Source organism: Phoca vitulina, unplaced genomic scaffold (assembly GCF_004348235.1).
Source record: "Phoca vitulina isolate PV1807 unplaced genomic scaffold, GSC_HSeal_1.0 scaffold19, whole genome shotgun sequence".
In the NCBI taxonomy this organism is placed as follows: domain Eukaryota; kingdom Metazoa; phylum Chordata; class Mammalia; order Carnivora; family Phocidae; genus Phoca; species Phoca vitulina.
This window is the reverse complement of record NW_022589722.1, coordinates 17861591-17986639: the sequence shown is the minus strand read 5'-3', so window position 1 is coordinate 17986639 and position 125049 is coordinate 17861591. Positions and strand designations below refer to the sequence as shown.

The following is a 125049-nucleotide window of genomic DNA, read 5'->3' as shown; positions in this document are numbered from 1 at the left end:
CCATCTCTCTCACCTGGATTTTTTTTTTTTTTTTTAAGATTTTATTTATTTATTTGTCAGAGAGAGAGACAAGCACACAAGCAGGGGGAGTAGCAGTCAGAGGGAGAAGCAGGCTCCCTGCTGAGCAAGGAGCCCGATGGCAGGACTCCATCTCAGGACCCTTGGATCAAGACCTGAGCCAAATGCAGACGCTTAACTGACTGAGCCACCCAGGCAACCCCCTCTCACTTGGATTATTGAAATAGCATCCTTACTGGTCTTCCTGCTTCCACCCTTGCCCCTTCACTCAGCTCTCCATAGTCATCCCTTTGAAACCTAGGTCAGAGTGGGACACTTCTCTGCCCAGACCCTTTCAGTGGTTCCTGTCTCACTCAGAGTGAAAGCCAAAGGTCTTACGATGGCCTACAAGCCTCATGACTTGCCTCTAGCTACTTCTCATTCCAGCCACATAGGACTCCTTGCTGTTTTTTTTTTTAAGATTTTATTTATTTATTTGACAGAGAGATAGAGAGAGAGCACAAGTAGGCAGAGTGGCAGGCAGAGGGCGAGGGAGAAGCAGGCTCTCCGCTGAGCAGGGAGCCGGACGTGGGGCTCAATCCCAGGACCCCAGGATCATGACCTGAGCCAAAGGCAGCCGCTTAACCGACTGAGCCACCCAAGCGCCCCTCCTTGCTGTTTCTTGAACACTTCATACACACTTCTGCCTCAGGACCCTTGTGCTTGCTGTACCTCTTCCAGACAGCATAGTTGTTCCCTCACTCCTTTCTGCTCAAACCAGCAAGACCTCTGTGGATTACCCTGTATAAAACCATCTCCCCTTCTCTCTGTACCCCGAACTCTCCAACTCTTTTTCCTGTTTTATTTATATTCATAGTAGTTATTGCCATGTGGAATATATACATCTATCTACACATATACCTGTATGTAGATATCTGTATTCATATACATGTACATGTCTGACTGTTTGCCTTTCCCCACCTGAATGTAAACTCTGTAAGGCAGGCATCTGTTTATTTTGTTCACGGCTATATTCCCAGAGCATGAAACAGCATGGCGTTTAGTAAGTGCTCAATAAATATTTGTAAATAAATTAATGACTACTGTTATTTGGTACACAGTAGTAGGTCCACCACAACTACTTACTGCATGAATGAACAAATGAACATTCCAGAGTTTCCCAGGAAAGGCATTGATAATGGGGGGGGGGGGGTCAGGTGAAAGAAACAGGGACATGTATCCACAAACATCTGCTGCATGGGCTGCATGTTTTTGGAATCATGGTTTCTTTTTAATCATTGTTTAAAATGAGTGTTTTATATGATTTGTGTGACCACTTAAGTTTCTAAACCTCAGTGATCATCAGAATTATCCACAGAAATTGTGCAAGACTGTTGAATCTCACATCTGTACCTCTGAAACAAATAATGCAATATATGTTAAGAAAGAAAAAAAAGAAGAAGAATGTAGCAGGAGGGGAAGAATGAAGGGGGGGAAATCGGAGGGGTAGACGAACCATGAGAGACGATGGACTCTGAAAAACAAACTGAGGGTTCTAGAGGGGAGGGGGGTGGGAGGATGGGTTAGCCTGGTGATGGGTATTGAGGAGGGCACGTTCTGCATGGAGCACTGGGTGTTATGCACAAACAATGAATCATGGAACACTATATCTAAAACTAATGATGTAATGTATGGGGATTAACATAACAATAAAAAAATTAAAAAAAAAAAGAATTATCCACAGAGATTCGTATTCAATCGGTCTTATTTAATTGGGAATTTAAGTAAGTTTGACCAAGAATTTAACCCTGTGTTTCCTTATATGAAAAATGGGATTATAATACCATCCACATAGGGTGTAAAGGATAAAATAAAAATATTGTCTGTGGGGTATCTCACACATAGTATTAGGTACCCTTTGCTTCTGCTCATTTTTTCCTAAAGTTTAGAGGTTAAGTTCTTAAAAGCAAGTCATATTCCTTGCTCTCTAAAAATTTAGGTTTGATTTCATCTTCAGTCCAGATCTCTACTTTGAGTTCCAGATTTATTTTGCAAATATATGCTCGGCATCTTCACTTGGATGTCTCATAGATAGAGACATCGAACTCAACATACTTAAAGGAACTCAGACTTGTCTCTTTGAGACCTCTCCCTCCAGGTTCCCCATCTCAAGGAATGGGATGAGCTCATGCTAGAAACCTGAGAGTCATTTTTGGACACTTTTCTTTCCCTCACCTTTCACATGCAGCCAATGATCAGGTGCTTACAGATCTAATTCTGATCGATTTCCTTGATCCACCATCTTCTACTCTCCATTGCCTGCAGACTGGTCTTCACACACCCTCCGCTGCTCCCTTCTTGCTCAGTCTCCGCACTGCAGCCAGAAATGTCGTTTACAAATACGAATTGGATCGTGTGCAGATGGATCCTCTCCAAATCTTCAGTGGCTTCCTTTTGTCCTTAGGATTAAATCCAAAGTTTTCAATATGGCCCTCAAGTCCTGTACCCATGTCTCCTTCAGCACTAGCTGCCTCATTCTAGCCACAGGTGGAGCCCCGTCCTACCCAAGAGCCTTCAAACCTGCAGTTTCCACAGCAACAAGTGTACTCCCCACCCCACCCCCTTCCCTTTGTTGTCAGACCTACTCTTCCTTATTCTTCAAGGCTCAGATTAAATGTCACTTCCTCAAAGAGATCTTTTTTACCCCTAGAGCCAACAGACCGGTCCCTTTGTTAAACACTCTCATAACTCCCGGGCTTTCTTCTAGCAATCATCACAGCAGTGATTAATACAGATCTTCAATTCTAAGCCGCTTGCTTCACATTTTAAGTTGCCAGCTATCAGGCAGAAGAGGAAGTAATGTGATCACTGTTGCCCATACACATTAGGATCTAATTTTTCAGAAAGGGTTGTCTCTTGACTCAATTCTACCCTGAGCTATTTTCAGAGTTGAAATTTAATTTGAATTTGGATTCCAACTTAAAGTTTAAAATATCTAAAAAAACACAAAACACACACACTATCTTGTGGCATACAGAATGAGAGCACCCCATAAATAGAAGGTTGCCCACCACACACCAACTAATGAAATTTAGGGCAGCTGAAACTACAGGCTCCGTATCAATCAGAAAAAAATGGTGGTAGATTTTCAAAGCTGGGAGAGGGTGGTTTCTCCGATTCAAACTTCATGCAGAGGTCTTGAAAGACTGCAACGACCCCAGGGAGGAAGACTTATCTGGTTGGAATTTTACTTCTGGCAAACTTCTAAGAACAGCTATTTACCTTCAAGTGATACGTGATTCAGAACACTAAGAACAAAACCCACTTGGAAATACAGTCAGAACCGTTTTTCCATATTCTTTGCAATTATCCTTTCATTCTTAAATGTTTACGTTGTGAAGAACACCTGCATTCACCATTATAAAAAGCATTCTGCAGATGGTCAAGACTGATACATAAACACGCTTCACCCAGAAGGTTAAGGTCAAAACTCAATCTGATTGCAAAGCACAAAAACAAACAAGAAAAAACTGGATAAATGTATGCTGTCGTGTCCCTTAGCACCTGAAAAGCTGCTACTAAATCACCGCTGCGACGGAGTTGGTGGAAGCTCTGCTCTGAGGAATGGAGTGCCACTAGCTGTGTAATTTTTAAAATGACTATCTTTTGGAATAAGTGCCTGAGGACTGACACCTTTGTTTTGGTCACTGGACTATCCCGCAGGCATAGGTCATTATCTGAGTCATACCAAAGGTGCTCAATAGTTAAGAGTTGGAGGTTTTACGCTGCAAACTTGGGTCACTTTTACCTAGATCGTGGCGAACTTGAAAAGTATTGGCATCCCAGCCATCTCTCCACTGCGCGCACGCACTTTGCTTCTACACCTCTCTCCCCGCCTGGGAAGGTGCTGGGAGCGGCCCTCAATCCCATCCCCTTACTGGTCCACCCGCTTCTCTCTCCGACCAGCTAGGCACGGCTCCTTCAGCGCTGCTCTGCGCAAGGGCAGGCACAGAGTTACACACGCCTTGGTTTTCATTCCAGTCTGCGAGAAGGAAACACGAATCCAGCCACCAGGAGGCCCCTGGTCTGAGCACAGAAATCATGAGTCATAGATTTGGGGGTTCGGACCTAGGAGCAGCTGGCGATGTGGATGGGCGTGGGTCTGCGGGGATGGAGGGGGCTGCCGAAAGGCCACAGCCCCTCCTCCCGGGTACGGTTCCCTGAAGACTCCCGCCGTGCTCTCTTCCATCCCGCCGCTTCCCCCCCACCCCCCAGCCCGCGGCTTTCAGGGTGCGGCCGGGGGTCGGGGAGGGGCGGCGCTCGCGCTCCAGGTCGCCGCCCCCGCGGCCACATCACCAGGCGCTCGCTTCCCCTCGGGCGGCGGCGCGGCTGCGCGTGCGCGGGACAGCCGCGCGGGGGCGGGGAGCGGCGGGCCGCGGGCGCCGGCTCCCGGGCTGTCAGCGCGCGGCCGCGAGGGCGCGAGGAGGCGCGCGAGCAGGAAGGAGCCGCGGCCGGGGGGCAGCCGCCGCCGCCGCCGCCGCGGGGGGACTAGGTGAATGCTCCTTCCATCCCCCGCCCCGGGTGCCTAGGTCGCGTGTGAAGAGGCGGGGTCCCCTCTCCTCACACCGGCCGGCGCGCCCGCGCGCCGGAGCAGGTGATAATGGAGGGGAAGTCTGGGCTTTGGCCGTGACGCGGGGTTCGGGCGCATCCCAGGTACTGGAGGGAGGTGGGGCGGGCCCGGACTGGGACCCTGCGGCCGGGGCGCGGGAGGGCCGGGGCTGTGGGGAGTGGCCGCGCTCCCCTCCCGAGCCGCCGTGCCCCCCTCCCCGCCGGGCCCCCGCGCCTGCCCCACCTCGGGCGGGACGGCAGTCTGGCCCTGGACGCCCGCCGCGGAGCCGGGCAGCTGCGGGTGGTCGGCCCCGGGCCCGGGACGCTGGGCCCCGCAGCCGGGGGGAGGTGGGGGGGTGGCTGAGTGACGGGTGGAAGGTGAGCTCGGATGGAGACGCCGCCAGGCGGGCTCGGGCACACCCCAGCTCCATCGCTTCGGGGCTCGGCAGTTGCTCCGTGTCGCCGCCTCTTTCATTCTTTTCTTTATGTAAGTGAAATGTATCTCAATTAAAAAAAAAAAAAACCCAAACGTCCATCTACATTAAGAGATTACGTTTTCGTATGTAATTACGTATATTACCTTTACAAGTCTATTACACATATATGTCATCTTTCTGTAAATGAACACTTGTTTGTTTTTTAATTGAGATGTACTGCACCTACCATAAAATTCATCCTTTTAAAGTGTGGCTTTTACTATAGTCACAAAGTTTTGCAACTGTGACCACTATCCTGAACATTTTCATCACCTCAAAATGAAACCCTGTACCCATTAGCAGTTATTTCTCATTTCTCCCTTACCCCACCCTCTGGCAAACGCTAATCTTCTTTCTCTATGGATTTGCCTAGTCTGGAAATTTCATATAAAAGGAATCCTACAATATGTGGCTTTTTGTGTCTGGCTTCTTTCACATAGCAAAATGTTTTCAAGGTTCATCCATGTTGTAGGGTGTATCAGTACTTTGTATTGGTGTTCCATAATATCACATATTGTTTATCCGTTCATCACTTGATGGACATTCAGGATGTTTCCACTTTTTGGCCCTTGTGAATAATGCTGCCATGAACATTTGTTGCAAGTTTTTATGTGGGCATATGCTTTCATTTCTCTTGGGCGTCTGCGTGTTTAACTTTTTGTGAAACTGCCAAACTTTTGCATAGTAGCAGCATCCTTTTACATTCCGGCCAAACACTGTATGAGGGTTCCGGTTTCTCCACATATTCACCAACACTTGTGATTATCTATTGGCTAGTTTTGTTATAGCCATTCTAGTGGGTGTGAAGTGGTATTGATTTGCATTTACCTAAGGACTAATCATGTTGAGCATCTTCTCATGTGCTTATTGACTATTTGTATAGCTTCTTTGGAGAAATGTCTATTCAAATAATTTGCACATTTTTTAATTGGATTATTTGTCTTTTTTTTCCCTTACATGTTGGGTATTTTTTTTATTGTTGTATTATGTTGTTCATTTATGGAAAAAAAAATTAGGTTTGGGGGCTATTACTGACTAAAAAAGCCAACCAACCTGATAGCAAGCAACATAATGCTTCTACTTGGGGAAAATTGAGTAAGGGCCATTAATGTTTTTCAGAATACCCTACCTGTCAATTCTTGGGCATCTTACCTCCTGTTTCCCTTTCTTATATCTTGAGAAAAGCCACAAAAGGTATGCTATTACCAGATTCAAGAGAGACCACACACAGTTGGTGTTTCCGTATATTCATTGCTTGGTTTGAAAAAAGTCCCAGTTACCACTTTAATTACAAATAATTTATTTTGATGGCTGGCTAAACAAACTACTAAAAAATGGCAAACACCAATTATTCAATTAAAATTTCATTTCCTTAACTTCTCAGGCAAAGTGGAAGATCTTGTTTTCCTAAGTTTTTGTAGTCTTTTATTACAGTTAGACTCATCTGTGGGTGGCAAGTAAATATTTTTGATGGTGCTGAAGTTAAGAGCCACGTACAGCTGAATGAATGCAGCCATGCTTATTTAGTGGTTAATTTATGAGTACACACAAATACAGCATTAGCCTTAGCTCTTTTATAGCAAAAACCACCGAAAAAGACATGACACCTGCCTCTCAGGAGTTCAAGCTCATTTTCCTATTACTCTAATGTTACTGTTCAAAAATACACTTCCAAACTTCAGAAATGTTATAGAAAATAAAATTAAAGATTTCCAAGTGGAATTAATGGATAAGCTACTGATTAAAAGTGTGAAGATCAGTCCAATCCTGCTTTTCAACTACTAAATTATAAAACAATGGAAATGTTATTTAACCCATTTATGCCTCAATGACTTTCTTAGTAGAATGAATAATTTCAGTATATAACCTGAGTGTATGTTTTTCTTTTAGCTAATGGAGTGATTATCAAATATATTGAAAAAAATAACCTATCCAACCTAATAGTGATTGTTACTGACTCATCCAATAGATATAAAAGTGTCCCATAGCTATAAATGTTTTCCATGTTGGCTTTCTTCACATCCTGGAGTTTTTAGGACTTATTGAGGACTGAAAGTCGAGGGCAATGTAAAATGGGAACAATATGGGGGACATGACCCCTAGGAAATGGTGGTCAGAGCAGATCTGCCTCCTTTATGGTGAACTTCTAGGCACCTCTCATCTTTTCTCTGAGATTACTGTAGTTACATTTCTGTAGCTTAAGAATAATGTGTGTGTGTTTTAAAATATATATAAAAAATAATAAAACATAGGTATCTCCAGTAGGGTTCAAAGGTTAGGACTGTCAGTCAGTTATTCTATCGTAATGTGAATGGATTTAATCAGATTGCTTTCCACCTGATCAGCTACACTGAGGAAATGGGAATTTTGACTTGAGGAAGGATAGGAGAGGTAGGTAGTATGGGATCATGTAACATTTTGGAGGTTTGACAAAACTTGTAGTATTTCCAAAAGTGTGGGTGTTGAAAATGGAGATCTTTGGAGAGCATGAAGGGTCTGGAAGAAGAGAAAAGAAAAGCAAGATTGAGAATTTGGAAAGGATTGTAAGATATTAAGATAGATTCAATTTATTTAGACATTTTTGCCCAATAGAAATTCTAAATAGGAAAAGGTGGAAGAACCTTCTTCTTCATTCCCTTCCTCTTCTCCTTTTCCCCACCTTGCTTCTCCATGCTACTCTTCTCCTAGGACCCAGAAGTCAGATTGCAATGACTATTGTTCATGGGTAATAAGCTTTTCAGTGTGCTAATTAACACCTCCTCTATCTCCAGATTCTGGTCAAATTGAGATCAGAGTCAAGAAACCAGATGAAGATTAGAATACTGTTAAAATACAGTTTCATTGCTATTTCTGGTAAAGCTGGATTGGAGAATTTAGTTTAGATCTGTGCTTACTCTGTTCCTTCTTAATTTACCTACTCAGAGGAAACTGTAGCGCCTAAAAAGCTGCGGGTCAGGTCTCCCCTGCCAGGAGGGAAAAGTTCTGAATCAGGCAGTTGTCCTCCCAGGAGTTGGAATGGAGGGGAAAACTTTCCTTGAAGGCGTCCAAGTGGGAGAGAGCCAGTGAGAGTTCGGGGGTGGGGCCTGTCTGGAATATTGACCTTTATCCCTTTCTTAACCCTTAGGTCAGTCACTTTTTCCAGGAATTGCTGATGGGGTAAAGAGAAAGAAAAGTGTCCCTTTAATACCGTTTTCTCCTACTTAGGGGAGTGAAAGTCCTGTTGTCTTTGTAGAGAGGGAAATTAGCAGGTCCTCTTATCAGTTTGAGTGTGTTGTGGTGGTTTTGTAGGCTAACCCAGGAATTTAATAATTTACAGAATAGGAACTGAGAATTTGTTTTCCTTGGAAGTAGCTAAACCTCTGAACAGTTTTTAAGTGGATGATCGTTTCATTGTGTGGATAAATATATAGATTATTAAGTCTATATCCTAACTTTTTTACTCCTCAAATATTTACTGAGTGTCTAATACGTAATAGGCACTAGTCTAGGCCCTTGGGATTCAGCAGTGAACGAGAATGGGTCCTTGCCTTTATGGAGTTTACAGCCTAAAAGACAACTAGTGCAAGAACAATCACAATAAAGTATAATAAATGTTAGAAAGTTCAGGGTACTTTGGGACCACAGAGGAGGGGCAACTCATCTGGGAGGGTCAGGGGAAGTGATGGTTAAGAGCTAAGGTCACAGGGACGCCTGTGGCTCAGGTCATGATCCCAGAGTCCTGGGATCAAATCCCGCATGGGCTCCTTGCTCAGTGGGGAGTCTGTTTCTCTCTCTGCCTGCTGTTCCCCCTGCTTGTTCTCTCTCTGACAAATAAATAAAATATTAAAAAAAAAAAAAAAAAAGCTAAGGTCACAAAGTAGAATAGGAAGTAGCCAGGTAAAAGGGAAGAGTGAGGATGAGCAAGAGTTTCAGGAAAAAAAGAACATATGGAAAGGCCAAGAAGTGAGAGAGGGTGGTATACTAAAGTAGTATTTTTCTTTTTTATTTTATTTTATTTTATTTTATTTTTTTATTTTATTTTATTTTATTATGTTATGTTAATCACCATACATTACATCATTAGTTTTTGATGTAGTGTTCCATGATTCATTGTTTGCGTATAACACCCAGTGCTCCATGCAGTACATGCCCTCTTTAATATCCATCACCAGGCTAACCCATCCCCCCACCCCCCTCCCCTCTAGAACCCTCAGTTTGTTTCTCAGAGTCCATAGTCTCTCATGGTTCATCTCCCGCTCCGATCTCCCCCCCTTCATTTTTCCCTTCCTGCTATCTTTTTTTTTTTAAACATATAATGTATTATTTGTTTCAGAGATACAGGTCTGCGATTCAACGGTCTCACACAATTCACAGCGCTCACCATAGCACATACCCTCCGCAGCGTCTATCACCCAGCCACCCCATCCCTCCCACCCCCCACCACTCCAGCAACCCTCAGTTTGTTTCCTGAGATTAAGAATTCCTCATATCAGTGAGATCATATGATACATGTCTTTCTCTGATTGACTTATTTCACTCAGCATAATACCCTCCAGCTCCATTCACGGCGTTGCAAATGGCAAGATTTCATTCCTTTTGATGGCTGCATAATATTCCATTTGTGTGTGTGTGTGTGTGTGTGTGTGTGTGTGTGTGTACACACACACACCACATCTTCTTTATCCATTCATCTGTTGATGGACATCTTGGCTCTTCCCATAGTTTGGCTATTGTGGACATTGCTGCTATAAACATTGGGGTGCACGTACCCTTTCGGATCCCTACATTTGTATCTTTGGAGTAAATGCCCAGTAGTGCAATTGCTGGGTTGTAGGGTAGCTCTATTTTCAACTTTTTGAGGAACCTCCATACTGTTTTCCAGAGTGGCTGCACTAGCTTGCATTCCCACCAACAGTGTAGGAGGGTTCCCCTTTCTCCACATCCCCGCCAACATCTGTCGTTTCCTGACTTGTTAATTTTAGCCATTCTGACTGGTGTGAGGTGGTATCTCATTGCGGTTTTGATTTGGATTTCCCTGATGCTGAGTGATGTTGAGCACTTTTTCACGTGTCTGTTGGCCATTTGGATGTCTTCTTGGAAAAAAAATGTCTGTTCATGTCTGCGCATTTCTTGATTGGATTATTTGTTCTTTGGGTGTTGACTTTGAGAAGTTCTTTATAGATTTTGGATACTAGCCCTTTATCTGATATGTCATTTGCAAATACCTTCTCCCATCCTGTCGGTTGTCTTTTGGTTTTGTTGACTAGTTTTTTTGCTGTGCAAAAGCTTTTTATCTTGATGAAGTCCCAATAGTTCATTTTTGCCCTTGCTTCCCTTGCCTTTGGTGATGTTTCTAGGAAGAAGTTGCTGTGGCTGAGGTCGAAGAGGTTGCTGCCTGTGTTCTCCTTTAGGATTTTGATGGACTCCTGTCTCACATTTGGGTCTTTCATCCATTTTGAGTCTATTTTTGTGTGTGGTGTAAGGAAATGGTCCAGTTTCATTCTTCTGCATGTGGCTGTCCAATTTTCCCAACACCATTTGTTGAAGATTGTCTTTTTTCCATTGGACATTCTTTCCTGCTTTGTTGGAAGATTAGTTGACCATAGAGTTGAGGGTCCATTTCTGGGCTCTTTATTCTGTTCCATTGATCTATCTGTCTGTTTTTGTGCCAGTACCATACTGTCTTGATGATGACAGCTTTATAATAGAGCTTGAAGTCCGGAATTGTGATGCCACCAGATTTGCTTTTCTTTTTCAACATTCCTCTGACTATTCGGGGTCTTTTCTTGTTCCATACAAATTTTAGGATTATTTGTTCCATTTCTTTGAAAAAAGTTGATGGTATTTTGATAGGTATTGCATTGAATGTGTAGATTGCTCTAGGTAGCATTGACATCTTCACGATATTTGTTCTTCCAATCCATGACCATGGAACGTTTTTCCATTTCTTTGTGTCTTCCTCAATTTCTTTCATGAGTATTTTATAGTTTTCTGAGTACAGATCCTTTGCCTCTTTGGTTAGATTTATTCCTAGGTATCTTATGGTTTTGGGTGCAGTCATAAATGGGATCGACTCCTTAATTTCTCTTTCTTCTGTCTTGTTGTTGGTGTATAGGAATGCCACTGATTTCTGTGCATTGATTTTATATCCTGCCACTTTACTGAATTCCTGTATGAGTTCTAGCAGTTTTGGGGTGGAGTCTTTGGGGTTTTCCACATAAAGTATCATATCATCTGCAAAGAGTGAGAATTTGACTTCTTCTTTGCCGATTCAGATACCTCTTATTTCCTTTTGTTGTCTGATTGCTGTGGCTAGGACTTCTAGTACTGTTGAATAGCAGTGGTGATAGTGGACATCCCTGCCCTGTTCCTGACCTTAGAGGGAAAGCTCTCAGTTTTTCCCCATTGAGAATGATATTCACTGTGGGTTTTTCATAGATGGCTTTTATGATATTGAGGTATGTACCTTCTATCCCTATACTCTGAAGAGTTCTTATCAAGAAAGGATGATGTACTTTGTCAAATGCTTTTTCTGCATCTATTGAGAGGATCATATGGTTCTTGTTCTTTCTTTTATTAATATATTATATCACATTGATTGATTTGCGGATGTTGAACCAACCTTGCAGCCCAGGGATAAATCCCACTTGGTCATGGTGAATAATCCTTTTAATGTACTGTTGGATCCTATTGGCTAGTATTTTGGTGAGAATTTTTGCATCGATGTTCATCAGGGATATTGGTCTGTAATTCTCCTTTTTGATGGGGTCTTTGTCTGGTTTTGGGATCAAGGTAATGGTGGCCTCATAAAACAAGTTTGGAAGTTTTCCTTCCATTTCTATTTTTTGGAACAGTTTCAGAAGAATAGGTATTAATTCTTCTTGAAATGTTTGGTAGAATTCCCCTGGGAAGCCATCTGGCCCTGGGCTTTTGTTTTTTGGGAGATTTTGATTACTGCTTCAATTTCCTTAGTGGTTATAGGTCTGTTCAGGCTTTCTATTTCTTCCTGGTTCAGTTTGGGTAGTTGATACATCTCTAGGAATGCATCCATTTCTTCCAGATTATCTAATTTGCTGGCATAGAGTTGCTTGTAATATGTTCTTATAATTGTTTGTATTTCTTTGGTGTTGGTTGTGATCTCTCCTCTTTCATTCATGATTTTATTTATTTGGGTCATTTCTCTTTTCTTTTTGATTAGTCTGGCCAGGGGTTTATCAATCTTGTTAATTCTTTCAAAGAACCAGCTCCTAGTTTTGTTGATCTGTTCTACTGTTCTATTTCATTGATTTCTGCTCTGATCTTTATTATTTCTCTTCTCTTGCTGGGTTTAGGCTTTATTTGGTATTCTTTCTCCAGCACCTTTAGGTGTAGGGTTAGGTTGTGTATTTGAGACCTTCCTTTTTTCTTGAGAAAGGCTTGTATTGCTATCTACTTTCCTCTTAGGACTGCCTTTGCTGCATCCCAAAGATTTTGAACAGTTGTGTTTTCATTCTCATTTGTTTCCATGAATTTTTAAAATTCTTCTTTAATTTCCTGGTTGACCCATTCATTCTTTAGTAGGATGCTCTTTAGCCTCCATGTATTTGAGTTCTTTCCGACTTTCCTCTTGTGATTGAGTTCTAATTTCAAAGCATTGTGGTCCGAAAATATGCAGGGCATGATCCCAATCTTTTGGTACCAGTTGAGACCTGATTTGTGACCTAGGATGTGATCTATTCTGGAGAATGTTCCATGGGCACTAGAGAAGAATGTATATTCTGTTGCTTTGGGATGGAATGTTCTGAATATATCTGTGAAGTCCATTTGGTCCAGTGTCTCATTTAAAGTCTTTATTTCCTTATTGATCTTTTGCTTAGATGATCTGTCCATTTCAGTGAGGGGGGTGCTAAAGTCCCCACTATTATTGTATTGTTGTTGATGTGTTTCTTTGATTTTGTTATTAATTGGCTTATATAATTGGCTGCTCCCATGTTAGGGGCATAGATATTTACAATTATTAGATCTTCTTGTTGGATAGACCCTTTAAGTATGATGTAGTGTCCTTCCTCATCTCTTATTATAGTCTTTGGTTTAAAATATAATTTGTCTGATATAAGGATTGCCACCCCAGCTTTCTTTTGATGTCCATTAGCGTGGTAAATGGTTTTCCACCCCCTCACTTTCAATCTGGGGGTGTCTTTGGGTCTAAAATGAGTCTCTTGCAGACAGCATATCGATGGGTCTTGTTTTTTTTTATCCAGTCTGATACCCTGTGTCTTTTGATTGGAGCGTTTAGCCCATTTACATTCAGGGTAACTATTGAAAGATATGAATTTAGTGCCATTGTATTGCCTGTAAGATGACTGTTACTGTATATTGTCTGTGTTCCTTTCTGGTCTATGTTACTTTTAGGCTCTCTCTTTGCTTAGAGGACCCCTTTCAATATTTCTGGTAGGGCTGACTAGTTTCGTGTTTGCAAATTCCTTTAGTTTTTGTTTGTCCTGGAAGCTTTTTATCTCTCCTTCTATTTTCAGTGACAGCCTAGCTGGATATAGTATTGTTGGCTGCATATTTTTCTCATTTAGTGCTCTGAATATATCCTGCCAGTCCTTTCTGGCCTGCCGGGTCTCTGTGGATAGGTCTGTTGCCAATCTAATGTTTCTACCATTGTAGGTTACAGATCTCTTATCCCGAGCTGCTTTCACAATTTTCTCTTTGTCTCTGAGACTTGTAAGTTTTACTATTAGATGTCAGGGTGTTGACCTATTTTTATTGATTTCGAGGGAGGTTCTCTGTGCCTTCTGGATTTTGATGCCTGTTTCCTTCCCCAGATTAGGGAAGTTCTCTGCTATAATTTGCTCCAATATACCTTCTGCCCCTCTCTCTCTTTCTTCTTCTTTTGGGATTCCAATTATTCTAATATTGTTTTGTCTTATGGTATCGCTTATCTCTCGAATTCTGCCCTCATGATCCAGTAGTTATCTCTCTTTTTCACAGCTTCTTTATTTTCCATCATTTGGTCTTCTATATCACTAATTCTCTCTTCTGCCTCATTTATCCTAGCAGTTAGGGCCTCCATTTTTGATTGCATCTCATTAATAGCCTTTTTGATTTCGACTTGGTTAGATTTTAGTTCTTTTATTTCTCCAGAAAGGGTTTCTCTAATATCTTCCGTACTTTTTTCAAGCCCAGCTAGTATCTTTAAAATTGTCATTCTGAACTCTAGTTTCGACATCTTACGAATGTCCGTATTGATTAGGTCCCTGGCAGTCGGTACTGCTTCTTTTTCTTTTTTTTGAGGTGAGTTTTTCCGTGTTGTCATTTTGTCCAGAGGAGAATAGATGAATGAGAGAACAAAATGCTAACAGGGTAACAATGACCCTAGAAAAATAGATACTAAACAAATCAGAAGAGACCTTCCAGAAGGTGGTCGCTTTTCTGTTCAGAGAGTTGCTGCTATTCTTTTCTTTGATCTTCTGTTGAGTTCGTAGGTGTTCAGAATGGTTTTGATCCCTATCTAGCTGAATTCCTGGGACCAGACGAAATTTAGGTCTCCTACTCCTCAGCCATCTTGCTCCTCCTCCTGTATTAACCCTAAAGTAGTATTTTTCAAACTGCAGGTACTTAGGCACTCACAAGTAGATTATAAATTTAGTTTAGTGGGTTGTGACCTGCATGTTTTAAAAAAGAAATCAAATAGAAAGAAGAACGTGTCACACATATTTACTAGATTGTGATATGTAAAGTTTGAAAATCTGCAATAGAGGAAGCAGAGAAAAAGCCTAGTGTGAAAACAGCCAGAGGTCTTAGGTGGGTGGCAATGATGATGATGCAGGATTTAGTTAGCCTTATTAAAGAATTTGCATTTATCTTAGAGGAAATGAGAAGCCACTGAAAGTTTCAATAAGGAGCTGATTAGATTAATATTTTCTAAAGATCCTTTTGAGTGTCCACTGTTTCTCTATTTGAATATAAACTACAAATTCTTTGGCCCAATGTTACAGGTATTCCAAAGTTTGTTCTAATCTATTTTTTCTAAAAAATCTTTCCAACGTTTTTGGTACTGGAACCTCCCATTTCATAAAGATGTATAGTCTGCCTAAATGCCTTTGCACTGACAGAAAGGTCTGTTTAAGAGTAGATCTTGCTTCTGTCTTACTCATGTTGAACCTCTGGTATTTAGCTTAGTGCTTGGTACCTAGTAGGGATTAAGCAAATCTTTGTTGATAGAGTCTAAACATTCTTAATTTTAGCACTGTTACATAGTAGTAGAAATGACCTTGGCATTTCTAATAATACTTGCTTTTGGAAAAAGGAAAAAGTTTTATTAGAAATTCTTCTTTTGGGCGACTGGGTGGCTCAGTCATTAAGCATCTGCCTTTGGCTCAGGTCATGATTCCAGAGTCCTGGGATCGAGTCCCACATCGGGCTCCCCGCTCAGCAGGAAGCCTGCTTCTCCCTCTCCCACTCCCCCTGCTTGTGGTTCCTCTCTCGCTGTGTCTCTCTCTGTCAAATAAATAAATAAGATCTTTAAAAAAAAAAAAAAAAAAGAAATTCTCCTTTTCTCAGTTGGAATCATGTTAGTGACAGAATCATACTGATTTATTTAAAAGATAATTTAACAAAAAGCACTCTTCTGATATATTAAAACAGAGAGAAGAAAAAGAACAACAGATTTTCTGATTAGGGAGTTTTTCTTCCCAAGGAGTACAGAGCAATGACAGATCATTCATGAGAGGAGGCAATCCAGCAGTCATTTATATTTTGTTTGGATAGGCATTTTTCTGAGCACTCACCAAAAGACAGTTTTATAAAGATGGCTAGGAAGAAAGAGAATAAATTAGATTAAAATGTATCAATCATATGAGCTTAATGGAGAGGCAACAGAAAAAAAATTTTGGTCTTAGAAGAAGTAAAAATAGAATATCCATATACCCCAAAGAACTTACCAGTAAGAATCTAATGATGTCAGTTTGTTGCCAGAGAATGATTGTACTCTCACAGTACTGTGACTTCACAGAATTAGATTGTGAAACCCAACTGTGAAGGAAAAATTCTTTATGTGTATGGTTTCGATAAGTGGCAAGGGAAGTTATGAAAAATTCATGAAAGGTAGAGAGATTTCAAGTTCTGATTCAAATTTCTCTTTAATATACTTTTGAGATGTGGAAACTTGGCTAATTAGTTTTGTAAATTAGATTTTATGCAGCTTAAACATGTGTGTTAGAATCTAATTTTGCTAATATGGGATGGCTTTTTAAAAATACGTACTGAATTTTATATTTTTATGTTGTACAGAGTCCTATTTTAAGCAATGCATCGTAGAACCTAAACTGAAACTGCTAACTTGTATAAATTTATCCCAAGGAAATAATTCTAAGTATGGGAAATTATTATGCACAAAGATGTTCATTTTCATTACAGTGTAGTTTAGTAAAGAAAATGTCCTGCTATAGGGAAATGATTCATTAAAATGTGGCAGTGAGCTTGAAATTTAACCATTAAAAGTGCTATTTTAGAGCAATGGTTTCTTATTTATTACTTTTTAAATTGAAAAATAAAAAGTGCTCAATATAAACAAAAATCCAAATATAAAAATATGCAAGATTTAAAAAGTGAAAATGGTATTTCAAGTCCTTCCTTACCCTACACCGCCCCACCCCCCCGCCCCCCAACCTAGGCCAACCTAGTTCTTTAGAAGTAAGTACTCTGAGCACTTTAGTATCTGTCCTTCCAGACCTTTTTCTAGCCCAGTGGTTTTTTAACTGTGCTCCCATGAGGGGGCTTCTGGTTCTTCTCAAGTTGGGTAGGTGAAGACTGAGTGGGTGGGAACCAGGGTGCTAAACCCTGTACTGCTTTGTTTGTTCCTATTTTATATACAGGGGTTTCACATAGGGTTTAATTTAAACAAATAATTGCTCTGCATTAAAAAAAAAAAAGTTTAAAAACTATGGACCTAATTTAGAAAATGAAGTCCTAAGCCCCCTAGGGGATTCCAGATCAGGATTCCAGATCTTACCCAGTTTACCATTTTGCTACATGATGACAGGAATGTTCTACAGACCTGTCTATTGATTTCCCCAGTAGTCTTCTGGCTGCTAACCAGTGACCTTGTTAGAATGCACTCCCCCTTCACCCCCCACCCCACCACCCCTGCCTTTTTTTCCCATCTCTCTAAATCTTACCTGTTAAAAGGTTCTGCTCACCATTGTTTTGTTCATTCCTTCTTTCAACATATTTTTAGTGAACACCCACATTTTGACTAATACTGAATGGGAAATATGTAGAATTTTGTATCAAAAGCTCATAAATTAGTAAAGGATGACCTTCATGTAAATAAGGGCAATAATGTTTTTTGCAAAGTAAGCGCATTGTGGGGGTGGGCAGGTATTAAAAATAGAAATGGTCTCTTCCTTCTACAGATTTATGTGGCACTTATAAAAAAAAGGGCAATTTATGATACAGCTAAATTTCTGGGTCTTCAGTAAATACTTGCTCATTTATTAGTTGAGTAATAGAAGAAAATGCCCAGAATTCACCTGTGAATTAGGGTTGAGACTTAAGAAGGAGCGATCTTCATTCTTGAGCCATCAACTGTGTTAAAAAATAACTTGAATCCAATTTACTGGATTCCATTGTTGGGCATGAGCAGAGCTGAGAACAAGCCTTGGAAGGACCTTGGTTGTGTCATTCTCATCCCCCAGGGCCACTTACCTGGTGTGGAAGGATCATACCATAAAATGCCAATAGTGTCTTCCTTATCACTAGCCGGTTAGTCAGGAAGTCGTGAATTCAAGATCCTGCATCTTCATCTTACTGACTACAACTTGGGCAGATTCCTTAACGTCTTCGAGACTCAGTTTCCTAAACTGCAATGTGTGAACATGTGTGTCTCCCAGGTTTTCAAAAAAGATTATGTGAGAGTCCAGAGCATGGGCTGCTCTTTTTTTCATGATATCTGCCACTTTCCTCTATGTTTTTAGATAAACAATTAGTAAAGAATTTTTATAGTAACATTTGAATTTGCTTTTTTAATAAAAGTCAGAAAACTCTTGTCCTCTGGCCTTTCCTGATTATAAGGCTTCAGAATAACCCCAGCCAAACTCATGATGGATTCCATCTTTCCAAGTGCTTCATGTTCTGGTTGAGTAGACTTAGTTCTTCGGTCCAGAATAGACCTTACAGTAGTGGTTTAAGGCAGTCTGTTTTATTTGTAGATTGTAAAAATGTTATTTAGATCTCTTTTTAAAATGAAAAAAATACATCAGATATGATATGTAAACAGTGGTATTAGAGCTACTTCCTATTCCAGCTTTCATTTTCTTTTTTTCTTTTAAAACACTGTGGTTTCCTGAAGACCTCTATTCAGTATATGTAAGTACTATGTAGTGTATGTACATACTGGTCAGTATATATATGCAACAGTTTATAGCTTGCTGGTAGTTTAATTAATTAAAAGTAGGATGGGATAGAGGCACCTGGGTGCTGTAGTCAGTTAAGTGTCCAACTCTAGGTTTCAGCTCAGGTCATCATCTCAGGGTCATGAGAGCAAACCCTACTTTGGGCTCTGTGCTGAATACAGAGTCTGCTAAAGTTTCTCTCTCCCTCTCCCCCTCCCCGCCTCGGTCACTGTCTCTCTCTCAAATAAATAATCTTCAAAAAAAACAGTAGGATGGGATAAATTATATAAAAGGTAAATATTAAACCTCAGTTGATTTTTTAAAGAAAATTGTAACAAAACAGTGGATCTGAAAATTATAAGCCGGGGTTCAATACAGCAATGTACAATATTTTTGTGATCATACGGTATTGTATATTCCTTAGTAAGGGGCAAAAGAGATGGGAAATTAGGTTTTGAACCTTTTATAAAAATGTATAAAAAGAATGATAACTAATGATAATAATTAACATTTTTTGAGGGCTCAATACACTGATCTATGCACTTTACATGTATTAAGTAATTTAATATTCACAAAACCCAATGAGGGAGGTATTTTTTCATGAGGAAACTGAGGTATAGAGGCATAGGTCCCACAGCTAGTGAAAGTCAGTATTTAAGCCAAAGCAGTTTGACTTTGGAGCCCAAGCCCTGAACTACTCTCAATATCATTAGTATATTGATACTTCTTGACATTGAATTTTTTGAAAGAAAATCATCTCTCTTAATTGAAGTGTGGAGATTTGCCGAATAAGTCACTTGGAATTTCCCCATAAAATCACCCAATGCAAGTCCTGTTATTGATTAATTCATTTAATGAAAGGATAGCAAATAGCTCAGTAAGCTTTGTACAGTTTCAAACATAGCGTAAAGCATTTGCCAGTGGTTCCACATCAGTAATACAACTTGGAACAGGCAGGTAATATTCTCTCCTTTTCAAAATGTACTTGCCTGAACAATGGATCGTGGATCACCACATCAAAAACTAATGATGTATTGTATGGTGACTAACATAACATAATAAAATTAAAAACAAAAAAATGTTCCTGGGTCACAACTCCAACAGCACAGAAAAAAAAAAAATGTACTTGCCTGAAATCTATATACTCAGGTATGGGATTTTGTGCATAGATTTTATAATCTGATTTTAAAATCATGTTACTCTTGAATCACTAAGTTCTACACCTGAAACTAATATTACACTGTATTAGTGTAATTACACTAACTGAAATTTAAATACAAACTTGAGGAAAAAATTAAATCCTATTACTCTTTAGGACAAAATCTAGCCCTTTCTTAGTCCCTAGGGGCAGTGCTACGTAGGCAATCTACGCATGCATTTCAAACACCAAAAGAGAAAATCATTAATGTTTTGTAATTTTTAAAGAAACAATGAGGTAGTCTTTCTGGGAAGAATCATACCTTTTTGTGACTCTTAATTTGTTTGGAGTTATTATCATTTTGAAATAATATGTGATGGATTGTGGGGGGAGACACACCATAGACTCGGTGGTAATCTGGCCCTGCTTTGGAGCGTGGTAGGGCAGATGCAGTAACTTGTTTGCAATTATCTAACAAATATAAATGAAATCATGGCTATGAAAATGGAAAAATGAATACAGAATGCCAGCTATCTGGCAGTGTTTAGGATGTGTCCATTAAATGAAGGCCTTTTAGTTGTGCTGTTCTTACTGGGGAATGAGTGGAGAGGGAGAAGTAGGAAAGAAAGTGGCCATTTGGGAGCTCCTAGGAGTTTTAGAAAGAGGAAATTGTAAGTAACCATTAAAAGTAACTTTGTAGAATATTATTGATAAGGAAATTTGGGGGATGTTTTACGAAATGCAAAAAGCAGGATACAAAATAATATGTACAATATGAGCCTATTTTTGTTTTAAACATATACAGAGAAAAAGTATAGTAAAAAAAGAGTTCTATATACCAATATGTCATCAGTGATTATCTCTGAATAATGGGTTTCCAGAATAAATAATTTTTATGTATCCTTGCTTTTTTTTTTTTCCGCTGAAGACCTATTGCTTCTGTGAGAAAAAGAAAAATAATTAAAAAAAAAACCCTATGTTAGTGGACATCAGAAGCACAATTTCAAATGAGCTGGGAAAGAAGGAAGGGTAGTCGGGACATTTTTTGAGCAAAAACCATCATGACAACTAAGTTGGTTTTTAGGTGGCTTTGGTAGAGCTTCCCCCCTCCCTTTTTTTAAACTGATATTTGAATAAAAACGTGCACAGCCCTGACCAAAGGGTAGAGGAGAGACTTGATTGCAGGGAGTAAAGATACTGAGTTAGGCCATTGTTTCACTTCGCTGCCAAGGTAATTGAGTAACATAACACTGTGTACTTGTCGCTTACCTAATCTGCATGGAGTCTCTTGTACTGAGTCCGTGCACTTGAACTGACTTCACAGCACTGTGTACCAGGGAGCACTCTTAAGGGAAAGTGCAGTTTGGGCAGGTAGAAGATCAGTTTCATCTCCCTCGGTGGTGCTGGTGCCCTTGTGAGGGTGGCCCAGCCAGAGATGGTGATGTTAGGCTCCCACCTGAGGAACACCTCAGGGAAGGAGCTGTCCTGTTTGATCACTCTGGAAGGTAATGTGATTTAGTGTGGCCTGTGCATCAGGGTGCTGCTTCACCTCTGAGATAGGGAAGAGGGTGGGCCAGTGGATGGATAGACGTGGTTTGAGTAAATAGTTGAAGTGAGATACCATGAAAATTATGGGACACTCCAGGTCTTAAAATATAGAAGAAAAATGCTAACTTTACATGGGACAAATCATGTTTTCCTTTTACTTTTCTTAAAAACAAACTTTTATTTTTCTTTTAAACTTTGACATGTTAGATTCCTTTCTTCCTTTCTCTGTCCTTAAAAATAGGATTTTCTTTTTCTTTTAAACTTTGGCACCTTGGCATCCTTTCTGCACCTTAAAATTCTGGGAGCTTTCATTTTCAGTTTTCAGTTTAATTATACAGAGAGCTAAGTGTATATTTTATGTTGGTCCAGAAGTGGGTTTGCATTTTTAGAGTTGAATTCTCTCTAAAAATATAAGGATGTGTTATGGGGGAAAGTATGAAAGTATACTTTTGTATGAATTCTGAATAATAATTTTTACTCATTTGAAATGCTGATGAACTCATAACTTACTTTCTAAATTTAGGTAGTTCAGATTCACAAGTGCCAGAGAAAACTGGTAAGGAAATGTATTTATGTTTTATTCTTATGTACACTATGTTTTACACGGAAGTGTTGAGTCAGTTTATAAAAAACAACACCTATAAGAAATGTTGGTTTTAAAAAAAAATTACAAAACTAGTACCAGAGAAAATAAAACTATAAATTGATCATAGGCTTGAATTTCTGATATACCTGTAAGTTTCCTCACTGCTGAAGTAAAAAAAAAAAAAAAAAAAGGTGGCTCAATATTTATTAAAGAAATGTAAAAATACTAGTTTTCAGTAGCAAGGCTATCTGCAGCTATTATTTCTGAATAAAGTTTCATATGACTTTATACATGAATGATTGATGAGAAGGGGATGTTCTCAGCAGTAGTTCTCAGGAAATTAATGAACATCAATTGCTTATCAATTAAAGGAGAGTCATTAAGTGGTAGTTTTTAATAAGATACATGTAAAAACTGTTTAAGATAGAGTAAGAGAAATATACTTTGTTTTATTATTGAAAAGCAGTTTCTCAACTTCAAAATGGGGTTCTCTGATTGAACTCCTTGACTATCCAACTATTCCTCAAGTTTTTTCAAACAGTAGCACTAACTGATATTTCTGGTAATAGTTGGCTTCCTGTGTTATAAAAAGAATTTGTGTATTGCTGTGAATTTAATCAGAATATCTAGTTAAATGATTGAATTTTTTCCCCCATTTTTTAGTTGGTTGGTTTGATAGGGACTAGATATAATTTAACTGATGGCACTTGGTAGGATAAATTGTACTTTGTTTATGCAATACACTTAGTTCTTTGGACACACATATTTATTCTGTCAACATTTTCTCAATAAATAGAAACGGCTTAACTGCGAATTGTGTTTTAGTTGATTCATTAGCTTGTTTTGGTGTATCCTTCTAAATCATTCTTCCAAAAATTAATTAATTAATTAGTGGAATTGAGGGTTGTGATTCTGAAAACAAAGTCAGTTGCTGTGTATCTGGTTTTCTTTGAAAAATTATTTGAGATGTGTTGAGGATTTATTATACAGAAGATTTATCATACCCACTGATTTTTTCTCTGGGCTTAAATTCTTTACAAATGTTTGGTTGTCTTTTAGGCATATAGAAAGAATTGATAAATTTTATGACATTACTCTTTTCTGTCAGTGGGCAATCTTGGAAATGAGTGATTGTTTTATGCAGTCAGCTAGTTTTTGGATATCAGTAGCTGAATTATGTCCATTAAGTAGACTTCTCAAGCTTTTGTGTTTGTTAGGGAATTATCAGGACCACCAGTTTTACAGCAATTCAGTGTTACTAAAATGGCAGTTAATTGTCCTTTTACTTCTCCCAGTTTTTCCTAACTTGCCAAGAAAGATTGATATCACTACCTCCTACCTAAATAAAACTTATGTGAGTGCTTAGATTCGATTTAAGTCAAAGAAGTCAAGATTTTTAAAAGAAGCTAATTATGTATTTTAGCCAAAAAAGAAAAAAAAAAAGGCAGGGCGATACTTTCATTGTACTTTGGAGGTGAGCCTTTTAACCAGGGAGGACAGTATTTGTGAGGTAGTCTGTCTTATATTCCACTTTGTAAGTACTTTTTAAAAAAAGATTTTATTTATTTATTAGAGAGTGAAAGAGTGCATGTGCATGGGTGCAGGGGGAAGGGCAGAGGGAGAGGGAGAGAGAATCCCAATCCTACTTGGCTCCCAGTACAGAGCTGAACATGGGGCTTGATCCCAGGACCCTGAGATCATGACCTGAGCCGAAAGCAAGAGTCGGATGCTTAACTGACTGAGCCACCCAGACGCCCCTCAGTTTCTAAGCACTTTTAAAGGAGCTGAAGAATGATAAAAATTTATAAGATATGTAAATTACTATAACTAAGCTGTTGTTTGGACCAATTTGAGACTTATACTTTATAAAGTCTGTGGGACAGTTATTGAGTGGGCTCACCTTCATTCCTTAGAATTGTTACCGTGGGTAGTTCCTATTCCTTGTTTAGATATAGGACATGAGCAGAAGACATTCATACACTTTTTCTAGTTATACATTCTTAACTGGATACCATGAATTATATACCTCTGCCAAGCAGCGATAGTGCATTAGGAATTCTTGAGATTTCTTTTACATCACCATTTTAGATTTCTCTTGAGGGCCAAGTGATACATTAAAATATCACAGGAAATGCAACATGTCATTTCTTTCATGTGGGAATTGGCACTGGACAACCAAATGGATACCTTTCATTTTAAAAAAAAATTCTCTTTTTTAAACTGTAAGTGATAGGAAGATTGCTGACTGTATTTTTGGCATTTAATTTTGACTGTTCTTTCCTCTCTGTACCCTTAGTTTTACATTAATTTGGGTAGATTTCTTTGAGGTTGGATACTTTTATCATTGCCTTTAGTTTTACATTAATTTGGGTAGATTTCTTTGAGGTTGGATATTTTTATCATTGAATGAGGTGAAAGTTCCTAGGTGTTAGGAACAATTGGGTAGAGAGTATAGAAGTGGAAAAGCTGAATAAAAGAAATTGGATTGAATAAAGGAAATTTAGAATAATTTACCTGCTTTAGGTAATCTAGTAGAAGGCACTGAGTCAGTGTGAAACATTAGGAACCCCAAATAAGCGATGTAGGGAGCCCAGTGGATGAGAATGATGAAATCAAAGGGCTAAAAATGAGAAATGATTTTAGTAATAGCTGTAGGGCTAGCTTGAGTGGAGAAGAGAGTTTTTGAGTATGACTCAGTAGTCAAGCAGTCAAGGTCTCTGATCTCCATAAATGGGACTAGGGTGTCCTCCTGGGTTCTGATGAGCACCCAAGGGAGGCGGGTTTGGCATGAGGTCATGGCAGAATGGCAGAGAGTGGTGTTGGGGTGAACATGAGAAAACCAGAAGGGTGTGTTTAGGAGCTGTTTGGGGTATGTGCTGATTTGATGGTAAATTCTTCAGGAAAAGATAATTGTGGATAAGAAATGGAGAAGCTGAGGTTCAGGTAATGAAACTGATACCTAAGAGGCTTTTAAACATCATTTTCGCTTAAATGGAAGGAGTTAATCATTGAGAGAAATTGGTGAAGATTTGAGTTTACACAGGTTTAGAGCTTAAAATGAAAATAGTTAAAGAAAACTGAACAGCCATAAAGTCGGCCTGCTGTTTGGGTGCTGCAAAAAGCAAATTAAATAGACATAATCCTTCTTTATGAACCAATTATATGATTAAACAGTTAAGTACTTAACTGAGTATTATTCAAAAGAATGAACCAATATTTTTTATGAAACGAGGAAATAATTCGCATATCAGCTGACTCTGGGTTTGTTTGCCATAACCTTTCTGAAAGCTAATTTAACTGACCACGTAATACATCCTGTTTGGTTACTACCTACTTTTGAATAACAGAAACACAGAAGAGGTATACTCAAAGAGGAAATGAAAGGAGCAGAGTGTACACAATTTATACAAATATATACAATTTATGCAAATATATTTATACAAATATAAAATAACCAGCTGATGGACAGGTTTTGAGATTTTTGACTAAATGTGATAATACTGGTAACAGAGTAACTCAAAACATTTTTGTTATGGGACTATAACAAAGTATTAAGCTCTCATTTAATGCCTTTCTTAGTAATTAGGCATGATAGGCCTGCTAACTCATAGCTCTGCCGGATTTTTCAAGTGTATTATTTAACCTTTGCAATGAAATGGCATGCTTCCTCCAGCACAGGAGGGGATTTTCTCCGAGATGATGGTTTAGTAAATCAACACACATACAATACACTGCTTTTTTCTAACTTTTAAAAACAAACAATTTGAACATTAATGTTTTTCATTTTTGTAACTGGAGTTGAATTCATAAGGGGTGTAAGGTATTAGTTTATATTCCTTTAAGTCAATCGGTCCCTGATATGACTCTGTAGACCAGGGCTCTCATATGATAAAACTGTCATAGGGAACATGGAGTGAGTTCTTCATAAATCTAAATGTGTTCAGTGGGAAGGCTGTCTTTTAGTCTGAGATTTTGCCCCTTCTACATTCTTTTTTTTAAATTTTATTTTTTAAGTTTTAATTCATTCATTTTAAGTAATCTCTTCCTCCAATGTGGGGCTCGAACTCACGACCCCGAGATCAAGTGTCGCATGCTGTTCCTCCCTAGTCATCCAGGCGCCCCTCCTCTTCTACATTCTTGGTGTTAAAATGTACACTTATTTTTTAGAAAAAGATCATTTTAAAAAATTTTAGATTTTGTGTGTATATATATATATTTATTTTTTTTTTTTTCCAGTTTTATTGAGGTATAATTGACATACATCACTGTGTGAGTTTCAGGTTTACAGCATAAAGGTTTGACTTATGTATATTGTGAAATAATTACAACAATAAGTTTAGTTAACATCCATCATGCCATATAGATAGAATAAAAAACAAACAAACCTTTTTTTCTCCTTGTGGGGAGAACTGCAACTTTTATATATCCTACAGCAGTGGTAACAATAGTCATCATGTTGCACATTACATCCCTAATACTTGTGTATCTTATAACAGGAAGTTTGTACTCTTTGACGTCTTTCCTCAAATTCCCCCATCTGTTCCACCCCCCCCCCCCCTGCCCCCATCTCTGGTAACCGCAAGTCTGATCTTTTTTCTTTGAGTTTGGGGTTTTTTTCTTTCTTGTGTTTTCTCTTTCCTTTTTTTTTTAAGATTGTACATATAAATTAGATCATATGGTATGCCCATTTCTCTTTTTGACTTACTTCATTTCACTTCATAATGCCCTCAGGGTCCATCCATGTTGTCGCAAATGGCAGGATTTCCTTTTTTTTTTTTTTTAATGGCTGAATAATATTCCATTATGTGTTTATGTATATATATACACCACAACTTCTTTGTCCACTTACCTGTCAGTGGACACTTAGGTTGTTTCCTTGTTTTGGTTATTGTAAATAATGGTGCTCTGAACACAGGAGTGCAGATATCTTTTCAAGTCAGTGTCTTTGTTTCCTTTGGATATGTTCCCAGAAGTGAAATTGCTAGGTCATATGGTAGTTCTATTTTTAATTTTTTGAGGATCCTCCATATTGCTTTCCATAATGGCTGTACCAATTTAGAATCCCGCGAGCAGTGTGTAAAGTTCCCTTTTCTTCACATTAATCCTCTCATAGTCCCTTCAACTAAGGTGGCAACAGGTGGAGATAATTCTCTTACAGGAGGGCAGCAATAATGGGAGGAAAATAAAATCTACAATATCATGCATACTGAAACACTCATGTAGTGTATATAAATAAAGGACAATAATAAACAGGTGTCCACTATCAAGCTGAAAAAATATAACCAATACCTCTGAAGCCCCCTATCTGCTTTTATACCACTTAGCCAAATATAACCATTCTCTTGAAATTTGTGTTTATCATACCTTTCATATATTCCAGTGTGTGAATCATCCCACAATTTAGGTTTTCTCTTGAGTTAATTCCAGTTTTTTGCTAGTATGAAAATGCTGCTGAGGACATTCCTTTATGTGTCTTCTGGTGTACAGTGCAGGAGTCTCTTCAGGGTATGAACTTAGGGTAGAATTGCTGGAATGTGGGGCATATACATCTTTAATTTTAGTAGATAATGCCCATTGGTTTCCAAGGCGCTATAACGTTTACTGTTGCACTAGTAGTGTTTTATGTATTACCAGTGTTCATGTCCTTGTTCATATTTGAAAGTCTGACAACCTCTCATTTTTAGTGTGTTGAATATAAATCAGATTATTTTTTGAATGTACAGAGAGGTGCTCCTCCAACTTTCATGTGCGCACAAATCACTTGGAGATGCTATTAAAAGTGCAGGTTTTGATTCATAGATTGGAGTAGCAATGGGAGCTGAGATCCTGCATTTCTAACAAGCTCCCAGGTGATGCCAGTGCTGTTGGACCATAAACTGTAGTTTGAGTAACAAGAGTCTAAGGCACTAAAGTAAAGTTGCCCCCGTGTTGGCTGTCCGTAGCACCTAAAGAGTCTTTGGAACAGAACTGCTAAATAATAGTATTTGATACAGCCACTCAATCTAGGGTTTTTGAATCAGGCCATATATTTTACTGACACTAGATGAGTAGTATAGATAAATAATTTTTTTTCATTTAGGAATTTTGGAAAACAAAAAGTCCCAAGACACAGTTTTAACCAATTCTACTTGCACTCTACTGCTGCAGGCTTGTTTTTTTTGTTTTTTGTTTTTTGTTTTTTAATTTGCAACTTCTGTTTTGTGCAAATATTGGCCATTAGCGAGCAGAGTAGCAGATTCTTTGTTCTTAGAGATTTGTTTCTTTGTAACTGACACACGGAATTCGGATTTTAAACCAAGTCCACTCTATTAAAGTTCTAAAGACACTGTTTCTTCTCAGTTAGGTTGGTACTAGATTAATATAACATACTAAGTAGCTGAGGAGTGACCCATAAATATCTCCATTAGCATTCTTTAACTTAAGTACCTTAAATCTAGGGGAAACTTTGCCAAATTCTGTTTAGTTATTTTTAAAATTATTACTGGTTTTTACTCATGCATGGGTAAATAATATAGAGCAACCAATTGTTGGTTGCTCTGTATGTACATTACTCATTTTAAATCCATCACAAAGTATTTTGATTGTAATCCATTACTCAGTGAGTTCCTAGGTGGTTTCTTTAAAAGAAGAAAGTTTAAGGAGTCTTTAAGGGAGCTAATGGAACTTGTCAGTAAGCAAGCATTAGGCTAACTGATCATCACACACTAACTGGATGAAATGAAGGATAGAATAAAAATAAACACATATTTCTCAGCGCAGAATGGTGATATGTGGTCTATGGCATGCACCTGTTAACAAGGTAATAATCCCTACTAATTCCAAATTGCATTATTAAAAAACTGTTAGGACAGAAACACCACTCAGACTAGCTTATACAGTGAAGAGTTATTGGCCCATATAATTGGGAACAACAGGGCTGGAATGAGCTTTACATAAATGAAATAGAGGTTCTAATTATTATGAGACCCTCTCATCTCCTGGCTTTGATTCTTTTTCTGTGGATCCTCTTCTAATGTAGATGGGCTTCCCTTCAAGTGGTAGTGATGTTGTTGGTGGTGATAGAGGGGACTTTTTGAGGTGGAAGATAAAGTGGCAGCTTCAGGATGATGTCACATCAAAGAGAAGTGAGAAAACTCTTCCAGAGGCCTTCCACTCTAAAGTAGCCCTGTAACTTATTCATTCTTCATTAAATCAGCTGTTTCCTTTATAGCCTTTATCACAAATTATCTCATTTGTTTGCTCACCTGGTTGTTTATCAACCAGGTTGTTTATCCTCCCCACTACAAGTTAAAATCCATTAGAAGCAGGAATGGTGCCTATTTTGTTAATTTGGTGTACCCCCAGCATCTAGTAGGCGCTCGGGCAATAGTAAGAAAACAAATATATAAAAAGGGGAGAACTCAGGTCCTGCTTGAGCCACTTGTCATTATGGGTCTGGAGGGTACGATACCGTTGATTGATAGACCTATCAGAATTGCATGGAATGGAGAAAGAACGGTTTCATCTGGAAATGGAAATTTGTATAAATTTTAAAAGAGAGTGCCTTCCAGAGAAAGGCAGTCCCATGAATGGAGCCTTGGGCTGGATTTCAGCCCTACCTAATGGTCTGTGTGCACAGAGGCCCTGGTTGAGTATCCATCTTCCATCTTACCTTCTGAATTGCTTATGCTGAAGTGAGGATATTAGGAGCAAAAGTATGAGCTGGATGTGTCTTTGCATTTGGATCCTGCTTGGCCAACTCTGTGTTGGCTATGGGCTTAGCCATGTCCTGTAAATATTCTAACAGAGATGACTTGTCTTGGGAAATTCCTCTTTTTTTCCCCCCTTCCCTCCCCTTCATTTTTCTGTCTAGTGTTAGTTGGTCATATTTCCCCAGTTCTCTGCATTCCCATTTTAATCAACTGGATAATTCTGCTTCAAAGGAAGAAGAAACTGCCTGTATCCATCACAGGCCCTTCAGTAGTATAGACTTGTCTTAAAGCTCAATCCCTTTGAGGTTTGTTTTATATTTTATTTAATTGAAGATCTCCTTGAGGCAGTGAAATGCTCATTCCTTAAAAAGACACAAATGGGTTGAAGAAACAGAAACCCTCTCAATCTACTCATATAAGGCTGCTGGGAATCTCGTAAGTTCCAGAAGTACAGCGGAGCCTCTCAATACCTGGAAGGTTCTCAGGCAGCTATTCTGGCTGTCTCTCTCTTTCTGGGACTACTTGGTTTCTCCTTGGCTTTACTCTGGACACTGGTTCCATTCATCTTATTTTCTTTAAACGCTGCCTTTCTCTGGTATACTGATCAACCTGCAGGTGGCAAAAAAATGGCAACTAGTACTTAATCTACTCATTGGATTCTCAGGGCAAGTCCATAAGAAGTCTGCACCATAATCCCTTGGGGAGTTTAAAAAGAAAGATGTACAGGCCTCAAACATAGATATTCCAAGTCAGTAGGTCTGGGGTCCTAGAATCTATTTTAAAATGTTTCCCAGTAGGAATTCCAAGACTCCTCCACAATCACAAGAAGAAGGGAAGGAAAGTGAGTGAATGATGAGGTAGATGAGACAGGCCCTAGCACCTGCTACATACCTCTGTTTGCCATTCCTTTCTATTGATCTTCCTATCCAAGGAGTGGGGATGGACATTCTAAGGAATTGGCAGCAAACATTGAAGGATATAATAATTTTTATTAAAAGCAGCAGTACTGACAGCAATAATTCTTAGTCTCACTTGGTGGGTGAGCAGTGCAGTTGGGCAGTGGGGTCATCTACCCATTATCAAATAAGTGCCAATTTCTTGATCTCGGATGCCCTTGGATGTACAAGGCAGGCCTGGGTGTTCCTGACCTGAGACCTTTAGACCCATTGCAGTAGATTGCTTTGAAAACCTCTGTAGCTTAGCTTCCGAGACCAGACGAGATGCGCTGCCATCAGGCTGCTAGGGCCATAGGCCTTTGAAAACCTGTAGCTATGGTAGCAGCTGTCCAAATAGTCAGGCAGCCTCAGTGTCCATCACTGTCGAACTAGCTACAGTGTGTGTCTGTGTCTCTTAGTTCAGTCTTTAGAGAGAATTTGGTCACTGGCCAGCCACTCAGGGGCCTACTCTGGGGTTGGGGGTCAGAGCAGCCTTTGAGAAGAGCATAAGTAGTAAGTGCATTATAAGCTTTCTTTTGGTTGGCTTGCAAAGTAGAGCATTTAGTGAGTATCTGTAATCCCTTTTCATTTTGGTTATTTGGTAGATAATAGAGATTGTTTTCCTAAGTCAATTATAATGAATTGTATGAATATGACTCCAACCTATTTTTATATGTGAAATAAATGCCCTGACCAGTATTCAGAATATTTACCAAGTATTTTTATGGCAAGCATTATCATTGTCTCCTCATATTTTAATAAAAATAACATTTTGATAAAATATATATTACATTAAGTTGTAAATAAAGTAACCATTTAATATTTAAAATATAATGCCATATACTTTACCTCTTATTATGTACTGACATGTGTGAAGAGTTGTAACAATTTGATTCTGAGACCTCCCTATAGTAATAGAAGCCATCACTTTAAATATTTATTTATTTGAGGTGGGGGGGCAGAGGGAGAGAATCTTCAAGCAGACTCCCTGCTGCGTGCAGAGCCCACACCAGGGCTTGATCTCCCAGCCCATGAAATCATGACCTGAGCCTAAACCAAGAAGTCAGTCACTTAACCGGCTGAGCCACCCAGGCCCCCCAGAAGCCATCACTTTATTTAATGAATTTGTCTACTGTAGAACTTCAGGGACTTGATGGCTTTACATAGGTATCAATTAAGTAAAGTATGCAAAGATAAGAAACACTTTTCACAAAGATTGAGCACAATAGCTCTGTACTAGATTTCTGTTTACAGAGTAGCTGTGTGGCTCAAAACAGTTATGTGTTTAAGCCCACAAAGTATAGTGTCATTACCTTCGGGTTGGTTTAAGAACATGTGTGTTTTATTGAGAATCTTAAGTATCAAGATTGTTAATCTGATTTTTAAAAATTATTCTATTTTCTTCTTTTCAGATCCAGTCCCTCTGTGGAACTTCTAAACACCTTTTATTAGAAACATTATTTCCTACAAAATGAAGTCAACATCTTAATTTAAACCAGCATTTGTGTGGTTCTGATTTACCTACAATGGTCCATGAATCTTGAGATCTAAGGAGTACAGGGTCTTTTGCGATGACAATATGACTAATAGCAAAGGAAGATCTATTACTAATAACACAAGTAGTGGTCCAAGTAGTGGAGGAGGTTTAGTAGACTGGACTTTAAGCTTAAATACAATTCAATCTGATAAGTTTTTAAACTTGTTGTTGAGTATGGTTCCAGTAATTTATCAGAAAAACCAGGAAGAAAGGCACAAGAAAGCAAACGGTATTTGGCAAGATGGATTATCAACAGCAGCACAGACTTTTAGCAGCCGATCTGAGCAGCACATGGAGTTTCACAATTTCTCAGAGCAGTCTTTTCATGGCAATAATGGGCACGCACCAGCAAGCTGTAGCCCCAAGTATGATGACTATGCCAACTACAATTACTGTGATGGAAAGGGCACTGCAGAAGCTGCCGCCATGTTACAGAATGAAGATGCATCTAGTGATGGGGATGAAGACGCCATTGTGGAAGCAAACCAGAAATCACCAAAGGAATCCAGTGGTGTCATGGCATTGCAAATACTGGTGCCATTTTTGCTAGCTGGTTTTGGAACAGTTTCAGCCGGCATGGTTTTGGATATAGTCCAGGTGGGTTTGTCTCTTTATCTTCACTGTCTTTGTTGTTGAAAGTGCTTTGTGTAGGTTACTAATCTCAAACATCTACTTTAGATTTAATTTATCCCTTAGTGAAATGAAGGGATGCTGACTCAAGCAGAGAATCTGCTGTTTCTAGGTGTTTTTTGTTCATTTGTTTTCCTTTAGAGGTTCTAAGAGAATAGTCTCATTCTGTCAAGTGACTCTTCATAAAGGATTACAATGGTGAAATAACCCCAAAATGGGTACAGTGCAAAACCCAATAAATGTTATATTTAAATACTTCTTCATTTTGTAAAATAAAAACATATACTTGTTAAAATGAATTCAAACAATGCAGAGTATTAAATAAGAAGATAAAAAATCTTCCCTCTTCCTCCTCTTCAAACCAAACTCTCTTCCCCTGCAGAGATTATCATCATTAAGGGTTTGTGTTTACATGCAGACATTTTTCTATGCTTTCATATATGCCTATGTGCAGAGTTTCTTTTTCAGAAAAAAATGAAGTGCTATATATATTTTTCTACAACTTATTTTCATTGCTTAATAATATATCTTAGACATTTTTCCAAACTAATAACAAAGAAGTTCTGCGTTTTAAAATGAGAGCTTCATATTCCATTGTATGTACATACTAAAATTTACTTATTCACTCTCCCATGCTAATGCTATAATGAATACCCTTATAAATATATCATTATATACTTACACTAATATTTTCATAGGATAGATTTTAAAAATGGGATTGCTGGGGATTAGGGTAAGTGTATGTGTTTAAAATTTTATAGAGACCATCAGATTGACTTTCAGAAAGATTACACCAAATATTTATACTCTTACCATCAATGTAGATATACTTTTATTTTTCCATGTCCTTATGAGGGTTGAATATTCTTGATCATTTTCATTTTTGGTAATTGATAGGGAAATATTTTCATATTTTAATTAACATTCTTTAATTATTATTAATGTTCAGCATGTTTTTATATGCCTATTGGCCATTCTTAGTTCTTCTATGAATATTTCTTATATGAATTACTTTTTTGTATCTATTACCCATTTTAAAAATATGTATGTGCTACTTATTGATTTGTAGGAATTCTTAATGTAGTATGGTTATAGAATTACCTATTATATAATTATCTTTCTAAAGTAGTAAGTGTTAAAATGTGGCATTCTGTTATTATGAGTTTTCATTCATCAATCAGAGAAAGATTGGCTTTGGGAAAGTGTTAAATAGAATAACATTTGTTGCCCTTGTCTTTCATTGCTTGCTCCCTAAAAGAAATCTCAGGTCATTTGTGACACCAAAAATTTTTTTAACAGATAGCATTTTTATCTAAATGGAAAACATACATAAATAGAAACAATTTTTCCACCATCAGTTGGAGAAAGGATATGAAAAGAACTGTCTTAAGATGTATATTGGATTTTTACAGCAATCAGACAAGAAAAGAGAAATAAAGGGCATCCAAATTGGTAAGGAAGAAGTAAAACATTCACTATTTGCAGATGACATGAGACTATATATAGAAAACCCTTAGGACTCCACCAAAACTACTACTGTTGATAAATGAATTCAGTACAGTCACAGGATACAAAATTAATAAAAGAAATCTATTGCATTTCTATACACTAATAATGAAATTGCAGAAAGAGAAATGAAGAAAACAATCCCATTTACAATTGTGCCAAAAATACTAAATACCTATTATTAAACAACCAAGGAGGTGAAAGACTTGTACTCTGAAAACTATAAAACACTGATGAAAGAAACTGAAGATGATCCTTTTAATGTATTGTTGGATCCTATTAGCTAGGATTTTGTTGAGAATTTTGGGAATCCATATTCATCAGGGATATTGGTCTGAAATTCTCCTTTTTGATGGGGTCTTTGCCTGGTTTGGGGATTAAGGTAATGCTGGCCTCATAGAATGAGTCTGAAAGCTTTCCTTCTGTTTCTATTTTTTGAAGCAGAGAAAGTCAATTATCATACGGTTTCACTTATTTGTGGAACATAAGGAATAGCATGGAGGACATTAGGAGAAGGAAGGGAAAAATGAAGGGGGGGAAATTGGAGGCGGAGACAAACCATGAGAGACTATGGACTCCGAGAAACAAATTGAGGGTTTTAGAGGGGAGGTGGGTGGGGGGATGGGTATTAGGGAAGGCACGTATTGCATGGAGCACTGGGTGTTATACGAAAACAATGAATCATGGAACACTACATCAAAAACTAATGATGTACTGTATGGTGACTAACATAACATAATAAAATAAAATAAAAAAAAAAAAGAAATTGAGGATGACACAAACAAATGGAAAGCTATCCCATGCTCAGGGATTGGAAGAACCAATATTATTAAAGTGTCCATACTACCCCAAAGCAATCTACAGATATAATGCAATCCCTATCAAAATACCAACAGCATTTTTCAGAGAACTAGAACAAATAGTACTAAAGTTTGTATGGAAACACAAAGACACTGAATAGCCACAGCAGCCTTGAAAAAGAACAAAGCTGGTAGGTGTCACAATCCCCAGATTTTAAGATATACTACAAAACTCTAGTAATAAAAACGGGGTGCCTGGCTGGCTCAGTCAGTAGAGCATGTGACTCTTGATCTCAGGGTCATGAGTTCAAGCCCCACATTGGGTGTAGGGTTTACTTAAGAAAAAAAAAAAAAAAGAATGGTATTGGCATAAAAATAGACACATAGATCAATGGAACAGTATAGAGAGCCCAGAAACAAACCCATGCTTATACAGTCAATTAATCTATGACAAAGGAGGCAAGAACATACAATGGGGAAAATATGGTTTCTTCAACAAAAGGTGATGTGAAAACTGAACAGCTACATGCAGAAGAGTGAGACTGGACCACTTTCTCACACCATACAGAAAAATAAGCTCAAAATGGATTAACCTAAATGCGAGACCTGAAACCATAAAACTCCTAGAAGAGAGCACAAGCAGTAATTTCTCTGACATTGGCCAGAGAAACATTTTTCTAGATATGTCTCCTCAGACAAGGGAAACAAAAGCAAACTTAAACTATTGGGACTACACCAAAATAAAGAGGTTTTGCACAGTGAGGGAAATCATCAACAAAACAAAAAGACAACTGAATGGGAGGAGATATTTGCAAATGATATGTCCAGTACGAGGTTAATATCCAAACTATATGAAGAACTTACACAACTCAACACCAAAACTCACAAATAATCTGATTAAAAATGGCACATTTTTTTCTGAAGAAGACATACAGATGGCCAACAGACACATGAAAACATGTTCAACATCAGTAATCATCAAGGAAATGCAAATCAAAACCACAGTGAGATATCACCTTAGACCTGGCAGAATGGCTAAAATCAAATACACAAGAAATAACAAGTATTGGTGAGGTTTTGGGGAAAAAGGAACTCTGGTGCACTACTGGTGGGAATGCAAACTGGTGCAGCCATTGTGGAAAGAGTGTGGTGATTCCTTAAAAAATTAAAAAATAGAAATACTATATGATCCAGTAATTCCATTATGATATTTACCTAAAGAAAATGAAAACAGTAATTTGAAAAGCTATATGCGCCCCTATGTTTATTGTACCATTATTTACAATAGCCGAGATGTGGAAGCAACCCAAGTGTCCATTGGTGGGTGAATGGTTAAATAAAAAGTGGTATATATACAATGGAATCTTATTCAGCCATGAAAAAGAATGAGATCTTGCCATTTACAACAACATGGATGGACCTAGAGGGTATAATGCTAAGTGAAATAAGTCAGAGAATGACAAATACTATATGATTTCACTCATATGTGGAATTTAAGAAACAAAATATAAAAAAAAAGGAGACAAAAACAGACTCTTAAATATAGAGAACAAACTGATGTTACCAGATGGAAGGTGGGTGGGGAGATTAGGTAAAATAGGTAAAGGGGATTAAGAGTACACTTATCTTTTTTTTTTTTTTCAAAGATTTTATTTATTTATTTGAGAGAGAGAGAGAGCACAAGAGGGGGGAGCGGGAGAGGGAGAAGCAGACTCCCTGCTGAGCAGGGAGCCCGATGCGGGACTCGATCCAGGGACTCCAGGATCATGACCTGAGCTGAAGGCAGTCGCTTAACCAACTGAGCCACCCAGGTGCCCCAAGAGTACACTTATCTTGATGAACACTGAGTGATGTATAGAATTGTGGAATCATATTATTGTACACTTGAAACTAATATAACATTGTGTGTTAATTATCCATCAGTAAAAAGTGTTGGGGAAAATAGAAACTTTGCAGATGTAATTAATTTAAAGATATTGAGATGGGGAGAGTTTGTGGATTTTCCAGGTGGGATTTAATAAGAGGGAGACAGGAGGTTAGAGTGAGGGAGGTGGAAAGTATATTGAATTTTTGAATGGACTGTAAAACTAACAGAGGACCAAATCTACCTGTCCCCTTGAAATATTTCAAGTTATTACAATAGTATCACAACAGCTAAAATGAATAAGCTGTTTCAGGTTGACATTTTTTTCTTGATATACCAATTACTCTGAAGAAACACTCAACATTTAATCTAGAATGATAGTAACATCTATAAGATTAATATGTTAGAGTATAGATTATTAGAATATTTATATAGCTTATGTACCTTCCTCTGGTGTAATGTTTACTTATTTCTTGATACTATTTGAGATAATAACATGTGTATAATTGATTTATAATATTAAACTTTAGTGTTAAAAATTATAAAAACAAATGTTTTGAAAAATTTCATTTAAATATGCTTTTAAAAACTTTTAATTGTGAAAATTAACACATATAGAGTATAAAAACCAAAAATGTACAGCTCGGTGAATTTTCATGACACAAGCAACCATATAACAATCGGGTCAAGAAACAGAATCTTAGCAGTACTTCATTAGTCTTCTTTGTGTCCCTTGTGATTGCTACCCTTTATTCCCCATCACCAAAGATAATCAATAATCAGATTTTATGAACCGTACTTATTTGTCTTTATAAATGTGCATCATTAAACACCATTGTTTGGTTTTACTTAATTTTTCTAAAACTTTATACAATGAAGTGTAGAATACATATTCCTCTGTGTCTGGCTTTTTTTGTTCAACATTATGTAAGTTTTATGAAACTGTAGTTCATTTATTTTTATTGCTGTATATTAATCCAGTTATCAATAGATCACAGTATATTCTCTTTGCTATCGATGGGCATTGAGTTCATTGGTGTTTTTCCAGATTCTGGGTGCACATGTGCATGCATTTCTGTTGTATATACATGTAGAAATGGAATTTCTGGGTCTTAGGATATACAGGTATTTAAATTTAGTATATGTCAAATGGTTGTACCAATTTACAGATTAACTAGCTGTGTATGGGAGGTCTCATCACTCTGTGTTCTTATTTATACAAGGTATCAGCAGTCTTTAAGTTGAGAAATTCTGGCATATGTGTGGTGGTTTTAATGGGGATTTCCCTCATGACTAATGATGTTTACTGACCATTTATTTGGACATGACTGGTAAAGTTTTTTTTTTAATTCATTTTCTTATTTGTTAGATTTTTTCTTACTGATTTGTAAGAGTTATCTGTGTATTCTGGATACAAGTCCTTTAGTTATATGTATTAAAATATCTTTCTCTCTTCTATGGCTTTTTCACTCTCTCAATGAGTTTTAATGAGCAGAAATTCTTAATTTTGATATAGTGCCTTTTTTCCTACTTTTCCATGGTTTGTACTTTTTGATTCCTGTTTAAGAAATCTTTCCATACTTTCTTACCTTCTTAAAGTTTTGTTGTTTTGCCTTTACATTTTGCCTTCTACATTTAGATCATTCTCTCCCTGGAATAATTTTTTATAGAGAGTTTGAAGTAGGGATTGTGTTTTGTTTTGTTTTGTTTTTCTTTCCACATGGATTTCCAGTTGTGTCTGCACTGTTATATAACCAAAATCTTTGTTATAAATCAAGTACACATTTATGTGCAGATGTGTTTCTGGGCTCTCTGTTCTACTCCTTTGGTGTATTTATGTTGCTTGGCATGAATACTACGCTATCTTAGTATCTAGTAGAGAATGTTCTGTCCATGTTCTTCCTCAAAGTGCTTTGGTTATTCTTTTTCCTTTGCACTTTCATGTACTTTTAGTTTAAAAGCTTGTCAGTTTCCACAAAAAAAGTTAAAATTGTGATTCTGATTGCATTGAATCTACAGATAATTAGGAGGAGAATTTACTCTTTACAATGCTGACTCTTCTGATACATGTACATGGAATAGCCCTCTCCATTTATTTAGGTCATCTTTAATTTCCCTCTCTGATGTTTTCTAGTTTCTAAACACACGTCTTTTACATTTTTGTTAGGCTCTTTCCTAGTTATTTCATACTTTTTATGCTATTGTAAATGGTATAGTTCTTTAAAAAATTCACTTTCTGTTTGTGTGTATGTATTGACCCTGTATCTAGCAACTTTGCTAAAATGAATTACTTCATCATAACCATATTATCTGTGAATAATGGCAGTATTTCTTTCTTTCTAAACCATTTATTTGTTTGTTTATATGTTTATTTATTTTGGTGCCATTCTGTACTGGCTAGGACCTCCAAAGCATTATAAAATAGAAGTGATGAAAGCAGGCTTGTCTTGTTCCACATTTCAAAGAGAAAGCTTTCAACAGTTCCTCATGAAGTATGGGGTTTGCTACTGATTTTTGTAATATTCTTTATCATATTAAGGACGTTTCTTTTTTTAACTTACTGAGGTTTGTATTAAAAATCATGAATGGATGTTGAATTTTATCAAATATTTCTCTCTATTTATTGTTAACACTCTATGATTTTTCCCCTTTATTTGTTGCTGTGTTGAATTATATTGATTAAACCAATCTTATATTTCTGGGATAAGATAACCTGGTCATGATTTATTGTTCTTTTTATACAATTCTGATTAATTTTGCTAGTATTTTGGTGAGAATTTTTGCATCTATATTCATATGTAAGATTAGCCCATAATTGTCCTTCTCATAATGTCATTAACAGTTTTCATTAAGGTAGTACTAGTCTCACGAGTGAATTTGAAAATGTTCTCTTTTTCCTTCCTATTCTTTGTTAAGGTTTATGTCACTTTGTCATTATTTCGTCCCTAAGTATTTGGTATAATTCCCTGATGAAGGCATCTGGGTCTGCCGTTTTCTGTGGGGGAATGTTTTTATTTACAGCTTGAGTTTCTTTAGAAGTCACAGGGCTAATCAAAATTTTCTATTTCTTCTTGTGTTTATTTTCGTAAGTTTTTAAAAAAATTTTCACCATTACATCCCTAGCAGATTGAGTAGATTCTCAGTAAATGTTTGTTGAATAAATGTTGAACAGTCACCGTTTATTGAAGTTTGCTGTAGGCACTGCCCGAAGCTCGTTACATACATGATCTATTTTAATCCCTACAAGAAAACTGTAGGGAAGGTGCTATTGTCTTTGTTTTATAAAAAAACAAACAAACAAAAAACAACTTTGTTATTAGGTGTTAGAGCTGAGGATTGGATCTTGATCCAAATTCAATATCTATGCTCTTAACCACTACACATTATACAAACTTAATGCATGTGAAAGCTTTTGTAATCCTTTAAGGGCTACATACCTCTTTTTTTTTTTTTTTAAGGTTTTATTTATTTATTTGACAGAGAGATCACACACACAAGCAGGGGGAGTGGGAGAGGGAGAAGCAGGCTCCCCACTGAGCAGGGAGCCCCATGCGGGGCTCGATCCCATGACCCTGGGATCATGACCTGAGTCAAAGGCAGACTTAACCGACTGAGCCACCCAGGCCCCCAAGGGCTACATACCTTTAATGTGATAGAGTTCAGGGCCAGTTTTAAACAACTAAAAAACTAAAGTTTGTCTTCGGTACTATCTTAGTCTGCTTGGACTGCTATAATGAAATACTACAGACTGGGTGGCTTAAACATTAGACACTTATTTCTCACAGTTCTGGAGGCTGGGAAGTCTAAGATCAAGGTCCCAGTCTATCCTGTTCCTGGTGAGAGCTCCTTTTCTGGTTTGCAGAGAGCTGCCTTCTCTCTGCGTCCTCACATGCTGGAGAGAGCAATGGCTGGTGCTTCCTACTCTTATAAAGGCACCAGCCCTATCAGATTCGGGCCTTACTCTTATGACTTCATGTAACCTTTATCACCACCTCATGGGCCCTATCTCCAAATACAGTCACATTGGGGATTAGGGCTTCAACATAGAAATTATGAAGGTGACACAATTCAGTCCCTAGCAGGTGTTGTTACATGTGCTGCCTCAGAGGGATTATCAAATTCAGGATAAGGGGTTAAACGGCCATTAGTGTCTTAAGGCAGTACTTTAATATGTGGCCGTAGGCAAATTAGGGTAGATTGCTTGGCCATTATCTGCTTTCTATTTATTAGGACATCTATTCCCTGTTTTATGTAAGACCTGCTCTGGCCCTGCCTCTCTGCTTTTACTTTTATTATTTAATTGTCAATCAGCTTGGAGTGGTTAATTGATGTTTGCTGAGAAAATTTGCCAAGATCACCTGTTTTGGGTGAGAGTAATAATTCAAAGTTTGAGTTTTATAGATATTTCCTCACTTTACAAATGAGGGATATGAGTGAGGCTCAGAGAGCTCCCTCAGCTAGCAAATACAGGGTATGAATTCAAATTTAGAATTTTTACCCCGAAGTTGATGCCTTTTTATAGTAGTGGGAAATACGAATACTTAGATTATAAATACTAAAGTGTATGACTGAACACTTAAGTACCTTTAGAAATAAGAAGGTTGCTGTAGGACTTCTACTGAAGTACCAGAAAGACCTATAGAGATATGGAATGTTCTTTTTACATGTTCAGGCTTACCCCAGGGAGTAAGCGTTTGTCCCAGTCTAAACTACCTTTGTGTGCTTGTGCCTTACAACATCACTTTACTCATCCTGGGCCCTAAATTAAAGAACTTAGTACAGGAGCCTGTGAAGCACAATTATAGTACCTGGGAGATCAATGTTCAGTAAGTGGTGTGATATTAACAGGTATCATTCATTGAATGTTCTTTGTCAGTACATTGTGTGAGTTATCTCACCTGATGTTTACGAAGACTCTGAGGTAGGTAGTGTTATTTCCATTTTATGTAGAAGGCTTAGATATTAAGTTATTTGCCTAAGGTCACTTAACTGGTAAGTGGCTGAATTAAACCCAAGTAGGCTCTTTAACTACTTACTGTACTATCTCCTTGCTTATAGGGGACATATCTTATCTTTGGATCACCTTCTATGGTCAGAACTTTTCTGTTGTAAGAAATTAAAACCCAACTAACCAGTTAATTTAAGCAATAATAATAATGAAGAATGCATTGTCTTTTGTAACTGGGAAGAATAGGTGTACAGCCTACCTCAGATATAACTAGATCAGGGACTTAATTTTATGATTATCTTCTCTCTGTCTCTCATTTCAATTTCCATTTTGTTTGTTGCCCACATTCTCTCCTATTGCACATAGCTCCTGACAGTTGTGGGGGGTCATATCCTTTTAGTTTCTTCTACAAAGGGAAAGAATGAGCTATCCTCTGTCTTCAGTTTGGAAGATTCTAAGGAAGAACTCTTCAGTTGGCTTGTCTTTGGTCACATGCTTACCCCTGGGGGACCAGTCAATGTGATTAGGGAGATAAAATAATATGATTAGCCCTGTTTGAGTTACACTTCTATCTCAGGGGACAGGTGACCACTCAGATCAGCAATTTCACTAGAAGCACAAAGAATAGGAATTTAACTGCTTCTCAAGTGGAAGGGAGTGGATATTGTTTCAAGGAAAATGGAGATGGAAAAGTATGCACAGGAGGTAAGAACAGCACCTTTAGTGTAGTGACCCCTCACATACAAGACTTGGCTCCTCCATGGTCTTTTTGTTTATCTGAGACGGTGGTTCTCAAAGTGTGCTCCCTGAACCAGTAGCGTCAGCATCATCTGGGAACTTAGATACACAAATTCTCAGACTCTATCCCAGCTCTACTAAATCAGAAACCTGGGGTGAGGTCCAGCAAACTATTTTTACAAGCTTTATTATTTCTGGTGATTTTGATGTGGGCTCCAGTTTGAGAACTATGAATCTCAAGTAATGTAAGTTCCCTTACTACTGGTAAATGGAGTTGGGTGGGATAGTTAGTCCACATAGTCTTTGGTCCCACTTAAGTAGGGCCCAGTCCAAAAAACCAGCCTAATGCCTTACACAGAGCAGACATTCAATAATTCCTTGTTCAATGAATGAATGAAATGAAATAAACTCTACTTTGTTACAAATATTCCTGAATTTTGATAATCAAACTTAGAGTTTTAAATGATAGGGTTCAGAATTGGAAATATCCTGGTCCAAGCTCTTTGTCTTTTCTTCCCTCACTAAAAATAAGCAAATTGTTTTAAATGATTAGCCCAAGAACGTACAGCTTGGCAGTGGCAGAACCCTGTCTTGTGGATAAATCCTGTGCTCTGTATAACGTGTTGTATGCATATCTTGGATTGTCCATAGACCTAATCTATTATAAGATTCTGTAAAATGAGATTACTGTTAGCTACCCATCCATCTAAAAGAAATGTACGTAAATTGAGCTAATACCTTTGGAACTTCCAGTAATTCCTAGGTAAATTTATACTGATCATTAGAATATTATTGAAAACTGATGTCTGCCAAACCCTGAGATCCTATTATGTTTTATGAAGACAGTATCGTAGCAGTGCTGAAAATATTCCTTTGAAATAGAGGATAGTATAGCTCTCAAATATTCCTTTGTTTATTACTATACTGCTGTGTGTGTTTTGGAATTCAGATGGAATGATGCAATACCTAAGCCGTATTTCTAACCATGGAACTCTGAGTGAGGGCTATTTTTCTGATATGGAAAGTAGAGCGGTCAGAGAGAAAACGGATACTTTATTGAAGTTTTGTGGACAAAATGCCAGTGTTTTAAAAGTGCAAAGAGAAGGGAAGAGGGCAGTATCAATGTTAGACTAATTTTTGTCATCAGTTTCTCAATTCACAAAATTAGGAAGTCATTAGCATGTTTGTCTCTCCTTATAAAGCATAGCTATCGTTTTAGAGTTTGTATTAAAGAGAAAATATCTCTTTTAACATAGCTGTGATCTCAGGAAGGCGCTAGCATTCCCTCTGATGTAATGGATCTGGATTTTATTTAAAAAATAATACATGCACTTTGACTTCTGGGAAGCTGTAGTAAATGTACGTTTACCTATCCTGCCCATTAAGTACAACAACAAAACAAAACAAAACCCTGGAAATTTTATATAAATCAAACATACGAAGACTCTGTGAAAGGTGGAAAGAAGATAGTCTGGCTAGGCTCTTTTTGCTTCATATATCCCGATTTGGAGTTAAAGAAGCCAGCAACCTGGGAATACCAACAGATGCAAACAACAACAACAAAAAACCTGCTCTCTCTAGCTAAAGGACTAGGAAAGGGGCAATCTAGTGAGACAGAAACCTTGTAGACAAGAATTGTTCTACTCTAGCCAACCATGACAGAAAAGACTGTGGTCTCATCCACACACCCAGAGCCGCAAAGCCTCAGTTTGGGGCTGTAATGAACAACATGGATATATGTGGAGGGCATTATGCTAAGTAAAATATGCCAGATGGAGAAGGACAGCTACTGCATGGTATCACTTACATGTGGAATCTTAAAAAAAAAAAAAGTCAAACTCAAAGAAACAGAGTAAAATGGTACTTGCTGGAGGATGGGGGAAATAGGGAGAGGTTGGTTAAAAGGTACAAACTTTCAGTTATAAGATGAATAAATTCTGAGGATTTAGTGTATAGCATGGTGACTATAGTTGATAATACTGAACTGTATAATTCTTACTTGCTAAATAAGACAGTAGGTCTTAAGCATTTTCACCAAAGAAAAAGGTAACAATGTGAGTTAACGGATATGTGAATTAACTCACTGGTGGGACTCCTTTCACAATGTGTGTGTATATCAAATCATCATGTTATACACTTTACATATATTACACTTTTTTCAGTTATACCTCAATAAATCTGGGGAGGAAGAGGCTGTAGTGAGGTACCCCAATACTTCAGGGTGATATCAGAGAAGGGCATGTAGGGTGCTAGGATTTTCATTTTTGTTGGCTAATAATGAGAGCCCCCAATAGAACTGAAAGGAGAAATAGAAAAATCCACAATTATAGTTAGAGTCTTCAACACCCTTCTCTCAACAATTGATAGAACAAATAGAAAATCAGCAAGGATATAGAAGGACTCAACAGCACCACCAGCCAAACAAGATCTAATTGACATTTACAGAACACCCCTCCCCCCAAACAGCAGCATACACATGCTGTTCAAACTGTCATAGATCATACACCAAGGTAGGCCATATCCTGGGCCATAAACCAAACCTCAAGTTTAAAATATTGAAATCATTCAGAGTATGTTCTCCAATTACAATGTAATCAAACTAGAAATCAGTAACAGAAAGAAAACAGAAAAATTTCCAAATACCTGGAAATAACATACCTTTAGATAATCCATGTTCAAAGGGGAAGTCTCAAAAAAGTAAAAAACAAAACATTGAATGAAAATGAAAATGTAACATCAAAATTTGTGAGTCACAGGTAAAGCAATACATAGATGGACATTTATAGAATTAAATGCATACATTAGAATGAGGGAAAAAAATCTTGGGACACCTGGGTGGCTCAGTCGTTAAGCATCTGCCTTCGGCTCAGTTCGTGATCCCAGGGTTCTGGGATCGGGCTCCCTGCTCGGTGGGAAGCCTGTTCTCCCTCTCCCACTCCCCCTGCTTGTATTCCCACTCTCACTGTCTCTCTCTCTGTCAAATAAATAACTAAAATCTTTAAAAAAAAAAATCAACAGTTGAAGCTCTCATCTCAAACTCAGAAAAAGATGAACAAAATAAACCCAAAGCAAGCAGAATTAAAGCAAAAATTTCAATTGAAAGCAAGACAACAATAGAGAAAACTGATGAAACATATAGTTGGTTCTTTGAAAAGATCAGTAAAACTGACAATCTGGAGCAATACCGCCAAAAAAAAAAAAAAAAAAAAAGACCTAAATTACCGTATCAGGATGAAATGGGGGATATCACTATAGATCCTATAGACATCGAAAGAATAATAAAGGAATACTATAGACAACTCTGAACACATATATTTTCCAACTTACACAAAGTTGGACTGCTTCCTTGAAGAACATAACTACCACAAGGAATCCAACATGAAATAGATCATTTGAATAGCTCTGTACCCACTAAGGAAATTGAATGTGTAATTTAAAAAAATCTCCTAAAAAAGAAACCTTCAGACCCAGGTAGTTTCACCTGAAAATTCTATCAAATGTTTTAAGCAGAATTAACACTAATTCTATATAAGCTCATTTGGAAAATTGAAGAGGAGGGAACAATTTTCAATTCATTTTAAGAAGCTAGTATTACCCAGATACCAAAACCAGAGACAATGCAATTTTCTTTAAAGCTACAGATTAATCTCCTGTATATAAACAAACAAAAATCCTTAACAAAACACTGGCTAATAGAGTTCAGCAATATATAAAATGAATTATACACAATGAACAAGTGAGGGAAGCAAGTCTGGCTCAACATTTGAAAATTAATCAATGTAATTTACCATATTAACAGGCTAAAGAAGAAAATCACATGATAATACAACTGATGCAGAAAAAGCATTTGACAAAATTCACTCGTTCATGATAAAAACTCAGATAATTAGGAATAGAGTGGAATTTCCTCAGCATTATACTTAATGGTGAAATATGAATGTCTTTTCCTTAAGACCAGGGACAAGGCAAGGATGTCTGCACTCATTACCTTTATTGAACACAGTGCAGTAAGGCAAGGGGGAAAAAAAGGCATACAGATTTATAAGGAAAACTAAAACTTGATATTTGCAGGTGATGTGATTGCCTACTTTGAAAATCCCAAGAAATCTACAAAGAAAGCTCCTAGAACTGACACATGAGTTCAGCAAAGTCACAGGATACACAATACATACAAAAAATAAATTCTATTTCTATGCACTACAATGAATAAGTGGACATTGAAATTAAAGGTACAATAACATTTTTCAAAGAATAAATACCTATATATAAATCTAACAAAATATGTACAGGACTTGTATGCTGAAAGCTATAAAACCCTTATGAAAGTAATCAAAGATCTAAATAAATGGAGAGTCATGCCATATTCATGGCTTGGAAGACTCAACATAATAAAGATGTCAGTTTTCCCCAAACTGATATATGGTTTAACAGAACTTTTTAAACTCCAGATTTTTTGTAGATAATATTCTAAAATTTATATGCAACGGAAAAGAGAATAGCTTTAACAGGTTTGAAAAATAAAGGGGGAAGGATGAATTTACCTGATGTCAAGCTGATTAACATGGCTACAGTAGTCAAGACTCTGTGGTATTGGTGGAGGGACAGATATGTAGATCAGTCCAACTGAATAGACAGCCCAGAGATGGACCCACACAAATATGTTCAGCTAATTTTTGAGACAGGTGCAATGGAGGAAAAAAATAGCCCTTTTAGCAAATGGTGCTAAAGCAATTAGACATCCATAGGCAAAGAAATAAACCTCAACCTAAGTCTTTACTGAAAAATAAACTAAAAAAAAAAAAAAGAACTCAACATGGATCACACATTTAAATATGAAATGTAAAACTAGAAAACTTTTAGAAAAATATAGTAGAAAATTCTCAGTATCTAGGGCTAGGCAAAGATTTCTTAGACTTGACACCAAAAGCAGGATCCATAAAAGGAAAAATGGATAAATTGGGCTTCATCAAATAAAATTTTGTTCTGTGAATGACCTTATTAAAAGGATAAAAAGCCAAGCTGCCGAGTGGAAGAAAATATTTGCAAAGCACATACCTGACAAAAGACTAGAATATATAAAGGACTCTCAAAACTCAACAGTTAAAAAAATGAGAAAATTGGCAAAGAGACATAGAGACATTTCACCAAAGAGTGTGTACAGATGGCAAATAAACATGAGATGTTCAATATCTTTAGCCATTAGAGAAATGCAGATGAAAATCACTATGAGATATCACTACACACCTATCAGAATAGCTATAATAAAAATAGTAAAACTTTGAAATGCTGTTAAGCATGTGGAGAAATGGTATCACTCATACATTGCTGATGGGAATTTAAAACAGAACAGCTACTCTGGAAAACACCTTGACAGTTTCCTTTTTTTTTTTTTTAAGATTTAAAAAAAATTATTATTTAGAGAGCGCGCACGCATGCATGCATGAGTTGGAGGAGCAGAGGGGGAGGGACAGGCAGACTCCATGTGGAGTGCGGAGCCTTGGGGGGGTGGGGAGTCCATCTCATGACCCTGGGATCATGACCTGAGCTGAAACGAAGAGTCTGATGCGCTTAACCGACTGAGCCACCCAGGCACCCCTTGACAGTTTCTTAAAAACAAACACACACACAAACAAAAACTAAAACTAGGTACTATCATGTAACCTAGCAATTGCATTCCTGGGCATTTATGCCAGAGAATGAAGACTTATGTTCACACAAATCCTGTACATGAATGTTTATAGCTGCTTTATTCATAATAGCCAAGAACTGGATACAACCCAGGTAACCTTCAACAGTTGAATGGTTAAATAAACTTTGGTAAATCACACAAGTCACACAGTAAAAGTAGTAAGAGTCAGAATTCCAACCTAGGTAATCTGACCCTGAAGCCCTTCTCTTTGAGTTAAGTACTGTATTGCTTCTCACTACTCTCAAATATCCCAAATGCTGTCTCTGGACACTCCAGGATTGCTGTGGGATTTTTAAAAAATTTTGAAGGAAGCACAATGATATTTCTTGGACACTCTACAGACTCAAGGTGGTTCAATACTTCCACATTGCATCACACATTTCTCTTGATGACTAGATTTTCAGTGGTGCTGTGAAAAAAAGCAAGTGTCACACAAAAACCAATATAGAACAAAAAATGAAGGTGGCAGTGTCCAGTTCCAAGGTTTGAGAAGTTGTGCAGTGACCAACAGGTACACACACCCCATTAATAAGTAATTATGGTGATATGACATAAAATATTTTTTTCAGTGTATTTGTATTATTTCTACAAATGGCTACTAAATTGTTAGGAAATAACTTGTTAGTTGTTTGGACCAACTCCTTAATAAATAGGACCTTTAGGTGTTTCTTTTAGCCTAGAGGTGTCATGAAAACTGAGAAAGTTTGGGAACTTCTAGAAGCACACCTCTGCAGGTGTAGGGAAAAGAATATAGAATTTATTTGGTATGAGATAGGAAAACAATAATGGAGAGTTCTTATTATAGCAATGCTAAGGTAATAGTGACTTCACAGTAATTCTTATGGGAGTATTTGATTTGAATTGAACTTGGAAAGGATGGGAGTAACCAAAAGGAGTTCATCCAAACAGATCCAAAGTGTGATGACATGTAGGAGCTAGACTGATAGAGATATTTGCATATTATTCTCGTGTTTCTAAAATTAAGTCAAATAGCTAGTATCTTAAAATGATGACCTAGGTAAAATGTATTCTTGAATTCCTGAATTGTTAAAAATAATACCTATCTCATAGGTTTGTTGTGAAGCTTAGATGAGTAAACCGAAAGAAAACAGTGCCTGGCATATACCAAGCAATCAGTGGATGTTGAATATTGTTAATATTTGTTAGTAATATTATCTTTTTCATCATCATCATTATCACCACCACCACTCACATCTCTGAAGGAGGCATATCCCACTAGCATAGCAGAATTCTTAACCCATCGTAAAACATGGAAAGATTATTTCTTAGTTTTTTAGGAGGTTAAGAAATCTGGGATCAGCTAGGCCCCCAGTGCTTTTTTTAGGCTCATCCTTAATTGGCTTGAACCCTGGAGGGATTCCTTTGCATATCCTTTGAATCAGGATTTTACCACCAAAGACTGATCTGATAAACATTTCCTAACCTCTTTAGGTCCTAGTTCTATATCTATTTGAAACAACCTCTAAGGCAACTTTGGGGACGAATTGAATTTTTCTTTCATTTATCTGATGGATTTAAGTTTTACTTCTCTCACCTGTTTTGGTAGTAATGACAAAGCTGCATTCTTGATATTTTTTGGCGTAAATCAATATGTTGGTCCATAAAGTCTGTTACTGGGACAGTCACTTCTTAATAGCATTAGTAAAGTAGCAGATTGTGTTATTAAGTGATTTGTGTGGGTTTTTTTCACTTTATTAAGTACTTTAACATGTTATTTTCATTATCATGGTAGTTTCCCAAGGGCTAGACAGGGCAGACAGTATCTTCATTTCATGGATGAAGAAATGGAGATCCGAAAGTCAGATGACTCATCCAGGATTACGCAGCTAGGTTATGACAGATCCATGCCTAGAATCACAAATTTTCTAATTTCCCATTTAGTGCTTTTTTATTGATCCTGTGCACTGCAGCCTCTTGCCTCACACCCTAAAATGGGAACCAGAGCATGGGATGGCTCAGAACTCCCGAGGTCCATTCTCTGTCCATCTTCTGGCCTTGGGAAAATCATTTAACTTCTCTGAATCTTAAATTTCTTCATCTGTGAAATTAAATAATAATATTACTATACTTTTCCTGTGGGGTTGTTATAATTAGTGTTGGAACCAAGATTCAAATCCAGATGGTCTTGTTCTTGAGTCTGTGCTCTTAACTACTAGTTATACTGACTCCTGTCCTCATTAAGGGATAAAGTAAAATTTAAGGGTATCAAAGTTGTGGAGCAAGCTAGACGTATTTGGGGATGTAGTGAGTGTATCAGCTATCACTCCCAATTTAACTCCATCTTCTAAAGCAACTCAAGGCTTCAGAGCTCTGGAGAATAGAGTTAAGCTGAATGTTCACTGATTAAATGACCTGTGTTGTTATTGCAAAATGTAGATGCAACATTGGGAAAAAAGGCTGAGATTTTTAGAAATGTCTTTTTTCTAAAGTATTTTTTAAAGAGTATCAGAAAATTCTGTTTTGTTTTTTTTTTTTTCCTTACAGCACTGGGAGGTGTTCAAAAAGGTAACAGAAGTTTTCATTTTAGTTCCTGCACTTCTTGGTCTCAAAGGGAACTTGGAAATGACATTGGCATCCAGATTATCCACTGCAGTAAGTTTTTTCCTACCTCTAAGTATGTATATTACCTTTACTCTTTCTTTCTGGGAAGAAGAACTTGTATCAGTCAAGTTTTTTTCCTCTATCTGACAAATTTCTGGACCTCAGGGATATGCTAAGTAGTAATGCCTGGTAACATACCCTGAAAGTTCTCTAGGTTGGCTAATTTGTGAATTATAGGCCCTCCTTCATCCTGAGAAGTGGTATACTTGCCTATTTTGCATCCGGGGCATTCTGGAAATTATCATCAGTGCTTAAGACATGGGCCAAGTTAGATATTGAGAGTCTGTATGGTTCAATGGTTGGTTGATTGGTATTTAAGCCTTTTGTGGTTATAAGAGTAATACATCCTTATTGCAAAAACTGAAGACAAGGGAAAAAATTACAAAGAAGAAAATTTAAAACCACTCCAAATTCTTCACCTAGACATAATCATATATTAATATTTTGGTATAGATTCTTCTATACTTGGATATCTGTCTGTACTTGGATAACTATACTTATACATAGTTAGGCATAATATAGATATATACTGTATATTTTTAGAAAGAACAGGGATCATATATTCTCTCTTAAAATCTGTGATATCCATTTGAAGATATACCATGATCATCTTTCTATATCAATATAAACCTATGTCATTATTTTTATTGGCTATGTACTTTTCCCTTATATAGCTCTCCTACAATTTAGTCCATCATCTATTATTGGATATATAGGCTCTTTCTAATGTTTTGCTATTATAAACAATGTTATAATGAATACTTTTATACATGCAGTTTTGCATTCTTTTATTTCTTTTGGGCATATTCTAGGATTGTAACTAAAACTGTTTAGGAAAAAAATGCATTCTTTTTAAGGCTTTAGCTACATATGCTAAATGTTTTAAATGTTGCCAGTTATAGGGTTCTGAGTTATTTTTAGAAGCCCAAAGGACATTATTCTCTCACTGTAACGTTTGTTGGGGGTTCACCATTGTGCAACCAAATTATGTTGGTTAAAATCACGTTGTTAGTGGAGTTCACTTCAGTGAACCATCTACCCATTTAATGTTAGTCAAAAATTAGGCTGTCAGAGGTTATTACTAATTGCAGTACCTTTAGTATATGAAGTTAGGGGTTTTTTTGTTTGCGTAAAGAGGCTACAGCAGATAAGCCCATCTATGAACCTGGGGCAAAAAATTTGCATATCTAAAGGTAATCAAGAAGCTAAACAACTGTGTTGGTGATAGGATACAGATGGAAATTAATTACTTTTTGGCATCGTGGAAGCCAGTTACATTGCTCCATTGTTAAACTTTTAGATCCAAGGTTTAAAGACAAAGTTTTCTCAAGCGATCATGTGAAGCCATTAAGTACATGTAAAAATATTTTAAAAAATATGTTAGGACAGCAATCTTAGACTTATCTGAAAATATTTAGAAAGCATCATCAAGCAATGTACAAAACTTCAGTTTATGGAATTACTTAATGAAATTACATTATCATCATCAACCAAATCTTCAAACCTAAGAATTAAAGAGGAAATATCTTTCATCAATTATTATGAGAGGAAAGAAAGTCCAGTAATTTGGTAACACCATCATTCTTAGAGTATCTAAATTGGCAAAACTAGCCCAAGCCAATCTTGATTCTCTAATGACTTCGTTTTAAAGTGGGCGTCCATATAGTATTACATATAGGAAGTATAGTGACCATATAGGATCGATCTAGTAGCTCTCAGTGCTTAGAAATGATTTCTAAAAAACGTAATACTAAGATGGTAATATAATTTTTAAAAATCTGATTAAATTTCACATTCTAGTATCTCAGAAGTTCATTATATAATGTTGACGTTTGGTGTCAACTGAATATTGATTTCACACTTGGTGTTTTGCCAGAATATATGTCCATTTTACCTCTAGCTTTTGTCTTAAAAAACAAAACAAAACCTTTTATGTAGTTTTACCAATGTTTTCGGAGTTAGTGAAATTATATACATGTGTTCCATTTACCATCTTTTTCCCCCAGTGATCTACATTTGCATTATGCTTTAAGAACTGGTGGGGCAGCAAAAAAAAAAAAAAAAAAGAACTGGTGGGTCAGCAAGGTAAAACTTGATCCAAGAGTTTATGGCCAGGGAGGGGAATAAAGAAGAGGTGTTGAAAAACAAAACTGACAACATTTAAAGGAAAAGGAAGTTATTGGAATGAGAGTTAAAAGGTAGCTTTAGTTTCATTTTGTTGGAAAATGAACTTTGTTCTGATAAATATAGTTAAGCATACAAGCTTTTAAGCAACTTGATAACTCTGCCCGGAAAACTGAAATTTTGGCCAGCTTATCTCAAAGAAAATATTTCTAAAAGCAACATTCTTGAGCATTTTCCAATATTTGTTTAGATTCAAGTAAGAAATGAAACATGCCACTCCATTTTGAAATAGGCTCTGCTGTAGGGAAGCTGGTTGAAAAGGGAATATGCTACAAATTAATTTGTTTATATTACCATTAACACTGAATAAAGGTGAATTTAATCTTAATCTTTTAATTTGAACTTTCGTTTATTTGTTGTGGCATTTATATTTTATGTTAGATATTTCCATCAAATGTCTGGTTACTTTTATTTGTTCATATTTAAGAGAGGGGAACTCCAAAGCTGATTAGAAGCAAAGCCCATGGGAGGAGTTGATCAGCCAATGTCCTCACTGCAAAGTGAACTAGCTGGGCCTTTCTTTGGGAAGGTAGAGGTGGAGTTCATGTCTTCCATAGATCAAGAATTTTGTCACTGATTATAAGATATTTGAGTCATAAACTGAAGAAATTACTTAGTTCTCTAAGCAATGAAGACACCATAAACTAGATGAATATACTATGTTATCATAGCTTGATGCCATGAGTTACTACTTTTCTGTCTATTAATTTGTTTACTTTTATTTTTTGAGGCTATTGAAGATAGGCACAGCTCAGTCAATGTCAAAGGCCAGAGGCAGGACTGCTGTTGATATGTTAGATCAATGATTCTCAAAGTGTGGTCTCTGATAAGCATGGTTAGCAACTTGTTAGAAATGCGAATTCTCAGCACCACCCCAAAGCTACTGAGTCAGAAACTCTGGGGGTGTGGCTCAGCAATCTGTATTGTAACCACAGCAAAGCTTGAGAACCACTGTGTTAAATGAACAACATAGAGGCCAATGGGGTTGGGACCAAGTGAGAGAAAGGGAATGTAACAGGGCATGAGATCACCTTGTGGGCCATTGTAAGGACTTTGCCTGTTGTGGGAAATGGAAAGCCATTGAAAGGTTTTGAACAGAAGAGTGCTGTGATCTGATAGATATTTTTAACAGATTATTTTGACTGTTGTGCTGACACAGAGATAATAGAGGGCCAAAGACTAAAGCAGAGAGACAAGTTAAAAGTCTGTTGCAATAATACAGGCTAGAGGTGATGCTGGCTTGGGTCAAGGTGGTAGCAGTGGATATAGTGAGACATAGTTGGAATCCAGAACTAATTTTCAGAGAGAGATGACAATACTGGCTGATGGATTAGCTGAAATTAAATACTGGGAGTAGTCACTTGAAAAATCTCAGGATTTGAGAGGGGTAAAAGTAAACAAATTAGGGTGTACCTGGGTGGCTCAGTCGGTTGGGCGACTGCCTTCGTCTCAGGTCATGATCCTGGAGTCCCGGGATCGAGTCCCATATCAGGCTCCCTGCTCTGCGGGGAGTCTGCTTCTCCCTCTGACCCTCCCCCCTCTCGTGCTCTCTCTCTCTCTCTTGTTCTCTCTAATAAATAAAATAAAATATTAAAAAAAAAAAGTAAACAAATTAGTAGATGGAAAAGTAGTAACTCATGGCACCAAGCTATGATAACATTCTATATTCATCTAGTTTATAATATTTTCATTGCTTAGAAAACTTGATCTCAAGTTTCCCAGGTGGAGTACTACCATTCTTACAGAGTGCTAGGGAATTGTTGCCAGCTATATTCTAATTCTGATAGTCTATCAACTATTAAAGCAACTCTAGGTTAAAGACTTCTCTTTTTTTTTTTTAGAGGAGGGGAGAGAAAGAGAGGAAGAGAGAGATGGGGAAGGCCAGAGGGAAAGGGAGAGAGAGAATCTCAAGCAGACTCTCCACTGAGTGCAGAGCCCGACTTAGGGCTCGATCCCACAATCCTGAGATCCTAAGATCATGACCTGAGCGGAAATCAAAAAGTCTGATGCTTAACTACCGACTGAGCCACCCAGGCACCCCCTAGGTTAAAGACTTAAAGCAAAATCCCCAGAGCCTCACCTTCAATGGACTCTTCACTGACTGTTCTCTACTTGAAATTTTTTATTACCCTTGACATTGAGACCCCATGCTAAATTCCTTCCACCTCATTCATGACTTCCTCTTAGTCTACTCTTTTGGTTTCTTTTTCTTTGCTTATCTTGATCTGAGGTTCTCCTGAAGTATTAGTACCTTGTTTTCATGTTCTCTGTTAATAATTTCACGTAGTCCAACATTCCTTGCACATTGCTGATTGCTAACTCTTGGATCTGTATTTCCAGCCTCCTTCCTGACCTCCAGAGCTGAATTTTCAATTGTCTGTACCACTCACTACATTCAAAACTAAATTCATTACTTTCTCTTACTCTACCTGTGCTTTCTATATTTCTTACCACTCATCCCCTCCCTTCTATCCAGTTAATGTCTAGGCTGTCAGTTCAACCTATGAAATCCCTCTCCCCTTCCTCTTATGCCCCACCTGCCACTACCTTAATTTAGTTGTCTATTGTCTTTAATTGGGACTGCTGTGGCGGATTCATACCTGTACTCCCTGGTTCCAGGGAAAAGGGTCAATGAGTATAATTTTTTTTTTTTTTAACTTAAAACAAGTACTATTTGAAAGTTAGCCTTTTCATTTATGGTCAAAAAATAATTCTTTTAAAAATTTTACAACTTTCCTATGTAGTATTTATTTTCACTTGTAAAAGTAGGAGTAAAAATTATTATAGCTATAGAAGGCCAGGCTATGATTACTTTAATCTTTTTGCCCCATTAAAGAGTCTTTTCTCATTTGTATGATTGTCTGCAGGAGAATCAGGGTAAATGAGCTTATAGGATTATAAGGAAGGCTTTGGGTAAGTATATAGATAGAGAACTTAAAACATAAGATATCAGATATAGCCTACTCAATCATGGAAGGACAGTTGTCTTTGAAACTTGTTATTCTATAAAGGTAAAGGTTAAATGTTCCAAGATAAAAAGATATTTCAATAAAAAGATTTCCTATTTTAACAAGGAAGATTTAATAATGATGAATTCAAATCAACTTTATCTTGCCCTCTTACTTGAGTCAAAATTTATCTCTAAATTATAATGATTAACTTGAACATTTTTTTCTTGATTTTAATCTTTTCAACAGTAGATATATATTATGGTAGATAATTGTTGTGGATATATAACAGTAGTATATAATTAGAAAATAATCCAAGTAGAGTGAGTCTATAAATTGTTGGGTTTAAGTTCTATTATCTGAGGTCTAAAATTTTCTGTTTCTGGATGCTAGATATAAAAGAGTCAAAAATGGCATCCACTGTCCTAAAGACAACATATTTTTAAAGCCTATAAATCTATTTTCCAGGAGCAAATTGCCTAGCACAGTTTGATTAGCACTTTTCCACTTTAGGCAAAACTGATTTCTGTTGCCTTAGATGTCTTCTCAGAGAACTCTTGATTCTCTGAAATTATTTTGTAACATTCTACCTTTTTAATTCATTAATTCAAAAAATATTTTCAAACCCTTTACAATATACCAAGTGCTATTGTGTGCTAGGGAATCAGCAATAAATAAAACAGAAAATGTTCCTGCCTTATTGAGCTTACATTCCAGTAGAGGGATGTGAAAAAGTGGGCAAAACCTTTCCCTAATAATTTTAAGTTAGACTTCCAGTTCAAATTGTAAAACTTCTAAAATAAAGAAAAATTAAACCACAAATAATGATATTAATAACTATGGCATAATTTTGATATAGTTACAATCTCGGTATTGTTTCCTAAATTTGGCATATTATCAATTTTGCCAGTTCTTGTCGTAAAACCTGTGTTAGATACAAATGAAACTGCATATTCCTCTTAGTTCATAGAGTATGTTCTTAAGTTATAAATACCAATCTACAGCCATAGCTTTGGGGGAATGGAACTACTTAGGTTTAATCTAAAACTGTTTCAGTCATCTAGATTCCTAACCCCCCCCCTTTCTTTGAAGCTTTACTGAGGTATAATTGACACAAATCGACTACACAAATTCAAAGTCCACAATTTGATGAGTTTCAATACATAGCATGTACATGTGAAACCTCTACTGCAATCAAGATTATGAGCTTAGGCATCACCCCCGCACATTCAGAAAGACATTAGAGTGTGTGTATGCATGTATGTATGTGTGTATTTTGCCATATTACGTTTTATAAAAATATTTCAAGCATGTAAAAAATATATAATAAGGTTTCTAATTCCAGTTAATGGCAAAATGAAGTAACGAGTGAACCTTTCCAGAGATTAACGATTAGAGAACCTAGACAAACTGAAGGCAATAGAAAGTGATCAAAAACAGGTAGAAACTGAGTTCACCCTTAAAAGACCATGTCTACAATGGGTAAGAATTGCAGTTTGTAGCTTTTTTGCCTGCGGGAGTTTCCCCAGTCCTTGGATCTCATGTGGCAGAAAACCCAGTCTTGCCAGTTTGAGGTGACAGAGGTCAGGGAGTCTGACAAAAAATAAAGCCAAAAAACAAAAAAACAAAACAAAAAAACAACTAGACAGAAACATGAGAGGGGCCTATACTTGAAAGACAAATACACTGGCTAAGATTTGTGAGTTTTTTGCTCTTTTTTTTGACCAAATGCCTTTTGTGACTTGTACATAGTTATAGTGGCAGAAAGTGGAAGTTTTATTGTCTTGAATTATTAGATAACAGAGCTTGGAGCTGACAGAACAGGTAGAAATTTATGGAGAAATTCCAACAGTAAGAGAACAGTAGAAAGCATGAGCCCCAAAATCTGGGTATAAGTTCTGCTCAGATCTTTGGCTGACCATTAAACTACATAGGTGCAGGGATGATCCCTAACGGCTAAGCTAAAAAGCAATAGTTGGTAGCTGAAAGAACCAGCTTTGCTAAAAGCAAAGATATGAGCTGCTCTACACTGTCAGAGAGACAAGAGTCTGTAGTTTGAGTCTAGGCAAACTAGACTCAGGGACTAGAAGGGAAATCCAGTAATGCTTAGAAGAACATAACATATCAGAATCATTGTTTTTTTAAAAAATATTATTTATTTGACAGAGAGAGAGAGATAGCGAGAGCAGGAACACAAGCAGGGGGAGTGGGAGAGGGAGAAACAGGCTTCCCGCAGAGCAGGGACCCCAATGTGGGGCTCCATCCCAGGACCCTGGGATCATGACCTGAACCGAAGGCAGACGCTTAATGACTGAGCCACCCAGGTGTCCCCATTATCGGAATCATTGTAACACATTATTACACTGTCTAGTTTTTAACCAAAAATTATTAGACGTAGGAAGAAACACAAAAGTGTGATTCATATTTGGGAAAGTGAGATTCATATTCAGTCAATGGAAAGTGACTCAAAGTAGGCCCAGATGTTGGATTTAGCAGAATCTTTCAAAGCATCTAGTGTAAATATGTTCAAAGAACTAAAGGAAAAAATGTTAAAAGAATTAAACAAATGTATGTATTAATGAGTGACCAGATAGGGAATCTTAAGAAAGAAATCATAGACAAAAAGCTGAGATTATTTCCTTTCCTAGTTGCCAGACTTTTAAATTTACCAATTATGTGTTTTTAAATAAAATTTTGGATTATAGCAGTACATGTTCAGCGATGAATATTTGAAAAATTCACTAATGAACAAAGAAGAAAATAAAAATTATCCACAAGCCCGTCATTTAGAAATAACAATGGTTAACATTCAGGTTTATTTTTTATATACCTTTTTTGGGGGAGCACATATTTAATATATATATATTTTTAAATATTTTATTTATTAGAGAGAGAGCACAAGCAGAGGGGGAGGGGCAGAGGGAGAGGGAGAAGCAGACTGCCTGCTGAGCAGGGAGCCCAATGCAGGCTTATCCCAGGACCCTGGGATCATGACCCGAGCCAAAGGCAGACGCTTAAGCAACTGAGCCACCCAGGTGCCTATATGTATATATTTTAAGACTAATACTTCAATGGAGACTTTCAGTAGCCTTGTTTCAACTATTTACATATTAAATGTATTTTTCCAAAATCAATTATAGTATTTATAAATCTGTAATTTCAGGGTCATTCCAACCCACTTCTATCTTTAGTCCCAATATATCTTAAAGCCTATCCATAACTCAGGTACTTCAGGGTCAGATAAGTAACATATACATCTATGAAGAAGAGGGGTGTAGAGATTATAAAAAGTAGAGACTACAGACTCAACCTAAGACATTTAGATTAAAAAAATTAAAACCACTGCATTGGCCAAAACAACACATCTTCAGGCTCTGACCACCTCAGCTCTACTCTTTCCTTTAAAACTAGCTAGTGTGTGGGGCGCCTGGGTGGCTCAGATGGTTAAGTGTCTGCCTTCGGCTCAGGTCATGATCCCAGGGTCCTGGGATCAAGCCCCACATCGGGCTCCTGGCTCAGCGGGGAGCCTGCTTCTCCCTCTCTGTCTGCCTCTCCCCCTGCTCATGCTCTCTCTTTCTGTCTGTATCTCTGTGTCTCAAATGAATAAATAAAATCTTTAAAAAAAAAAATTGCTAGTGTCTTTGCAAAAATATTGGTCTATTTTTCTAGTACTTTAAAATAAATTAATTAATCTGGGTTATGTAGAAGTCTTTATCAGGTCATATCCCACTATACTTTGTCACCTTCCAAGTTCTTAGTTTTTCCTAACTGAGTACCATCAGGTCAGTTAATCTAATAAAAGTAGGTTTAGCAAAGGTCTTTAGGCAGAACACTCATTCTTCTTCTTCTCTACTCTGGAAAAATTTAGATGGTTCATCATAATCCTAGGCCACTGGACAATATAGTAGGTCAGCCCAATTTTTGGTTCAGTTTTTACAATATGAAGGCAACAAAGGTCAGTTTTCTGTATCCTGCAAAATTCCCACTTCCACCCCCAATGCCCCACCTATACCATAAGTATTTTCCCTAAGTAGTTAAATTTGGATCAACACTTCTCTTCTTTTTAAAATCCTTGCTCTTAAAATCTTTGCTTTATTTTAAAAAAGTGATTATTATTTGTGAATATACTCCACTTTGTGTTTATTTCACATAATACATTGTGATTTCACACCATAAATTATATTTCATAAATATGAAATATGTTTTATTTCACATCATACATTAACTTGCTATTTATTATTCATGCTAGACTAAAAGGACTCTAGATTCAGAGACTTAGAGATCTGGAAGGGACTTAGAAATTGTGATCATCATCAATTATTAAACAGATTCATTGAATAGTGTGACATTGTTCTATCAGTATGGGTTTGGTCACTAGAACTGCCATGGTATATATTGTGGCAATAAGGAATTTAATAGAACAATTTGGGCTTACACAAATGTGGGAGAAGTAACGATCTGTGATGGGGGGGTCGGAGAAATAGCCTGAAGCACTGGAGCAGGGGAAGAGAGCCATGGGTGCATTGCAGTGTAGACCTCTGGATGCCTACTATGTCTGACTACCAAGACCTTACAGAAATAATGGCCTCTCCTTCGCTTCTGCCTTCCAAATCTTAGGCAAGTTCCTGTCACTGGCAGACTGTAACCTGCAGCTCTAAGGAGGAGAATTTTGAAGAAGGTAGTTCCAGGATTTAGAAGGGACTGGTGGCGATGGTACCAAGTGAATCTGGCACCATAGCATACCTAACACATAGCATCCATTCATTCTGTGACTCACCTTTCTTGACCTTCTTCTAGACCTTAGTATATGTGTGATCCACCTCTACTGATCATCAAGCAAGTCTGGAGTCTTGACATCTTTTACTTTTTCATGGAATCATGTCAGATTGCTTCCTATAGCTATAGACCTCTTTCTAAAAGTTATTAAAGATAACACTAATTTCTGTCATGCCTATTTCTTGAACACTAAACCTGAAGTAGATGCACTCTTTAAACATTGCTTCTACCTTATTACTCACTGAAGCAAAGACCAAGGTTGTTAGAGCTACAAACACAAATTTCATGAAAAATGTAGATTTCTAGGCTTAGGGAAGAAATCTGCAAATAAAACCAGCATGAATAATTATACTGAGAAACTGAGAAATCTTAATATTTGCATTGCTGGGTACTTTGAGACTAGAGCCCAGAGGGAGGTTTGAGAATTCTGTTTTCCAAACTGATAGTAGAAATGTTGACGTAGCACTTAATCTGCTGGCCTGAAGCCAGTGAGCTAAACTCTAGTCTGTCCATAAACTACCCACAAATAACAACCCTTATGTATCTCCCACTTTACCCATTCACCTATCTTCCATGACCAAGCAGATGATGAATAATTGAAACCCAGCTCAGTATGTTTTTTATTAATAAAGATCGTTCACTGCTTTCCAAATGATTGCATTAGAAAAATGACAGATTTGGATATACATGTTTTGAATCCTAAATGGTGGAAAAGTAAGGATTTTCCTTATAGAGCAATTGAATAATAATTTTTCAGAGAGTATTCTTCCATTTAGCAGAAAGATATATAAATTTTAATAGTGAGATACATGATCAAACTTTATGTGAACTGAATGAATTTTTTATTGCTAACAGTTTTAGTCTTGACTCAAATATAAATTATGTACATATAAATGATTTGTTTAATCCTGGGTTTTCTGGTCACTAATTCTTCAAATTACATTAGTTTCATAATATGGAATAGAATGCTAGCTGCTCAAAATTATGTAATTTTTTATATTGGGCCTCAGTACACAAAATTTGGCATGTTAGGATAACATTTGATGATGTTAATTGGAAACAGTGTACTAATTTGTCCACTAGTTCTTGTGAGCTAGTAATTAAATTAAAATATATATTTTTCTAAACATCTTGGGCAAGATAAATGTGAGATACAAGACTGGTAGTGAATTCAGGATTATATTTAAAGTACAATGTGAATTCATTAGATTTACTAAAGAATTATCTTTGGCTTTAAGACTTCATCTGCTTGTTTAAACAGAGTTAAAGCATATAGATTAGTCAGTAATAGATGATGAAAGTATCTATTTTAACAGGTAAATATTGGGAAGATGGATTCACCCATTGAAAAGTGGAACCTCATAATTGGCAACTTGGCTTTAAAGCAGGTGAGTGCACATGAACAGACACTTCTCAAAAGAAGACACACAAATGGCTAACAGACACATGAAAAAATGTTCATCATCATTAGCTATCAGGGAAATTCAAATCAAAAACACACTGAGATATCACCTTATGCCAGTTAGAATGGCAAAAATTGACAAGGCAAGAAACAACAAATATTGGAGAGGTTGTGGAGAAAGGGGAACCCTCTTACACTGTTGGTGGGAATGCAAGTTGGTACAGCCATTTTGGAAAACAGTGTGGAGGTTCCTCAAAAAATTAAAAATAGAGCTACCCTATGACCCAGCAATTGCACTCCTGGGTATTTACCCCAAAGACACAGATGTAGTGAAAAGAAGGGCCATATGCACCCCAATGTTCATAGCAGCAATGTCCACAATGGCCAGACTGTGGAAAGAGCCAAGATGCCCTTCAGCAGATGAATGGATAAAGAAGATGTGGTCCATATATACAATGGAATATTACTCAGCCATCAGAAAGGATGAATACCCAACTTTTACATCAACATGGATGGGACTGGAGGAGATAATGCTAAGTGAACTAAGTCAAGCAGAGAAATTCAGTTATCATATGGTTTCACTTATTTGTGGAACATAAGGAATAGCATGGAGGACATTAGGAGAAGGAAGGGAAAAATGAAGGGGGGAGATTGGAGGGGGAGACGAACCATGAGAGACTATGGACTCCAAGAAACAAACTAAGAGTTTTAGAGGGGAGGAGGGTGCGGGCATGGGTTAGCTCGGTGATGGGGGCATGTACTGCATGGAGCACTGGGTGTTATACGAAAACAATGAATCATGGATCACTACATCAAAAACTAATGATGTATGGTGACTAACATAACATAATAAAATAAAATTAAATAAAAGTAAAGCAGGTGAGTGATGCACATATTTGTTTACAGATCTTGGGTTTATACATCTTGGGTTTTACCTGTAAGAGTGGAATAAATTTTAGTGCTATTAAGTTTACCAGTTTATTATTTCAGGGGACCCAAAACAATAATTTAGTACCATGAAGGAGTGATAGAATAAATGGATACTCATGACCTCTAAAAAGTTTTCTTTCTCTAGAAATTGATCAGTTTCTTCCAAATATGAAAAATATATAATAAAATATAGAAAAATATATAAATTTTTTATCGTGTGTTATAGAGCTAGAATTTGAGTATTTGAGTTAATATCTATGCAAATAAATAGTAGCACTTCATTGCTTAGGTTCTATTTCTCTACTTTAATTTTTTAAAGTAAATCTTCTTTGAACTTTTATATATTATAGTCATACGTTTATTTAAACTGAGTTTTTCTTAATATGTTAATGTTACTAGTGTTCATATAAATGAGCACGTTAGATTGTCAGTTACATATACACTAAATCATGGATCATATATAGATTATCTACAGCTCCTTCTGAGCTCAGGTGAATGTCTCTTTGTCCCTAACTACTTCCTACTAGGCGCAAGACACAGGACTGTAGCCCCCTAGGAACTCTGTAGCAAGTGGGCTTAAGGAACACTCACTAATTTTAATGTTAGCTCAATTAGGACATCATATTGAGAAACATGGTTGCAGAAAAGTAATTTCATATATTGCATTTCAAAGACATAGAAATAAAAGAATTTTTGGAATATGGGCTTTAAAAAAATATCTGTGCAGCTGCTTCTAAGATCACGGGGTTAGAAATAAGAAAGTCTGGGATTTTATGTCAGCTCTGACATTAACCAGCTGTATAAACTTTGTTAATTTACTTAACTTTTCTGGGCTTCTTCGCCCCCTTCTATTAAATCACAGTATTGCATTAGAGATGTCAATGTTCCTTTCCAGCTTGAAATTGTAGGAACCTACTCAGGGGTAATAAAATATTTAACAACAAGTAGGTTACTATAAATTAATATATAAATTAAAATTTGAAAATATATTCCATTTTCTTCTTTAAATATTCTAAACTCTTAACCAAATAATACAAGTGGTGGTGTAAATTATTCATCACATCATTCTAAGACCTTCCAGCCCAGCTTTTAATTTTTCCTTCCACTCTTCGTCTGCACCCTTCCCTTGTCATCCTCCCTCCCTGCAGATGTTGGTCAGGATGGGAGCCAGAGATGCCTCTGGATTCTACCACATGGATTGGCTCCAGAGAGTCTGTGAGCACCTAGAAATTCTTCTCAAATCTTGAGTGCATCTGTGTTTTCATAAAGAAAAGAATCTTTACATATTTTTTGCCAGACTGTCAAAGGAGTCCAGGACACAAGCACAATTAGGAATCTGTGAATTAGATTCCCTTAGGGCTTCTTTAGTTCTCACATTCTACTTAATAGGATTCTAAGAGTTCCCAGTGTTACTTTCTTTAGTTGCTGGGTTGCTTTGTGCCAGCACTGTGGGAAGCATTTTTATATTTATGTAACTCATTTAAATCTCAATTTTCAAATTCGGTATTACTGTTGTCACTTTACAAATCATGATTGTGGTTATTCGTGAGGTTACTTTTTAATGTCTGTCCCACCCACCCACCAAGAGCTGGGGGAGAACAGGGGATAAATCTATTTTGACCACTGTGGGGACCGAGACCAAGCGCCTTGTATAGATTCTAAAGATTTTATTTTTATTTATTTGATAGAGAGGGAGCACAAACAGGGGGAGCGGCAGGCAGAGGGAGAAGCAGGCTCCCCGCCGAGCAAGGAGCCTGATGCGGGACTTGATCCCAGGACCTTGGGATCACGACCTGAGCCAAAGGCAGACGCTTAACTGACTGAGCCACCCAGGCGCCCCTAGATTCTCAATAAATACTTGTTGAATGAACGAATTTAAATAACTTGCCACAAGATTGGGTGATGTAGCCAGGAGGTAAACTCATCATTAGACCATAAAATCAGTCTCTTACCAGCACTCCCTCTGGAGTCAAACTTCAGTTATAAGGGTTGGGTACCTTTCAGTCTTAAGGTTGGTATCCTCTTAGATGATCTGCGGATTACACCGTCAAAGTCACTCGGGGTGCTTGATAAAAACAGATTCCTGGACCCCATTCCATAACCACTGGCACCAGATTATGGCAGTTTGAGAACTCACCGCCTTAGGGAATATTAAAACTAGATTAGAGTGGTTTCTTCAAAAGGTAATGATGTAGCTCAATGACCATATGCAATACTTTCTTCTGACTTTTGGTATGCATATTTACATAATCAAGTAAAAACTGTTTTTGAAATGAATAATTCAGTTGGATTTTCTGAAACAACTTTTAGGTTCAGGCGACAGTGGTTGGTTTTCTAGCGGCTGTGGCAGCAGTTATACTGGGCTGGATTCCAGAGGGGAAGTACTATCTTGACCATTCCGTACTTCTGTGCTCTAGCAGTGTGGCAACGGCTTTCATTGCATCTCTTCTGCAAGGTAAGTAAACCTATAAATGTCTCCCCTACAGTCTTTCACTTTCAAATGATTAATTTTCCATGTTGATTCTTTTTATAAAAATGCTACTTGTTCATTATAAGATCAACAGGGACAATTTTTAAGTTTTTATTTAAATTCCAGTTAGTTGACATCAATGTAATATTAGTTTCAGGTGTACAATACAGTGATCCAACATGTCCATATATGACTCAGTGCTCATCAAGATAAGTGTCCTCTTAATCCCCTTCGCCTGTTTCACCCATTTCCCTCCATGTACCTCCATTCTGGTAACTACTAGTTTGTTCTCTACGCTTAAGAGTCTGTTTCTTGGTTTGCCTCTCTCTCTTTTTTCCCTATGCTCATTTGTTTGTCTCTTAAATTCCCCATATGAGTGAAGTCATATGGTATTTGTCTTTTCTCTGACTTAGTTCTCTTAGTATAATACTCTCCATCCATGTCGTTGGAAATGGCAAGATTTCATTCTTTTTATGGCTTAGTAATATTCCATTGTATATATATATACCACATCTTCTTTGTCTGTTCATCAGTTGATGAACACTTGGTCTATTTCCATAGTTTGGCTATTGTAGATAATGCTGCTATAAACATTGGGGTGCAGGTGCCCCTTCAGATCACTACATTTGCATTCTTTGGGTCAATAACCTAGCAGTGCAATTGCTGGATTGTAGGGTATTTCTATTTTTAACTTTTTGAGGAAACTCCATACTATTTTCCAGAGTGGCCACACACCAGCCTGCATTCCCACCAAGAGTGCAAGAGAAAGAGAAAATTTATTTACACTCTTTTAAAATGTCTTATTTCAGATACACCTATATATGTTATATATAAGCCTTAGTATAGAACAGGCTTTCTGAGGTTGTCTCCTGGCCTTAGGGACTCTAGTAGAGTTCCCAGTGAGATCAGGAAAATAATCTAGGTATTCATTAGTTTCTATAAATTAAATTAATTGAGAAACTCCTTTCTGGAAATCATGCAGAGGATTTACTGGCTTGTCATTTGAGTAACAAGGATTCTAGGAATTCTGAATTTCAAAAGCAGTCCCTCTGTTAAAATTTTTTAAAGTTTCAGATTTCAAAAAAATTTCTTCACTATTTCTGTGGCAATACAAATATAACCATATGCTCGACACAGTATATTGCTGGCTATAGACTTTTAAAGAGCCAGGAGATTTTAAAAATTAACTACATTAGAATTTTTCAGTCGGGATATCATTCTTTGTACTTATTTATTAAGAACTTAACACTGGAGAACTAGCTTATTATGAAATCATAATCATAAAGACTTGGTTCTTTTTATTCTATAATTGCCATCTTTTTACCCTTATATCATCAGCCGGGTAAGAAATAGAAAATTCTCACGTCAGGTGATTATACAGGTGTGAAACTAACTTTTTTGGTTAGGTTCTGGGAATTTAGAGAATCTTATTAAAATTAAGACTTCACTTCCAAAATATTTTCAACCATTTTGTTTTAGTACTTAAATTATATTAGGGGGTAGTTTCTTGTCCATATTTAGAATTACCAGAACTCAGCGCTGGCCAAAGCAAGGTGAAGTTAAGCTACTGGGAAGTTAATTTCTGGTAAGAAACAAAAACAAACAAACAAACAAAAAAACCCCTAAAGCATTAGCTTCTTTTTCTTTAAGTTCATTTACTTCTGTTTTCTTTCTAATCTTGTTTCATTTAGAAAGAATTGTTTAAAAGTTTTCAGTAAAACCTATTTTATTGCCTAGGTTTTTCAAAATCATAAGAATTCAGACTTTTAAAATACATTTCCTTAAGGTTTCTTACTTTGAAAAATGTGTATTCTAATTTTATGATAGCTTGACCTTTATGTAGAACAGATACTATTAACCACCTTTTGTCGGTGAGAAAACTGACCCAGGTAAGGTGACTTGTCCAATTTCATCAGCTTGTTTGCAGAATTACAGCCTGTTTCCTGACTCCCAGCTCTTTCCACTGGTCCATGCTGGCAAAATATTTGTTTTCAGCTGAAAAGATACAGATGGCATTCTGTCCTAGGAGAACTTTCCATATCAATCTTTAAATGTGCTGACTTTGAAAAAAGAATTCTATATGATTACATCTTGATTATTACTTAATGCATTTTAAAAACTTTTCTGCTATTGCTTTTTTTTTTTTTTATAACAATATTATGGGAAAGGTGAGTCTATACATTGAAAATGTCTCCAGAATATAAGAAGTGAGACATTATTCAAAGCAAGACAAAAATTCTACTTTTAATAATTTTGGCTTGGGCGCCTGGGTGGCTCAGTTGGTTAAGCGACTGCCTTCGGCTCAGGTCATGATCCTGGAGTCCCTGGATCGAGTCCCGCATCGGGCTCCCTGCTCGGCAGGGAGTCTGCTTCTCCCTCTGACCCTCCCCCCTCTCATGTGTTCTCTCTCATTCTCTCTCTCTCAAATAAATAAATAAAATCTTTAAAAATAATAATAATAATAATAATAATTTTGGCTTTATGGGGTGGTAGAAAACACTGGAACTAGAGTTACAAGTTCTGTGACCTTAAGCAGGAACTTAAAACCTAGTCCCAGGACTTCAGTTTTATTATCTATAAAATGAGTATGCTAGAATAAAATCATTTTGAGTCATTGTCAGTCTAAAAATGCAGTAAGATTCTGTTGATTTTTTTCCTATAGCCACATTTAGGCTTCCATACTGGTTTATAGTTAGCACATAAGTGCACTAATCTTAAATATTCTCTGCACTGCATCCTCTAAATTTTGGCATGAGAAAATGTGTACCACTGGGTATGGATATAAATGTTATCATCCTCCCTCACCATTTCTATGATTCAAGAAAATAAATATTTAGGAGTACAAGTACACAGTCATATTTTCATCTTTTATTCTCTAGTTGGAAGTTCGTAGATAGAAACTTTGGCTTTAAAGGATATCCTTAGGGGTACCTTGGTGACACAGTTGGTTAAGTGTCCAACTCTGGGTTTCAGCTCAGGTCATGATCTCGGGGTTGTATGACTGAGCCCCGCGTCAGCCTCCGCGCTCAGCAGGAAGTCTGCTTGAGATTCTTTCTCCTTTCTCCCTCTGCCCCTCCCTCTTGTGCTCTCTCTCTCTCAAAATAAATAAATAAATCTTAAAAAAAAAAAAAAAAAGAATATCCTTTAGAGACTGCTTTTTGTGTTTTGACCTTCAGTGTTCAAATTTTAATTATTTCCCTCCTCTTAATGCTTCATCACTTTTAAATAAAATGAAGCAAGCATTCTGGCTACCACCATGTAGACAAATCTGTTTTTTTGGTCTTCTTCCCAATTGCTGTGCATATAAATATGACTCACCTTTCTTTGACATTTTCATACTTTGAAAGTTAAAATAAAATCTTCAGGTTTGATACACACAAATATATTACATCTGAGACGTACATGTTATTAAATTTGAAACTTTAGCTTTAATTTTATCTTACAGTAGCTTTTCAGGTCTCTAAATGCAACACTGAACTTCTCAAGTCTTCTATGATCCCTACTTGGAATTTGTTGAAAGGCGTTTTGCCAAAGCATTAGAGTAAAATGTTTTGTTTGCTTTAGTCAGCTTATCTAAGCAGTCTAACTGGAACTGACGTGCTGTTTGTCTAGCCTTTATATTTAAGTATTTAGGGGATTGATTTTCTCTAAATCATAGCATAAAAAGTAATGAGTTTTCTTTCTTCCAGGAATAATAATGGTTGGGGTTATTGTTGGTTCAAAGAAGACTGGCATAAACCCTGATAACGTTGCTACCCCCATTGCCGCTAGTTTCGGCGACCTCATAACTCTTGCCATATTAGCCTGGATAAGTCAGGGTTTGTACTCCTGTCTTGGTAAGTTAACTTGAAATGAAATATAATGTGCTATTCAGAGTCTCTTTAAATAAATATTGTTGCAACAATGCCATGAATTCCTGGTGGCCTTCCTCTATAGTACAACTGTGGTTGAGACTGATTAGAACAGTAACTGCCATTTGTTGTTTACCTACTATATGTTGTGGTTCTCCTATATTTTTTTCTCACATTTTTTTTTTCTTCTTATGGAGTTTAAAACGGTATAAGATAAGGATTATCAGCTCTAATTTCAGATGAGAAAACTGAGTCTCATAGAGGTTATGTATGTTACCCACTGCTGCTGGGAAGGTTGAACACAGGTCTAATATCCTATGAATTCTGCCCTTTTGCTAAGTGTGTAGGCAGTGAGGAGTCAACCCACAGTGTTCTGATATATGCATTGTACTACTGTCCCAGAACATAAGGTTATAGCAGTGCTTGAAATTTAGTGATTGTCCGCCTGTCAGAAACCAACATGGCAATTAACAGCAACAAAAAAGTTACCATGAAAATTAGCCTGAATGTTGTGTAAAGTTGGAGACATCATATATTCATGTATACATACATATATTATATATGTAATTATAATATTATATATTAATTATATAATTCCTGATAATAGTGACAGATTGTAATTATGATGTCAATAATATTATATAATAATTATATAGATATAATTCCTGATAATTGTGATAGATTATATATAGAATCTAATGAATTGTTTTAATACAAGTTATTATCAATGTAAATGAATATGATTTATGAGCATTGGTTTAGTGCTAGAAGTTGGCTATGGTTTTATTTTTTTAGATGCCAAATAAAAAAAGAAAGAAAGAAAGAAAACAGAAACCCACAGAATACTACAAGGAAAAAAAGATAGTTTATAAGCCAAGCCAGAAGCAAACATTTATTCATATATCCTCATATATTCTGTGGGTTCTATACAGATTTATGGTATACTTTAAAATAAGCCTAAAGTACATTTGGTTTGAAGAAGTAAGTCTCAGATATATGTTTTTGAACTAAAAAAAGGGCTTTAACCTAACAAAGGCAATCAGTCATTTATTAAGGGAAGCTTCATATAGTATATAAAATTACCTTAAAATATTTAATGAGTGGCATAAAAATAATAGTCAATAAAACTTGATGTTCAAGGAAAATTCTTCTCATTTCCTCAGCAAGGTAGAAGACGATAAATGATCAATAGCCTAAGTGTAATAAGATCTTGTTCATATAGCTCTTGGGTTTTCATTGTTGTTGTGAAATATACAAGGAATGTTGTATGTACAAGTATATTCAGGGTAATGTTTGATTCTTTTCTCTTCCAGTCAAATAAAGGACAGAAAATGAGTTATATTAGTAAAGGGATAATCTTCTTCAATTTATTGTTGGGGTGATAATTAGTCATACTTTTTCCCTCTATTTTATACAAGTTAGAAATTTATGCTGATGTCAGAGATTAAAATATGGCTAGTATTAGAGAATGTGACTTAATATTCTTCTCCTACTGTATTATTTTACTCATTTACCCACTCATAGGCAGGCAGCTCCCCACAGAAATGGGCTGCCTACTGTGTTGGGAAAGGGAGACTGTCATCAATAGGCTGGATCCCAAAAGACAAGTTAGTGCCCCTTTCCTTAGTCTTACCAGTTAGACAAGTCTCTCCCCTGTGAGGAGGAGTGGGGAGGAGAAAGGATGGGGAAAGCAGAAGTGGGTGAAGGGTTTCTACCTATTATTATTCTATGGGTCTTGCCAGGAACATTGAGGGTGGGTGGGGATGGGACTGGAAGGTTGGCAGTGTTTCTGGGATGGGTTGCCTTATATACATAAACAAAAAAGGTATATTATTTGCAGACTTGGGTGCTCAAATTACCATGAAGTCATTTGTAACACATTCCTCAGCTGCTGGTTGAATACCAGGGTGTCTCCTCAGTTGAAGTCTGAGTAGGAAGAAAGAAAGAGAATGCCATTGAAGAATGTTATCCTAATAAGTATGACAATTGTTATAATGATACAGACTCAGTATTATGAGATTTCAGAAGATAAATAAACTTTTGGGGAAAATAATGTGTGCTGATTTTTTTAAAATTTTTTTTTTTTTTTTTTTTAAATTATGGTTGATTTAACCATGAAGGGTTTTTCTGGGGTCAGTGTTGGATTATAATGTGTCTACATTATGAGCACTAGGGGGCCTCATAAGATCAGCACAGTGTTAGTGGTATTCTGAATATAAGGGTTAGGAATACTCACGTTTAAATTCTGAGACCCTATTCATCCTGCTGTGCTGCCTAGTTCTTGGAAACAAAGTTTAATTCCTGAACTATGTTGGAAACACTTAGCAGTCTTTAGAGATAAGAGGATTTCATGGCAGCTATAGGCTTTTGTTACAAATAGAGGCTGTGTATTACATGGCTCCCAAAGAACTGGACATTGAGAAAAGTCTTAAGTCCCCACATAGAATTTTGGATACTTAGAATGACTTGGAACAGCTCCCCTCTTGTCTTGTTAGTTTCGATGCATGTACTGAAGCTCATTCTACATCTATTCAATGTGTTACTTTTCTTTCCGCCCTGATAAAATTTGCTGATTTCTGATATCTGAAGTAAATACAGGATTTTTCCTCTTTTCACCTGGCCAGTTCTCCACAAAAAGGACAAAATAAGCCCAGAGCTTTGTTTATTCCTATTGACTTTATTTTGTATAGTCATTTAAGTCTTTGTTGCTCAGTTAACAAAGTTAAAGTTTTAGCCTTGTGTTAAACCTCTGGGAGTTGGCAGAAATGTATCTTCCAATGCCCTCCCTGCTCCAGCCAGATTCACCCAGTTACTGATTCTCATACATCAGCCATGATTTTTCTCTTTTCTTTCTTCTCTCATTCCCTTCCCCTTCATTAAGGCCAGTCAGAGGCCTCATTTTCAATGCTAAATTCACAGGTTTCTCTAATGTTAATTGATCTTTTCCTCCTCTGAATTCCTGTAGTCCTTCACTGATACATCTCTTGTAACGTTCTTTACATTTTACTGGTCATTATAGCTTTTTGTGTAAATGTAGTACCTTCCTTTATGAGGGTATAAGCTTCTGAGGACAAAATTGTATGTTTTTTTTTTTAAATCTATCAGCATCCCATAGGGCCATATACATAAATGGATATTAAATAAATAACACTTGGTGAAATGCTTTATTTCTTTTGAAAGCTATCCAGTTAATGTGAGTAGAAGCTATTCAGGAAGTGGTACACACATGGAAATAGAAGATAGATATCTTTCTGAATGATGTTGCTATATTCTTTGTCCAATAACAGAATAGATTGTAACCAAAAAAATGACCCTTTCAGTGAGGACATAGTATTAGGGAAATATTGGAAGAGTATCTTGCCTTAGCAGAAAGTATCAGGGGATTAGTATCCCTACAGAAAAGTTAAAATGGCAGCATATGGCTAGGAAAGATCTTGAAATTGAACCAAAAATTGAAAGTTAGTTTAGAAGGTAATCTAAGCTCTGGACTATGATATGCTTTGGTATGACTTGCCAAGAAGATATAAAGGCATTCATTCATATGGTAATGTTTAAACAATAGTAATTTTTAAAAAGCTATTAAAAGGAAGAAGTTAGGCCAGGAACCAAAATACCTGTACACAATGATTGCTGCCCTTTCTTTCTTCTTGTTTGCATACTTTTAAGAGGATTTTAAAAACTCTTTTTCAATTATTTATAACTACATGGCTATCTAATTCTGGGATGTACATGATGTTATTGATTTGAAAAACTGTCAGCTTTTCTCTTTTTAGGCAAGATCTGAGAAGCAGAACGTTGATTGATTTCTCATTCTTCGAGGTTAAAAAGATGGCTTAGTTGAAGCCATAAGAGCAGAGTCAGGGTCAGCCTCAGGTTGCTTCAGTCTGTGGAAACTAACAGGGATGCCAGCTGGTTATTTACCGGGCCTTCTAGAATATCACTGCCTGGATGTGAGTGGTGATATGAGTAGAATCTAAATCTATCTTGCATGTCAGTCTTCTTCAGAGATTTTCAGCACTCACCGTCTTAGTTTAGAGTGATTCCTGGAAGGTCAATTTAGTGAGAACATTCTGATAGTTATAAGGGAGGGCACTTAAAAAAAATTGATAACTTACCACGGCCCTTGCTTTGTTGCTCACACACAAACAGCTGACATATAAGAGTGTCACTCATAGCAGCTACATATTTCAAAAGAATTTAGGGTAAGAATAATGAATGTTGTTAATGAAATTACGTAAAGTTGTTGCAAAACGCCACCCACAATCTAATAAAAGGTACAAGCCATGAATTAGAAAGGTGGCTATTATGTTTGGCAGTTAAGTGGAATCACAGCAATTTGAACCACTTTAGCTCTTCCATCCTTACTTTTCTGAGTTTCTAGCTGGTTCAAACATTTTTAGTCATAGGTGAGAGATCTTTAAATATCTTAAGATGAGGAAATACAAAGTTCAATCAAAGATAAGATTCTGGATAAAGATTGAAGAATTTTGTGAGGTGCCAGAAAAATTTGGTAACACCTTGATCAGCTAAAATGATATTACCAAAAATGTTTTGGAATGGTGTTACTCTTTCAAGAAGGGGTAGGCAGATTTTATTCCTGGGGATATTTAGAATTAAGTATAAAAATATTTGAGGATCAAATTCATGGTATTAATGGTTTTATGCTAAAGAGGCAAAACATATATTTTTAAATATACTTGTAACTTAGCCCATCAGAGAAACATGTCAGTCTTCTATCTTAAATTTGTAATTAAGTAATTGACTTATTCTCGTGACTTTTAAATATAAATATTCCAAAATTGTATGCATTATATGAATATTTATGAAAACTTAAAGACTTGCCATATTTGTACATTTAATTTATTAGCTTTATAAAAATTATCTTAAGTACTTGGAAACTTTTGAGAGACATGAGAAATGTCTATGGTCAATAGAATGTCTTAGGGTATTTAACTAAGTTTGTAAATGTGACTAAATATTATTCCAAACACTTCAAAATAATTTTTGGTTGGATGCTAGACATTGTGAATGTAATAACAGTAAGTGCTCAATTGTTTTATTTTTCTTTACAACGTGTTTGACTTTGTTCTTGTAGGCAGTTAATTGTAGATTAGCTTGAGCCTTACAAGTCTTGGTTTCAAGCTTTATGGAGCCAATCTTGAGTAGACTTTACACTAGGGCTGGTCCTACTACTAAGATGTGACTCTTCTCAGGTCTTTAATGAATGTTCTCAATGTTTGAAGAGGCCTCTCCTCTCTACAGGATTGGCTCTTGAATGACTTCCAGTCCTCTGTAAACTCTGGGAATTTTTCAGCTTACAACTACACAATTATTCTTGACCTAGCCTTGTGGAGTTCACCCTATGCATGCATGGCTTAGTATTCAGTTCACAAGCTCTGTCTCTGAGAGCTTCCTCTTCTGCAGTATTTTATCCTATAAATTCCTGCTGCGCTAGCCTTACTCTGCTGGAGTTTTCCCTTCCTGCACTGTGGTCTGGAACATGCCTTTAGTCAAAAAGCTGAGGCTGTCGTAGGGCTTATCTCATTTCTTTCCCTTCTCTCAAGGATCACAGTCTTGCAGTGCTTGTTGTCTAGTGTCTGAAGACTGCTAATATCTACCCATATATCTCTATCTATTCTAGTCATTTCTGAAAGCACTTAAAATTTTGTTCAGAGGTGACATACAGCATGTCTACAAAGCAAGACAAATAGCTAAGCCCAAAGTCAATGAGGCAGAGAAATATATTCACGCTATAGGGAAACATAACAAGAATGGAGAGAGAATGAATAATTGTGATCAAGTAAGACAGTTTACCACAAAGGGGTTATAACAAAGTCCTGGCAATCTGCTATCTCAGTGTGTTCCAAATAGCAAGATGTTAATGATAATGGCAATGGCAATTAAGATGATAGTAAGTGTTCGATGAATGTTAGCTAGCTGCCTGGATACTCTTCTACTTACATGTACTCATTATTTTAAGACTCACAATAACTCCATGAAATAGGTACTGTTATTATTGCCATTTTATACATAAGGAAATTGAAGTTTATAGAAGTGAAATTTCTTGTCCAAGGTAGGTTATAACACCGAGATGTGGAAACTAGGTGGTCTGGCCAAACTATGGTTAACACATTGTACTGTGTTCTATCTTAGCTTATGAAGGGTTCTGAGAAGTTCAGCAGTGAAGAGAGGTGTTTACCTTTATTAAACTTAGTTTTTCTATTTTATTTTGGAGCTTGGAACACTCTTTAGTATTGGGGGGATATCTATTATCAATTGATTGGCCAATATTCCTTGGAATGCTTGTACTATAAAGATCCTTGTGGGTAAAAATAATATCCCATTTGACTCTGGAGTTAAGAGTTACTAACTTTGGTGTCAGATGCTGTCTTCTCCTGACTCTTGCTATTCTTAGCCGTATTCTTAAGCTCCTAAGCTTCAGTTTCTCCATAAAATAGAAATGGCTGTATCTACCTCATACTTGTGAGGACGGTCACATGAGATGATGCCTAAAAAGCATTTAGCACAGTACTTGGTAAATAATAGCCAAATAAATGTTGGCTTTTTTACTGTTGTTGCCCTTACTGTTATTAGTGCAATTCTCATCCAGCTCAGATAGCTATTTCAATAAACATTTATTGAATTAATGTACTCGTTTTCAGTTACAGTATTTAATATTTTTACCTTATCTATAGTTTTAAATTTGTGTGAAGTTAAGAGAAAATATATAGCCTGTGAATATGTTGGATAATATCCTATCTCCCGGGAAACTTGTACTTTTAATATCTACATTTGCTACATGATTAGAAGAGAGATTGAAATGTCTCTTTTTTAATTTTAGACAACTATTACTACATTTCTCCGTTAGTTGGTGTCTTTTTCTTGGCTCTAACTCCTATCTGGATTATAATAGCTGCCAAACATCCAGCCACAAGGACAGTTCTCCACTCAGGCTGGGAGCCTGTCATAACAGCTATGATTATAAGTAGGTTAGTATTAAAATGTGTGTGTGTGCGTGTGTTCTATATGCCCGTATCTGTGTATATACTAAAACATCAGCAGCCTGTTTTTATTTCTTGGTTCAATCATCTTATATAGCCAGGCCTTTATTATCACAGATAATAGGGATATTAGTCCCAGGAGTTATTGAAATCAGTAGACCAGTTTCAAACTTTTTTCCAATCAAATCCTTACCAGATTGCTGAGTAAGGTTTAGTGGTGTCTCTCTCTGTGTGTGTGTTTATGTGTTAACCTGACTTTACTTATTTTTAATAGTAAGTTATTCACATAAGTATCAGAAAGCCTTAGAAATGGACATACCATTTGACTACTTCCACTCCAACAGGACACAGGATATAATTAAGGATCTTTGCAAAAGATCAAGTTTTAAGGATCCTCATCACAGTGGGATTTTTAACAACAAAAAAGAAAGAGAACACCTTAGAGATCTAGCAACCAGGTATCGATCAAATAAATTGTAGTGTAGTCACAAAATGGAATATTAGCCACTAAAAATAACATTGCAACATTTTTATTGACATGGAAAGATGTTCACTGTACATTTGGTGAGAAGAGCAAGCTAGAAGAGAGTATGAATTTCCTGTTAAACATGGTATATTGACACACATTTATCTTCTTCCTTCCTGAAACTACTAAAATGACAGTAATAGAACAGAAAAGCTATAAACCACAAAGACAGAAGGGGAGCAGAGAGGCCAGCAGGTGCGAGATTCGACAGAATTAGTAAAATAGGAATCGGATGATTTTTTTTTTTTAAGATTTTATTTATTTGACAGAGAGAGAGAGAGAGACAGCACGAGAGGGAACAGAAGCAGGGGGAGTGGGAGAGGGAGAAGCAGGCTTCCTGCTAAGCTGGGAGCCCGATGCAGGGCTCGATCCCAGGACCCTGGGATCATGACCTGAGCCAAAGGCAGACGCTTAATGACTGAGCCACCCAGGTGCCCCAGGAATCGGATGATTTTTAACTGAACTAGCAAAATGGAAAAAGCTAAAACCTAACCTCCTGCAGGGCCAGAAGACACGCATAAGGAGCAGGCGGATCTGAGATCTGAGCCTCAGAAACCCAAAAAGGAGGAGGAAATAGAGGCACTAAGTACTTCTCAGAGCCAAAATGAAGAAGGTGTTGAAAGCTTATGTAAGAAGCAATTAGATCCTAAAAGCCCTTCTGCAGCTTGACCACCCAGGTGACCGCCCCCTCCCACCTTGGCAGAAGACAAGAATTAACTCGGAAACTGAATCAGAGAGGCTGTGGACTTGGAAACACCTGCACACGTGAGGCGTGGGTTACACACTGTAGGAGAAATAAGATTAAGTGAAAATCTAGATGCTGAACAGTGAAAACCCCTATCCCACTTCCTTTTCTTTGCTCCTGGAATGCTGGCAGTCAGGCCTCTACCCCCAGGCAAAAAAATTAGAATAATTCTTTTCTGGGGAAACTCATCAGCACAAAAGAAAAACTTGTGGATATTGACCCTTGTGGGTCCTTTAGTGAGCGAGCTGCTTGGCCACCTGATGCTTCTTCAGAAGGCCTACCTGCTGACGAGCTCTGCCTCTGTACACAGAGAGCTCCAAGTGTGCTCTGCAGTGCCCCTTCCAGGAGAGCGGACAGCAAAAGGATCCCCAGACATTTGATTAAGGCTTCTAACATGAAAGACAGAAAGCAGAAAAATGGTATTCAAAGAAAGTGCAGGGGTAGTTGAAAGACCTCAAAAAACTCATCAGTGTCCTCAGAGCAGTAGGAGAATCTATGGCATCCATAATGCAAGAACAGAATGCTCTAATAAGGAGGATTTGAAAAATAGGAAGAGCTCTTGGGAATGAAGACTATATAGGGGCACCTGAGTGGCTCAGTCAGTTAAGCAACGGACTTGATTTTGGCTAAGGTCGTGATCTCAGGGTCCTGGGATGGAGCCCCACGTTGGACTCTGTGCTCAGCAAGAAGTCTGCTTGTCACTCTCCCTCTGCTCCTCCTGCTCACTCTCTCTCAAATAAATAAATAAAATCTTCTAAGAGATTGTTATCTATTTGAGAGGGAGAGAGAGAGCGAGCAAGCATGAGCCCAGGGGCAAGGACAGAGGGAGAGGGAGAAACAGGGAGCCCAATGTGGGGCTCGATCCCAGGACCCCGGGATCATGACCTGAGTGGAAGGCAGATGCTTAACTGACTGAGCCACCCAGGTGCCCCTAAATAAATAAAATCTTAAAAAAAAAAAAAGAATATATATAAATAGCAGAAACAAAAGATTCAGAAAAGTTAGAAGATAGAGCTGAGGAACTGTTCTGGAAAATAGAACAGAAAACAGAGGTGGGCACCTGGAGGCAAACAATAAGGAGAAGAAATTATTGAAGAAATAATATAAGAAAATTCCCCAGGACTGAAGACCATGGGCTTCCAGATTGAAAGGGCCCACTGAGTACCTAGCACAGTGAATAGCAGGAGAGACCCAAATCAAAGGACATTACTACAAATCCCAAAATATTCTAGAGAAAAAAGATGAGTTATATATAAAGCATTGGGAATCTGAATGATGTCCAATAGCAACATCTAAAGTTATTCCTTCAAAATTTTCAAGGGAGAGTATTTTGAACATAAGGTGTGGTTGTAGTGTCAACCAAATGTAAGGGTGGAATCAAGAAATTTTCAGACATGCAGGATCTCAGAAAGTTTGCTTCCCATATGCCCTTTCCTATAAATGCTGGTAGAAGATATGGTCTATCAAAAGGAAGAAATAAATCAAGAAAGAAGGTGACACAGGAATGAGGAAACCCATTCCATGAGAGCATGTGATTCATTTTTCTATGATGTAGATTGCTTTTTCCTACAAGATTCAGGCAATAGGGTCCTATGAAATGTTGGGACTTGGTCATGGCACACAGACCAAAACCCAGCGGGGGAGACTGAAGGGAAGGTGCAGGGTGACAGCCATGTAGTAGGCGTAGAGGCCACCATCCAGGTTGGCAAGAGGACGGAGGACTTAAGGAGGAATGTCTCTAAGAAACAAAAGTGGAATTGATCAGTTACCTGATGAGTTTGACTGTATTCAGAGGCATTTCACTAACTTTGTTAGAAAGTTGAAACCAAATTAGTAATAAGTACCCCAAAAATTAGGAAAAATATGGGCCAAAGCAACAAGTAAAAGTGAGGAAATCTAATAATACACTTGGTGGCTCAGTTGTGAATAATGATTCCATTGTTATAATAAAGTAAACCCTAAATCTTTTTCACCCAAAATTATATAACCAAGTTGGCAGGATAAGGGGAGGAAGAGAATTATGAAGGATCCAAAGTGGCGAGGGGAAGGGCAAGTGAGATTAAATCCTCATCTGTCACAGTGGAGGTCATTAGGTTAATGTCTAAAATTAAAATCAAGAAATCACAGTATAAACATGTTACTTAGAAATATAGCATTAAACACCAGAAGAAACAGCTAAAGAAGTTGAAAAGAATTGATAGTGGAGAACAGGTGCTGGGGGTGGGGGCTGGGGACTATTAAACTTTGTGGTACTTTCACTTTTTAAATAATGTACATATGTTTATTCGATAAAAATAAAATTTAATAAAAGTGAAGAGGGAACTACTTTTACAATGTGACTTTTTATTTTTTAAAATCTACGTGTTTAAAATGTCTGGGAGGCTATATACCAAGATGCTAACAGTATAACGCTGAGTGATAGCACTGAGGTTGATTCTTATTTTCTTCTTTTTGTTTGTCTTTTCTAATTTTTCTATAATATTTTATTACCTGGGTCATAAAAACATTTTAAGATGTGTTTTAGCAAGTGTTCATGTTATGGTCACGGCATGAACCTATGTGTTCTGGCATAGAAATTTATTCTTTGACACATAACTAGTTTTGTTCTATGAGATATATATTTTTAAAATTAGAGCTTAAATATTTTTTTTTTTTTAAAGATTTTATTTATTTATTTGACAGAGAGAGACACAGCAAGAGAGGGAACACAAGCAGGGGGAGTGGGAGAGGGAGAAGCAGGCTTCCCGTGGAGCAGGGAGCCCGATGCGAGGCTTGATCCCAGGACCCTGGGATCATGACCTGAGCCGAAGGCAGACGCTTAACGACTGAGCCACCCAGGCGCCCCTAGAGCTTAAATATTAAATATTAAAATACTGCTAAGGATGACTACTTTGGGGACTTTACAATGTAACTTTTAATGGGACATCCTAGTAATTTAGGCATAGTAAGCCACAATTCATTTATTTTACTAAAAAATTAAAATAATATTTAATAAGTTCCTAATGTTAACTATCAGGTAGTGGTAGAACATTTGATCTGATATTTCAACCCCATTCTCTGATAACATGGGGTTTATTTTTCTGTAATGTAGATTGCATTTTCCTAGAAGATTTAGGCAACAGGATCCCATGGAGTATAGGGACTGGCAGTGTTTTATAGGACTTAGACCAAGAAGCTGAAGTTTACCAATTGGTATTGGTCTTGGACACTTAAAAAATCTCCAAGCTCCATCAAGACATTCAGAGTATATGGCTTGCTACTATGTAACTGTATATTATTTTTCCAGACCTCCGTCCTCAAAATCAGCTCTTTCTATGGCTACAACTCATTATTTTAATTTTCCAGTGATAAGATGCTACACCTATCTAGTTTTCACACAATAAAAATGATCCCTCTGATGCCTTGCTGATTTCAAATATGAAGAAATACTCTTTTAAAAACTATTTTTTAGGGGTACCTGGCTGGCTCAAGTTGGTAGAGTATGAGATTCTTGATCTTGGGCTCAGAGTTGTGAGTTCAAGCCCCATGTTGGGTGTAGAGCTTGCTTAAAAAAAAAATAACAAACTATTTTTTAAATTGTAAGAGCAATAAATGCACACGGTTTTAAAAAATTAGTAAATACAGAAGGATATAAAATAACCGTCAGTCTTCTGTCAGTCCCTCCACCCAGAGATAGACATTGTTAATAATTTCTTATATATCCTTCCAGACACTTTAATGCACCTAAAGCATATTCTTTTCCTTTTTATAAGGAACATATCTTGGAGATCAGAAAGAGAGCCCTAACATGTAGGGCTATAGCTTATTCCATGTTTTATTTTCAACATTTCACTGTTGACATTGATTTTTACTTGAAGTATTTTTCCTTTTTATTCTATTTTTTAAATGTCTAAAAAAAATTTTTTTTTTAGAGTAGAAGTGTTTGTATGTAAAGAGCAGCTTAAAATTAGTACATTTCTTTCCTCTTCCCTAAATTATATGATTTTCTATCTTTCAGCATTGGGGGCCTTATTCTGGACACAACTGTATCTGATCCAAACTTGGTTGGGATTGTAGTTTACACACCAGTTATTAATGGTAAGAATTAGATATACTTTTCACAATGGTATCAAATCATTATATGTACTCTTAGTTGGGAACAGGAATTTTAGGGTTCAGATTCTAAGAGGTGTATCTCCCCCTCCCTTCCATTCTCCCGCCACCCCCAGGTTGGTGTTCATGGTAGAAATGACATTCCCTGTTCTCAGTATGTACAACCTAGTTTTGAAAAGAACTGTTTCTTACTCTTACTGCTTCATATTGGTTTGGGAGTCAAGCACACTTGATTTTTAAGATTAGTGTGGCAAAATATGGTATTTCAGTTCTGGATTATCATTTACTTTGGGTTTATCTGCTATCTCATGGTTTGCTGCTGCCCCTGTCAATTTTTGTGGATCAATTAGAGTTAGCTAGGTTTAAGCATTGCTTAAGTCAATTCAGTTCATTAAAATCTATCACTCCTCTGTGGATCCCTTTAAGATCTGCCTTCTATTTTTTTCTTACCTATAAAATGGGAATTATAATATTTAGGTTCACAGGGTTTTTTGGTATGAATTCCATTTAGTAAGATCATTTTAATCTAGTCATACTGACTTTTGGGCTGGCTGTCATTATATTGGATTTTAGTACAGCTTACACCAATATAATTTAAAAAGTAATTCTACCTGAGGGAAAACATGTCACAGGATGTGCTACACATTTATATAAATTGCTTTTGTATATTTATAGGTAATAAAATATATGAAGGCAAGTTCCCCAAAATCTAACTTCATACCTAAAATTTCAATTGAACATTTACATTTTTGTGTAGCTATAAAATGTCCATGAAGAAATTTCCCCTCTAGATCCCCTTTCCAATTTTCCTGGTGCCACTGTCCCCCCATCATCCACCCTTAAAATCATGGAACTATCAACCCAGCGCTTCATCCTCTCTGAATAGACAATGACCAAACCTCATCGATTTGTCCATTAACATAATTCACTTGTTCACTTATTTGTATAAGAATGTCTCAGCATTATAGTCTGCTAATGTCTTACTTAAGCCATCATTGAAGTAATAAAGTAGCTTTCCTGACCCACTCCCTGTTCAATGCCAATTAACTGTCACCAGCAGGCTAGTCTTCCCTTAAACATTGTTTTTATTACTTCAGTCTTAAGATGATGAACTTATCAGTGATTTCCTCCTGCCTGTCAAATCAAGTTTGAATTCTTCTGATTTGCTTTCAAAGCCCTCTATATGCTCTTGGATGTGTACAACTTTTTCCTTTATCTTTCTAACCAGATTCCTGTTTCGTGGCCCGACAAAGTCCTAATTTTCATTGCCTGGAATGATTACTGCTTTTCTTCCACCTGTTCAAATCCTCTTCAGTGAATATTAGTTGATGAAGTCACCAGCATAAATACCACCACCAATACTGTTAGAGCTATATTGTCCAACATTTCAGTGAAAAATTTAAATTATAACAACCCCATCATTAGTAAGGTTTGAATCAGTGTTTCTGTTATTTCACGTTACATAAGAAACAATTCTAGAGCTTCCCTGGAGTGCTCTTCTTGGAAGCCATGGTATTCATGGTAGTAAAATCTTCTTTGTATCTCAGTAAGTGAGTCTCCTAGTTGAGTATCACAGTGAGCTCACTTTATGTTAAATTACACTCATTAAAAACATTGATAGAGAAGATTCATTCCATGGTTCTCAAAAAAGGTGGAACTTTTGAGAATTGAATTTCATTTTAAATGTGCTAGAGGATGTACGATTTAAAGGGTCCCTAATTAACACACCATCATCACCACCATCATTTGATAATTAGTGAGTACCTACTGTGTGCTAGATAACGTGCAGGTCTTTTATGCATGTTATATCATTTCATCCTCACAATAAGAAAGTAATGTGTCCAACATCTCACATCTAGTAAGTGGTAACTCAGCATTTAAATCCAGATCTGCTTGATTCCAAAGCCTGTGCTTCCCCCCCCCCATAACTGCTAATTTATCTGTTTTATTAGTTACAAAAATACACATTTTATTTAAAGTAAGGCATATCAGTGTTGATACTGTGACAAGGATATCTTTTAACACTTATTAACAGCTCAGAACTAGTAGCATTTTCTGAAATAGATTTCACAAGAATACTAGTTCTGTGAGATTAATAGTATACCTTGAGAAGTGAATTTTGTGGTCAATTAAGTTTGGGAAACATTAGGTCAAATAGATTTCTTTACTACAGGATTTCTTAAAGCCTTTATCATGCTAATATGCACTGTGAAGCTCTCCTTCTGGGACTTCTGGTTAGGATTTCTAGAACTAACCTTCCTTCAGACCCCAGACCATACTTTGGGAACTACTGATCTAGGGCTTTTAATATATCTTTATCACAGTATACTTTCAAATAATAATCTAGTCTGTTTACATAAAGGGTAAGGACCTTACATCAGTATACTTGGATTTTCACTTCTCTTTCTTATGTGCTCTTTTTGTCATACATTTTACTTTGTTATAAGCCCTATATACATTGTTATTATTTTTGCTTTAAATGGCCAGTTTTTGTTTTAAAGAGATTAAAAATGAGAAAATTATATCTTTTTTATTTTCTGATTTATTTTACATTTCTAGCACCCTTCTTTCCTTTGAGTAGTTCCAGATTTCCATCTGGTTTTATGTTCTTTTTGCCAAGAGAAATTCCTTTCCTGTCTCTCGTAGGGCAGGTCTGTAAAGTATTTTAGAGGATAGTCGAGGTTGAAAGATGACTTTCTTGAGTATTTTTCAGTCCCTGATACCAATTTCTTTAGTAACCTGAGAAGAGAAATATCAAGCCTTCTCTATTTGAAAAAAATCAAGCTTATTTTTCATCTCATTAAGGTGGTAAGAATTAAACATCTTGCTACCTAGCTTTATATCTTGGCTGTGGTAGTAATTAAAAAAAAAATTATTTAGTCTGGTCTGCTTTCAGTCAGTGAGTCAGATTTGAAAAAATAATGCATGAGTCTTTCATAACAATGACTTTATGTCTTTGGAATACCTACCTCAACATCAAATAAGTCAACATTTCAGAAGAATTCTTTTTTGTTTGTTTGTTTTATTGGCCCAGGCTATAACATGAAGAGCTTTGCCTTTGGTTGAATTTATGCAAGTTGTTTAAAATATAAGGATAACTGCTTTGTTTTTCCTTATGTTTCAGGTATTGGTGGTAATTTGGTGGCCATTCAGGCTAGCAGGATTTCTACCTACCTCCATTTACATAGCATTCCAGGAGAATTGCCTGATGAACCCAAAGGTTGTTACTACCCATTTAGAACTTTTTTTGGTCCAGGTATGTGCTTGTGGATTTTTACATATTGTATATCAGGAATAATTCTCTGAGAATAGAGATGGGCAACATTTGCTGAACACATATTTTGTCAGTTTGACGAGACTTTTTTATTCCTGAGACCTGAGTAGATTTTAAATAGAATAGACTATGTTCATTAAATCTCAGTGAAAGAAAGTCATGTGTATCAATTGTGCAGTTGCTGAGGAACTTTGTATACTTTTTCTGTTTCATCCTTTTCTCTGGGATGTCTTGTTCATGAGTCCAGGAAGGAGGAACCTTATATACATAGGAAAGCATTGCTAGGTGATTTAGAGAGACAGATATACTGTCTTTCCTATATTAATCCTTTTGGCTTTTCTGAATGTAGGCATTTGATCCCAAACAAACAGGAGGAGAGGGAAAACCTCTGTAACAAGGAATAGTGTCCTGTCTGTGTCACCCAGGCAGTGACTACCAAAAAACTGTGACCGCAGTATTAAACCTCACAATTCTTGTCACTTCTTTTCTGATGAAAATAAAGGTTATTATTGACTTTTTAAAAAATTTTAATTCAGTAAATTAGCATAAAGTGTAGTATTAGTTTCAGAGGTAGAGGTCAGTGATTCGTCAGTCTTATATAACACCCAGTGCTCATTACATCAAGTGCCCTCCTTAATACCCGTCATCCAGTTACTCCATCCCCCCACCCCCCTCCCCTCCAGCAACCCTCAGTTTGTTTCCTATGATTAAGAGTCTCCCTTGGTTTGTCTCCCTCTCTGATGCTGTCTTGTTTTATTTTTCCCTCCCTTCCCCTATGCTCCTCTGTTTTGTTTCATAATTCCACATACGAGTGAAATCGTGATAATTGTCTTTCTCTGATTGACTTATTTCACTTAGCATAATACCCTCTAGTTCCACCCACCTTGTTGAAAATGGCAAGATTTCATTTTTTTCTGATGGCTGAGTAGTATTCCATTGTATATACATACCACATCTTGTTTATCCATTCATCTGTCACTGGATATCTGGGCTCTTTCCATAGTTTGGCTATTACGGACATTGCTGCTATAAACATTGGGGTGCAGGTGCTCCTTCGGATCACTACATTTGTTACTATTGACTTCTGAATGAGGATCAGAAATGCCCAGTGAAATATCAGTGAAAGAACTCTGAAAGAAAAGTAAAATTAGAACATTCCTGTGCTTTAAGAACTTTATGTTTTTTCTTTTGTCTTCCTTCTATTATTATGATAGATATTAAAGTCTGACCAGTGTTCTTCATAGCAAGTTTTTATCAACTTCCTGCCATTCAATTAGCATATGACATATAATGAGAATTTCAAAGAATTAAGTAAACTGTGAGTGGTTGAAATGTATTGTTAGCAACAGAATTTTATGTGATGCTATACAGTATAGTAATGAGAAAGTAATCCTTAAATTTTAACAACTGTGACCTATTAGTAACCCAAACAGGATTTTGTTTTAACTTTTACGTTTTCTACTACAGGAGTGAATAATAAGTCTGCTCAGGTTCTACTGCTTCTTGTGATTCCTGGACATTTAATTTTCCTCTACACTATTCATTTGATGAAAAGTGGTCACACTTCTTTAACTGTGATCTTCATAGTGGTGTACTTACTTGCCGCTGTGCTGCAGGTAAGAGTTAAAACCTCTTGTAATCTCTTTTATCCTCAGACTGCTGTAAAAGCAAAACTCTGTAAATCTAAGAGCACGTGAACTATTTTAACATTTTCAAAAAGCAAATGTATGCCTGTGTGGATTTCATCTTCCTAAAACCAAGAAACTCATAATCACTCTTAATATCATCTGATAAATAGAAACCTTTGGATTTCCTGTTTCCTGAATTCCATGTCCCCCCCCCCCCCCTTTTTTTTTTTGGTTGGTTCTCTTGTTTCATGTGAACACATTTTCTCATAGATTCCTGAGAGTGCATGAAAGCCTTTGCATGTTGTAAAGTGCTTTTACATGAATAGGTTGACTGGATATGAAATCGTTTCTTTTAGAATTTTCAAGGCTTTGCTTCATTTGCCTTTTAACTCCTTTAACCATCGAGAAGACTGCTGATCTCATTGTACTTAACTTCTTTTTATCTCCCTAGAAGCTTGCAAGATCTCTTTTTTTCCTCGTTATTAAATTTCACGTTGATATGCCCTGGTTTGGATATACTTTGTCTGTTTTGTTGGACATTGTTTGACCCTTTCGGTCTAAGAATTCATGTTCTTCAGTTCTAGGAAAAGTTTTTGAATTATTTCTTTGATTTTTTTTTTTCCTCCATTTTCTCCCTTCTTTCTCCCTGGAGTCTTATTATTTGATTCCCAAAACTCTTGCATTAAATTTCTGATCTTATTGTCTTCTTTCTGGGAGATTTCTGTGCCTTTCTACATCTTTTCTCTGGTATGTCACTGAGAGTTCTGGAGAGAGTAGAGTTGAACATATACACTCAACTTGCCATCTTTATGTGGGAGGCTATTAATTTTAAAATTTAAGAAAATTGACTTTATTTTAAAAATCTGATTGGTATAATACATATACAAAATTTTAAAATTAAATAGTAAACTGTGAATGGTTGTGGGAGGCTATTAATTTAAAAATTTTTTAATTTAAGAAAGTGTTCTACCTTTCCAGTCACATTCCTCAGAGATCATCACTGAAATATTTTAGCTGTTTCTTCTGATATGTATCTGCAAGTTTTAAATTAAGTAACATGCCTAAACTTTAGCCTTTTGCTAATAAAAACTGAAGATTTGAGGGGCTGTGTTAACACCCCATCTTTTCCATATACTTATATCACAATTTTTAGTTAAATTTGCAGCCAGTGTTTGTGTGATTGGGCCTATGTAAACATCATGTACTATAGAGCCAGATAATATAGTATGATTATATTTCCTTTTTGTACACTTTATTTTTCTTGGGGTTAATAATTACATCTTTTTTCCTTTGCGTCATTTTCCATAAACCCAGTCTTTCCAAGTTTCCACTTTATTTTGGCTTCTTAGGCTTGGCTTCTTGCTAAACTCTATAGGATTAGCGCCTCCTACAGTGAGAAATCCCAACCTCATAAGAGATGTATTCAAATAATTCTTTGAAGAGTTAACATTTAAATTTGGCCTTCATGACCAGCACTGTTCTAAGTGCATTAAATGTATTGATTCACTTAATTCTCACAAAAACTCTATGAGGTTTGTTCTTTTCATGTAAATCAATGATTTTCAAAGTGAAGTATATCCAAAGCAATCCACTGTGTACAGGAAGAAAAAATTAAAACATCTGTTTATGTATTTTTTCCTCATTTGCTTGAAATGTCTTTTTTCTTCTATTTTTATGATTGTTTTATAATAAACATATTAGCACAGTGTTAAATAAGTAGGCTCAGGTATTTTATACTAGGGCTAAATAATCTAAAACTTTTGGAGATTACTGACTTAAAGCATAGAGAGAAGTACAGAGCTTGTGTCAGAAGGAGAAAGTAATTCATACCCAGGATATAACTAGGAGGAGGGAGTAGATGAGAGAAGGTTAAGAAGGTAGATTAGGGCCATGTAGAAAGGCCTTAAATGCCAGGCAAAGGAGACTGGAATCTACTCTTAAAATAGCAAACACCCCATGACTTCATTGATATTTTAAACTTTCCTATAATACTTTGTAGTGCCTGAGATTTTATTAAAAGTCACCTATCAAATCATTCATTTATTCATCCAATAAACCTTCATTCTACTAGATGCAGAGATGGTTTTAAATCCCAGGATGAATACATTCAAACCCTATCTTCCAGGACTCATGGTTTGGAGGGAAGACTACTACATAAACAGATAATTACATTATATTGCAATATACAGATGCTGGGGATAGCTACATATAAGGTGCTTTCAGAGCTTGGAAGAAAAAGCAACTAACTCTACCTAGGGACTAATATTTTTCTACTACTCAGTAGGGACAAAAGTTATTTCAAATGCTTTTCACCACTGGCTTCCTTTATTGCTTGTATATGATACGGTCATTTATCTCTGTGTAAGTATTATGAAAAAGATGCATTCTTCAGTCCCATGGGAAATATTCAGAAATTGTTCTTTGGTCTGTTGATAAACATGCCATTTTTAGAGCATGTTTCTATTTCCAACTCTACCTCTTAGCCTCCTGGATTGATTTTACATTTATGTTAATGGCTCTGAGCCAACACACTATCACACATCATTTCACTTGAGTCAGTGAAGGATATAAGTAATTTTTCTGAACTTACAAAAATATTAGATTTCAGCCTCTACTCCGAGAAATCCTACATGTCTTTTTTTAACCTCTGACTTAAATTCTGACAAGTAAAGATTTAAAAACTGGAGGTGAAGAAAGAATAATATTAATCTCTCTGTATCTCAGTTACCTCCTGTATAAGATGGGAGGAATAAGAGTATCTACCTCATAACTCATTTTGAAGATTAAATGAGTTAATTATATAAAGCTTGCCACATAGTAGATGCTATTTAAGTGTTAGCTGATGCTGTCGTTGCTATTAAAATTAGAATTATAAGTGGTGAGGCACTGATCTCTGATGACAATTGGAAAATATTTTTTTAATTTTGTAATGTTGATTGAATTTTCTTACGTATCTTTTACAACTTTCATTTTTATGAATTTTAGTTTTTACTTTCTCCCCGAGAATCAGATACCTGCCAGAGTAGATCTTTGCATGCACTTGACATTGTGTATTATTCCAGTGGAATAGCTTAGAGTCCAAATGCAAATGCTCGAATCAAACCATCATGTTCTGACACTAACATACATGACACACGTAAACACATGTACAGACAACTCTTTGGAAACTGAGGTTTAGATAAAAGACCTTCCCCTGCCTGCTTCAATCAATTCAGAGATGGACAGAATGAAGAAATACTTTTTAAAGACAAAGCCTCCTTGACCACTTAAGACTCATTTTATTATTACTTACTCAATTAGCTTCCCTTTCTGATCTGGGGTAAATTTATATCCGAAATGTTGGTTTAAGTCCCAGCTCTTACCCAAATATTTTAGTCCACTCTTCCCATCCCTAAACTCTATTTTGATTGAATATTCTATGATAAAGGTTTTCTGATGCATGTTTAATTTCTTCCCACTTAGGTTCCTACCTTCTTGAGGCTAGAGACCAAGCCCTTTTCCCTGTGGTATTCCTCACAAGATATTATATAGTGGTTATTTTTAAATTCTTGGTGTTTTGCTTTCTTCCTAATATTCTTTGATGAATTCCCCCTCCCAACCCCCACCACCCAGTTCCCTAACCAACTAAATGAAGGAAATCTGTTTAAAAGAAACTTCATATTGGACTTATTATAATAACATAGTAATAATCATTTGCAGTATTTTTGCATTCAGATCTCTCTTCCTGGAAGCCTTGTTTGAATACCTAATTTGGTCTGAGTGCCCTTATTCTGTTCCCATAGTACCCTGTGGATATCATTATTCTAGCTTTCCCACATTTTATCGACATTATCTGTTTATGTGTGTCTCACTCATTCTAGAGAAGGGATCTTTGACTTATTCATTTTTATTCATTTTACCTCATCCTATCCCTAGTGCTCAGTTAATGTTTGTTAAACTGAACGACTATCTCTCTCTCTCTCTCTCTCTCTTTTTTTTTTTTTGGCTTGAGGGCCATTTCTTGCTGGAGCTTGGGATCACAGTTGTGTTTGGGGGTTGGCCCAGGCTCGCTGGAGGTCTTAGCATCCTTGTAAAGGAGCAGGCTGAGCGGGCCAGAGCCTAGGAGGTTGGAGCAGCTGGGGATAGGGGCCAGGGGGCTGCCCCCGAATAACTGTATCTTGCCAGCCACGTCTCTTCCTTCACTGGAGGGAGGAGAAAAGTTTACAACTGTATTTAGGCCCTAGATATGCCAGAAAAACTGAAAAATCTAAATTTTCTTCTCCTTGCTTTCAATAAACACCAGCTTTCTCTCTTTCAGTGACATAGGTATTGAAAATAAGAGGCAATGAGAAATAAAACACACCCCCCCCAAATTCTATGACCATTCAGCCAGAATTATAAGGTTTTTCTGAAACGTTCAGAGATGAAATGACTTGGTATCTAGAGAAAACAAAAGGTAGGGGTATATAGATAAAGCAGTATTCGTCATGATTGATCGTTGGTGAAGCTGAGTGATGGTGCATGAGAATGGTATGGGTTAATTTGTACTGTTCTTTTCTGTTTATGTTTGAACTCTTTCATAATGGGTTTTTAAAATTAAGGTTTTATTTCAGATGTTAACACAAGAGTTTTTTTGTTTGTTTTAGAGAGAGGGAAAGGGAGAGAGTCTTAAGCAGGCTCCACGCCCAATGTGGAGCTCCATGCAGGACTCGATCCTACAACCCTGAGATCATGACGTGAGCCAAAATCAAGAGTCCCACGCTTAACTGACTGAGCTGCTTAGGCGCCTCTAACACAAGAGTTTTTTCAGAGCATGTTAGCTTCCTAATTTTGTCCTATAGCTATGTCTTACATCAAGTGAAAAGTAAAAAGTCAACTTGGAATTTGAAATTGTTTGGGACTTGGAATGGTCAAGTATCTTGTATCTTATTTTGCCCTTGGCACACACTAGCTACATTTTTTGAAACTAAGTTTAAAAATCCACTTACATGTCACAAATTACATTGTTTAAGAATTTATTATGTGTCTTGCAATGAGAAGGAACCTAACAAATGTGTTTTTGTTATGTGCAGGAAGGCCACCAAACCACAGTCAGCAGCTGTGATGGATTGTACGGTTACAAATGTTCTTGCCCAGGGCCCAAGAGCAAGCAGGATTAGTTGGAATATGTCAAGGCCAGAGTAATGTGTGAAAGCCATTTGTATTTGGTACACCAGTGGTCACACTACATTTTGAGGGTTTTTTTCCAGCAGTAAGGATGGGTTGGCGCCGAGCTAACCATCCTGGAGTACTCATTATACCTCTGTGTCATCAGCCAGCATTTATAAGACTGCTGGCTGTGGCTAACGGTATAGTTGTTGGCTTTATTTTTTTTTTTTTTTAAAGATTTTATTTATTTATTTGACAGCAAGAGAGGGAACACAAGCAGGGGGAGTGGGAGAGGGAGAAGAGGCTTCCCGCAGAGCAGGGAGCCCGATGCAGGGCTCGATCCCAGGACCCTGGGAACATGACCTGAGCCGAAGGCAGACGCCCAACGACTGAGCCACCCAGACGCCCCAGTTGCTGGCTTTAGAACATAATTTTTTTCATCTGTGTCACATTAGCCCATTGAAACCACAACCTTGATTTTATAGAATCAGAGTGTACTTTCTTCCAAAAACTTAGAGATGATTGGGGTCTTTCTCTCTAAGCGATGATTTCCTCTGCTTCACATCTTACTGATTCAGATGCTTCATTAACTGCGCAAAGACTGTTAATTTGTGAAATCAAAAGCATGATATGGAATTCCAGGCTGTGATGAATCTAGTTGGCCTTCCTTCTAAGATCTACCGAAGGGAATCCTGATATCTTCTTCAGGGTTTTCTGTCTCTAATTCATTTGGTTGCCTTATTCTCTATAGTCTTTTTCAAGGATATAGTATTTGACAGCATAATAAACTCAAGAAGGAACAAAAGTAACTATCAATCAAATAAGCAGACTGGCAATTTCTTGAGCAAAGAAGGAATAGAGTACATTGTGGCTCATTTCTGTATTTAATTTAAAGTCTCTACTAGTTTCCCTTTGTGTTTTGAAATCCTAACTGTGCTTCCTTTGTCTGTGAAAAGGCAAAAGCATAAAGCTTGGATGACAAACCCTACATGAGGCAAAAAGATAAGCACATATAGAGCATATTAATACTTTTTTGCTATAAAATATTTTAATGGAAAAAAAAAGTGACTTTTCTAGTTCTAGATACCTATTGAATCCCAACAAAGTGCTTGCTAATATAATTGGTAAACTATGAATCAGAACCATTGCTAAATGAAATTTTTAATTCCCTATTTTAGGCACTGATTGTTTCATGCAGAAAATTAGGTTATTAAGAACGCTACTAAAATTCCAGCAGCACCACATTCCATGAGAAATTCATTGTGAAAGTTGGTTGTAGAAAATCTTTGCTTCTGGCTATATCTGTGGTTTCATGTGGGAGAGACAAAATATTTCCTTTAAATGGTATAATGACAACAAGTTCTCAATATGTAAAATTGAGAATTGTACATGCCAGGATTTTATCAAATCCATAATAGTCTTCCAAGCACTGTGCTAGTCGCTGTACAAAAGAAATAGAAGAAATTGTCCCTGGCCTTTACGATCTTTTCTCAGTTGTGGGAGATTGGACTTCTATGCATGAAACAGAGAAGAGCCTAAGACTTCCCTCCCTATGACAATAGAGTCTTCCTCTATAACTTCGGAATCAAACTTTTTTTTGCCAGTGTCTGGCTTTCATTATTTAAAAGTGCTTCAGTAGATTTTTTTTTTTTAAGGGGATGATCAGAGTATATATTATAGCTGATGATAACTTCAGTTAATATCCATAAAGATGAAATTGTTCTCAGCAAGATAGTTAATTCTTATACTTTTTAAAATATGGTTTTAAAAACAGGGCGCTCCTTAGTTTTTGTTATTACCTTTCAGTAGACAATATTTGGTTTTGAATTTTATACTCATGTGCAAATTGCACAGGTTCATATTCTCAGAAGAATTGTTCTTAGCAAATCTCAAGCCCACCTTAAATGCACAAATGTATGCCCCTCATAATAAAATGTATAATTAGGATATCAATTAATGAATTTCCTGATAATGGTTTCTGTCTTATAAATAACAGTTCATGGTCATTTTGAAACCTGGGTTTGTTATATGACCCCGGCCACAGCACAAAGAGTGTAAAGAGCAAACATCCTCCGTTTCTTACCTAGTAGAACATGCGTGGGGCAGAAGTACGGTCTGTGTACTTACTGAAAGAAACACTGACCACATCTTAGTTCTGAAGTCATGTTCACATGATTTAGTACCATTTTAACTGTGCATAGAGACATAAAATTAATCTTCCCACAGAAGAAAAATAGTTATAAGCCAGGCTACCTGTAATCACAAATGTCACATATGAAGGACAAAGGAAAGAAGAGAGAAGATGAGATCCCAATATGCAGAATATTGTAGAAAGATCAGAGCTCCTTTGAGTCAGACATGAGTTGGAATCTCTGCTCTGCTACTTATTTTGTGACTTGAATCAAGTTTTGTAACCTTATTTTTTTCCCCACTCAGAGGATAGTAATGAGGGCTAAGCTAATGTGTGTAAATTACTTGATGGAATTCCCGGGGCATAGTAAGTTTCCAATAATGGTAGTGGCTGCAGTTTATCATCATTATTGTGAGAGCCATCATTCCTTCCTTCCCCTCATTATTGGAGCTGGTTATTCAATGCCCTGAGGCCTTTTTTTTTTTTTTTTTTAAACCTCCTCACCATTCACCTTCCTTTTGACCCCTGTTCTTTACTGCAGATCTCTCTTCTTGCTCTTTTGATGAGTGCCCTAAGCTTTAGATAGCACCCTTTCATTGCTTACCCTCAAATTGATATCTCCAGTCTGGACTCCTTTTCTACGTCTCCAGTTATATGTTGGAAGACATCTCAAATGTGACATGTCCAAACTAAATTCCTCGTTCTCCCCATAATCTTACCCATAGCTGGACAAGAAGCCACAAGGGGGTACAGTGAAAAGGGCAGTAGGCCAGGCTTAGGGCATACAAAGATCCCCTAAACTTCTCCGGCCTTAGCTCCTGACACTGTCGAGTCCCTCTGGGATGGAGAGAGCCTTACTCGCATAGACTTTATGCCAGGTGCACTGCTGGTGCCCCAGATCCTAGCCATCACTGTCATCACCATTATCCTGCTACCTGTGGGACAGGAAGACTCCCAGACTAAGGAATAAGTATTTCTGGTCCCTTCCTAACTCACTGACTTTGGCTAAGTCACAGCACTGCTAGGTGGCTTAGATTCCTCACTTGTAACGTAAGAGTGAAGATACTAACGCTAAGGTGACCATATCAGTTTAGTCCAAACCAGGACACTTTTGAGAGTAAAAGGGAGCTGTTGATAATTAGAATGACGAGCATAAACCATTACTACCCTGGGCAAATGAGGAAGCCCAGTGACCCTAGCTATTACTCAGATCCCCTCCTGCATTCATGATGTTTGATTTTGTGAATTCCTACTTCTACAGTAAAGATGATTTGTAACAAATCATTGTTGTACACACTGAGTAATATATATGCTAATATTAAAATGAGCTGGTAACTGCAACAGTCTATTAATATGAAAATCAATAATTACTGCTAAAGTAATACTAAGTTAAATTGGCTTTTATGTGTTGGGCAGAAACCCAGGCAATACATAACATGTTGTTTTCCTGAAAAATTATATTCCATGTCCAAACAGCTGATTTTTTTCAAACAGCTAATTTTTCATGGGTCTGTTTTTACCCAAAAGTCTGTGTTCACCTCTCTATGCCATATTTTGACTTATATTGTAATGTTCAGTCATATCTCCTCTTGACCTTGTGAGAGGAAAAGAGTATTGGTCTCCTTATCATCTAAACTGTTCATTCTGAACATTTCCCATCTCTAACAGTTCTCTTCCCCTTCTTGAGGTTTGGTAATATCAGCCACTTTTTCAATATATGTAAAAGTTTCAAAAACAATAAAAGCAAATATTTGTATTACATTTATTATTATTATTATTATTATTATTATGAGCCATTCACTGTTACGCACTTTACATATAGGAATTCTGAGTACTCACCACAATTCCGTGAGCTAAGTTATGGTATTCCTATTCTCAGGTGAGGCAGTTGATACAGAAAGAAATTGAGTGACTTGTCCGAGTCCACACAGCAAGATGGAGTCTACAGTCTACCTTCCTAACCACTGTGTTTTACAAGAATGAGTTTGACACTTTGTTGTGCTCTTAGAGGTCATAGTCCTTAGGATAGCAATTTCTGAAGACGTAAAGCTGTCTTTTTTTTCTGGTTTCATTAGATCTTCATATTTCTTCCAGCCAGGCATTTTGCCTCAGAAGGGCATTCATTCCACAGAGTTTACACAGAATCTATGTCTTTTGAAGTCAAGTAGGAATCCAGTCAAGAACACAAATATGTCCTGAGTGTCCTGAGAGAAGGACAAAGTGCTATGGAATTTCAGTAGTGGGAAAGTTTTTCCCTATGTGGGGAGGAAGATTTATAATGGATAAAATTTTGTTTTTTGGAATCCATAGAAAATGCCATTTCAGCAAAAGGAAGTAAACTCGGGGGTATTTACAGAATATAGTAAGAAAACTTCTGGAAAATAAGGTTGAAAATTACCGATTGTGGCAAGATCACGAAGGATCTTGAAGACCAGACTGAAGAGTTTATTGTGTTTTATAAAATGATGATTTTCAAAATTAGTTCCACTTGCAACAAACTTGAGAGATCTGATCCTTTCATCTGTGATGGAGTGGAGTCTGTAGTGTGTAAGGTCTTGGGCTCTGGTTTCCACCACTCACGCTTGTGTCAGCTTCGGCAAGGTAACCTCTCCGTGGCTGTGTTTTCTCATCTGTAAAAAGTGGCTAGAATAGATGCACTGTGTGGGTTGTTTTAAGGATGAAATGAGGTAATCCATGTAAGATGCTATTACTGTCTCACTATTTTCATATCATCATCTTCATCTTCAGCAGCTGTGGATTATTGGAGTAATGAGTCTCTTAGGGGATCAGTGAGGGGATCAGAACCTATGGAATCTAGCATCAAGAGTCTCTACTGTGGGGGCGCCTGGGTGGCTCAGTTGGTTAAGCGACTGCCTTCGGCTCGGGTCATGATCCTGGAGTCCCGGGATCGAGTCCCGCATCGGGCTCCCTGCTCAGCGGGGAGTCTGCTTCTCCCTCTGACTCTCCTCCCTCTCATGCTCTCTGTCTCTCATTCTCTCTCTCTCAAATAAATAAATAAAATCTTTAAAAAAAAAAAAAAAAAAGAGTCTCTACTGTGATTCCAATGCCCCACTAATTCCTTGGAGTCATTCTTCTCAATAAGAATGGTGGCAGCATGACCTAACTGGAATCCCAGGATAACCAGCCACTAACTGAGAGTTCACTGGCTTAACCTTAGGCAAGTTACTTAATTCCTTGGGGGTCTTATTGTTCTTGCCTGTAAAATGAGGATAATGGTTCCTTTTGCACAGTAGCAATAATGTTTAAATGTGTGGCACGTAGTAGGCCTTATTAAATGGTGCGCTCATATATTTTTTTATTACCACACTAACTCAACTCCTATTCACAGATGGCATCTCAGAGGAAAGAGCTAAGCAACCAGGGGATTTTATTTCATTTTACTTTATTTTATTTAAGATTTTATTTATTTGTCCGAGAGAGAGAAAGAGAGAAGAGGGCATAAGCAGGGGGAGGGAGAAGCAGGCTCCCTGCTGAGCACGGTGCCCAGTGTGGGGCTCGATCCCAGGACCCTGGGATCATGACCTGAGCTGAAGGCAGACACTTAACTGACTGAGCCACCCAGGTGTTCCTTATTTATTTCTTTTTAAGTAGGCTCCATGCCCAGTGTGGAGCCCATTGTGGGATTTGAACTCATGACTCTGAGAATAAGACCTGAGCTGAGACCAAGAGTCGGACTCTTAACTGACTGAGCCACCCAGGCGCCCCAACCAGGGGATTTTAACAGGTTGGCTGACCTCATTCACATTCTTTTCTCTCTCCTAAAGATTTAAATTCACCAGATTTCAAATGGAAAGTAAGGATCTCTTTACTTCTGTGTTACTATTCTGCCTCTGTCTCTTAATTGGTTTCTGTCAATTTGGGCTGAAGGAAAAGTCTGAAGAGAATGACAAAGGGAATGTGAGGGGAAGATCAACAGTTCCAAGAATTTTTTTTTCCTCTCATTTTAAAAATATCTATTTTAGCTTTGGGAGTTGATGAATATGGTTACCTTAAGGCGGGCAGTTGAAACAGGTGAATTTTTGAGATTCCTTTTTCGCCTTGTGATTGCATTTTTGTGGTACGATAGTGTGATGATGTTATTGTAGCTTAGGTTGTAAGGTCTGAAAATGGAGACACTTCCCTACATCCATATTTATGATTAATTCTCTAAACAAGTATGCTTGGGCTGCAGGCCAGTCAGGCACGGAAGATGAAATGACTGTCTGCCTCATTGGAGGCAGAGCGTGCTGCATCCTGGGTAGCAAGGCATTGAGAAAGGGAACTCTTTTCAGGCTTGTCGACCCTGATGAAGATGAAGGTAGGGCCAAAGAAGCAGAGCCATCTTTTTCTAGTGTTCTGGTTAGGATGTAACCAGCCGTGCTCTGAATCCTGCTGAGATTGCAGACATGACTTAGAGGACTTTTCACATCACCGACAAAAAATCTTATAACACAGTTCTGTGAAAGCACTTAATTGAAAAACACAAAAACCATTACTCAAGAAATTTGCCAGAATAAAATCTTGGTTGGTTGTGATCCCAGAATATTCACCGTAGAAATACTGACCTGATTGATTTTATCATTAAACATTTTTAGCTTATTTTAAAAAATAAATATTTAGTATCATACCAGTTTTTTTATTTTAAAGCTAAATGTCCGTGTTAATTCTATTAAAAGGAATGTTGGGGTGCCTGGGTGGCTCAGTCGGTTAAGTGTCTGCATTTGGCTCAAGTCATGATCCCAGGGTCCTGGGATCGAGCCCTGCATCTGGCTCCCTGCGCAGGAGAGCCTGCTTCTCCCTCTGCCTGCAGCTCCCCCTGCTTGTGCATTCTCTCTCTCTCTGACAAATAAATAAGATATTTAAAAATAAACAAAAGGAATGTTTAAAGGATGTCAGAGGAGGATGAGACCATCATTCGGTATCTAAAAAAGAGAGACAAAGTGGAATTCATTGCTCACTGTTGTAAGGGAGCTATGCTGGGATCAGGCAGAATCTCTCCAGCCCAGCAAACTACCGATCTTACGTGGGATTTTAGGGAAGTGTGGAGCTGAGGGATTGGCAGATGTTCAAAGGCACGAGTGGGTTGATGCCATCTGTAGAAGTATGGTTACTTGGGTGTGACTAGTTAGTGTTGTTTGGTTGGCCCCAAGCCGTATATGTATTGGACTGAATTTGTTCCTCATTGGCTACTTCAGAAGTAAGGACTGTCATTGATTGGCTGGCTTTTAAAGTGTGTTCAATAATGTAATTTGTTTGTTGACTGAATGAATTCAAAACCATTTCTGATGACTTTTGGTTACACGGCTAAAGAATCATCAGTGTTTTCCTGAGAGTGTGTGAACTTTCTAAATTCTCAGTCTCTGTTTTTGTTTTTCACTCAGTCAAAGCTGCAGGAGATCATTAGGGATCGTCCAGACCTTCACCTATGTTGCTGATTCTTCTTGAAGATGGGGTTTCATTTGTGAAGATATGATTTTCAGTTTATATCAATCAGCAGAATGTCATTTTTTTTCTTTGAGTCATTTGCTGAAACATCTGCTGGCACAGTGGCTGTCGAAGAATTTGAGGCACTAGACAATAAACATCAAAGGACTGTGAGACAAACAAGAATAATGAGAAGTATTAGAAGAAGGGACTAGAATATATGTCACTAGCATAACCTAAGATTTTTCAGGCGTGACCCAGAAAACAAGTCTGAAGCATTCCCTAGGTAGCCAGATTGCCTTTTCGTTTAGCTTAGATATAGATTGCTTTATTTCTTTTCTTTTTCTTTTCCTTTTTTTAAAAGATTTTATTTATGGGGCGCTTGGGTGGTTCAGTCATTAAAATGTCTGCCTTCGGCTCAGGTCATGATCCCAGGGTTCTGGGATTGAACCCCGCCCGAATTGGGCTCCCTGCTCAGCGGAAAGCCTGCCTCTCCCTCTCCCACTCCCCCTGCTTGTGTTCCCTCTCTCACTGTGTCTCTCTCTGTCAAATAAATAAATAAAACCTTATTTATTTATTTGACAGAGAGATAGAGAGAGAGCACAAGTAGGCAAAGTGGCAGGCAGAGGGAGAGGGAGAAACAGGCTGTCTGCTGAGCAGGGAGCCCAATGCAGGGCTCCATCCCAGGACCTGAGATCATGACCTGAGCCGAAGGCAGCCGCTTAACCGACTGAGCCACCCAGGCGCCCCCAGGTTGCTTTATTTCATCTGTAATGTTGGTCAGGTATAAATAACATGAATGTTAGTGGTGGTTTTGGTTGGCCAAAAGAAAGTCCAAAACCATTCTATTAGCTATAGCTGGAACTATTATTTTGATAGTCTTATGTGGAAGCTGTCTACTTGTATGGTCATCTCTGTTCCGAGAATCTTGTGTTAATAGTCAGTTTTCCACGAATCATCTGTTTCTGGAAGTGCTCTGGAGAACCTGTTTTAGGTTCTTGACTGGTATTACCTTCCAGCTCTGCTAAAGTCCCTTCCACTTTTTTTTCCAGAGGATGTTGTTAGTTTAGTCTTATCCAGGGATTATGTTTTGTTTTGTTTTGTTTTTAGTTGAATAATGAGCATTCCTTTCAGACAGGGTTGTACCTGAATGTAGACAGAAAGACCAGGGATGATTTTATTCATCATCATAGACTCAGCACCAGCCCCTGTCTGTTACAGTAAATAATTATCAAATAAGTATCCAGCTTTATAGTATTTTTAGATTATTTTAGGCATTTCAGTCATGTTTCTTCATGCAGATTCTGATCTCACTGAAAGCAGTAACTATGTTGTATTCTTTTCTGAATGAAGCTTATCACAGTGTTTTCTGTGTTAGGTATAAGTAAATATTTGTTAAATTGGATTCAAGATATATCGAGTGTACTTTGAGTATTTGGGCAAATACTGACACAGTTCCTTATTGTTTGAGTAGAAGAAGCCAGACCCCAAAAGAATACATAACATATTGTTACATTTATTTTCAGCACAGATAAAGGCATAAACAAAAACAACAAAAGTAAGTGAAGTTTAATAACTAACTTGTATCAGATAAGAACTGTCTGGTGAGTGATCTGGATCGTTCTTCTTTTCTCGCCCATATTTGATGAGCCACTGTTCTTGGATACCTTACTTACAAGAAGAGTAAGAACTAATATTTATTAAGTACCTATTAACTGTCAGACATTTTTTTTTAAAGATTTTATTTATTTATTTGACAGAGAGATAGAGAGAGAGCACAAGTAGGCAGAGTGGCAGGCAGAGGGAGAGGGAGAAGCAGGCTCTCCGTCGAGCAGGGAGCCGGACTTGGGGCTCAATCCCAGGACCCCAGGATCATGACCTGAGCCGAAGGCAACCGCTTAACCGACTGAGCCACCCAGGCGCCCGTCAGACATTTTTTATTGACCTCGTTTCACGTAATCTTTTTAGCAGTCCTCAGAGATGTGCATAGTCTTCCCTACTTTCCAAGTGACGAATCTTAGAGACTGAAAGCTTAAAAAATTTACCCGGAGTCACAGAGGTCTTTAAGTAATAGATAAAGCTTGAACTTAGATCTGGGTTACTCCAAAGTCTTATTTGTTCTCTCTACTCCATCACAAGATAAGTAAAAGGACTGAGAATTTAACCAGGTAATCTCATTATTTATTAGTGGAGGATGACAGAAAGAGGTCCTCTACTCTAGGGCAGGGATCAGCAAACTTTTTCTGTAAAAGGCCAGATAGTCAACATTTTAGGCCTTGCAGGCCACATGGTCTCTGTCGCAAATACTCAGCTCTGCTCTAACAACACAGCAGCCTTAGACACTGTGTAAATAAATGAGCATGGCTGTGTCCCAGCAAAGCTCTACTATGGACATTGGAAATTAAATTTCCTATCATGTTGATGTGTCACAAAATACTGTTCTTCCTTTGATTATTTTCACCCATTTAAAAATATCAAAACCAGGGGCGCCTGGGTAGCTCAGTCGGTTGGGCAGCTGCCTTCAGCTCGGGTCATGATCCCAGGGTCCTGGGATCGAGCCCCGCATCGGGCTCCCTGCTCAGCAGAGAGCCTGCTTCTCCCCCTCCCCCTCCCTCTGCCTGCCTGCCACTCTCCCTGCCTGTGCTCTCTCTCTCTCTCTCTCTCTGTGTCAGATAAATAAATAAAATCTTAAAAATAAAAATAAAAATATCAAAACCATTCTTAGCCTGGGCCATACAGGTGGTGGGCCAGATTTGACCTGTAGGCTGTAGTTTGCTGACCCCTGCTGTAAGCTGTTGCTGCAAAGAAAACTCAGAGTCCTTCTATATTTTTTTTAATTTATTAGTTTTTTAATTAGTTTCAGAGGCAGAATTTAGTGATTCATCTGTTCATATAATATGCAGTGCTCAGTACATCAAGTGCCCTCCTGAATGCCCATCACCCAGTTGTCCCATCCCCCCACCCACCTCCCCTCCAGCAACCCTCAGTTTGTTTCCTAGAGTTCAGCATCTGTTATGGTTTGCCTCCCTCTCAATTTTCATCTTATTTTATTTTTCCTCCCCTTCCCCTGTATTCATATGTTGTGTTTCTTAAATTCCACATATGAGTGAAATCATATGGTATTTGTCTTTATCTGACTGACTTATTTTGCTTAGCATAATACCCTCTAGTTCCATCCACATTGTTGCAAATGGCAAGATTTCATTCTTTTTGATGGCTGAGTAGTGGTCTATTTTGTGTGTATATATATATATACACACATACATACATATACACACACATACACACACATACACACACAACACACCACATCTTCTTTATCCATTCATCTGTCAGTGGACATCTGGGCTCTTTCCATAGTTTGGCTATTGTGGGCATTGCTGCTATAAACATTGGGGTGTAGGTGTCCCTTCAAATCACTATGTTTGTATCCTTTGGATAAATACCTAGTAGTGCAATTTCTGGGTCATAGGGTAGCTCTGTTTTTAACTTTTTGAAGAAATTCCATGCTGTTTTCCAGAGTGGCTGCACCAATTTGCATTTCCTCCAACAGTGTAAGAGGGTTCCCCTTTCTCCGCATCCCCACCAACACCTGTCATTTCCTGACTTGTTAATTTTAGCCATTTTGACAGGTGTGAGGTGGTATCTCATTGTGGTTTTGGTTCGTATTTCCCTACTGCTGAGTGATGCTGAACATTTTTTCATGTGTCTGTTGGCCATTTGTATGTCTTCTTTGGAAAAATGTCTGTTTATGTCTTCTGCCCATTTCTTGACTGGATTTTTTGTTTTTTGGTTGTTGAGTTTGATAAGTTCTTTATAGATTTTGGATACAGCCCTTTATCTGATAAGACATTTGCAAATATCTTCTCCCATTCCATAGGTTGCCTTTTAGTTTTCTTGACTGTTTCTTTGCTGTGCAAAAGCTTTTTGTCTTGATGAAGTCCCAATAGTTCATTTTTGCTTTTGTTTCTCTTGCCTCTGGAGACCTGTCTAGCAAGACGTTGCTATAGCCAAGGTCAAAGAGGTTGCTGCCTGTGTTCTCCTCTAGGATTTTGATGGATTCCTATCTCATATTTAGGTCTTTCATCCATTTTGAGTTTATTTTTCTATATGGTGTAAGAAAACGGTCCAGTTCAAATCTTACGTCCATTTTTAAAGTGGGTTGACTAATGGGGTTGTAAGAGTTCTTTATATATTCTGGGTACAAATCCTTTGTTATATACATGTATTGAAAATATTATCTACCAATCTATACATTGTTTCTTCATTTTCTTAACCATGTATTTTAACAGCAGAAGTTTCAATTTTAATAAAGTCAGTTTATCAATTTTTTTATTATGGCTAGTGCTTTTCTTTGTCCTAAGAAACCATTGCCTATGACTGGCTTGTGAAGGGTTTTTCCTGTTTTCTTTTAGGAATTTTCTGGTTTTAGCCTTTTTTTGGTGTCTTTGATCCATTTTGAGTTACTTTTTGTGAATTACAGATTAAAGTTCATATTTTTCCTTATGAATACCCAGTTGTTCCAGCAACATTTATTGGGAAAACTACCCTTACCCGCCTTGAATGACCCTAGTGTCTTTGTCAGAAATCATTTTATGTATATGTGGGTCTATTTTTAAATTTTATTCCGTTCCACTGATGTATATGTCTATTCTTATGCAACTGTTTTCTTTTGAGCCTTCACATGTTTTTTGTACATTTTAGTGTCAAAAGAAATCATTTGTCATTCTTCTTAATTGCAAGCTATCTTCTTTATGTGGGTCTCAGTTCATTTATAGGAGTATTTGTATTTTTACAGCTACGGAGGTGCCAAATAACCAAAACTAATGTAGATGTTTTTCTATGTGATCCCTGCCAAATCAATATCCTTTTATTCTCTGCTCTTAACATAGAGTTCTCAGTGTGCTAGCATTTCAACAGCAGCAGTAATTATATTTATGAGTCCTTATGTGATACTCTATCTCAAACCTTATGGAAGTCCAAGTGGATTATGTCTTGGTTTTCATGCTTGTCACTTCTCATGGCTGCTTTTTTCTAAGATGTAGATTATTTCTTTGTCCCTTCCTTTTATTTCCTCCCGTTAAAATGAGTTGTCTTCTTTTCAGGTTTTACCTTTCTTATGTCAAAGAAGTTCAGAACTGTACTTCTGATACTTTTCATTTTACCTGCACCTTTTTTTCCCCCTTACCTGCCTTTAAAATGTTTTCCGGGTAGTTCCATATTCTAGCAATATTTGTTACTCAGTTCCTATAGATTTCAAAATTATCCTTTTAAATCTGTTTTCTGAGACCATATGTCACCTAGTAAAGTGAAAAAACAGATTTCTGTACTGAGCTTAGGCAAGGAAGGGGGTTTTGGTCATCGTTTCATGGGCTTTTTTGTTTGTTTAAGTTTGAGCTTTGTTTCATATCATAAAGCAACATATACTCATCATGGTAAAATTGCTGATAATCTCCACACTCAAAGACCACCACCACAAATATTTTGGTATGCTATTAAAAAAATATTTTTAAAAAGATTATTTCTCAAATTTACAATACATATATTGGAAAGGCATACAATAAATGGTTTTAAATGAATGAATATTCTTTTTCTTTTCTTTAGTGAAATGTTTTGCTAGGCAACCTGCAGAAAGGCCTCCTACCTGAAAGGGAGATGGTATAGAAGCAGGGCGATCTCTGGGCTCTGGGCAGAGGGAGAAGGGGGGGCACCTAAGTTGCTCAGGGCCTGGTCTCCACCACCTGCATCTTTCCCTAATATTCTATAGATACTAGCAGCGTTAAAGTAATTTAACTCAGTAGGAGAAAATCAATAAATGTTCATTTCCTATAGCTATTTACATATGTTTTATTTCTATCTTTATTCCCCTTCTTATTAGAAACTAAGAAACATCTTATTTTGCTTGACTTTTTTTATTTAAATTTCAGGTTGTCATTTCCTAATGTTAAGTGACATTAATTATCACTGGCTCTTTGCATGATTGGAACAGAATGACATGGTCAGACGAGGGAGCGATCAATGGTGGGATTAACTGGGCCAGGGTTAATGAACACCCAGCCAAAAATTATGTTTTTTAAAAATTTTAATTATATATTAAATATTGAATAGATTGAACAATGACACACACAAGGTATGAAGAATAATAATTCAGTGAACACCAGACACTCATTAGTCAGCTTAAGAAATAGAACACTACCAGTATCTTAGTATCTGTACCTTTTAAAGCTACACATTCTAAAAGTTTCTTTTGGACAGAAGGTCTTTTTTTTTTTTTTTTTTTTTTTTAAAGATTTTATTTATTTATTTGACACAGAGAGAGAGAGAACGTGCACAAGCAGGGGGAGCGGGAGAGGGAGGAGCAGGCTTCCCGCTGAGCAGGGAGCCCGATGCGGGGCTCGATCCCAGGACCCTGGGCTCATGACCTGAGCCAAAGGCAGACGCTTAACCGACTGAGCCACTCAGACGCCCCCGGACAGAAGGTCTTCACCATTTTTGTGCCATGGACTCCTTAGGAATGTTATGGGCTCCTTCTCAAAATAAGGTTTATTCATTTCCCACCTTCCTCCACCTGCCACCTTACAAAAATAGTTCAGACCAAAGAAAAGTTGCTTTTATTTAAATATCAGGAGTAGATTGAATTCCTGTTGACTGATAATCCTAAACTCTTCTGAGCAAACATTTATATATTCGATTTTAATGAGGAGGGTTTCTAGTCTGGAAACTGGATTAGGGAAGCATATTTTTATAGGGGAAATAAATTCAGCCTTTGTAAGTTAGGAGTTTGGAAGAACTGTACTAATTTGCTACTCCTGGTGTTTATTTGCATCATATTTCTAAGCCTTCCTTCCCTGAAGAATCGTCTTTTTTACACAATACACAAGGCCATGACTGGCATTCAGGGCTCTGAGGGAATGCTAGTACACAGGAATGTTGATTCTAGCTCTAAGAAGGAGCTGACCAAGAGAACCAGTATCTCCCAAAGCAAATATATGTTTTTGTACTTTGGATATTTATTTAAATTCCAAGCGTTACATCTAGAACATGCAGAACAGGCTACCAAAGTTGCCTTTTCAGAAGGTGTATTTACCTAAAGAATTTATGCATATTTCATTAAAACCAAACCGACGATGTAAAAACACGGTCTACCCTTGGTTTGATTTCAATGTGTTTTTGCAGTGAAAAGCATGCATTCCTTAAATAATCATTTAGTTTTTTAAAAAATAAAACATGTTGCATTAAGAAGTATCTGATATTTATTGTGATTTTACTAATTCATTACTCTATGTTCCAAAGAAACACTGAAATCCTTTGTTAACTTGCAAAAAATATAATAAATTGAAACCTGAGTGAACTTTAAGTCATCCTAATACCTTTAAAAAGAAATTGCATGGGAAGGGAGCTTAAATCCAATTAATGGAGTAAGAATGTGGGAGGGGGTGGGAGAAGACACGCAAGAGTGAGGCAAGTAATCGCTACGTAGTTCATGGCAACAAATTTCTTACCTTTGTACTCCAGAGCTAGAAAAGACTATGAAGACATAAATTCATCTATTTTAAAGAAGCCTCAACTAAGGATCAGAGAGAAAAGTCACGTTGGTTAGTGAGTGTTAGAAACCAGTGTTCACACTTCCATTCCAACCTTTTTTTTTTTTTTTTAAGATTTTATTTGAGAGAAAGGGGAAGAAAGAGGGAGCGAGCATGAGTGGGGGGAGAAGCAGAGGGAGAAGGAGACTCCCAAACAGACTCCCCTCTGAGCAAAGAGCCCCACATGGGGCTCCATCCCAGGACCCTGAGATCATGACCTGCACTGAAGCCAAGAGCCAGCCGCTCAACCAACTGAGCCACCCAGGTGCCCCCAATAACCTTTTTTTTTTTTTTTTTTTTTTAGATTTTATTTATTTATTTGACAGAGAGAGAGAAAGACAGTGAGAGAGGGAACACAAGCAGCAGGAGTGGGAGAGGGAGAAGCAGGCTTCCTGCTGAGCAGGGAGCCCGATGCGGGGCTCGATCCCAGCACCCTGGGATCATGACCTGAGCTGAAGGCAGACGCTTAATGACTGAGCCACCCAGGCGCCCCCCCCAATAACCTTTTAAATAAAGATCATAGATTCAGCATAATAACGGATGAACAATGAGGGTGGCATTAATATTTATTGAGTCCCGACTGTGTACAGATACTTGCTTAACCGTTTACATATATAATTTAATTTCTGCAACCCGCAGGTAAGTAATGGATATCTCATTGTGAAGATAAGGAAGACTTGAGGGTTTATTCACTTGTTGACAGTAACACAGTCATTCAGTGGTAGAGCCCATTCAGCAACACACATTCGTTTCAGGCTTATCATGGATAAGTGTTTTGCTAGAAACGAAGAGATAAGTAGAAAGATGACATCGCTTTCTCCTTCCAGAGATTTCTACGTGAGATCCCTGGAACCTAACATGTCAGATGTACATGTTAGATCAGTAGCTTTCAAATGTTCTTTTTTTTTTTAAAGATTTTATTTATTTATTTGAGAGAGAGAGAATGAGAGACAGAGAGCATGAGAGGGAGGAGGGTCAGAGGGAGAAGCAGACTCCCTGCCGAGCAGGGAGCCCGATGCGGGACTCGATCCTGGGACTCCAGGATCATGACCTGAGCCGAAGGCAGTTGCTTAACCAACTGAGCCACCCAGGCGCCCTAGCTTTCAAATGTTCTTGACCACAGCACTCAGTAAGAAATATGTTTAGGGGTGCCTGGGTGGCTCAGTCAATTAATCCGACTCTTGATTTCAGCTCAGGTCATGATCTCAGAGATGTGAGAGGGAGTGAGCCCCGTGTTGGGCTCCACACTGGGCATGGAGCCTGCTTAATTTTCTCTCTACCCCCTCCCCTCCCTTCTCTAAAAAAAAAAGAAGAAGAAGAAGAAAAGAAATATGTTTATACTGAAACTAATGCGCACATATATAAATAAAATATATAAATATGTGTAATTTCATAGCTGAAACAAAAGTTGTATGAAATATCCTTATTAGCATGCTAATACTTTCTATTCTAACCCTGTTGTATTCTGTTTCATTTTTTAAAAGACTAGTTATGTTAAATTGATTTGATAGCTCATTCATGGGTCACATATTGAAAAAAGATACGTTATATATATGTTTTAAAAAGTTCTTTTATGTGTGTGTATAAAAAACTAGATACTACTGTTCCTCCAGGGCAACTCTAGCTGCTTCTATTATTTTATCTCTATGTTGTACTTGGATTGCTAATTTTGCTTTCTTAATTTAAGAAATTATCTATGGACTGTTAGTTATGGTAGATGAGGATCTAGCCATCTTACCCCATGCCTCATTTCCCCAACTTTCTTCCTCCTAATATAGGAAGTCTCAATTTTTATTTAATGAATCAGTATTGTTTATATTCTATGACTATAAATATCATTTATCACAGAGCCAAGTCATGCATTATAATTATATTTTCTTTCTTTTTTTAATTTATTTTCTTTCTTTTTCTCTCTCTCTGGTTTTTGTTTTTGTTGTTTTTTTTTTCCTGGAGATAATTGCCCTGTTTTTTCACTGGCATAGTTTCCTATATAACAATCCTTAATTTTTTCCCAAGCGCTCCATCACAGCTGTCATACATCTATACTTAGTTTTTTGCCCCTAAACTCTGTTATATCAGATAATTTGCCATTTGTCTTGATCGTAGAGATCAAGTTTCATTTCCAGTGTTCTCCATCCACCTGCTGTGTCTAGACTCTGGCTCCCCAGCCCACTGCACGGCTCTCATCCCAGAGCCTTCTTCCCTCACTGCTCTCTTCGGTTGACTCTTCTATTTCTCCATCCCCATTCCGTCTCTCTCTCGGTTCTCCCCTCATTTTGCATCAACACATTTTCAAGAAAGTTCCAAAGAAAGAGAACGTGGGAGAAAACTTCCTGAATGCATGCGTGTCTTAAAATGCTATAGTTTTACCCGCAACACTTGGGTGATAAATTGACTGGGCACAGGATTAGGGATTAGAAATACCTTTCTCTCAGGATTTTGAAGGCGTTGCTTCCTTGTCTCCCAGTGCTGCTATTGGGAAAGTCAAGTACTTGTTCCTTCATGTAGGACCTGTTATTTATTTATTTATTTATTTTTATTTGAGAGAGAGAGAAAGAGAAAGAGAGGGAGCACAAGTGTGGGGAGGGGCAGAGGGAGAAGCTGACTCCCTGCTAGTCAGGAAGCCTGATGTGGGCTCCATCCCAGGACTGTGGGATCATGACCTGAGCCATCCAAGCGCCCCTATTTTTTTTAATCATAGCAAATATTTATTATGTTCATTCTATGTGGCGGGTACTGTTGTAAGTATTCTGCACTATTTCATCTATGAGATAGGGATTATTTCCTCTATTTTACAAGGAGGAGATTGAGGCGTGGAGAGTGTGGGTAGCTTGGAGTAGAGAAGGCTGTTGACAGTACTCTCCTATCGGAGGATCGGGGGATAGGCCACTTAACTGGGAACCCTCCAAATTTGAACATCTGATGTCCTCTCTAGGGGGTTATACTCCTGCCTTCCACTGTTCTTGGAACAAAGCAATGGTCTAAAGGAATCCCATTGTTAACTACGCAGACTTCCAATTAATCCTCATTCTTCAAACTTCATAGTTTCTAGTATTTTTGAGTCCTGTGACTTTCCCCTTCAGTTTCTCCAGAAAACATCTCTTGATTTTCCGAGCTGGGGAGGACAGTTGCAAGAATAATGAAAGAATTAGACCTTTGCTCACTCCACACACAGACACTTAAATACCCCTTTGGCGTTAGCCCCAGCACCACTTGGTGCTAACAAGTCCAAACCTTTCATGGACTCGGCAGGGCACACTGACTTCCTCTCTGGGGTGTCCCCCTGGGTAGGTATTCTAAGAGGTAGCTCGGGCAGCCCTGGTCAGTGACTTACCACTGCCCTGGCTGCTCACATTTTTTTAATTATAAAATACTAATGTACAGCAAGTTATAGGAAATAAAATAGCCTTGTATTTACTACGCGGCTTTATCAACCCTTAACAAATTATTTAAGCAACTACTTCAAAATGATCAATAGAAACATATCATGTATATGGCTGGTCCCTCCTGTGTATCACTTCCTGGTCTCCTTTGATTCCCTCCTGAGCAGTTATCTAAATTGGTATGTATCACTGCCAAGCATGTTTCTATACGACTGCTATGGAATGAATCTATAAACAACACATTGTATTGTTTTTCACATTTATGAGCCTTACTGGAATCATACTTTATGTAGTCTCCTGTTGATTCATGGAGCTCTTTTTCATTCGTTTTAGCTTCTCTATAGTGTTCAGTTGTGTGACCTAAGAGTTAATTTACTCATTCCTTTGTCAGTAGTCTTTTGAGGTTATCTCCAACTTTGGACTTTGATGACAGCGGTGCAGTGAATGTTCTTACACATTTCCATGAGCGTGCCTGTCAGAGTTTCCCGCAGAGCTTCTGCAAGTACCCCAAGATATTGGTCCTCTCAGTCCTTGGGGTAGCCACTTGGGACTGGGATCAGTAAACCCCCCCAGGCCAGTCTCATTCAGCCACCAACAGTTTTATCCTTTTACCCACATTGCAGAAGAAAACGGGGGGAAAAAATCATGTTTCTACGTGGAATTGCTGAATTGAGGAGATGCCCATCTTCTAATCTAACAGAGATTGCCGAGTTGGTCTGCAGAGGAGTTGTGCCAGTTTATGCTCCTGTTGCCAATGCAGAGTTCTTTTTACCGAAACAGTGCTGCACTGCCGTTTGATAACGTGGCCTTTAGTGTTAGACTCTAAAGTGGGGTGGAGCCCGTCTCCACCCACGAGCTGTGTGATCTCTGTGTGATCTCTGGCAGGCTTCCTACACTTCGCATATGCCTTCATGCCCTTTTATGTCAAAAAAGGGTAATCATAGTCCGTAGTATATTCTAGAGGTACTTCGAGGATTAAATCAGTTGATGTGAACCTCTTTGAACACCACATGTCGCTGTAAAAGGCCACTTTAAAAAACAATGTTTGCTATTACTGTTGCTTAAAAATTGATTTTTACCACTCAGATGGGTATGAAATGGAGTTTAATGTGGTTTAATTTGCATTCCCGTATTATTAGTGAGGTTGAGCATCTTTTCTTTTTTTTTTTTTTTTAAAGATTTTATTTATTTATTTGACAGAGAGACACAGCAAGAGAGGGAACACAAGCAGGGGGAGTGGGAGAGGGAGAAGCAGGCTTCCCGCCGAGCAGGGAGCCCAATGTGGGGCTCGATCCCAGGACCCTGGGATCATGACCTGAGCCGAAGGCAGATGCTTAACGACTGAGCCACCCAGGCACCCTGGTTGAGCATCTTTTCAAATGTTTACTAACACTTGGATTTCCTTTTCTGTTCTGTTGGGTTGTTTCTTTTTCTTGTGAACTGTAGGAGTTCTCTGTATATTCTCTTAAAATATTCTGAATGCTAATTCTTTGTCAGTTATATACAATGCAGACCCTTTTATTTCCAAACTTGGGGCATGATTTCTAACTTTATTTATGGTGTTTATTGAACCATGGAAATCTTTAATATAAACTAATATGTTATGCATTTTACTTACGAAATCATTCTCCACATCAAGGTCGTAAGACACTGTCTTATAAAATTTCTCAAGTATTGCTTTTTGTACTTGAGTCTTACCTAGAATTTATTTTGGGATATGAGGTACGGATGCTGTTTTATTTCTTTCTGTATGAATAAGCGTTTGTCTCCTGAGTAGGGGTCAGCACACCTTTTTCTGTAAAGGGCCAGAGAGTAAGTATCTTGGGTTTTGTGGACCATATGGTCTTTGTCACAACTACATGGTTCTGTCATTGTAGTGCCAAGCACGTCACTTAACCTCTCTGACTTGACTGCTCCAAATGAACATTGGGGATAATAAGAGTGCCTATTTCATGAGAATGTTGTGAGGATTAAATTATAGACTAAATAGACAGGAAGTAAATGGGTAGAGTGGAGTTCCAATAAAATTTTAGTTATAAAAACAGGCAGCAGGTTGAATTTGGCCCATGGCCTGTAGTTTACCAACTCCTGTTCTAGATGAATCTAACCCATTCAATGCAGATGTTAAACAAGGAATTCATAAATTGTATACATATCATATATGTATGATAGATACTATATATTACGTGAATTTATGTATGTAAATATATATGAGCTGTACCCTGTATAAATATATAATAATACATATATAATATAGATTTATTTCTATTTCTTGCCAATCCCATAGAAATTAGCTACCTTATTCTCTTCAAAACTATTGTTTCCTCCTGTACACATTACTCACTCATCAGCATGTTTTTTTATTGAACCTCCATATATTCCAGGAATATAGAGTTTACTGCAGAACTTGTTCTATTTATAGGCAACCCAAATTTTTTTTTTGAAAACAGTTCTGTCTCTTGGTAACTTTTCTCCCACAGCCTAAAACTACCCTCTGAAACTGCGTGTTATAAACTAATGTCTCCTTCTTAATGCCATAACCTTCTTAAGTTTATATCCCCCGCCCTCCCTGCACAGGACAAACAGTTCTTGTTCTCATGGGATACTCTCTGAGTCCCACTGATTCTCATGGATTCAGTCAAATAGTGAGTGCCTGCTTTGTGAGCCAGTCACTTTGCTAGACACTGAAGATGCAGGGGGGAACGAGTTCCTATGGAAATAAGGCATCTGGAACAGAACACACTACCCGGATGTGGCCTGGCCCACCCAGGGCCCAGTGGATGACTCTCTTTCGTGGTCTGTACATTATGCTTTTATTGATGTAACCTGAGTTCATGCTGCTTTATTACCTTTCTCTTTCTGCCTCCAGACCGAGGCTCTTATGAATTATCTCAAAGTCAGTATGGCAGACATGAGGCCCTCTTGGGTTTTCTTCAAATGAGAGAATTTAGGCTCAGAGTTGGAAGAAGCTTGCCCAAAGTCATATAGCTGATAAATGGAAATCAAATCCACATCTTACCATTATTATTACAATTATTTCTAATATTGCATGCTTCTTCACATAACACAGGTTGTCCTGATGGAACTTTCTTTGATCCCAAAACAGTCTTTGCCAGGGAAACACTAAAAAGAAACAGACTCACGCAAAGGAAAATGGGGCTTAAGACACAGCTTCTCTCTCTGACAGATGTCCAAAGACATCTAAAGTTCACTCCTTTGGCATGGATACATGTCTGTCTCTCTGTTTAGACAAGTCAGTCTTCTCTCTGGTGAAGGTGTCAGAGCTAAACCATAGCACACAGAAGTTTAGAACTCAAGGCAGACACCTCACCTCCATGGCCAACGTGTCAGAACAACAAAAGATAACAGCCCGTTGGCGTAGACCCTGGACCGGGGGTGGGCTTCCTCCTGCACACGCCGAGTGCTCTCACTGCCTGGGGGGCCACAAACTGTCACGACAATGATGCTCTTAAGATCTACTAGTAGCAGACGTCCGGTGAAAGCTTATGGTGTGGCAGTGACTGATGATTTAGTCTATTATTTTATCCTCGCGACATTCTCATGAAGTAGGTGCCATTATTATCTCTAATGTTCACTCAGAGAAACAGAATCTGAGAGGTTAAGTGACTTGCCTGCAGTCGGCGAGTAGGTGATGGAGAAGTGCTCACAGCCACGCCGCTCTTCCTACCACCTTGTCCAAAACCAGGGAACGTTGACCTCTCTAATCCCAAATCCCTTTTTAATACTAAAGGAGTTTGGAAATTAAGATGATCAAAGAAAAAATATTAGAGGATTCAAAGAAAAATATTTATCTGATCCCCAAATTCAAAAGCATTACGACGGTCTTCATATTCCTGATAGCCTAGAAAATACTTACATCTATCACCTTAGTATTTGAATCGCCCTTTAAAATATTTTGACTCTATCTGTGTATCTGTGGAGATAGGTCATTCCTCATTGCACCTCCCTTCTGGTTATTGTTCTTACCATTGACTGACATGTCCCTTGACAGGCCACCCATGGCCTTATAATTAGTAAGTGAATGGTCGGTTCCCCATCTTTATTTCATTTGATACAACTGCAATAGGAGAATGTTACTCCTTATTTTAATTTTTATTTCCTTCTTTATATGTCTTCCTTCTTCACAGGTTTATCATATAGAAAGAAGTTGAAACAAACTGGTTTGGCAACTGTACAATATAAGGCTTATTGGGATTTGGGGGAAGCTTGAAGAAAATGAGACAGTATATGTAAAAAGTTGAAGAAAAACATTATTAATTGCGGAGATACATGGCATTTTTTCTTGTGAGAAGAAAAGGTTCCTGCCAGTTAAATATTTCTTCTTTTCAAGCATGGTTCTTGACTTTGACACGTGCTCTTCCTTTCAGAAAGCTGTGGCATAGACTTATGGCCCAGTGGGCCTTATGTTTACTGGGCTAGGAGTGTCCAAGCCCCAGAAGTAATCTCTGGTGTTTTCTAGGTGTTTACCTTGCTGTGGATTGCTGACTGGATGGTCCATCACTTCTGGAGGAAAGGGAAGGACCCGGATAGCTTCTCCATCCCCTATCTGACGGCATTGGGTGACCTGCTTGGGACAGCTCTGTTAGCCTTAAGTTTTCATTTTCTTTGGCTTATTGGAGATCGAGATGGGGACGTTGGAGACTAATAAATCCTACAAACTGTTCTCAAGTCCCAAGGAGGAAAACACAAGACAACCACTTATGACTCTTTTTCAAAAATCTTAAATCAGTAGTTTGACTTCTACCAGGGTAATCTTCAGTTGGCCCTGATTCAATTAAATGGCCTTAACATTTTTGTAAGGAATTTGTGTTAAAACCAGAATGAACAGTATTTGTGCTGCTTTTCATAGAATAAATGGTAATTTGACATAGATGTAGACACAGGCTCAAGCTCTGAAATTGATTAAATAGGGAAGAATATAGGATGTTTACAGTGAATAATTTAAAAACCACTGATGTAGCAGAAATGTACTTTATTATTGTTTAACTTATAATGCCAGGTTCGAGAAAACCAAGTTCTACTTTAGCCTGTCTTATCTCACAGATGTATTGTCCTGCAAATCCTACTATAAAATGAAAGGGACCAAAACCAAGCCTTTAATAGTTTTAACTATGCCCATCTCTCTGCTAGCTGAGGATAAATGATCAGCGACTAGCTCCCAACCTGACTTAAATATGTTCTGCTGAGCATAAGATAAACTTACCTTTCCCTGTGCCAGTGCGAATTTAATTTCAGCTCTGGAAGGTCTTGGCAGGCTACCCTTTAAACACAGAATGACCTCGAGAGATCTTTAAAGAAAGCAGTGGGTCATTTTTGATCATTGATTTGTTGAAAGAATTTTGATCTTTTTAAGAAGACTGAGTAGTCAAAACCAGAAGATAAGCTGGGCTGCATTTGTAGGGACAAGATGGTGTGAGAAATTGTGTGTGTTTGTGTGTGTGTGTGAGAGAGAGAAGAACAGAGAGAAGGCAGAGAGAGAAGTGTTGGATGGAGAGGTAAATCTTGGATTGTTGATAGCAAAGATCATAGTGCTATTGAAATATTAGCATTATATAGTTATTCTTAAACACATTTTACTGATATGTTTTTGTCATTTGGTCCACATTTTGCTACTCTCCAGGATTTACTATTTATTACCTGTATTATAATGAATGTTTTTTTCTTATGAAAAAAACTACCATTTAATATCACCATGATTATATTATGAGATTTCGAATGAACAAGTGATTCATTTGCTCTTTTGAAGAAGTCTATTGGAACTTTTAGGCTTACCATTTTAAAAGAGAAGTTGATGGGTTACTTCAATGATTGGTCATGTCTGTGCATATCACCTATTTGCACAGGCTTATTTCTACATGAGACTCTATCATATACACTGCTATGTTTCCTATATATTTTTCTAAAACTCTGACCTATATTCCAAAACTTGACCAATGCTTTAGTTATTCAATAGTTAAGCATTTTTATATCACGTATAGTTCATTAAAAAATGGAGTAGAATCTCTCAAGATCATCACATATCTAATAATCGAACTGTAAGGGGAAAAATGTACATTAAGGTTGATCATTATGGTGTAAGTTGTGAGTTAGTTTTAACATTCTATAAATAGTACATTGTTTATAAACATATTGGGGAAGTATTCCTCTTACACTCTTTAAAATAAGGGGACTGTGGTGTAGAGTTATATATTTTTGCTTATTTTAAAACTTTAATTATTCCACTCTTCTGCCTTATAATGAATCTTCCAAGGCAGAGAACTGAACTAATTATAGACTTTCTCCTTTGGAGAGTTATAATGTCAAATAGTGAACATTCTTTTAAAAGAAAGAACGATTAAGTCAATGAATATTTAGCTGCAAAGATTTTTTTATTTAAAAAAATCCATAAATAATTTCTTTAATTTTATTATAAAGCATTTGTAAATTACTTATTTAAATTTGGGCTGTATGATTCATAAGCATTTCTATTTGCTGATAGATTTCTATCTTGATTTATAACATAAAAAAGTGCCCAGCAAACTACATTTTTAAAGCATTTACCGTCATCTTTAGTGCATTACATATTCTGAAACACACTCAAATACACTCTATTATATAGTACTCACAACAGTACCTATGAAATAGATCAGGGAGATATTCTTATCTGTATTTTGCAGCAGAAGAAACTGAATCGCAGAGAAGTTACACTTCTAACATTGCCTGGGTGTGAAGTGCCCAAATTGTGACTAAAATCTGGGTCTCTGGTCTCCTGAGCCAGTTACTCTTTCTAGGACCCCCCGGTGTACCAAGAGTACCTAACTAATTAACTGACAGGAAATAGGCTGGAGCATCAGGGTTTTCTAAAGTAGAATAGAATATTGCTACATCTTTTAGGGTTCAGACAGGGAAACCTCCATCTAACCTATCTTAACGGTAAGTATAGCCAACTCTGAATTATTCATGTTCTAAGACCAAGGAAAACACAGATAAATGAAGACTTCAGAATAAAGAATAATGCCTGATTTCATTGAACATTTAGTGGCCACCACCTTCCCCGATTTAATATTTTCCATAGATGCTAATAAGTAACTAGCATGGCCGATTTGAGTTCTGTCTCCTTTCTCTTTTGCTACCCAACCTTGGTTACAGCAACAAAATGTCTAAAAGGCATGTCATAGGGAAAAATAAAAACATGGAAAAATCAGTTACCAATTAGCTCAATTAATTTATAAAAGGGATATATATTCCTTTAAAAAATTTTTTTTACTGGTTTTCTGAAAGCCTTTACATAAGTATGCAACTAATAAGATGACTTATTTACCCACAACATAATTTATTATCCGTCTTATATAATGTAAATTGACAGTATTTATTTTTATACAACATAAAAACTCCTCTCCAAACTTCTTCCTTTCACTAATTTATCAGACACTTTATTTATATAGAGATCATCTTTTTAAAAACGTATTTTTATTCTTGCTCACTAACCATTTTTTTTCCTTTAAAAAATACAGTTTAGAAGCTGATAAAATGGAGACTATGGTAATGTCTCTTCTGGGAGACATCAAAAGTTCCTCATCATGCACTATCAGTGATGTAGCCAAATGAAATACATTTTAAGAAGTCTTTCAGTAATTGGGCTTCCTTGCCTTATAATGTATCTATGGTATTGTATACCCATTTATAATGGGCATCTGCTATCTTCAAATTGTTGTAAGCTCAAATAAGAATAAAATGTAAGAAATACAGCCTTGTTGTACTTCTTGATAAACTAGGTGGGCATCAAGCCTGTGTGGAACTCACGTAGAAGAGAATGGAATGATCTATGGATATTTGTTGTATTGATGAGTATAATAAACCAGGCTCTGACCATACCTCCACCTCTAAACCATTGCTTTAGCACTTCTTCACTGTTGAGCACTCTTCTCATTTTCAGCTTCGATTCCTAGGTCCATCAGTCCACGCATCCTCAGCTGCCTCCTTCAGACTCACCGGAGAGCTCTGGTTAAACACAGCCCCTGCCTTGCTGGTGCTCGAGCAGCTAAATATGGCTCACAAAAGACACAGGACTGCTCAGACAGATCTTTGAATTTATCACCTCAGGCATCAGGTTAACCCCCACTGCCCAGCAGCCTACTGTATTTCTCTTAATCACTTCACTCTCTGGAGATCAGGCCTTTGTCTCTAACACTGTACTGAAAGTATATTTGTCAAGGTCACCAAGAGTCTCTGTGTTGCCAAATCCAGTGATCAGTTGTCAGAATTCTTACCTTATTCAGTCTCTACAAGTATTTGAAGGTCTCCTTTCTCCTTGAAATGCTTTCTTCATTTAGCTTCCCAAAAAACCCCCTTTGCCTTTTGCTTTCTTTTCTGCATCACTGAAAGCCCCGTGTCTGTCTTACTGGTTTGTCTGTCTTGCTGGTGGTTCCTCCTCAATCTCTACATTTCGGAATGGCCTATAGCTCAGTTTTGATGACCTCTTTCTCTATCTACTCTTTCTAGGTGACCACACCCACCCATTGTTTCAAATGCCATCTGTAGCGATTATTCCCAAATGTATTTCTCCAGCCCAGGCCCCTCACCTGTGTTCCAGACCTCTATGTCCACATGCCTGCTGAACAACCCCACTTGAACCACTCTGAGGTATCTCAGATAATCTGAACAACACTACCAACCACTTAACCTGACTGACGCATATAGACCACCGTATCAAACAACCACAGAATAAACGTTAAGGGCTAATCTCCTTAATATATGTAAAGAGCTTCTATAAACCAGAAGAAAGAGACCAACAATCCAATAGTAAAATAGCCAAAGACATAATTCATTAAGAAACCAAATAGATGCTCAATATCAAACTAAAAGAAATGCTAATTAAAATCATACTGAGAGGTGCGTGGGTGGCTCAGTTGGTTGAGCTACCAACTCTTGAATTCGTGATCCCAGGGCCCTGGGATGGAGCCCGGCATCAGGCTCCATGCTCAGCAGGGAGTCTGCTTGAGGATTCTCTCCCTTTGCCCTGCCTCTTGCTCTCTTTCTTTCTCTCTCTCTCTCAAATAATAAATCTTAAAACCACACACTGAGATAGCATTTCTCACCTATCAAATTGACAAAAATTCAAAATCTAATAAAACATTCTCTTGGCTAGGTTGTAGTAAATCCTGGTGGTAAATGATAAATTTACCATGACAAATTGATAACAGCTCTGTAGAGTGGAATCTGGCCCATATCTACCAAAATTACAGACACACTTATCATTTGATCCTGTAGTCCCACTATTACCATCATTAGACCCAGGCAAGTGAGGCCCCTGCCCTGGGCCCTCCGCCACATACAGTGGTTGGGAAACTGGCCAGCAGGCCACATCCAAGTCACTGCCTGTTTTTATAAATAAAGTTTTATTAGAACGTAGCCATGCCCATTTGTTTACATACTGTGTCTGGCTGCTTTCCCTCTACAGCAGCAGAATTGAGTAGCTATGAATGAGACCATATAGCCTGCAAAGCCTAAAGTATTTACTCTCTGACCTTTTATACACACAAAAAAGTTGACCCACCCTGCGTTAGAGTGCATTCCTCAAATTTTATTTCTAAGTCTCCCTCAGGTACCTGGGACGAGCCAGGATCAGCTATGTCATCCAGGCAGAGCAGCCCAACCTGAAACTAGTCCTATATGGGCTCTAGTTGCCAGAAGCACCTCACAGCTTTGTAAATCACTGCCCAATGCCTGGGATCAACAAGGGATGAGAATGCGCCCCAGTTCCCATTTCTTCTGTTCAGGGAGAGCCCCTTATATGGGGTCAACTAGATGCCCCCAGGAAGTCAGACAATCTACTTATGGGGTAGTCCCAAGGCTCTAGGGCTAGCCCCAGTTCCAAGAAGGCAATGTGGTGGGCCAATCACTCTCACTGGCCAGAATGACAGTGGGCTGCAGGAATGGTGCTGACATATTGATTTGGAGCGACTGACACATCAGACAGAGGACAAGTTCAGAGCCCTGGGCCACTGACAATTGGCTGACAGCTAACCCTTAGACTTGAACCTCAGATCTCTTGTCAGCATTCTGACCATGGCATCACCTCTGGCCTAGAACATTGAAGGGTGACAGGGTGGTGGCAGGTGTCATTTACCCTGTGTGCCCTCACCGCTTGCACCCAGGAAAGTCTCCCCAACTTCTTGCAGGCTCTGTGCCACTTGTCACGCAGCCCTCTAGGGGTGGCTGCTCCTTTCTCCGCTGATGGCTTTCAAGACCACTGCCCCACAACTGACCCTTCCAATTGATGTCCTGTCTTGCCTCCAGTTGATGATGCCATGCTCTCCCAGGTCAGTCTTAAATTGTGCTGGACAAGGAACAGCCATTCATCATGTGGATGGTACCATTCTTCTCAACCTGCTTCTGGACCCTCACCTAGCCTTCCCACTGGTCACAGTGTGTGGAAGGCAGGCACTGTTAAAGAAATATTCAATGACACTTGTTAATGATGGTAAGGCTAACCTTATTCAGGGACCTGCCATGGGATATTATAGTGGGGGAGAGAGATGGGGCTCAACTCTGAAAACAACATGGGCAAGTGGGGGTCAGTGGATGGAAAATTACTGAGAGGAAACATCAGGGGTGAGGGGCATTCTGTCTTAGTGAACCTAACAGGATTTTTGTGGAAGGGAGACGGAGATGATCAGACATCATCACCTGGGGTGTGGTGGAGGACGAGGGGCCCAATCAGATATCAAGGTTTGATCAGATATCAAAGGTGGAGGGTTCTGGTTAAACTGACTTAGCAGGGTTCTTGCTAAAACCGGATTTGATAAGGAAGTGCACAGATTGACCTAGGAGAAGTTTCAGGAGCCTGACCAGAGTTTGACTCTTTGGGTGTGGTCAACACGGAGAGAAATCACATCTCAAATGCAATAACTACAGTCTAAAAGCTCAAGAGAAGACATGGTTGAAAGATGTGTTCTACATTTATGCTCTAAAATTCCAAATGGTAAATTTAACGTGAGAACACATTATTGCTCATATTTTCCCATGCACCTGCGATGAGACTAGTGTCCGGGGCTACCATCAGCAAAGCCCAGTAACAACCTTTGAGAAAGTCGTTGGAAGCCAGTATCTCCGGGGGACAAGATGATGTGGCAAAAGGGGAAGAGCTGTCCACAGCATTAAGTCACGGGTATGAGGGGACAGAGGCCACAACACCTGTACCGTGCACCTCAGAGGCCCTGCAGGTTGGGTTCGGGACCACAGCAATAAAGCAAATATTGCAATAAAGCGAGTCAAATGAGGTTTTTTGTTTCTAGTGTCTATAGAAGTTATGTTTACACTATACTATACCCTATTAAGTCTGCAATAGCATTATGTCTTAAAAAAAATGTATAGGGGCGCCTGGGTGGCTCAGCTGGTTAAGTGTACAACTCTTGGTTTCGGCTCAGGTCATGATCTCAGGGTAGTGAGATCCAATACCTTGTCGGGCTCCACACTGGCCATGGGGTCCGCTTGTCCCTCTCCCTCTGCTCCTCCCCCCCCCCGCCGCTGTCTCTCTCTCTCTCAAATAATTTTTTTAAAAAAGCAATGTATATACCTTAATTGAAAAATATTTTATTGCCAAAAAGCGATAACCAACATCTGAGCTTTCAGCAATTCTTAATCTTTTTGCTGGTGGAGGATCTTGCCTCCACATTGATGACTGCTGACTGGGCAGGGTGCTGGCTGCTGAAGGTGGGGGTGGCTGTGGCAATCTCTTAAAAATAAGACAACAATGACGTTTGTCACATCGACTGACTCTTCCATTTACAAATGATTTCTCTGTAGCGGTACTGTTTGATAGCATTTTACCCACAGTAGGACTTCTTTCAAAATTGGAGTCAAGCCTCTCAAACCTGCCAGTGCTTCGTCAACTACATTTAGGTAATATTCTCCATCCTGTGTTGTCATTTCAATGGTCTACAGCATCTTCACCGGGAATAGACTCCATCTCAAGCAGCCACTTTCTTTGCTCATCCATAAGAAGCAACTCCTCATCTGTTAAAAGTTTATCATGAGATTGCAGGCATTGAAATATAATAATAATTTAAAAGTTTGAAATATGACAAGAATTACCAGAATGTGACAGAGGGGCAGGAAGTGAGTGAATGCCGTGGGAAAAATGGTGCCGGTAGTCTCACTCAACCCCGGGCGCCACAGACCTTCAATTTGTAAAAACACACAATATCTGTGAAGCTCAAAAAAAACGAAGCGCACTAAAGGTATGCCTATAAATGGGTTCAATCTACATTTTGGTTAAGTTAATCTGTATCCCATGAACGACTCTGAGCCCAGGGTTGGGCAGAAAGTTAAGTCGCACCTGGGTTGAACCTGCCTCATTGTGATGGTAAAACTAAAGGCTTTAAAGGTGATTTCCAGAAGTTTTTCTCTCCCAAAGGCAGTAGTCGGGTAGCTTTGGTGTGGACATGGGTCTCCTTCGTCTTGGTTCCACTTTTCTTGGTAATCAACAGTTGATTCTCATATTAGCTGAGAGCATTACCCTCGTCATGCACGCAGTGTGAGTGTGTGCGCGTGCACGTGTGAGTGCACCTGTATGAGCGTGCACGTGTGTGCAGTTCAGACCCGATCGTCAAATCTGGACCTGACACTATGATTTGCATTCAGTGGTGGACGTGATCCAGGAGCACCAGGAAGGTAGCTTACGCCTACCACTGCCTAGGATTTGTTAAACAGTTTCTCTTGAAAGGACATCATTTGAATAGAGGACTTCCTTGCTGTCGCTATGAATATTCATGATACATTCATTGCAAAGCGGTTTTAAAAAATTACTTGTGTTTGATTCTCTAGTGCCTTAATGGTTTCTGCTAATAGCATGTCAGAAGTTGAATATAACAAAACGTGAGATGCCTGTTGATAGAGTGAATAGCTCATGATAGCTGCTAATTGGGTTTCGCATAATCTTGTGATTTCATATAGCTTAATATTAAAGAGAGAGGTTTTCTAGGCCCCAGTGAAAGCTGATCTAGACCGCGAGTGAAGTTAACGAGTTTTTATTAAGTGCCAGATGCGAAGGCGCTTCTGCTCTCAGTGCCGAGGAGAATCCAACAGATGAAATGAGGCTCTTGTGGTGTATGGCAGATGATCCATGAGAGGGCCGAGAGTTTACATATGAGGAAACTCAGCAGGTTTTGATAACAATGAAAACTGCAAACTAAATGTCCACCAACAGAGGAATAGTTAAAAAAAATTATGGTACACAGTTTGCAAAATATATGTAAAATACATATATTTTATGTATAAATACGATCATATTTTCCAAAAACATTTAATGACACGGGGAAAATTCTCACAACGTAAGTGAAAAAGATCAGGACATATGCAGGTTGATCTCATTTATCGTGGACTGCCTTCCACCACCCCTCACCCAGGGACTGGGGAGAAACAAACAAAAAGCCACTTGGGTTTATCAATTTTCCTGCTCACTTAATGCAAGGAAATGAATACAACGCGGGCAAAGAGAAGTCCGTACCTCGGGAAGGAAACGAATCCTCACAAAGATCAGTTTTATAATTTCAGGCCTTATTTTAGGAAAACAAATCAGAACTCCACTGTAACCCCCAGGGTCTCCATCTCAGCCCCCACGAGCTGGCACCAGCCACCCCGGAACCCCGTGCTCACTGCTGCCCCTGATGGAGCCAACACAAACTGCAAGGAGAACAGCACCGGGAAGGGAGCGCGCAAGCTGTGAAATTTGCAAGAGGGGCAGGACTTAGCGGGTTATTTCTCCGGGGATGAGAGGCAGTGGGCTCCAGGGAAAAGGAGGAGGCTGGAGAAACCAAGGGGAGAAGGGAGAAGTGGGAAGAATTCGGTGAGTGAAGTCCACGTGGCACAGCCCGGAAGACCTTGCCAGGACTTCTCACTGCGGCACGTTCCAGTCACCCCAGTGCCTCTACCCCCACACTATTTAGCGAGTCAGCTGTGGGGCCTGGGCACCTCACGGCCCTAGTGCAGAAGTCGAGAGTGATAAAGCACAAGTATAGGAAGCCAGGCATGCTGCTAATCAGCTTCCCCCTCTCTGCCCAATTAAGTATGACTTTGTAGCAACTGTTGAATCCTTTATTAAAGGACTTCCAATCTTCTCTGGGGGAGGGTATACCTGCTTCAGGGAAAGGGTCACTGGAGAGGCTAGCCTCCTGTCCTCCCTGGAGTGAACCATGGCAGCCCCCTCACTGTGGACTGCTGAACATCAGGAAGCATCAGGGGAAGGCCCCAACTTGATGGGACATGGGGAGGCACAGGCTTTGGGGACAGAAATGCAAAAGGGCTACCACAAGGACTCACAGTGCCTTTGAGCGGGAGAACTATGGGGGTGGGGAAGAAAGGTAAGAAATATATGTGTGATGTGTAACTGTACATTTTTAAGAAATCGGAAGGAAACACCAAAATAATAACATTGGTTATCTTATGGTGAGCTTTTAGATGATTTTTTCTATTCGTGCTTCTCTATATTTCTAAAATTTTCTGCAGCTAACATGTATTGTTGTTGTTGTTGTTTAAAGCTATATGTCCTATCAGAAAAGCAATCTTGACCTTCCAAAAGTATATTCTAAATGGGTTTTTAAAAAGATTTTATTAATTTATTTGAGAGAGAGAGCACGAGCAGGGGGAGGGGTGCAGAGGGAGAAGCAGGCTCCCCACTGAGCAGGGAACCCGATGTGGGGCTCGATCCTAGGACCCTGAGATCATGACCTGAGCCAAAGACAGATGCTTAATCGACTGAGCCACCCAGGCGCCTGTAAATGGGGTTTTCAAGTGAAATTTGCTGGTGCAGTATTCACTTGGCTGTGACGGGGGTGTCCTTACGCTGATTCTCAACACGCAGGCTACCAGCTGTTACTATCATTAGTGCTAACATTATGTTG

The 125049-nt window shown here is 37.8% G+C and overlaps 1 protein-coding gene across 2 annotated transcripts; it reads left to right on the top strand.

The window, feature by feature from the left end:
• The first annotated feature begins 4474 nt into the window (after positions 1–4474).
• Positions 4475–118117, top strand: SLC41A2 (solute carrier family 41 member 2). 2 transcript variants are annotated; one of them, XM_032416245.1, is made up of 11 exons: positions 4475–4549; positions 31750–32471; positions 50555–50662; positions 61896–61967; positions 65222–65366; positions 69071–69217; positions 76074–76221; positions 81502–81581; positions 84721–84852; positions 86338–86486; positions 114627–118117. In XM_032416245.1, the coding sequence occupies exons 2-11, from the start codon at positions 31917–31919 to the stop codon at positions 114810–114812; spliced, it is 1722 nt and encodes a 573-aa protein (XP_032272136.1). In that variant the 5' UTR covers positions 4475–4549; positions 31750–31916; the 3' UTR covers positions 114813–118117. The 2 variants fall into 2 exon arrangements, with proteins under 2 accessions (XP_032272136.1, XP_032272135.1); XM_032416244.1 differs by having other exon boundaries at positions 4491–4651.
• The last annotated feature ends 6932 nt before the right edge of the window (positions 118118–125049 follow it).

What these genes read in the sequence shown, in the direction of transcription:
- SLC41A2 (XM_032416245.1), top strand. Translation starts at nt 31,917, where the DNA reads ATGACTAATAGCAAAGGAAGATCTATTACTAATAACACAAGTAGTGGT. An exon ending in TGGTTTTGGATATAGTCCAG is followed by an intron (nt 32,472 to 50,554) that starts GTGGGTTTGTCT and finishes TTTTCCTTACAG; the next exon opens with CACTGGGAGGTGTTCAAAAA. An exon ending in TACTTGCCGCTGTGCTGCAG is followed by an intron (nt 86,487 to 114,626) that starts GTAAGAGTTAAA and finishes GGTGTTTTCTAG; the next exon opens with GTGTTTACCTTGCTGTGGAT.